Consider the following 140,722-nt stretch of genomic DNA (forward strand, 5'->3'; position numbering starts at 1 on the left):
ATGAAAGTTCAAAGGAAAATTCTTTGCCATTCAGTGGTCATTTAGTGTTGATAATAACCTTGTAGTTAATGATTTAGTGCTGTTAATTCATTTGCAAGGACCAATTTGAGAAAAGAGTTTTTTTTTAAGAATCAAAACATTAATAGAAGAACATTGGCAAAGCCACAAGGAGTGACCAGACCAACACAACAAAACAGATCATGTAGAAGTTGTAACATATAGACGACCCCTTGCCCAAGCCCAATCCCAACCATAAAATTTTAGAGAGCCATGTGCGTTTACCATAGTCGAGTTAAACCATAAAAGATTAATGAGAAAAAGAGTTTAAGTTCTAGAAATTGGAGAAAATGCAATAGACGATGTGGCATATCTACTTACGAATCAAGCTCCTCATATCTAGTAGAATTGATTATTTTATTGGTAAATTTGAATATTTGAAATTCAACCAAGAATTGGAAGTGAATTGATGAATGATATTTTGATGTGCGGAAATGCTATGGATACAACTTCAGCATTATGTTAAGTTAGTAACTAACTGCCCAACTACCTAACCACCAAGGATAGAGTAGGAAATAAAAAATAGTAATGTGCAGAAAATGAACATACAGAAAATTACACACTGTATTAAGTCCCCCCCCCCCCCCCCCCTCTTCCCAAGGAACCTTTGTCCTCCTGAGTAGCTTCTTTTAGAGGTAAATTCAACTACTTGACAAGAATTTTGGTAGCAAGCTTGTTACCCTTTTACCTTTATATAGCTTCTAACATCTTAAGGCACTGTAGCTTCAGTCATATGTAGTGGAATGTCATGAACAACAGCTGAGAAAGGCTGATGGCCTCGCTTCATTTGAGATACATGGAAAGCATCAAGTATTTTGGCTACAGCCGTGGCCGGTAAGGGAATTTTGTAAGCACCCGGCCAAATCTTATCTATGAGACAATGATTTTATAGGAACCATAGAATCTTGGGTGTTTACTGTGATATGCATACATGGTTGTAGTTTCATATACACCACCCAATCATCCACTTGAAACTTCCTGTATATTCGATTATTGTTATTTGTTAGCTTGTTCCAACATTCTATTTTGAGCTTCTGTCAAATGAAGGTAGAACGTGAAGGTTGAAAACTTGATCAAGGTGTTTTTACTTGTGAAGTAGTAAAGAGGTGTGTGCCAATGCCTTGAAATGTGTTTCCTTACTAAATCTATCTATTTACCACAAGATAGCTAGCCTTTAATAAAATCCATAGAAACAAACTGCTATACCTTGGCCGTACCCTTCTAAAATAGTAAGACTTGACATCCCTGGCCATACCCTTCTAAAAAAATTGAGATTAATTTCAACTGCTATAAAGTAGTGTCTCTACCTTAATGGCCCCCTACTGGTGAATCAAGAATCCATTGCAAGAATAGTTTCCTTAAGGATGTGTTTTGGCTCACAAGTTTTCCCTTTCTATGTAGCTATAGTGAGCATGGAGCCATGGATGTTAGGATTAACCTACAATTCTGAAATCAGCTTTAATTTACCATGTCAGGATTCGTGGTCCAACAAGTCACCAGCTCATCATATTAGTCTGTCCTCACAGCTGTTAAAGCCATAAGCACCAAGGCATGACTGTGCACTCTTGACAAGACATCTACTTCTGCTATCTTATTTTCCTGGCCTTCATTATAGTGAATTTCAAAGTTGTCTCCATTAGCTTTGCTAACCAATCCTGCTGAGAGGGACTGGAAACTCGCTATTCTATCAAATGTTTGAGTGCATGTTTGGATTTACGTTGAATTATCCAAAATCTATTTGAAATACTAATTAAAATGATTTTAGGTAAATATTTTTGTTTGGTCCCACATTTAAAGAATTGATGTTCAGCTTAGAATTGGTTTTAAGTCGAAATAATTTTAGGCATTAGATAAAAAAATTTATATTAAATTTTACTATTTATTCTTGGAATAAAATACTAAACATGAATCACTTTTCTTTTGAATTGAGAAAAATCAAGAATTCTCATTATTTTTTAGATTTATAGAGCCAATTCAATTCATTAGGATTTTTCATTTATATTTTTTTTATCAAAAAAGTTTTATAAAAATTCTTAGACTCCCGAATTTGGAGTATACAACTTTCAAACAATTCACAGTATTCAAGAAAATCAAACTTGCAAACACTAATCCAACTGAGACTCTTTTGGTCAATTTTGATAATAAAGTGTCTATCAGGAGATAAGGACTTCACTTCTGAACAGCGAATTAGATTGCCAAAAGCTCTCGTTCATAGGTAAATATTTTTGTTTGGTCCCACATTTAAGAATTGATGTTCAACTTAGAATTGGTTTTAAGTCGAAATAATTTTAGGCGTTAGATAAAAAAATTTGTATTAAATTTTACTAATGAGTAATAACTTATTCTTGGAATTAAATACTAAACATGAATCACTTTTCTTTTGAATTGAGAAAAATCAAGAATTCTCATTATTTTTTAGACTCATGGAGCCAATTCAATTTAGAGTCATGGAGCCAATTCAATTCAGCAGAATTTTTCATTCATATTTTTTTTATCAAAAGAGTTTTATAAAAACTCTTAGACTCCCGAATTTGGAGTATACAACTTTCAAGCAATTCACAGGAATCAAGAAAATCAAACTTGCAAACACTAATCCAACTGAGACTCTTTTGGTCAATTTTGATAATAAAGTGCCTATCAGGAGATAAGGACTTTATAGGCTGATATAGCCTGATTTCAATTGCTAATATAGAAAATAGGATGATTATCTTGCATAGGAACTGCTCAAATGCCAAAATCTAAAGCATCAATTTCAATGATTGAAGTTTTATTGAAATCTGGTAAGGCCAGAACTGGTGCAGAACAAAGAACCTTCATGTCAAAAAGCTACATGCGCTCTTTTATACCATAAAAACTTATCCTTCTTTAGCATGTCAGTCACGGTTTTGTAATATTATCATAAGTCATAACCTTGCATAAACCGTTGATAATAATAATATGAAAGTCCTATGAATCCTTGCAGTAACAGCTGCTTCAAGGTGTTGGGGGTTAGCCAATTCATGACTGCAAATACTTTAGAATTTGTTGGATCTGTAGAAACCCCTTCAGCAGATATGATGTGCCCCAAATATTTTTACCTTAGAAGTTGGGAAAAAGCATTTGCTCCTTTTGACAAACAATGAATGAATTCTGAGCAGTTCCAACACCACTTGAGGTGCTGTACATATTCTTCAAGCACTGTAGATTAGTATGTCATAAAAAAGACAAGCACAAATTTCCTTAAGTATGGTCTGAATATATCATTCGTGAGAGCTTGGAATGAAGGAGCAGTGGTAACCCCAAAAGCATTATCAAGAACTCACTGTGCCCTCCATGGTTCTTAAAGATTGTCTTGTACACATTATCCTTGTGCATTCTTAATTGGTGGTAACCACTGTGACACCTTCTACCCCAACATACATATATTTAAGAAAAACATATAAAAATTTGAAATTTAATTAAATCAATTTTATTCAAATCTCTTAAACAAATTCACGTGGATAAAAGGGTTACATTTACTTCACTGTTACCAAATAAAACTTATTAAAAACATCTCCGGCTATAAACAAGTCTGTCCAAAACTCTAAAGAATGAACTAAAGCCTTAACATGTGAAACAAAATGATAAAAACTACATGTCCAGAACTTCATGCAACTAATACAGAACCCCATGTCTCAATCTCACATCCTATCAGAGCATTATGTTCTAGCATCCTTTAGCATGAGGTTCTTCATAGTCATCCACCTAACTATCTGCTCCCACGAACACAAAGTTGAAGATCATCACAGGATCCAAACACAAACAGCACACAGAGATTGAGTTATCACATTCCTAACTAATAAAGAGAAACGAGACAACATAGATATACATATCATATAAATAAAATACAGCTTACTTTAACACAACTCATGTCATTCTACCACTTATCGCATAACATCACATCTCAACACTACACGTCTCACACATTTTTGCATAATTCATATACTCAAGGATTAAAACACAATATCACTCAACTAATCAATATCGATCAATACACAAGCGTTATGCAACACAAATATATTAAGACTCAATCATATATGCAATGTGGTACCATGTCAGTGAAAAACCTCGTCGGGCGCCTAGGAATACATGACAAGACAGACCACACTGGTAAGTCAAGTCACTCTCACTAAGTAAAATCATAGGAAGACCAGTCGGGGTCACTCTATTTTGCTAAAACACTCCAACCATATTGGATTAGCATAGATTTCAAGAAACATTCAAACTGAGTGTATTTACCCCCAAGACCTAGACTCTGAAGAGTCCATTAGGGTCTCTCCTTCCTAATTCAGGTCCAACTCAGAAAACATTTTAGCACGCAGACTCTATCTATGAACTGTACAAAACACATGACTTCTCAATTGTTCTCAAAATAATTTTATTTCGTCATGCCTCAAAGTGATTCAACTCGTCAGATTCCCACAATGGATCTCATCACAATACTCGTTGTGCATTAACTTGTCGTCTTTAAAGGATCTTATATTCATGTGATTGTACGGTTCATAGCTCACAGCTCAATGCACACAACATCTCAATACACATATGTGATCTCAAAATTTAACATAGACTCAACTTGTCACTTACATATAGTTCATCACATTTTCATAATCTCAAGACAACACGTTATCACACCTCAGGCATTATATACATGTCACACAATAGTAATATTAATATGTTATGCTCATATGATTAAACCTCTCAAACAATTTCGCTTAATCATATCGAAATCAAAGGAATCAAAATCATAGGTCAAAAACATGAAAACACTAAGAGCATTCAATTTTATCAATCAATTCGCATCAGAACATCAATTGACATGTCTGACACAATATTCTCGTAATTATAATCATAAAGGAAGAATCACAATACAGTAAACATCTCAAAATAAATTTCAATTTGATCCTCTAAGAATCCTTACACATGTTCATTCTAATCTCAATTGCGATAAACTCATCACTTACCTCTAAGCAGTCTCACGTGTGTAGTTCAGTAGTAATAGCGGCATCTCTAGCGGTTTCCAAAGATTCCTCAAGTTTTTTCTCTGATTTTTTTGCTTGGTTTCCAAGCGTTAAAGAGAAGGAGAAGGATTGGAGCCTCCATTTTACTGTCTCCATGAAAGGGATATTTCTCTCACCATAGATATTATTTAGGAAATTCTAATGGTGAGGATGTGTGAAAATGATTTCCGAATCCGGTGTTCAAATTGCATGATGATCCAACGGTTAACGAGTCTGGGATCGTAGTTTTAATTAGATGGGTTTGGGTGTATGCAGGGAAAAGATAACTGCGTGCTAGGGACATTTCTCACACCATAGACATTATTTCGTAAACCCCATGTGGATGTTTGAAAATGAGTTATGAACCTCATGTTCAAATTTCATGATGATCCAACGGTTAAGGAGTCGGGATCATAGTTTTAATGGGGCAGGTTTGAGCATATGCAGAAAAAAAAAAAGAGGGTTTTGGAAGAGCGAGAAGGGAAAACGAATTTGAGAGAAAAGAGAACTTAGAAAACCTATTCCAAATGTAAAAACTGACATAATATATCTCTATTTATAACTAGGATACTCTCAGTCTATTATTTACTCTATTTTTTTATTTTATGAAAAAGAATTCTATTTTACTTTCTATCAAATGAATAAATAAATATTCTTTTTATTTTTTAAGAATATATATTTATTTTATTTATCTTAAAACCATTATTTTAATCAATAAAAATATTTTTCCTTATTTATTTAATTATAAAAATCTCATTATTTTCCTAAAACTCTATTTATTTTTAAATAAAATCTTTTTTAATTTATTTTATGAAAAAATGAGATATTACAACCAGCCTTGTGATCAAGCATTGTATTGGATCTCCCAAACTCGTCTAAGAAATGTTAAGGAAGTCTAATTCAGTTAGTTGAATAAGAGTGTGTGAGTTGTTATAAATCTCGTGATACTATCTTTGATTTCTACTAATAAAAAAAAATCATAAGAGATCATCCAATAGTGGGATCAGGAACCTATCCTTCACAGTTTCATTAAAATAAGCCCCTTATAATCTATGCATAATCTCCACAACCCATCCTTCTTTCCCCCCAAAACTACTGGTGGGGCATAGGGGCTGGAACTAGGTCGTAGAATACCCTTGTCAAGCATTTTCATGCACTATTTTCTTTATAATATCCTTTTGCAAAGATGAATATCTATATATAGTGCCTTTTATTCACATGTTTAGATCCTAGTTGCAAGGGAACTCTATGGTCAATACTAGGTCCAGAGGGTGGTAGTTCAGAAGGTTCTCCAAACACAAGTATAAGAACTCAGCAATCTATCAATTTCAAAAGGTAGTTCATCGGTTTGTACAGAAATAGAGAATAAGGCATGTGTTTCCTTGGCAATAGGTTCTTCAGGATAACACACTTGAGCAATGCTAGTTGTCCTCCTTGTAACATCATCTTCTAAATCTGCTTCTTTTTTTTACTTCATTTCATGGATCAAGAAAGATCTAGAATTATCAAAAAGGAGTGTGTAGTTAGTCACACACACATGTATTAGCTATTTGCAGGTATTATCAAGTCTCAAGGTATAGTTATTTACAATATTCATTTTATGTTGGAGAGCATTGTAGCTCAAATAGTTTTTATACATAGAGGACCATAGCTTGGATAGCTAGTCAGAAGGAGTTCTAAGCACAAGATATTCAGAGGCAAGGAGCATATATACGCCTCTGCAAACGAATTATTTGCAAATGTTTATGATATAAGAACTGTTAGAATGAAGGCATGAGGGTTACAAGAAAGCACAAGTCTTCTTTTGAAACTTGAATTCTTAATTGGAGAAAGATGTATTGTTGCCTTGCTGGTATTCTTTAGAATTGATGCTTTCGTAATTCGTATGCTACATGCCACCAAGTTATATCCAACTCAGCATAAGCTTTTTGTCATGATTCCTTTCATTATCTTTACATTTGAATCTTGTGAATATGACATTAGTGTATATTGATCTATTCATATTTTTATTCCAAATGGATGGTTCGTGAACATTCAAGTAGAAGAATCTTATTATGGTTCGTTGACTTCACAAACAAATGGATGAGCATGATTTGGAATTTTGGGAAGAGGATAAGTATCAAAAGGTATCCTAATGATGAGCTTGGTTTTGTATAACCCAAGAAGTTTGTTTTGTGTATTATGTATAATTTATAAATGAATCTCGTTAATCAGTATTTTTAAGATATTGGTTAAGAAATTAAAATAAAAATATTTATTATAAAAATTATAGGAGCATAAAAAAATTATAAATAATACAATTTTGCCTAAGGACATTGATTAGTATTTATAGACACAAGCTTCGCAATTGTTTTAAGTGGTTTTCTTCTCTTTATGGCTTCCTCCAAAATGGTATACTTAATTCCTTTCCAAACTAGTTAAGAACATCCCCAAATAGTCATATAAGACAATCATGATTTCTATATAAATTATTTTATTAAAAAAAAGGTTTTGATGGACTAATGTGTATGAGAACAAAAAATAATGGAGTTTTAGGAAGGAAAATTTTCTATTTTGGAACATGATGAGTTTTTCTTTTTTCCAAAACTTTAGATATAAAAAGAAAAAGATTATTTTTGGCATATTCCTAGAGTTTTTCTTAAAGAAAAGAACATGTTCGCATTTGGTGGAAAATACTTTGTGATAGATGTATGAGCTCGTAAAGGACCCATTATGAAAATTAATGGAAACGGGTAAACTATAATGATAACACATAAATTTTGAAGGTCTAACTGCAAGTTAGGAATCAATTTATTTTGTTGTTGTTACAAATTAGGAATCGAGTTTTGATTTAATTTCTTTGTAATGCTTCATAACAAAATCGTATTGATAGCAATATTTATTCGAAAATATGAATAAAAAATATTTATTCAAGTCAAAGTCAAATAACAGTATAAAAGTATGGTATATTGTTAGTACTTGTGATATTATATTTAATATTTATTTTTATAATATATTTTTTGATATAAATCATAACTATTATTCACAATCAACAATAAATCATATTCGAACCAAAATAGGATAATTATGTGTGAAAAAACTCTCTTTTTCTAATAATTAAAGCATTTGCATGCCTAAGACTCAAATTTATAACATTAATTTATTTTTCCTTTGAAACAAGCAACTAATGTATAAATTAATGTTCACTCAGGTCATTTGATATGCTCTTTTTTATATATGTTATCATTAAAATTTAAATTCTATCATCCTAATTAAGTAAGTTTTAAAATATTTTTTATAATTATTCACATTAAAGAACACATTGAGAAACTCTAATAAACTTTCATAAGTGTGATTTGACATGACTAAGGGAGGTCACATCTATTTATTAAGTGTGTCTTTTACAAACCACTATATTGAATTCAATGGTCCAACACTCCTTCAAGTATCAAGCTTAGAAGGTGTGGGTTCTTGCTTGGTAGGCAATGTATAATTAGTCACTCTATAGTATCTCTAGCCTGAAAAGCATAATCACTTGCTCATTTGAGCAATTTATAGTTGATCAATCTATAGCCCCTAAAACATCAACCCTAAAAGGTGCAAGCACTTGCTACATCAAATAATTCATAAGTTATTAGTCCACAACCACTTAAGTGTCAAGCCTAATAATAGGTGTCAACACTTGTTTGATCAAACGATCCATTATTGATTTATTTATACTCTCTCAATTGACAAGCCTAAAAGGCACATATGCTTGCTTAGTCAAGTGATCCATAATTGGACTTATCAATTATCCCATAAGTCTTATCTTTATGTTTAAGGGTCAATTGGTTGATTTTCAGTCTTTTTTAGTGTTATGTTTAGTTGACCGACTCTTGTCACAAGTTTTATCTTTATGCTTAGGGAGTCAATTGACCAACTCTTTTGAAAGTCTTTCTTGATACTTGGGGTTAATGGGTCAACTCTTTTTTGCAAATCTTTTGTTAGTATATGAGGGTTAGCAATCAATTGATCAACAATTTTTTATATTCTTTTTTCTTTTGTACTTTATAGGCTTCTTAATTAACTTTCTCACACATTTTTATTAATGTACATAATCGATTATATATTATTATAATAAATTCAATATTAATCAAAGAACATTAATTATTTTTTTATAAGTATTATGAAGCTCATAACTCAAGGTTTAAAAGATTTACTTATTTAATATTAAACTTATTTCAGTAGGCCACAAGGCCCATGTCTTTTTCTTTAATTTGGTGAAAACCCTTTAACAAGTTGATTATATAATTGATGTTCGTTAACGTGTAAATTGCTAAGACATCTAGGTAATTTGAGTTTGAATCCAATGGTTTCCATGGGCAGGATCTATAAATCCCATTAAAGATTCACGTTAGTAAATGACAAATGGTTTCCACTTTCCAGTTGGATTTTCTTTGGGTTGCAAAGTTTACTTTTCCACCGTCTAAAAGGAAAATAATCTCTAATCGGTAACTATTGCTTAAAAATATAAAAGCATTCATTCACTATTCTTTATTAAATATTATAAAGTGAATGATAAATACTTTATATGTAAAATCTCAATATAACAATATGATATTTTCACTTTTTTTACATTTCTTTTAATTTAATCATTGCCTGAGAATACTCATCCCCTGGATATAATAATTTAAAATAGCACCGCACACCATTTTCAATCAACGACCATATATATGATGGCTTATGCCTTAAGTCAACATGTTAAATTACCTGGATCACAGTTCTTTTAACAAAGCATCTTACTATTCACAAATAAAATAAAATAAAAACATCTTACTATTAGTTTAGTAGCACATTAAGTTGAGTTTGATAGTAATTGAATCAATGGTGGAAAGAAATGATTAGACGGATAAACTGTTAATTACTTAATAATTTTTTAATTTTTTTTAAACGTATTTGACTTATGAAAGTGGATCATTTACAGAGAATTTACACTCGCATATTATATGTATTATTTTTATAATTTTGCAATGATTACACATATATGAGCTTAAATAAGTTTTAAAGTCAACTACTCCCAATTGTAGAAGTGAGTTCATTTATATATGAGTCAAGTTGTAACTATAACTTCGTGTATAGATTTTTTATTTTTATTTTTTGTCAAAACCTTCTTGTACAGATAGTAACTTGATAACTTGATCATTCAAATAAAAATTATTTTATACGTTGTATGTTTGTTTTCTGAAAAGAAAATATTAGCACTTTATCATTACTTATTAAAATCCAACTGACTGAAATAACTTAATCGTTATTCGTGACCTGGCCATCGAAGGTCTTCTAATTTTATAGTTCAATTATTATTATTTTCATGTGAACTGCCACCTATTAGTTTTGTTTTGTCCATTGAATATTGAAATAAGTATTAACAAGGACAATAATATATAAAATAAGGGTTTTTTTTATCTATGTAAAGGGCGGAAGACCAAAAAACATAACAGAAAGCTACAAATATCCTACCATAGAATACACCCATGAAACCTTTCCTAAACAGAGGAATGAGGAAGAAGTTGACCAAAAGCAAAAATAAATAAAACAGGGGAGGTTGATCAAACTGTTACACAGCAAGGCTACTACTACGTTATGTAAATTGGTCAAATTATGAACACATTTGTTGGCTTTCCTATGTGAATAAGACACAGTCACATTCCATTCTTGTCACAACACAAGTGGACCTTGATCTTCTTAACCAGAATGTGGTGGTGATCCGTAGCTGAGCTTTCAAAAATTAATTAAGAGTTTGATGGAGATAGTTAGAATTTTCTTCTCTTATTTTTGTTTTAAAATATAAATTTTAAAATAAAATGTATATGACTAAAATAGAGTCCAATTCGTTTTTTAAACTTAATTTAGAAATGGTTTTAGTTTAATTTTTTAAACAAAAAAATAATTTTGATTCTTGAATTTTAGTTGTAAAAATAAATATTTTAATTTCTCCATCTCTTTCTTAAAAGACATGTTGACAATTATCATCATCATTATTATTGTCGTTGTTACAAATTCTACAATTATGCTTATCACTACCAAGTCATTCACTAATAATTCTCCATTATCATTCATGTTATCATGACAATCAACACTTTTATAACTATTGTTGTGAGAATCTTGTTAACTAATATCCTAAAGACAAATTGTTTATGGGATTAAAAGAAAAAATATTTTAATGAAAATCATACGAGGAACATTTAAAAAATCATAAAAGAGTATATTTTTACACATCTTAATAAATAAACAATTATTTTCACTTCTTTAACCAATATCTTAAGAATACTATAATTACTATTATAGTTATCATCATCATTATCACTATTTGTAATTGGTAACCATGAAAAACACAATCTAACAAAGTTAATCTTAGATTGAGTTTGATAGTGAGAGATGAGAAGAGATGAAATGAGACAAAAAAAAGAGTATAAAATAAAGTGATTTGGCATAGATGAAAAAGAATATAAAAGAGATAAAACATTTGAATTAAAGTGGTTAAGTAAATAATAAAATAAAAAAAAATGATTAACCAAAATGTTTGTTAAACAAATATTCACTTCAATTTTATTTGAGACGAATTTTTAAGAAAAAATTAACGTGCATAATTAATTATATAAGTTTCATAATCAATTATCATGTCTATCTAAGACCAACTCAACTAAATTCAAAAGTTTCAATGCTTACATAAAGAATTGAGCTAATAAGATAATTGATTATGTATAAAAAAACACAAGGGTGCTCTTAGGGTCAATTTTAGCAACTCATTATTTGTTGCATTGTATACTCGTGGGCAGCTACAACTTTCACTTCCTTTTATCTTATTTTGGAATGGAAGTTGGAAGGCATGCGACCTACACTTTTTTCAAAACTTTCATCTATCTTTGACTTCCACCAAACACCTTCCCTTATGACCTTCACCCCAAATCAACTATAATTCCACCAAATATTTTTCATCACAACTTTCATCCCAAAATCAATTGTAATTAGTTTTGGCTGTGATTCACCCCTTAAACCAAACACCCCTTTAATTGGATGAAATGAACCCAATTGAAGCAATTTTAAAAATAAAAGAATTTAATTGCATAGTAAAAAATTTAAAGGACTTAATTGAGCATCTTAAATAAATTAAGAGACCTTAGTAAAAAAAAACTAAGGAATCAAATTGAATATTAAACTTATATTTTACTATTTTTAACCTTTGTTTATTATTTTTATACTTAGTCTTCTTAATTATTTAAGTTTTTTGAAAAATTAAAGTGATAAAGTAATTAAAAAGATGAAGTATAAAGACAATACCAAAAAAAATTCTAAAGATAATGGTTTGGGGTAGTTGAGATTTTTTTTTTATATAATTGATAAAAATGATAGAGAGAATAAAAGTCTGTCTTTTATTTTAATTTATAATATAAGAGTAAAGTTTTGAAAGAAAAAAACTAAATCATATACACATATCATATAATAAATATAAATACATTTTTATCATATTTTCCATCTTTTACGCGTCTAACGATAAGGATGCAAAGAGAAGGTTACAGACATGGACAAACACCCCCACAAAACCAATCCTTAATTTGACAATGCACTAAAACAAAATCGAAAAACACCAATCATGAGAGGCGAGGTTGACCATTAAAAAACACATCATATACCATCATTTTTTAAGCTTTTACAAAACCATCGAAGCTGCAAACCGAACCAAACCTCGATCAAAAAGAACATCTGCACATGCCCCTTTAGCTTTCTTTGTTTCTTCTTTCCTTATCATCATGCACCAAAAAATCCTCAATTAAAAAGAGACACAATAAAAAAAAACAAAAGAAAAGAGAAAAGTGGTTAATTGATTCATAGACGTACTTTATTTTATTTTTTTTATCAATAAATATTAATTATTAATTTTTTACCAATAAAAAAATTTGAATCCACGACGTCCATTAATTAAGAGGATGTAACTTATTTGATTAAATATAATTTATAAATTTCTTTACACTATCATAAATTTCAACGAAAAAAAGTAACTCATGGTACACGTGAAAGTATTACATTACGTTTACATACATGAATGTCTCCACATCTTTTTATTTCCTCACAGAGTCCACATCCACCGGCTCCATCCAAATGCAGCCCAAAAAAGTTGGATTCAACAAATTACTTTTTTATAAATTGAAAATTTGCATTATATTTAATGTAAGAATTAGTAAATACCATTAAAAAAACATGTCTGTTTTTTAGTTAAGAAGCTCTCAACATATATTTAAAAAGTAAAACTGAAATAAAAAAGTTGTTTGATTTTCAATTGAATCCAACTATAAACTAAAATTTACCTTAACTTTGTCTTAAAACTCAGTTTAAAATGATTTCTTTTTTTTTCTTTTACAAACTCAATTTATAAAAAAAATTTATTCAAATTTAAGTTTGCAACTTTAATATAAACATACACAAACATGTAATGATCCTTAATTATGAGATATATTTTCTCTCAATTAAGATTTGGTCTAGTGAAATGGAAAGAGCTACCTTATCCTTATCTTAAAATTCAGCTTAAAATACAACTTTAATATAAAGTATAAACATACACAAAAATGAGATGATCCTTAACTATACATTCTTTTTTCTATCAATGTTGAATCCAATAAAAGAATTATTTTTTTTTATCTCTCAGAGTTTATCAGACTTTTCTAATTAAAAGAATTATTCAAGAGGTAAGTAAAATTTAATTAAAAATTATTTTTTATCAAAGATTAAACTTATATAATATTCAAATAATTCAACCTTAATTTTAATACATTAACCACTTAGGTCCAATAACTTTATAAAATGACTAATTTATAATAACATAACAATAAAGGTTTAAATCTCTAACAGAAAAAGTAAGCTCATATTTAATGTTTAATTATATGTAAAAGATTAAGTGTGTCAATTAATTAATTAATGTGAGTTCAATTTTTTCTATCAATGTGATAACCTAATGGATTATCTATCTATATATTTGGATCCGCATCCTACACAATAGACACACGTAATGGACGTGGAAAGACAGAAGCTACCCTTCTTAGCTTCTGCATATTTTTTGTATTGAACGCGAAGAAAGACAATATATCCACACTTTCTAATTTTTACCAAACACATTCTATAAGAATCTTGTAAGCATTATATTAAATAAGTCTTGACACATATTTTGGTCCAAGTGAATCTTAGGACACGAATTACCTAAATTTTTTGTTTGAAAAAAATTAATACAAAATTATTTAAGCTTAATAAACAATAAATATATACTATTAAATATTTAGAAAACATTAACTCTTCATAATATTATAGTTTTGTTCAGATTGAGTAGAGTTGTATCATGAAAAAAAAACACATATGAAACCTGATAAGTGTTGCTTAATCGATAACCCATGTTAAATTTATGAAAAAAACTTATGTTTTATTTTTATAAAATACATTTTTTAGAGAGAAGTGAGAAATCTTGATTATGACTAAAAAAACTATCGCTTTTCAGTTTTCACAATTATTTCCAAAAAAAAAAAAGAATACTATTGAAAAAAACTACAATAATTTCTACAAAACAAGAGAGTGACGTGGGGCAGAAAATAGAAAGAGAAAGAGAGGGACAGCAATAATAGACATAGACATAGACATGTAGGTATTAGAGTGCCCACAGACAATAACCCCTTAAAAAAAAACTCGGTCTCTATTTTTTTCCTTTTCTTTTCTTTCTCTCTCAAATTTCTTTCCCTTCTGTTCACTCAAAAGAGCAGAAAGAGACAAGATCCCGGAAAGGCGTGCCGGCGTCAGAGACTCATCAGTTCTCACTCGTACGGCGTTGTGCTTTGCTTTCTCACCTTCTTCTTCATTTCTTTCATCATCATCATCATCTCAATATAAAGTTCGCTCCTTTCTCAGTTTTCACCCATACCCAGATGGGTAACAGCACCATCTCGGATCTGTGTCCCTCCTTTAAGTGAAAAAGGTTCAATCTTTGGTCTCTGAGGCTGTTGGGTTTTCGTCATTGAAGAAGAAGAAGGGTATTATTATCATGTACTCGAGGCTCATACACCCCCACGATGGGATTGTGACGCAGGATGACTTGCAGGGTGCTGCTTCCAATCTCTCTCACGCTCACAAGGGAGATCCTTGTCTCGTTCTGACGGCTGATCCCAAGCCTCGTCTTCGTTGGACTCAGGACTTGCATGAACGGTTCGTTGATGCGGTAACGCAGCTTGGGGGAGCAAGTAGTGAGTGTCTTTTAACTGTTTACTTTGTCAAAGTTGAAGCCTTTTTTTTTTTGTTAATGAAGTTGGATTTTGTTTTTATGACACTTGCACAATTTTTTGTTTGTGTTTTTTTTTCTTGGGGGAGGGGGGGGGGTGTTGGGTTGAATTTGGAAGAGTATTTGTATTGGCTGTGTGTGATGCTTGCATTTTTTTTCTTTTGCTGTTTTGAGTTCATTAATTAGGTGTTGTGAAGTTTGTTTGTGTTTATACTCCTTTTCTCGGTTGTAATAATTGGAATTGGAAGTGTTTTTGTTTATCTTAGAGTAATTGGTCTTGCTAAGGGTGAATGTAGAGTTTGACAAGTGGATTTTGTTGTAACAATGTGAGCGGATAATGATTTCATGAGCAGATTAGTGGTAACCATTTGTTAGTTTGTTTGGATTGCTTCACTTGAGAACATTTTGTTTGAATGAACTTGTCAATCAGTGTGTTCTGATTTTGACTTTGACCACAAGTATAAAATTTATTGGAAAGAGTTTAGTTCATCGGTCAATTTCCGCATCGTGCCCCTCGTTTGTTGATGTGCTGGATCTTCTTATGATTGACTTGGTAGCTTTAAGCATTTATTTGGAACCAATGGAACATGCTGAAAGTATTTGAAGGGTGCGTTGAGTTGAAATTAATCATGCGGGAGTGGCTTTGTTGTTGTTATGCCGTGTAGGGTTTAAAAGGGTAGTGGGTGACTGTGGTATACTATACTACATCAGTACATCCTCAACCCAAATCACTTGCTGCTGTTCTCTTTTGATAATTATAACTTAGCAAGATACTTTCCCATGAACTCATAAGCTGTCTAAGTTGAAACTGTTTTGGCTCAATATATTTAGCCTGCTATGTATGCTGAGGTTTACGTTGATACCGGCTTCACTTGTTTGCAAAGTAGTTAATAAAGCCTGCTTTCCTTTTCTTATCCTGAAATCTTCATGCGTAAATTATCATCAACATCACTTTCTGACTAGGTTCTGGATGTTATCTGCAGAAGCTACACCAAAAGCAATCATGCGGACCATGAATGTCAAGGGTTTGACTCTGTTTCATTTGAAGAGTCATCTTCAGGTCTCTTTAATTCTTTTAATAATACTCTGTCCAATTTTCAGCTTTGTGACAAAAGTGAAACCTTTCTTTCTGCATTGCAGAAATACAGGCTTGGTAAGCAATCTGGGAAGGATGTGGGTGAAGGATGCAAAGATGGTATGATTGTCATTCCTCTCTGTGGATCAATTATGTTCTCATCCCTGTCACCTTAGTATATGCTCTGTCCAATGTGTTCTGTGGTGTCTTTCACTTTTCCCTTTCCACAGAGCAGGGGTCCACTTGGAATTTTAATATGTATGAAGGATGAACCAATACCATGGTCATATTTTACCAACTTAGGTTATATTGTTGATACATACTGTTGAGGAACTGCCTGTGCAGAATTACAATTAGAAGAATTGTTTATGGACATATTTGCAATTAGGGAGCAAATTAGCCTAATTTTGGAAATTTGGATTACCAAGTTAATTTATGTTTAACATATTAACTACTCTTTGAATTTGAACATTGATTACCGATTCTTTTTTCTTGGCAAATTACTCCCTAAATTAGAAAAAAGTTTGCCAGAACTTCAGTAATGCCAACTAAGCTTTTATGTTATAATCTTGGCTTCAACTGACTTCTTTTATGGAAGGAATATCAGGTTCATATCTTTTAGAAAGCCCTGGCGCTGATAACTCATCTCCAAAGTTGCCAACTTCAGATACAAATGAGTAAGAATTTGCATTAATTCATAAAAAAAGATTTTTTTCTTCTGGCTGATGTCTCAATGGATTTGAATTACCAAATTGAGTGAGTGATTAATTTTATGCCTAGGGGTTATGAAATCAAGGAGGCATTGAGAGCACAGATGGAAGTGCAAAGTAAATTACATTTGCAAGTGGAGGTAAATTTCATTTTCCTAGTACAAGTTGTGTACCCACTATGGCATATCAAACTTTATGCCAAATTGGTAATTTAGTGGTATCAGACATCTGCATATCGTGTGTAATTGAAACAAGTTGGTGCTTGCTAACTGTTTTTCAAAAAATATCATCTCACTGCAGGCAGAGAAGCACTTGCAGATTCGCCAGGATGCAGAAAGGAGATACATGGCCATGCTCGAAAGAGCTTGCAAGATGCTGGCTGATCAATTTATTGGTGCCACAGTCATAGACACAGACAGCCAAAAGTTTCAAGGAATTGGAAGCAAAGCACCTAGAGGTACCTTGGTTGATCCTCTTGGTTTTTACTCCATGCCATCCACTGAGGTGGCTGGAGTGAATGTCCCAGAAGAAGAAATACCGCTGAGTCTCCCACCCCAAAGGGCTGATTGTTCAACCGAAAGTTGTTTAACCTCACATGAGAGTTCTGGAGGATTGGCTTTAGAAGGATCTCCCGGCGAGGGAAAAAGGAGGATGCTTGGCATGGACTCGATGGCAGCACCTTTGATATGGAGTGAAGCTAAGATGAGAACTCAAGCCATCAATGTAGCCCAAGGTAATCTTCCTCAAGGAATAACTAGGTATGGCATGTAGGGATGGAAGGTCTACTTGATGGTTTATCCCGGCATGATATATAAACCTTTGGGCTTTCATTCATTCCTTTTTTTATAGGTACTTGAACTCTTCATGTCTTGTAAGTTAGTGAGACATAGGTGGAATCAATTTTACCCCTTTGTAAATTCAATCTACTGTGACTTTAAAAATTGCAAAAAACTAGCTTTGACTATACAAAATTTGTGTGTTTTGGTGACTTCTATGGATTCCTTATTGTTCATTGATTCATGCTGAATAAAGGGTGTGACGTCCTTTCCTTCAAATATATAAGTGGAGTCATTATTAAACTCTTGAACTCTTTTCAGAAGCGTTGAACTTGCAAAAGCCATGTTGTAAAATCCTGACTACTTACTTTTCTTTCAACAATTATTTTAAACCATGAATATTAGGGTCATTAAAGTTATATGATCCAATGCATAAGAAGAAGAAATTTTTTCTAACTGGTTTGACTTAAAATCCATGTCTCTCCCTAAACAAAACATTTGTTTCACCAAATCCATGTTTTAGGTGTGAAACTGTGAATAGTGGATGCATTTGTCCGTGTTTTTAAGTAGTGTTTTTTGCCCTCCTATGTAACTTTTTATTGTATTTGATTGTTTTATGTGCTTTTTAATGTGGCTGTAGCACCAAAGTAATATTATATTGCACGTTAGTCAATGAAATGAAAATTGCAGCTTCAACTGCAATTGGAGAACATTTATCATTGGTTGTATCATGCAAGTGGCAGGTGGAATATGACAAGTGTTCAAATTCTGTTTCTTAAAAAAAAAATTGATTCTCAGTGATGCTAACTGATGTGTGCTGTGTACAACATCGTTTCTCAGGAATAAGGTTATTACATGGACGCCCATAGTGGAGAAAGGATTTCTTCAAAGGGACCATTTCATAACCAATAATATTATATAATTAGTAATTTTCTTTTGCCTTAATGTTTCAAAAGTTACTTTAAATTCTAATCAATCCAAATTAAGTTGGATAAAATCACCTAAGGAAATATGTCATCTTGTTTTTTATACAAAGATTTGAAATTTAGACTTCTAAAGAAAAATGATTTTTCTTATCACTTAGACAAAAAGGCATTATTGGTATTGTATGGAATACTTTTAAAGATAATTTTATTTTTATCACTTAGACTAAAAGGCATTATTGGTATTATACTATCAATACTTTACTATGACAAAAATTGGTATGAACAAATAAATACATATTTGTAAGACACGTGGAAGGCTATCATTCATTTGGGTTTGCGTTAGCCGAATAGCACGATTAGGTATAGCTTGACAGTTGATTTCATCAATGAATGGCCTGCGACCTTCTCAACGACTCCATCACATTCATCTTTCTAATTGGCACCACCTCCCTTTGACGGTCCAAGTGGAATTCCATTTACAACAATGACATAGTAATAGTAATACAATTAAAAGGGTAGTTACTAGTTATTGAGGAGTGAGAGTTGAATGTCTTGATTTGTTGAGGTGGAATTCGTACTTGAAATTGAAATCTTTTTTATTAATAGGCTACATGACCACCACAATATGCTTAAAATATGAATTTTACTTTTAAGAATATACTATGAATTATTAAGTAAATCAAGAGAATATATAATTATAATAATTGCTCGATTTCAACTTCAGAAAGTTGGCGTAGTAATTAAAGAATGTATATTATATTTTTTTATAACTTAAGTTTGAACCCAAAACAAATTAATTTTAATTGACGTAAAAACTTAAAAAGTTGCTTGAAGTTAAAAACGTTTGGTTAAGACTTAAGAGTAAGACTTTACAAAATAAAAGGAAATTTAAAAATCACAAGTAGTTGATTAGGCAAATATCAGCATTTTGATATTTTGCAACTGTGCATTGTCTTTCATTGGTGAAGGAATGCATGGAGCCGTAACAACATTGGGAAGGAAGCTATAGGAAAAGGACTACACTGCCGGAATATATCTATTTTATTTTGGTTTAAGGGAATGAGGTTTACTACTTCCACTCTCTTTAGATATTTAATAATGAGTAAAATGAAACGGGATTAAATTTGAGTAAAATAAAATTATTCTCTTATTTAAATATTTAAAGGGAAAATAGTTCAAAGTAATTTCATCTCATATCCTTAAAAATGAAAAAAAAGTGAGATATTGAATGGTTATTTATGGTAATTTATAAAAAAGTTCCTTAAAAATAGTTCAAAGTAATTTCATCTCATATCCTTAAAAATATTGAATGAGAGGAAGACTATTATGATATCCCTATATATCTTTCTTTTACATCTCTCTCTATCTTATCATTCTTCATTTTCCATCATATTTCTTATTTCTCTCTTGTCTTTTTTGTCTCTCTCTTTTGTTATATTTATTGAAATGTATATGTCCCAACTCCCAAATGGGTGTAAAAAAAAGTCTATTCTTCTTCATATTTAATTTTTGTACATCGAAGAGAGGATAAGGGAATATTACGAGGAAGATTCTATCTTAGCAGATTACAATGCTACATGTTGTTGTCATCTTCACAACTGGCACCATTAACTATTAGACTATTTCACTACTGAGGAACTTGGATCAATCCTACTCACACTAAGCAACCATCCCAATAAAACAAAATAAAAAACAAATTCCAAAACAAAACAAAAAGAAAAGAAGGCCACATAGGCACATAAAACTCAGTAACCACACAAGGCCTAGGAAACTGATCAGACCAAGACACAAAGGGAATTGTTATACCTTGTTTTTCAAGATCTATCTATCTCATCTATGCCTCACCAGGTATGTAAGCTTTTCTCTTCTTTCTATCTCGTTATCAACAAAATCAAACACACAATATTTGATGTTTTCCTTTTATTCTAGCTTCCCTTTCTTTTTTGTTTTTGGTTGTTATATGATCACCTAATCTTAATTAGCTTAAGTAGCAAGAACAAGTATAAAATTACAAGTACACAAATATCTTAGCTTCAATCCATTATATTTAAACTTGTCTTTGTTTATGTCTGTATGTCTTTAGAAGGGACATTAGAAAAGATAATGCATGGGAAGGATATGTTATGTAAACATATTCTTAATTACAACAAGTAGATAGTGGGAATATTGAATAAAGAGGCATTCTCTTAAGGTGTTTGTGCATGGAATTACGTGAAACGTTAATTTGTTTGGCATCATTGAGCTTGCCATGCTTGGTTGCATGCAAAGTTAGCAATCATATTCATGAGGCCACCAAAAAAAAAGTTAGCAATCATGAACGATTGAGGACACACGGCACGAGGTAGCAATAGTAGTGTAATTACCTGGGAATTGATTCTCATGCATGTTGAATTTTGAAGACTTTCTTAAATGTATAGAAGTAAATTTTGTATGTATTTCTCTTCAATTCATACGCATTAATTAGATGAAACCTTATGAATATTTATGAAAGGAGAGTTAGATTTAATTTTGAATAATAAAAACAGTTTCACTAATTGAGTAATATTTAATGAATCAATGAATAATAATAAAGACGCGTTAATAATACTACATTTTACTTTTTTTAATAAATAAATTATTTTGATTTGTTAATGGTTAGTGAAACCTTAAAAGTGCTTAAAAAACAATTATAAAATAAAATAAGATACATAATGTGAAATATTGCTACAGTATCTTTTTAGACCAAAAAAAGGGGAATAGAAAAATCGTTTAATTGGTTTTACTTAGTTGGCAGTTGTAGTGACGAGCTGTTATACTTGAATTTACACAATCGTAAATTAAGGTGGGATATGTATTTAATTAAATACATGATTTAATGATTACATAATTTTTTTATGAGTAATGATTACTTAATTTGTGATAAGAAGATACAACATATATATGATCTGATCACAACTCACCATCACAAGACTCAAAACCATTGAAAGGCTTAAACTAAAAGATGAGACAAAAACTTGATTGAATGTTATTTTAAATGTATTCACGTTCCTTGATGCGCACTCAGGTGAAGTATTGGGAATTTACACTAACTATATGATGTATCTCAATTATTTCTACCGATCCATAGAATTTTTTTTTTTAAAAATTACAGAATCGATAGAATTAGTTATTGATATAATATGATAATAAATTATATTATTAATATAGATCTTTAATATACATACTAAAAATTGAATTTCTATTAAGCAAAAATGATATGACAGAGACATAAGCTAACTGTTAATATATGACACTTTATTTGTAATGAAATTTACTATTTCAATTTTTTTTTTATCAAATAGTAGTTAATAAATATATTTTTCATAAAACAATTTTGATACTCAATATCTTAATTATATATAAGAAGTTTTATATTTGATAATTTTTTCACTACTATATAGTATTTTTAAACTATCTTTTTAAATAATAATAACAATTAGTGTTATATCATTAACCTTTTCTCAAGACAAAAGAATAGAGAGAATGTATCAAGTGAGAAAATTATTTTTATATTAGAATAAGATGCACAAGTATTAATCACTAAACTTTATTATTAATTATATTTAAGATTAAAATATAAAAGTCTTATAAAATTTATAAAAAAAGTCGTATAACATTATTTTTATTAATATTTTCATAGATAAAAAAGACAGAGAAAATATATAAAGTGTGAGAATCATTTTTATATTAGAAATAAAATGTAAAATATTAATCAATAAATTTTATTAATTTAATATTAAACCACAAAAGTCGTATAACTATTCTAAAAAAGTTATAAACTTTTCTATAAATGATTGTGTGATTTAAATAATATCTAATTTTAATCTTTTCTGTTTTTTTAGTGTAATCATTTCTGTTTCATTAAAAATTATTCTTCACTCTTATATGGAAATTCAACTTATCACTAAGTACATTGATATAGATAAGTAAATAAATAAAATAGATGTCAGAAGCCACTTAAAAATAACAATTGGGAAAAAGAAGTCAACGCTGGATAAAAACCAGAAAATGAGTAGAAAATTTGAAGAATGGAAGACTTTGGGCCAGTAGAACCTGGACGGGAGAACGGTCAAAAGTCTAATTCTTTCCTTAAAAATATAATATTAAACTTATTAGTTTTCAAAAGATACAAATATTATGGAAAAAATAAAATTATTATTTAAAATAAACATTGCGTACGTTAATTAAATTAATTTCTAAATTAATAGTCACAGAAGTTAATGTAATGGACAAAAATATATTTCAAAAACTTATATAATTATTTTTGATCTATTATATAATCAATTTTATTCATTCCTTCTGATATATCAATGATTCAATGTATTATTCTTCGGTCGAATTTGCGTGGCATAAAATTTGTCAATTTACTTCCTTCAATTTTTTATTTTTTTTTAGAATTTACTCCTCTTCGGTCGAATTTGTATGCTACTCTTACATATAAAACAGGAATTATTGTTAGTATATTTTTTTTAGAATTTAATAAACATGAATTGTGAATATTAAATTTTTATATTATTAATCAATTAGAAATTATTTTCATTATTTTTCTTAAAATAATTGATATAAAAGCTAATAAATTTATTAAATTTGACCGCTTTTCAAAATTTTATATTTTTTGTGCATTTATTATATATTCAAAGTTTTATATTACTAATTAAATAAAAATAACCTAATTTTTTTAAATGATTACTATAAAATTTAATAATTTTTAATTATATGATTGTACAGTACATGATTAGATGACTATTTAGAGTAAAACTCTCTAATCCTAATTAAATTATTTGTATCAATGAAGTATTACTATTATGCATAGTGAGAAAGAAACCGCGTGGCATTAGTTTTTGTTTTTAGTTCCATTCCTAAAAAACAAAAGATTAATAATTAACTTTAATGATTTAAATTAATGTAGTAACCCCCTAAAAAACGATTAATTTCATTGGAGGGTATCACTGTGTATGAAGAGAGAGAAAGGAAGAGAGAGGAAGGAAGAGCACAGCACTACACAGCTCCGAAATAGGAGGGGGAGAAATTTTGTATGCGTTGGATTTCGTAGATCTGAGTACGTTTTTCTCTTCTCCTTTCTATTCCTTTCAATTTCGGTTTTCAATCACTCTCTTTATTCTCTCTCTCTCTCTCTCCAAAGCTTGTGGTTCTGTGTTTTTTTGTGTGTTTTCATTTTTATTTTTGGTGACCCTTTTGGGTTCATTGCTTTGAACTTCATTTTAATGATGTTACTGTATCTTCCTTGGCCCAAAGTTCTTGTTTTTAATCGTTTACTTCGATTTTTCTGTTTCCCCAACTTTTAAAGTTTTGGGCTTTGTGCTGGGAAATCGAGCATTTCTTGGAGTTGGTCGGAAAGGTGTAAAATTTTTCAGCTTTTTGGTCATCGGAGAGTTGTTGGGTTCTTATTCATGTGGGTCCAGAACCCCAATTACTATTGCTAGTTTATTTATTTTTTTTTTTTAAGGTTAGTTGGTTGGTTTGTTACAATTGTTTCAGCCATGGTGAGTCCTTTGTCGGTGTTCTCTTCCTTGTGTGAAGTGTGGAAACATCAATTTTGAGGGTGTTACCTGATATTCAGAGGTATTAGCATGATGAAAACTAGTCAACGTTTAACACTGATTCCCAAATGGCTGGTGTTATTAGGTTGCATCAGCCATCAGATTAATGAATTCTTCTGCAAGCAGCAATAATGATATTGAATGTTTAGTTCTCTACAATTATGGATGATATCCTTGTCACTTAATAAGTATCAGGAAAAATCAACCTCATTTAATTTTTTCTTCTTCTCCAACATTTTTGGGCTGGTTGGTGGGGTGGGGGGTTTAGGCAAAGAATGATAGCATCAAATAGTGTTGGGTTCTCTTTGTATGTGTTCTCCATTTCTTGCAATATTAGTATATATTCTGCAAAACTGAAGGTGGTAATTTAGCTGTTACAGAAGTTGGATGATATTTGAAGGGTCCTATATATATGTTTACTTAGGCTAACAATCACTTATAGTTTCTGTAGGTTTTGTTTCTATAGAGTGATTTCATCAAATAAAAACACATGAAAAGTTTACCTAGTTATAAGATGACTTAAGCTAAGTAAAAAATCACTTGTTTTTTGTTCTGTAGGCATAAGTCCTGAGGAAAGAAATGAAGGGAAAAAGCAAGAGGATTTAGATAAAGAAAATGAATGAAAATTCTATTAAATTTGATCAAATGGTCCACATTTGGATGTCTGAGAGTATTTTTTTTAAGGTCTGTTTTGAGAGTACTTGATGATCCATTGGGTAAATTTTGTTAATGGCAATTTGAAAAGTTGGTCGAGGGAGTCTTATATAATGTAAATCCAAGGTCAAGCCAAATATGAGTTGTGAACTCTTTCACATTAGGTATTGGGATCAGAATATGTTAATTTTGTAATGCTTAAGTGTTTGAACTAGGAAAATTCAAGGTTGCTCTAAAAGGTATTCCTATCTTGTGGAACCAATAGATTTGTGTCTGTTTGCTTGCATGTCTGATTTTTCCATCATTTATTCACAAACCTCTTCCAATATGCAGTTAATTTCTAGATGTCAGAATTAATTTCAATATTATATTATATTCACTTTTATATTGTTTGCTGTCAGATAAATGACAAATGTATCATTCAAAGAATGTTCCTAGTGCAAGTTTAATTGGTGGTAATTCATTAAGTCATGGTCAGCACATAGATTGTGGTGGCAGCACAATGGATCCTGGCAGTGGAGGAAATGGTCTTAGCAACAACTCTAATCTCACCTCAAAACAACGTTTACGGTGGACACATGAATTGCATGAGCGCTTTGTTGATGCTGTGGCTCAACTTGGTGGGCCAGATCGTGAGTATTTCTCCTTCTATTTTTGTTTTTAACAGGAATCCAGAATTGATTTTTTCTTCTTCTCCCTCTTGAACATAAAGCATTACTTTAGTCAGTAAAATGAAAATGCTAGGTTGTGTACAGTGTAGTAGATAATAAAATAAATGCATCTACTTCTCATCAACTTTACATGTGTTACTGGAGATTTGTTAGTTGTTAAAATTTTACATTACCTGTGAATTTCTCCAGTTTTTTACTTTTTGTAACATCCCTCACTCTTTCCCTCCCTCTCTTCCATGTTTGTGCATGTGCATCAGTAATTATTTTCATGGAAGATGGTATCAGATGTGCATGATGACATGACTTCCAGATAATTCGTTGGGAGATCATATGCAAATTTTCTTTGTATGAAATTCATTAGATAATGCATAAGTTGATCAGATGTCTCGTTCTTAGGTTGGCCTGATATGTTATTGTTGACCGAGGAATATTTCAAGTTTCTATGCATGATTTTAACTTTCCTTATAAAAGTGTTTTAAATCTCTAACTATACTTGTTGCTAGGTGCCACACCCAAAGGCGTGCTCAGAGTTATGGGTGTACAAGGCTTGACCATTTACCATGTCAAAAGTCATTTACAGGTAATGTGCACTTAAAAGAGCCTCTTTAAATGATGTTCATTATCCTCATTCATAAATCCTTTTTCATTCTACTTATCTGTTGCTTACAGAAATACCGACTTGCAAAATATTTACCTGACTCCTCATCTGATGGTATGTCTATCTGTTTTTTCGTTATTTAAATTGTTTGTGTATATGATATTTAGGACTTATTTATTTGTTGTTTTTAGTCCATTAAACATTCATTTTAGCCTGATTTCTCCTTTAGATTTATTTGGTGATAACTTTTAAAAATGTTGATAGAAGGGAAAAAGGCCGACAAGAAAGAAACAGGGGATATGCTTTCCAATCTTGATGGTTCATCGTGAGTATTGCTGCCTCTTTTTTCTTTCTTTCATTTGGTTTTTTGTATTCATGCAAGTTGGTGGAGGCTTATAGTAATAGAAAAAATTGATTTGGGTTACCAAAGCACATTCAGCTGGGCTTTAACCATCTTCAAAGCTTTAACATCATGTAGTCAAATTTGCAACATTGTTAATAAACACAGAAACTTTTATCTAATTCTTTTGTATTCAATGCCTAATAACTGTTACTGGAGGAAAAATGTAACTTTTTTTATCAAAAGATCTTGAATATTTGATGAGTTCTGGTGGTATGAATGACTAAAGTTGTGGGCTTATCTGTCTGTAGTGGGATGCAGATTACTGAAGCACTAAAGCTTCAAATGGAGGTTCAGAAGCGACTACATGAACAATTGGAGGTATATTTCCTTGTTGAACTGATATTGCGACTTTATCATGTTAGCTAATTGTAATTTATAATTTTAATTATTTCTATTACATTTAATCATGTGAAATGCAATGATTATATTAATTTCTCTCTTGATTTATTCCATTTCCACAAATTGGTTACATTATATAATCACCAAGTTCTAGGTTGTACCATCCAAAGTGTATCTCATGATGAAACTTGAATGGCTAATGTTGATACGAACTGAAAATCTTGATAATAATAGCCTCTGATCTAGTGGCTCAAGCTGTACGGCACAATATGCAGATGGGGTTTAAAATTTCTGTATTTGCTGCTTTGAAATGTCACTTTATATACTTTTTAATTTTGAATAAAACAGAATAAACAGACTGATGAATTGTAATTAAGATGCCAAGCTTGTAACTTATTTTGTAACGTGAAACAGGTGCAAAGACAGCTACAATTACGGATAGAAGCCCAGGGTAAATACCTGAAAAAGATAATTGAAGAACAACAGCGACTCAGTGGTGTTCTTTCGGAGGCACCTGGTTCTGGTGCTGTAGCGGTGGTTCCAGGGGATGCGTGCCAAGAACCTGATAATAAGACTGACCCGTCAACCCCTGACCCTGAAAAGGCTGCCAAAGACCGTGCTCCAGCGAAGAGTCTTTCAATAGAATCTTTTTCATCTCACCCTGAACCAATGACACCAGATTCTGGCTGTCATGTTGGTTCCCCTGCTGAAAGCCCTAAAGGGGAGAGATCGGCCAAGAAGCAACGAGTAACCATGGATGGTGTGTATTCTAAACCAGAAATGGTGCTTCCACATCAGATACTGGAGTCAAGCATGTCATCATACCAGCAACCTAACACTGTTTTTCTTGGCCAAGAGCAATTTGATCCTTCTTTGGATATATCTACCAAAAGTGATGAGGAATTGGTTAAGATTGGTGGCGGTAATCTGTGATTTCGTGTAATATGTAAGGTTGTGTTCTAGGACTGATTCTATCTTCCTTCTAAGCTTAGTTTGTGTTATATGTATTCCTTAATAGATGAGGGAACCTGATCTTCATAGATTCCTAAGGTTCTTAGTTTTCAGTTCAAATGTTCAACACTTGACTAAACATCCAGCCTTTAATTACTATTTAGAGAACTAAGTTGAATTGGATTAATAGAAAGAATCTTGGCATCTACTCCATAAACCTATTCATCATGGTGATTATAAGAAGCTTATGGGGATTATACATAATCTCCTTGACTTGCCAAAGGAATTGTGCAGATGAATAGGGATTGCTGTGTGGTCTAGTTTTGGAGTATACTCTAAAAGATGACATGCAGAAAATTTGCATTGGTTGTGGCTGATTGTGCCAATCATGAAACTTTAAGATATAATTTAGCATGTAATTTTTCAAGAGAAAATATTAATGACAAGGCTATATGATATTATAATGAATAAGCACAGCATTCAACTGATTATGCGAGAAAATTAGCACCAAGTTCGGAACTGGGTACTACTGCCTAGTTTGTCGAACCAAATACTTTAATTAGTTGTGGTATAAATAATATTCTTTGGCCTACTTTCTTTTTATCTGTGGCAGTCAAGTAATTTATCATTTTACATATATCAATTAATTAATTTTATCTAACACTGTTAGTTTATTAATTTTCAATTTTTAACTCCTACTTTTCCAGTTTTCAATATCTACAACAAAACCTCAATATCGAAAGTGAAGGAAATCTCTTAAAAAGAGTTGAAACATTCTACCAATTTCTAACCTCTTAAAATTTTGTGGCATTTCAGGTTCTCAGCCTATTCGGTTGTCATGATAAAATATGATAAGCTAAAATAATTATCTTTCTAATATAATGAATTGTTTGGTGTATATCTTGTTGGTGTAGTTGAGGGAGGACAGTTAAAAACATGATAGTTCTCACCCTAATCTCACTGTTAACATTGTCATTATTATTTTCATTATTATTACATCTATCATCACTATTGTTATCACTATTATTATTGTCTTCATCATTAGTAACTACTAGTATTACCATTGTCAACACCACATTAGAATTATCACTCTCACTATTATCATTATCATCACTATGATTGTCATCACATCTATTATAATCATAACAAGCACTATCATAGTTGTCCCCACTATTTTCACCACTATCACCACCACTCTCATCTTATAATGAGTTAAGCTAGGTTATAAGCTCAAAATTATTATAATAAATATATTATAATCTTTAATTTTTTTTAGGATCTTTAAATTTTTATTTTAAAGTTTATCTTAAGTATTATTTTAAAACAACCATTCATTTATTTTAAGTAATTAATTTAAATATTTTAATGCAAATTAATTTAATTTTTAATACAAGTTAAATAATGAATAATTTTAAATTAACATTTTAACACTCTAATTATACAAATAAATAAAGAGGATGTATACCGAGTTAACTCGAATGACCTACGACCCACAGAGATAAATTGGATCATTAATTTACCATATCAATTGTACTAAGCTAAATACGAGCAATCCAAAGTGTGCTAACCCAAATAGGTTGGTTGAAGACAAATTAACACACCCTTACTAAGAATGAAAAGAATGCTAATAATATATATTTTTAAATGTTTGTTTAATACATTTATTATTATTGGTTGGAATATATTAGGACTTAAAAATAATATAGACTTTAATTTTTATTTAATAAACTTTATTCATAATTTTAACTATTAATAAAATTCATCCAATAATGCATATTAGAATGAATATGTTTAATTTGTTACTAATATTTTTTAAAATGAAATTTATGCTCAACCTGTTAAATTAAGGCATCCTTCCCGTGCTTTTCCAATAATAGTACCTGTGGCAAAAGTGGTGGTACGTTATCAAAATTGGTGGCAAGATAAAAGTTTTTAGCATTGGAAGAAAAAGGCTTACCTAATAAAAGAAATGCCCAAAATTACTAGTGGCCTAAGAGGAGAAATTGAAAAACTACCATTATTAGTAGAATATTACTATATTGCTTCGAAAACATAGAAACTATTGCTTTTTCATTTTTAAAATGATAAATATAATACTATATTTGAAATATTGAAATATTAGTATATTAAATAAATTTTTGACTTGAGATTTGTTATTTACTTTATTTTCAACATTTAAATCTTACATGTAAACAATGAAATTGAAAAAAATTACACATCCTAATTGTTTGCATATCGAAAACATTAAATATCATTCTGAACTAATTTCAATTTTGACTGAATTAAAATAAATATTAAAATTTAAAATTGTAATTCCAATTCTATCACTCAAACATGAAATGTTTGGCATCAGGAACACGTTTAGATAAATAATTTAATCAAAGACTTATTTTATATGAACTTATTATTCTAATGATCTCATTTTTTTTTCGACAGAATAATCTCAATTTATTAAAACAAGATAAAAAGAACTTGTATAAAACGTCCCCTGCTAAACAGCCACACAACATAACAAAGCACAATAAGCCCCCAATGTAGACATTGCAACGCTAGGCAATAAGGTGAGAATGACAAATGAATCATACTCCTGCAACAATAAACAAGTGAAAGAGGAGCTAGAAAGAGAAACCAATATTGTGTACATAAATACATGTTGAATATTTCCCAAAAGAGAATCAATTCAATCAACTAGTCAACCTACAACCAAGTTGAGTTTCACGGACTGCCTAAAAATAGCAGTGTCTTACATTGATGTTATGAAAACAAATAGTTAGATGAACTATGTCACACATGTAGCAGTCAAGACATGTCACGAGGGCTTTGGTCTTCCCTTTAAAATGCAAAGTCGCAGCCGTTGACTGAGGGACTCCCACTTGTCAAATCTCTCAGACTTGAGCTTCTTTGAGGATCTTTCAGCTTTCTTCTTCTTCTTCTGATCCTTTCCCTCTTCTTTTGGGTCTGCAGCCATTTCTCTCATACTTCCCAGGGGTGTTGCAAATACCTTTTAAGAGTATTTCAATATTGTATTCACATGAAGCACATAACAACTATGTCAATGTATGAATTACCAAAAAATATTATAGATAATATCCTGTTTGGATAAACTTCTTCATAAACACTTATAAGTGAAAAAATAAGGTAAAGTGAATTGAGCTTCTCTTATTAGCTACACTCAATTTTATCCACCTCAACTTTTGGAGAAGTTAGATGATAGAACTTCTATAGAAGTTAAGTACAGAAGTTGATTGTAGTATACGAGAGAAGCTCCATTCATTTCATATTCTTATTTTCTTCTCCTAAGTGCTAATGAAGAAGCAAAGACAGCATAGCACCATGATATAAACTCGAAAACAAGTTAAAATCACACAAGTTTCTCACATCACTTCCAAATCATTTTTATGCCCTCAAGGCCTCAACTAGTTAAGAGATCAAACATTATGTGCGGCGTGCATGAATGAGTGTTTTGAGAGAGACCGACCTCAGAACCATTATCATCATCCCTGAAATCTGGATAAGATTCTTCATCGCTGAGTACTAAAGTAGAACATCTTCCCCAGCTTTCTCTAGTTGAGCTACAGTATGAGAAGTAATCTTCAGTCGGGTCATTTTGTTCATCCTGTTGAATCTTTAAAGGTCAATTTCAGGACAAAGAAAATATGATCCAAGTTCTACACAGGCCTTTTAGACCACTAATGCAATAGATAGCAAATAATTACTAGAAAAGAAAGCAATTAATTCCTCTCTATATGAAAATAGTGCAATCTAGATGTGAAAAAGCCCTGAACAATTTCTTAATTTCAGAGATGGTACTTGATAAAATCACCTTCATATCTGCAGGCTCATCATGGCCAGGTTCATTATTTCCATGCTTTGGTTCCTCTCTAATCATGGACTCCTGAATCAAAAGCAATTAATGAATTAAACAGAACAAAGGTTTTAGAAAAAAATAACTCGGACAGATGGAAAGAGCCATCCTACAGCGGCGGTTACTGGAGCAACTTTTGAAATAAGTTCACTAACTGATGCTGTGATTGAATTTGAAGTGCTTGGAGGAGCAGAAGATGAACTCGCAGCATCTGTAGTTGCAGACTGTAGACTAGAGAGTATCCCATATAATAGACTCTAGGATGAAAGCAAGAGCGACTTAGTATTTTATTATTCAAATAAAATCCACATAACAAAACTGAATCAAATGACCATACATATCTACATAATAACATTTTATGTTAATATTTCAAAAAAGTGAAATGAAAGTTGACATCTCAAATTTTAGAAATTTCAGGTAGTTAAGAGAAGATGATCCTATTGTTAGATAGGTAAGAACCAAGATGGGCTATAGGTTCTGAAACCATGATAGATTTCAGCTTAAAATCAATTGGCATTAAGTGAAGTTTCCCAACAGATATATAAGCTACATCCCAAGAATTGAGCCAAGCAATGTGGGACTTCCTAACACCTATATCTCCTTTCTTTTGCCTTTTCCATTTTGACAATGTTACTGCCCCTTGAAGCTTGCTGGTGTATCATTGTTTGAGTTCACAAACTGCATTCTGGTCACAATGTTTAAATTCAGGTATATTTCTTGTAGACTCAGCTTCTCTGAAGTGATCTTTACCTCATTCACAGCAGAACCAGTCTTCAAATCCCCAAAATCAAAATATTTCTCAAGCTTACAAACTCTAGGAGTGTGAGGAGGGTGGAGGACATTGTAGAAGAAAATGGAAATTGAATTATAAAAGAACTGTGGTCGAGAGGAGTTGTGATCACCATCAAATTTTATGATATTTTTATCTCCCTACAAATTTAGAGATCAAGTTAGATATTTTGTTTATGTCAAGAGAGTGCAAAACTGCATATTGCTTTAAGAACATTAGATTGATGGTTTGAAAGAATACCGCATATGATTCAGAGATGAGATCAGAGTGGTGAGGCTGAATGAATTGGTCATCATTACCATGTCCAAGTAAAACAGGAATGAATGTCTTCGGTGCAACCTGTAAGCTTTTAAAGTATTAAGATAGTCACAGAAAGGAAGAAACTATTCTTGGCTAATTGTTTACGAGAAAATGAATGCTATTATACTAAGAGTATGTTTGAAATAGTTTTTGTGTTCAAAATTTCTTATAATAAAAATCTTCCGTAGAGACTAAACAAAAGTAGTAAATTCTCCCTAAAATTTACATTAATAATCTTCAATTTCAAAAGTTGGAAAGATCAAGAAAAACTTAAATCATTCTTTATGAAAAAAATGCAGAATGAATCCATACCAGCAAACAGTTCAGGTCCATGATATCAAACTTTGCCTTCTTCTCAATAACCCGCCGCATGTATTGTACAGCCATTTTAACCTAATTGTAAAGCAGATCAGCAAAATCTCAGACTTAACCAAAACTAGAAATGTCCAACGTATCACAGTCTAGAAGACAATCCAAGTTTAACTGCCACTGATTTTAGATCCACTTTGAATAAAAAATTAAAAGAAAAACCATAACAAAAGGGCAATAAACATAATGGAAAACTAAACAATGTAATTGCCAACCAAGGCAAGAATACAGATATGAAAGCTCTAAGATGAAAGACTTTACCACTTCATAGATATTAAACAATCCTATCCCCAGTTCATTTAATCAAACAAAACATACATTCTCCAAATTTCAAAGGAAGATCAAATATAAAGCCTACAGGTATTTAGAAACCTAATGCACAAATACATACTCACTACTCAAAGAACTAAAATACATATTCACGTGTTACCTCATACAACAAACATTTTTATCGATAATTCTACCAGTCAACCTAATTCTTTAATGAATCCAATACACCCCCCATCCCCCCCCCCCCCCCCCCCCCAAAAAAAAAAAAAAGTAAAAGAATGTAAGAATATTATTATTATTAATTAATACCAAGAAAATGCTAATATGCTATAGTTAATAAATTCCTAACTTTCATCATTAAAATTTTCAAAATAGAAAAACAACTCTAAAAGGTGAGAAACCAAAGATCCAGAATAAAATTTTATTTAAAGAATCTTAATGAAGAATAATTTATTCTGTATTCTTGGGATTCCTTTTCCCATTTTGGAGGGAATTTTTTTTAAAAGTAAGATGCCAACACAAAAACTATGATGCTCTTTGCTCAGTTTGGCCAACAAAATAAAATGTAAATCAGAAGGGGCTCACTGAAGTCCACTGAACAGAGTAAACAATTTTCAGTGCACAAGGACTTTTCACTCAAACTAGAGAAATATGTCGGCCTGCCAGATTCAAATAGAAGTATAGACTCAGTAGAATGGGTATAAAATGGTGCAAAGAGAATGCTAGGAACACACTCTCTGATACAATCTTTTGAACACATTCATTCTTATTGGTTGAAATTTATTGGGAATATAAAAAATTTGTGGGTCCCTATCTTATTGGATGAATCTCTCTCATGATTTTGTTGTTTTCAATAAATTTTAACTAATAGGAGGGAGTGTGTTATTAAAAGTGTGTTACTAGCATTCCTCATGGTGCAAAAGCAAAGCCGTGTGTCCGATATCTTAGGTAGCAGGCAATGATCATATACGATAAATTGTTCTTTAATTAAATGAAAAATTACAAGCTCTTATTACTTCCTCCAGCAACACAACTAAACAGCATACTGAGATGATTAATAGCAATTTAAGTCTTTTTACAACCTGAAAATTTTCAGATAGACGATGCACCATGTATGGCAGATATCATGCACTACAATCTAAAGGTTAATCTCTCCAAGAAAGTTACGAGGTAACCGAATGAAGATCCTCTTTCTATTTTAATTCCACATCTCTAGTTATTAAAATGGGGAAGGTAGAATCTAAAGTACTACATGTGCACACACACATAGGGAGTGAAGGAGAGAGAGAATGTGTACTGTGAACTTTGGAAGTCGAATTTTATAGACATCAGCAAGCTCCATCATTAGATCATATAAGTTTGAAAAGGCACTATCCAACACCATTCCAGCAATAGAAGGGTCTTCAGCTCCATAAAGAAGGCTACACCGCACCAAAGCAAAGTGAGAAATAACTATACTAGAGATTCTCATATATGTGACTTATAATTACACACATAGAATAGATGAGGTATATTTTAACACCCAGCATTGAAGTCTTAAATTTAGAGCCATCTTGAGGAGTCTTTTTTTTGGTTTATGTACAATTAACATGTAATAGAAGTACATATAGAAAGAATTATTACTAAAACCATTGAAAATCAAACTGGTTAAAACTTAGAAGAAGTAAACCTAGTAACAGCACCCATTGATCGTCCCCAAAGACCAATATGAGATACTAGTTTGTTGCTTTTTAAATGTGACACCACCATCTTGAGGTCGTCTTTCTGTCACAGGAAACATTAAACTTGATAACCATTGCAGGAAAATTACACAAAAAAGCAAACAACTTTATAGATGTGTTGCATTGTTAATTCATAAAGAAACTTTCGTTAGATGCATATAAGATGTAATTTTGGAAACTAATTAAAGAAATAAATACATGCAAAAAGAGGTAACTTACTTCATGCCAACCAAGGCTAACATGGTCTCCATCAGACAAGCCTGACCCTGAGAAGTCAAGAGTAAAAACAGTAATATTTGATGGAAGAAGAATAACAACAGCTTCATTGGCATCTGCCCTACATCCACTGCATCATTGTACATGCACATACATATGGAAAAAGAGAAGAATGGAATGAGTGTGTCATTCTGAAAAAAAAAAGAATGTTCAAAAAGGGTCTTTATGACTGTAAACCGTATAGAATCTCTTGCAGTGATAGCAGTATCCATAAAAATTGGCATACCTATTTCCGTGGCAATATACAACACAAGGAAGAGAAATATCTTCAGGCAAAGGAGAAGGTAGATAATGACTACACTGCAATGTATAGCCTCTGGAATTCTTGAGCTACAAGTTTAAAAAAAAGGATCTAGTTTTCAACAAATTGCAGTAAGTTGTAATCATAAAGTAACTTCTAAAAGTGGAGAATAGTAGTTGAATATAACAAAAATATGTCCATACTTGCCTCCAAATCCTGCCTTTGGTATGTTCTTCCTGCAAGGGTGAATTCCTTTTCCCATAGGTACTGATTTGGATCATATTGAGCCCTGTATATTTAACAAAAGTAGATACACTGAAAATGTAATTCAATGAACTTGAGAAAAGAGAACCACAAGTGGAGCATAGGATGCAAGGGCACTTAGTTGAATACAAGAAAAAGAAAATCAGAAAAACAGCAGTAATTTAAGTCTATGGTGAAAATTGTCTCATAAGGGCTATAGCTATACCAAAAATGATTGAGGTGTGTTCAGTTGAACAAGATACAGAGCAAACTGCAAGCCTAATTTCAATCAAATGAAAAGAAGAATCTCTAGCTTAAACATACGAGTCATCATTGGCAATACTACAACATTCAAAAACTACTTGTAAAACTTGGAATGCAAATAAACTAATGCTAATAAGCCACTAACCTACAGAATGTAATAATACCTGGGAGGCCGAATAATGAAATTGATGAATTGCTCAATCATCTTGCTTCAACATGTATCTCAGAGCAGCTCCACTTCATAAGATTTCAAGCAGGATGGAGCCTCTGAGAAGCTCAAAGTCAATTCACCCCCATCTTTCAAGACAGATAAAAACTCCTTGAATTGCACCTTAATCTCAGATCCTCCAAGATAGGAAGAACCTTACTCCTGAATTCAAATGCCTGACATTACTTAATGACAACCATTTCCAACACAAGCTATTAATGCCCTATTCCTGTAAGAAACAAACACCAACCCTTTTAAGAAGGTGACTTTTTGAATCCAAAGGCAATAAACAAACACTCCGTACCAAAACTTGTTGATCCCAATAAAATAAAATTAAAAAAAAACAATAAACTGAAAGCATTTCCATAATCAAATGTCATCAATTTTTTTACAAAATTTGTTTCTAGAAAAAAAAAATAGAAAAGGCACAGTAAGCCAGAAATTTCGCCCGCAAACAAAAGCTCCTTTAGAACCCCCACTATTTTCCGCCATCATTGCATCCACTTTATTCAAGGTTAAAAAACTCCAAACATGAGTTACAGTATACACGTAGCCCCATGAAATAGTCCCAAACATTGCAACAAAAATGACAAAAGCTGATAAAACAAGCAAAGAACGTAGGCATAGAGAGGAAACAAAGGGACGAAAATTCTGTCAGATCCCACATTCAAAGTGCCACATTTACCATGTTCATGAATACCAATGCACATGCCCTCTGAATCTGATTTTAACATCAAGGGGAAGCAAAAAACCGGGAAACTGGAAAGAGAAAAACAAAAAGAAAACAACTTTACCAGAATGGAGAAAAGGGTATGAAGGTACGACCCAAAAATCAGAAGCAAAATGGCAATCTGAAGAGTAAGCAAATCAGAGAAGGAAATTGAAATGGATGACAAAGTTTTGATGTTATTTTTGGTTTTTCCTTTGGATTTTACTGAAAGAGAAATCATCGGAGATTGGTAACGAAGGAGAAGATCAAAAACAGACACACAACATCTGAAGCAAGCAGCTGGAATTTCCTTAAATTTGCGCTTTCTCTCTTATTCATGCATTCATATGCTGAGGTTGTCTCATTTATTAAACATCAACTAACGAAGTCTTGACAAATTTAGTATATAGTGGGAAACTTTTAAAATTTAAATAAATCTAAATCAATAAAGGTGGCACACTTTAGCATGTGTTTAATTACGTGAAGAGCATCTTTGATTAAAAAACTAATTGTTATTAAATGACAGTTAATAACTTCATATGAAAAATTAAATGATAGTTGATAAAATAATATAAAAATTATTTTTTTATACACTAGTGTTACCCTTTTGACTATGTAAAAAGGCTATAGGAAACCGTGGTTAAATAATCAATTAATTATATACTTTAGTTTGAGTTAAAAATAATTAATAAAGACTACACCAAAAAATAAAGATTATACCTATACATATAAATTAGCATATTAAATTTAAAGACAGAGACTTTTACTCTTCCTATTTTTTGAATTAGATATTTTTAATATTGTCTATTTTAAATATTTGTTTTACATACTATCCTACAATTAGTTAAACAATTCCTTTCGATCATCTAAACTACCATCCTTTTAATTGAATTTCAATTAATTCTATCATTTTATATATTTTTCTCTTTTACCCATGTTTAAATTAAATTTTAATTATTTTTTAAAGAAATTGTCAATAGTTAAAAGTTGTCTTATATTATAACTTAATTGTATATTGTAAATCTAATATACTAAAAATATATTTACGATAAATTTTAATCATATAAAAATAATTATAATGTGACTAAAACACTAATATTTTTAAAGTTTAAACTTACACAGTTTTCTCACTTTTAGATTGTGACAAGAATCTATATTAATCTATTTTCCTTTACAAATCTAAATGCTGATACCACCTTTTTTTTGAAAAAATATTGATATAGCCTTTCTTGTTTGTTTTGTTTAGTCCCTTTTAAAAATATTTTGTGTCAAATCAATTTTTTATTTTGGAATGTATATAAAAAATTAAAAAATCTAATTCGTTTGGTTAAACAGGTAAATTATTAAAAAAAAAAAAAGACCATGAAAGCAATATGAGAAAGATATGGGTGTAGCGATGCAAAGATGGCATGGTTGTCTGAACTTTCAAACTAAGCTCCTTTCACCCGAATTTATTATGTCCAGTTTGTCAATGGTATCGTTTGCTTTTTCCATTCCTCAAAAGAGAGAGTCCACTTGTAATTTTCATCTGTATGAAGCATAAACCAATGCCATATCATTCATTAGTAACTCAGGCTATATAGTTGATACATATTGCTGAGGAGCCATCCATGCAAAGTTACTGTTGGGGAATCTTGATGGACATATTTGATATTTCCAATTAGGGAGCACATTAAGCCCAATTTTGGAAAAGTGGATACCTGAGTTAATTTATGGTTAACATTTAACACATTAATTACTGTTTGATTTTGGGCATTGATTAATCATTTTACTTTTTTAAAATTGATTAAAACATTGCTAGTGTTGCAAGCACTGATCCTCTATTGAATGATCTTTGCCCCTCTGCGGAGAAATATGACTCAGCTATCAATTCAGCGAACACTTCAGAAGCAAGTCTAACTTTTTGGTGATTATTACATTTGTTCTTATTTTATGTTAATTAGTGTTTATATAGCAAAAACAACCTTCCGGGTTGGGAGCCGTTATTCTTGTATTGGAGGCGGGATAGTCGTAAGGGAGTTGCTAAAAAAGAATCATTTCGATGTGCAAAAAGTTTGCACTCCCTTCTTTGTAGTTGAAACACAATGCCGTAATACTTTTTGGGGAGGGAAATAATATACAAAAGAATTATAATTATGTTGTGCAAGATGGTTAAAACATGATAGTACTATAGAAGTGTAATTTTGCTATATAATGTGTACAACAGAATCACAATTCCGTTTTTGATTTTGTTCCTGGAAAAAGAAATGTACAACGGAATCACACTTTCGTTTAGTATTCTTTTAACAGAAAAAATGTACAAGTGTGAAATTTCTCACAGCGAAATCACAATTCCATTATACAATAAGTTGTTGATGCACAACGGAATCACGACTCTATTGTGCAACAGGTTTTGATGCAAAAGGAATCACGATTCCATTGTAATTGTGCAGTAAGTTGTTGCACAACAAAATTATGATTCCGCTGTACAACAAAACTATTACATAACAAAATCATGATTTTATTGTACATTAACAACATTGGATCTAACAAACTTGAGCGAAACTTCACAACAGAATCATAATTTCATTTGACCACAAAAAAAAAAATCTGACAACATGAGTGCAAGATAGGATGGTTTGGTAATTGCCCTTTGTTGGTAGGGGCCAAGAGCAATTTTGTTGGGGCCAATAATGACAACTAGTTGTAAATAGCAAGGTTGTTGCCAATAAACAAGGCTTTTTCTTCCAACAACCTGTACATTTCTTTTACACCAAACACTTTTTTGAATTTTTCAAAATTACCCCTTATAATAAGCATACGATTTGGAATCCGTATGTGAATCATATGGATTGTCAATTCGTATGATTCATATGGATTACAAATCTGTATCACCTAATTTTTTTTAAAAAAAATTTAATATTTTTTTAATAAATTTAATTATAGTTTTTTATAATTATTGCATTAAGTAGATTTCTATTTTAACTTTATTATAATTAATTTTGATATAATAATGTATTTTTTTTACATATGTAAATTTTAAATAAAAATCATAGATTTAATAAAAAATTATATGTGTAAAAAAATTAATTATTAAATAAAAATTAATTGTCGCAAAATTTATTATATAAACTTATATGTGCATTAAATATATATTAAAATTTTTAATATTATATATAATAAAATTAATTATTTTATAATATAATTGACTTATTAGTTTAGTTAATTAAAGTGTCATGCTAATAACCTAAAAATCATTGATTCAAAATCATTACGGATCCACAACCCATATACGGATTGTCAATCCATAAAATCATTATGGATTCACAATCCGTGTGAGTCTTACGGAAGAATATTTTTAAAATTTCCCTCTCACTTGGATGTAGAAGAAAAATGACTTATACAAGAAAAAAATCCCCAATAAATAACGTAATCCAAAGATGCATTCGAGTGTATTTATAGAATTTGCTAAAAAGAATTAATGTAATCCAAAGCACATTAGGATAATTTCATTTAATTATGCTAAAAATATTAAGAAAAATTAACAGCAGAATATAACAGTAACCAGTAAAATTGTCCAAACAAGTTTCTTAATCAGGGCACGCCATATTATATAATATCCTTAATTTTTTTAAAAAGTTTAATCGAACATTCCCATAACCTTGATACCCGAAAATGAAGCTATCTGATTAGTTTAAGTCTACTCTTCCTCAGTTATTTGAACCAAACTTCACAGGAGGAAATTTGCATTAGTTAATTTTGGAAACAAAATTCAACTATCTTGCACTTCATCTAATTTTAAGCCAAGGCTTCTTGTCTAGTAGGTTGCTGATAATCATCAACCCGTGCCATATTGATATTTCGAAATAAATTTTCAGTCTTTATTATCAAGGTGGAAGAGAAGGGGGAAAAGGTAACAGGTAGTGTTTATTTTTTTCCACAGCATATGATTTACAAAACCAATACTTTTTTTCTTTAGAAACCTGTAGTTTAGTTGTGTATGAATCAACAACCACTGAGCACCATGAGTTCACTTCAATGAACAAATGCTCAATACCAAGCAGCATATGAAGGATTGAACTCCTGCACATTACCTCAGCAATGTTTCTCTTGAATCACCATGTATACAATTCATAGCTGCTAAATTAAACAGATCTAACTGAAGCTTTTGCATCACATTCATCTTTTCTCCAGTATATACTTTCCAAAGTCATCAGCTCTGTAGCCTTAACTGAGGCGTTTTGGGTTCCTTGAATAAGTAATGATGCTTCCAAATCCAACCTCTTGCATATCTATTTGTAGGTTTACCCAGTGTGGAAAATCTCAACTAGCTAGCTACTTGGTTTTATTATGCCCTGAAGCTTCCATCCACCAAATCCCGCGGTGGCAAATGCCTGTTAAGATATTAAGTTAGATACACACCTTTTTGTCACTTCAAAACTGAATATTTTTACCTTTTCAAAGCTAATATAATAACAAATGAAAACCTTGCACTGTTCCAAGATACAAAATTAAGTTTTTTTTTTATCCTAGTAAAAGCAAACTAGTCAAATTAACCCTATCAAGTTGTGTTGCTAACCTATTTTATAGCACGTTTCAGGTGGTGGGCGAGGAGGGAAGGGTTATAATGATGGTACAAACTTCAAACTTATACCTCTTGCCACTACTTGTGTTGAATACTAAAGCTTTGTGGATAATCATGTAGAAGGAAAATCCTAGCATATCAAAGATTTAGAGTTTAAACTAAAATATAATGCATTATTGACACTTTTTAACATGAATTTTTAAGACAATAGCACAATGCAAGATAGTTTCTATTTATTTTCCTGTTTTAAGACCTCAGTTTAGATGCTGACCAGTGTGGTGAACACAATTTGTCTGTTTCCAAAACAAAATATGTTCCATAAAGTCCTATTAGTAACTTTGTTTTTTTGGGGGGCAAGTGTCAGGCATAATAGCAAATAGCTTTAAGAAGCAACTTTGTGGAAATCCATGGAAGCAAAGGCTATTGACTAACTATCTCAGGTTACACTTAAGGTAACACATTGGGGCCCACAATTTATCAGATATAGGGGAAGGATTAATTTCCCGGGAGTGATGACCACAAGCAAAAGACATTCTCAATTATGCCTTAAGTTATTTGAAGTCTGGAACTAACAGCTTTACAAGAAAAAGAAAAAATAAACATTTTACAAGAGAAATTACAGATGTTTCCTCCACTAAATACTCTAAACAAATTTTATGAATTCCAAAGGATGCTTAATCATACATGAGAAAAGCTATATTTCCAATGAAAAATAGCATTGCATCCAGGTAAAAGCAACTCGAAACTGTCAAGGAATAACTCTACTAAAAGCTCAAGTAATTAGGTGAAGATCATGAATAGCTTTATAACATTTATAACGTATACAAGATCTAGTCCAGAGAAGCACAAATAGAGTATCATTTCATCATCTATTAGGAAATTGCAAATTGTGATTCATGGAATTTGGGGTATGTTCAAATACTTACTGATTCTTACCATCATCCTAATATACATCTCAATAGTAAAACCTTGATTGAGTTAAGCCAAAAAGGCTCACTGCCAACTCTAGCAATAACAACATTTTCACTAGCCATGCATGTAGACAATTACTTCAATTACATATCCTAAATTTATAACCTCACGAAATATTGATTTGAAATCAAAACTAAAGCAATCAGAAGCTAATCGGTGCACAGGATAGTTTGCAAAAGATAATCCATAAAATATTTGCGTGATACTGATCCCCAGAGAATACTTTAGTAGAATAACTGAATTTCATAAAAGTATAAAAGGATGTAATCATTGATAGATACTCCAAATATTTGATGGGAGATAATAAACTGACTTGAAAGAAAATACACTATATGCAGTTGGGCATGGTAATGGAATCAAACCTCATCCCAAGATTTCCCAGCAGTTTCGAGCAGTGCAGCATTGCACGTCTTTAATTCCACAGTGGCCCCAGAAAACATTGATGCTGCTTCTTCCCAGCCCCTATTATGTCCCATGCACCTGTATACCACCCAATGATCAAATATCCATAAGATCGTAGCTATCTTAGTTCGTAAGTATCAAATTTTGTTTCTTAAAAAGCAAAATGAAAAGATATTATCCAAAAATAATAAAGGGCACTTAGAGAATTCTTGAAAATGAACTGGATTGTTTCATTAAGTATAGGCTTTATATAACATGATTGAGATAACAACCACTTAACCACATAGAGTGATCTCCAGGCTAGATTCAACCAACAGATGGGTTAAACAATATGCAATTCAATTCCCGTTGTTCAAAAAGTAAAAAAAAAATGAATATGGAAAAGGAAAATATGACTCCACTGACTTTCTGTAGTTGGCATCCACCAAGTGATTTCTCAATTATAGCAAATTCAATCTGCAAATATAGCATCAACTAAAGTATGGTTTGTCCCACATAGGTCGTTTCACGCTAACATGAATAAATTGAAAGACATATTTCAAATGTAGCTTCAATCATCGACCTCCACCTTCAAATATGAAAAAAAAAAAATGGTTAGAAACCACCCTAAAAGGCAGGAATTTGTAGATACTCACATTATAGTAAGTATCTCATCCCTTGAATATCTACAAATAATTTTTTGAAGGTGCTCCGCCGTTTGCCCATCCATAGCTGCAATCGAATAGAAACTAGAAACAAAATGAACCTCGGCTTCCACCAGCTCCTGCACTTGCTCCTGCATTATCTTAAGTGTCTCCTTAGTACGCGCTGCGTCACTTCAACACAAGAAATCAAAAACACAACTCAGAAAACAGATTCATCCCAATGAGCCTCAAATTCAAATGCCACAACACAAAAAAGAGCAACAAAATTGCTAACCTAGACAAGATAAGTTCAGGAATCCAACCCAACTGTTGGAGCCTGCGGGAAACTCTCACAGCATCCTCTTTCCCAGACTTGCTCAGAGGCCGGTCATGGTCTGCAAAAAAAAAAGGTAAGAAAAAAAAATCCCAGAACCTAGGAGCATGACCAAGACATAAATACTATTCACACCGGTAAGGTAACCAAGTTTGAGACTTTAACAAAGGAATTGCACAAAGCAGAAACCACCATTTGTTAGTAGTACTTAGAAGCAATAACATTATTTCCATTGGGTTATGTTCCCAATAATTATGCACAGTTAAAAGTTAAAATTGGGAAAAGGAGTGGGTTACCGCGGAGAGAGCGGTTATCCCAGGAACTCTTGGCATGGCGAAGGAGAATGAGGCGGCGCGAGACGGAGACGGAGTCGGAGAGTGGCTCGCCGAGTTGGGTGTCCTGTTTCTGAACGAGCAGAGAGGATTTGGCCCGCAATCGGTTAGGTTTCCGGCGACAAGAGTGGTAAGGCGAAAGTGAAACGGCGCTGTTGCAGATTACAGAATGCATCTCACACACACACACACACACTCTCTGTATTAGGTTCTTAATTCTTTAACCTTACGCACACAAACATACATACATATTCCTTTTCTTTTCGTGAAAAATATCCAACAATTTTGGTAATGGCTAATGATTAATTTTTGTTAAAAAATCATATTGATATTTTTTTTTAGTTTCCAACACATTTTTTTTTTATTTTCAAATGCCATTTTCAAAATAAAACTATGTTTGGCTAAGATAGAGATGATTTTTTTTTTCTAATTCAATTTCAAAAACTCTTTTATGTTTATCTTAAAAACCAAGAAAAGAAATATGAATAGTTTTAAAAGAACACACTCTCACTGCATTTTGAAAATTTTGTAACTCATGAGTTTGATTTAGTCTTTTTGATATTTATAGTTAGTGTGAGCTTAAAATTGCGAATTTGATATTTAGAGTTAGTATTATTTTGATCAATTTTTCAAAATTACGGTCTTGGAGTGGAAGGTGAAGGAGGAGCCTTTGGATGCAGCCATTGCCTTCGAGTTTGAATGTCAGAGGATACAAGGAATGGTAGAATGAATCTCACCTATGCTTGCCTTCAATATTTTCTTCTTCTTCTTCTTACTTTCTTCTGCTTGTGGTTGGTTAGTACTGGTTTGGATAGGCCTTGTTGTTGCTTTGTCTCTTCACTTGTTGTGTCCCTTGCCTTGCCTTTGGAATTATTGTTTCTCAGTGGAGTAAAAATATGACACCTTTGAAGCATCCAAATCACAACTACAGTCATGCTCAAACTTGTTTTCCTATTAGCTATGATGAATATATACGATACATGTATGGAATACAATACGTATCTATATGACGATATGATTATTTCAAAAATATATAAAATACGATAATTTAGAAATATATAAAAAATCATAAAAGTAACATTAAATCTATAATTGCAAATCCAAATAGAAAAACATCAATAAAAACAAAAAAAAAATTATAATTCATTGTCTTCTTAAACTACTTTCTATTATTTACCTATTGGAAAAGTAATATCAATCTCCTTCCTTTTTGAAATCATTCATAGATAGAACAATTTTTATATTTGATTCATTAAGGGACAATAATTCTATATTTATATATTATATATACTTATGTGTTTCATGTGGTTGTATTGGACTTTTATAAAATACTTTAAGAGTTTCCATACTTCACCTATATGCATAAGTGAAGTATCCAAAAAGTATTACGATATCTGAAACAAATTGAATTATTAGTGTTTCATAAGTTTGGATACTTCATGAAAATGTATTGCTGAAGTATCCAAAAGTATGGTATCGGATACGTGAGACAAATTGAAGTGTCAGCCCTTCTTAGGCTATTAGCTATAATCATGCTCATTTGTTACCAAAATTTGTTCTTCAAGCCAGATTATGAGATTACTCATTAGAGACAAGGGACATGTGCATTTCAAAGTTTGTCAGTGGAGGATTAGGGACTTGTTTGCATTTCAAAAACTTTTCAAAAGGAACTTAATCACCTACTAAAAGCTTTTTTTTACCTCCTATATCTGGTAAGATTATTGTTCTAAAGGTGGACCCCTTGACATGCTTCTCCACTACAGAAATGCCTTCTCAAGTCTCAACCCCCACAAGAAGCTGCTTTTACCTTTGATTCACGCACCAAACCAGGATAATTTGAGAAAAAATTCATCTTTCCAGCAATAAATTCCAAGCAAGGTGGAATGACATGTGCCTCCGTGTACACCTGTATGATAACTAACACTTTATTTTGCTACGAGATATATATATATATATATATATATATATATATATATATATATATATATATATGTTTATGTTTTTCTATTCACCTGTGGAACTTTAGATTAAACAGTTGTTGGCAATATTTTTAGCAACATTTTTGTGAAACCTCTAATTTGTCATTTGCAGTTGAGGAATTTGGTTTGGTCAACATCAAAAGATGACCTATATTTTCGTTCACATAACTCAATTGTTCACTGGTCTTCATCAAATTATAAGAGATCTGAAGTCTTGAATGTATCAGTGCATGTGGCTCCATGTGAGGTAATTGTTTTTTCAGAGCTTTTCTATTGAAAGCATCACTTATAAAGAAAGAAAAAATCTCAAATTTCAAATGTGTTTTGCTAATAGAAACATCCTGTAAGCCTCTAGGAAGGTTTTACTCATACTCAAATTAGTACACTGGCTGTACGGGATAACTTGTTGATTGCTGGAGGGTTTCAAGGAGAACTTGTTTGCAAGGTGTTTTTTTTCCTATTATTTTGTACTTATCATTATTCAATAGATGTACCAGACCTACAACTCTTTTAGTTTTCTATGTAACATGGACCATGAGAATATCATGCACAAATTTTGTTCTTTTTTAGGCTTTTGTTGCACAAATTAGTGTATTGTTTTAACTTTTAATACTTTACACAATATAGATGTTAACCTTGTTTTTGAGAAGGATTTGATTTATTTCTTTATATGATTCATTGAAATATTATTGCTTTAATAAAATAGGAACAATTTGAAGTCATCCTCAATTGTTTTCCCTTGATCTTGTACATTGGGGTATTAGTCAATACATTCATGTTACTCGACCACATATATGTAATGTCCTGCAGTACTTAGACCACCCTGGGGTTAGTTTTTGTACCCACACTAAGTATGAGGACAATGCAATCATAAATGCTGTGGAGATTTATGAGCACCCAAGGTCTTTCTTCTCTTCTTTCTTATTATCCTTTTCCTTCATTTTTTTGGAGGTCATAAATTGTTGATATGATGTTAGCAACCACTGTGCACAACCCTCAAATAGCGATGCTTACTAATGATTGATTAATCTATCAGTGGAGTTGTTCATTTCATGGCTTCAAGCAATGACTCTGGAGTTAGAGACTTGGATGTGGAAAGATTTCAACTTTTGAACCACTTTTCCTTTCCTTGGCCAGTGAATGTAAGTACTTCCACTTGATTTTCCAGTTTCCATGTTTTAAATCATAGATATGGCATTATTCTTGTGGAAGATCCTACACTGACTAGTGGTATGACCAACTTAAAGTATATATAAGTGGGGACAACACTCACTTTGTATAAGCTGGTTTTGTAAGATTAAGTTAGGCTTAAACCCAAATTGTAAGATAGTATCAAAGTCTATCCTACCAGACAGTTGTTAAACATGCCTCCATTTTATATTTTTGTTTTTCTTTTCTTTCAAAAGTATCCTTTTCTAATATTTTTTCCTAAAAATAAACCACCACTTCAGCCACCATAGTTTTTCCTTATCGGTTTCATCAAGCTGCTGTAGAAAAGTGCAACACAATTACAACAGAGGACCTTCAACATAGACGACAATCTTAGATGACTGCTTTTCAATTCTGAAGGACCCACCAATTTCATGCCTCTTGTCGTCAATATGTTAAAAGTAATTTAGATACAATAATTTGAAAGTCCAACCTCACAATCTGGGGGTATTGAAGGTAGTGTTTTAGCTGTACATTCTATAACTAAAGTATTGGCAAGATTGTCAATACCAGGAGGGGGACGGGGGACCAATAAATAAATGACTACTTTTGATGGATAAATCTATTCCGTGCACACGGTTGCACACTTAAAATTTAAAACACACAAAAGCTTTAGCCAGAATTTGTACAGGTTGCTTGTAAAATAAATTTATATTCTAAGTACTAGATAGTTGAAAATCCTTTTATAGTCAATTGGGGCTAAAGTGGGTGTGCTTATGTTTAAAACCTAGTGTTAAAACAAAGAAGTATAAATTTCTGGATGGGCAACCTAAAAATTATATACGTACTAACTATAGAACGAGGAATCCTTCATTTGCCATCAATTGTTTTAGTTAGGATGAAATGGTGGAGGGAGGTAACAAAATGTAAATGTGGCAACAGGGGAATGAAGAGGGAAATTATGCAATGATGAGAGAGAGTAAAGAAAATGTGAATAAGGATGGGGGAATTTTGCATAGTTTAATTATTCTGCCCATTTTCTATGTTACTGGCTGAATTTCTTACTTTGTAAATGATAGTTTCTGGTTGAACTTTATCTTAATTTCAGTACAATTCCAGTCCCTATCAGTTTCTAAATATATATTCTTGTTGGATGTGCATTGTGGATGCATGCTGCTAATGTTGAAAAAATATGATATCAATCTCCTCCATGATAAATGGCATAAATGATAATATGAATTTGTTCTCTTTCTGTCTGCAGCATACTTCATTGAGCCCAGATGGGAAACTACTTGCTGTTGTCGGAGACAACACAGAAGGGATACTGGAGGATTCTCAAATAGGAAGGGTTGTCATGTTCTGTTTGTCTATGTTATAGATCACTGCCTGTATATTTCTATTTAACATAGCCCTTTAGAATATCATGCATTATTTTATTTTATTTTGGCTTTTGTTGCACAAATTGGTGTATGGTTTTAATATTCTAACTTATTATACAGTATAGATTGTTAGGAAATTCCACATCGTCTGCCTCAGTTTTTGGGGTGCACCTTATATACCTGTTGGACAACTTCATTTAGTGTCAATTAGTTTTAAGTTGAAATCTAACATAAATGTTAACCTTGTTCTTGAAATGGTGTGATTGGTGTCAATTTTATTTCTTTATATGATTAATAAAAATATTATTACTTTAAGAAAATATGAATAATCTGAAGTCATCCTCAATTTTTCTCCCTTGATCTTGTATATTGATGTGTTTGTCAATATTTTCATGTTGCTTGATGACACATTTTTGTACCCGAATTAGGTATGAGGACAATGCAATCACAAATGCTGTGGAGATTTATGAGCACCCAAGGTCTTTCTTCTTTTCTTTCTTATTATCCTTTTCCTTGATTTTTTTGGTTTGCAAGTTGTTTGAGCAATCACTGTGCTCAACCCTCAAATAAGGATTCTTACTAATGATTGATAAATCTATCAATGGAGCTGTTCATTTCATGGCTTCAAACAATGACTCTGGAGTTAGAGATTTTGATATGGAGAGATTTCAGCTTTCGAAGCATTTCTGCTTTCCTTGGCCAAAAAATGTAAGTACTTCCACTTTGATTTTCCATGTTTTAAATAATAGATATGACATTTTTATTATTATTGTTTTGATGGGTATATATATATATATATATATATATATATATATATATATATATTGCTTTATCTAAGCCTGGAATTTTGACAAATTATGAATTGGCATGACTTTGTGCAAAAAAAAAGAGGCTCGGTTGTTGTTATGACTTTGCTAGTTTGCGCTACTTTATTAATTATTAGGATACAAGAGAATGGGAAGAAGGATAGAATGGTAAAAACAGAATTATGTTTTGTAAATGACAAATGCTTGATTACAATTTGATTTGAATTATGCCTAAGTTGATACATTTTTTCCCTCTACTCTTTTCCTTTTTTATTGCTTTGTAAAGTTCTAGTCTAGCTTTTTAACTGTAGCATTATAGTTGTTGGGCTCTGTTGAACTGTTTGGTAACTGTAAACTGCCTTTAATATTTCCCCCCCTAAAAGAACAGCTTTAATAATTTTATTTGTGAAACAGAAATATCATCTTGTTGTTCCTTGAAATCTAATTTCTTTGAAGAATTTGCAGAAATTCAGTTTTTGAAACCTTGATTAGTGTTCTGATTTCACACTGTTTTTTATGGTTGCCTGGCCAAGTGCTTTAGAATTTAATTTTGGTGCCATTTGACCATCTTTTAGCCTGAATTTGTACAGTTTGCTTGTAAAATAAATTTTATTCTATATGTACTTGAATGCTGAAAGTTGAATATCCTTTTCTGGCCAATTGGGGTTGAAGTGGATGTTCTTATGTTTAAACTCTGGTGTTTTTTTTTTTTGAGAAAGACATGCAGAGCAGCATGCCCAAGTATAATTCAGTTTAAAACTTGGTGTTAAGACTTGGAAGTATTATTATCTGGATGGGCCACCTAAAACTATATATGTACTAACCATAGAAAGGACAATCCCTCATTTGGTGTCAATTTTCTTCATTCTTAAAACCTTTGAACCTTCAAACTCACATTTATATCTTAGAAACTCCTCACAAATACAAAATAGTACCATAATGGGCAGAATAGATTCTCATGGTTAAAGTTTAAAAGGGAGAGATAATTGAGAACAAGTGTACCTAATGGCCGTTTGCACATGTATATAAGAAAAAATAATGAAATGGACCTGAGAAGGTGGACTGAAGGAGACATACATGTGTATGAGAGATAGGAAAGTATGCTGTCGTGAATTAGGATGAAATGGTGGAGGGAGAGTAACAAATGTAAAATGAGAGTTTCTGGTTGAACTTTATCTTAGTTTCTAAATATATATTCCTAATTTTCTTGTTGGATGTGCATTGTGGATGCCTGCTGCTAGTGTTGGAAAATGTGATTCAATGTCTATTGGTAAATGTCAAATGATAATGTGAATTTGTTCTCTTTCTGTCTGCAGCATACTTCATTGAGCCCTGATGGGAAACTAGTTGTTATTGTTGGAGACTACCCAGAAGGGTTACTGGTGGATTCTCAAACAGGAAAGGTTGGCATGTTCTGTTTGTCTATATCATAGGTTCCTGGCTGTATATTTCTCTTAGGACTCTCTTGAATGGGATGAGGGTGGGGGGTGGATGTGCCAAGTGTGAGAAGTTGTGAATGTCTAATTTTAATTTTGATTGTCTTTGTAGACTATCACACCTTTTCGTGGACACTTGGATTTCTCATTTGCATCTGCATGGCATCCTGATGGCCACATATTTGCTACTGGGAACCAAGACAAAACATGTCGTGTTTGGGATGTTCGGAACTTGTCAAAATCCGTTGCTGTTCTTAAAGGCAATCTTGGAGCTATACGCTCAATACGTTTCACATCTGATGGACACAGTTCATGGCGATGGCCGAGCCAGCTGACTTTGTGCATGTGTACGACGCAAAGCATGGATTTGAGAAGGAGCAAGAGATTGATTTTTTTGCAGAATCACTCTTTATTGGTGTTTGGGACCGCACCTACAGAAGCCTTCTACAGCTCAATCGATGCAGAGAAGTAGTCGAAATGGATGATTGTTGTAATGGTGATGGTAGCAGAGTTCATTGTGGTTTGTAATGTTGTCAGATTTAAAGTTAAGATTGTGTCCATAAATGTTTGAAGTGTAACCATATAAATCTTGAAATTTATTTGAAAATTCAACCATCAGCCTACTTGTGTTTTGTGTTTATATATATATATATATATATATATATATATATATAAATTAAAATATATTTTAATACATGTATGTGTTTTATTTTATAGTTAATTAGTATATATGATGTTATAATTTGGGATATGAATTTGTGAGTTATTAGTATATATGAAATTATAATATTTATTTGGTGATTATCTAAAATAATGTTTTGTAATCATGAATTGGTCATTATCCTATTGAAAGTGGTTGAAAATTGAATATGCATGAGATATATAATCTGAATTGTGGAAGAGATATGAGATATCTCGATATAGGGATAAGATTATATATATACCCTTCATATGGAATAGGAAGAAATTTTGGATATTCATAAATACCTCTATTTGGAATAGACAGAGATTTTGATCTATGATAAGAAAGATAGCGGGACACCATTAAATGGATATGAGTTGATAGACCTTTTGAAAAATCTAAAATTCACACCGATTTTGGGAATTAAAGAGTTGAATCTAGTGATTATGAAAATCACTGAGCTATATTTGTGATAGTTGTATTGTTCGAGAATAGAATGGAGTGAAGTGTTGATATTTATTTACTAGAATGTTCTATTGTTGTTGAATAAATTTGTGATTGTTTTATAAGTATATGTGTACTTAATTTAATTTTATCGATACCATGGTTGGATTTTTTGATTCCTGTGTTATCTAAGAATAACATTATTTGCACACTCTTTTAAAATTTGTTTTGTTTTTCGAGTCGATGAAAGAAATTTTTTTTGAAACGGAATGAAATTAAAATCCAATTTATTGTTAGCTCAATTCTGTAGAAGTCTGTACTTTGAGAATAAAATTGTTTATTTATAATATTTAAAGTATTTCAAACTATTGAAATTTAAAGTATATTTTTATCATGAGTTATTATTGTAATTAAAGACGTTATACATCCCAAGTAAAAAAAAGTTTTCCTAAAGTTCGGTGAAAGAAAATTATTGGAAATTAAGAGGTTCTATTAGCTATGTTCAAGCCTCCTATTTTTTAAATTATATTATTGATATAAGTATCCATTAATTTTGTCAATAATTAATTTTGATTTTAAAACTTAACTAATCATCCTTTAGTGTATTTTATTCTTCCAAATATATTTTTTATTTATAAGCATAAATTTCGAATATAAAACCTTACTTAAAAAAGGAGTTGAGCTAAAAAAAAAAAACCAACTTGTTGGTGCCTCTGGGATAAGAATAGCAGCAATTTATTACTATTATTTTATTCTTAAATATAGTACTTGTAACTTGTAAGAAGAAGAAAAAAAGGAAAAAAGAAAAAATCTTACGCCCTAATCTGTGTCCGATTTTATCAATCACAGACTCAAAGGTGTGCAGTTATTATTATTATTATCTACATATTTTTGCAAAGCTGCTTCATCTGTATTATTACGCAGATCAGATTCAGGTCCTTATCACCAAGATCCAACAACTTCTCAACCACAACGAGTTGCTATTTCCTTCGATTCACGAACCCAGAAAATTAAAGAATTAAAAAAGGTCAGATTTTTTTAACCCTTTAAGCCAATTTAATTATTCCTGCCATGAATTGCAATTTCTTCACCCCGTTTGATTTTATTAATTCAATTATCCTTTTTACTCCCTTAAAGGTTTATTTTAATTTTAATTTTGTTTGTATATATTTGCTGGAGTTCGTCTCCGGTTAGCTACGTTTAATTTATTGTTTTTGCTTTTCGAATTTTCTTCTTCTTCTGAGACCATATTATACCATTGTTTTGATTTCTGAAACTACTGAAAAAAGATATATATATATTTTTTTCCGTTATGCAAGTACATATTCCAATTCAATTTTTTTTTTTTGCTATTGCATGTTCCAATTCATTTCATGGGGTAATTGAAAATTCCCCCAAATTAATGTTATGCTGCTATCAAGCTTTGCTTATTTTCGCTTAGCTTGTCAATTTAGGTATAAATGGGATTTTTTTTTTTAAAAAAAGTATTTGGTTTTAGGGTTTGTTTAAAGTTTTTGCTGCTAAATATCTCCAAATGGTGTTCTTTGCCCTGTACAATTGAAACAATAGTATCTGCAGTTTCTAGTGCATGAAGAATTTGGTGTGTTTGGATGTTGTAATTTTTTTATATAAAATTTAAACTTAGTACCTGCGGTGTGTAGGTCATAGAATTTGATGTTTATTTTCTTGCACTCAGTTATTATCTTCTACTCATTTTAGCATACTGCCTTTATGAACTAGATATCGAGTATCAAAAACGGCATCTGGAAAACATGTCTCAATACCATGGTGATGAAATGGAGTATGCGGCAGACGATAATGAAATGGCAGAGGTAGAAGAGGATATGTATTTCCGTGGCAGAGCATTTGGTGAATCAGATTCAGATGATGACGACGACTACGAATATGACCCTTTGGTTTGTTTTGACTCATAAGCAAAACCTTGTTTGCTCATTTTAACTGTGAAAATTCAATGTTGTGTGTGGGCTCATGTGTCCATGTATTATTTGCATATGTAGTTGCTGCCTTCTGGTTTTATGGGCAACTTTAGCTTACATGATTAATTTTACTACAACGTTGCCATTAACATAATATTTCCATTTTCTTGCACTTTTCTTGGGATGGCTTTGGGTTCCCTGTTGCAGGAAAACCGAATATCAGATACCACTGCTGCTGAAGCTAGGAGGGGGAAGGATATCCAAGGTATACCTTGGGATAGGTTGAGCATTAGTCGTGAGAAATATAGACAAACTAGACTAGACCAGTACAAGAATTATGAAAACATACCACAATCAGGGGAAATGTCAGAGAAGGTAAATATGTTTTGCTTAGAGTTTGGATGCATTTGATTAGTGATTTTGAAAATATTGTGTACCTTATACTTTTTCTTCTTCTCTTGTCTACAGGAATGCAAAGCAACAGATAAAGGGGGGAAATATTATGATTTCTGGCAAAACACTAGATCTGTGAAGTCAACAATACTTCATTTCCAAGTATGTTGATTTAATAATTCTTTACTTCTAATCATGTGTGGACGTGATAATATCTGTTTCGTCTACACTCCATGTTATCTTGTCTCTTGTGGAATGACATGTGCCTCCATGTACACCTGTGTGATAGCTGACAGTTTGTTTTGCCATATGGGATATATGTTTATGTTAGATTAAGCAGTTGTTTAGTAACATTTATGTGAAACCTCTAAATTTTTCATTTGCAGTTGAGGAATTTGGTTTGGTCAACATCAAAACATGATGTATATCTTGTTTCAAATTACTCCATTGTTCACTGGTCTTCATTAACTTCCAAGAGATCTGAAGTCTTGAATGTATCAGGGCATGTAGCTCCATGTGAGGTAATTATTTTTTCATGGTTATTCTGTTGAAAGCATCACTTGGGGAAAAAAACCTGAGATTTCAAATATGTGTTTATAGAAACATCCTGGAAGCCTCTTGGAAGGTTTTACTCAGACACAAATTAGTACACTGGCTGTACGAGATAACTTGTTGATTGCTGGAGGGTTTCAAGGAGAACTTATTTGCAAGGTATTTTTTTGTACCTATAATTAGTATTTTATACATATCATTATTCATCAGATTCACTAAACCTACAACTCTTCTAGTTTTCTATTTAACATAGCCCTTTAGAATATCATGCATTATTTTTTTTTTGGCTTTTGTTGCACAAATTGGTGTATGGTTTTAATACTCTAACTTATTATACAGTATAGATGTTAACCTCGTTCTTGAGATGATGTTGATTGCTTTAACAAAATAGGAATAATCTGAAGTCATCCTCAATTTTTCTGCCTTGATCTTGTATATTGATGTGTTTGTCAATATTTTCATGTTGCTTGATGACACATTCGTAATGTCCTGCAGTACTTAGACAGGCCAGGGGTTAGTTTTTGTACCCGAACTACGTATGAGGACAATGCAATCACAAATGCTGTGGAGATTTATGAGCACCCAAGGTCCTTCTTCTTTTCTTTCTTATTATCCTTTTCCTTGATTTTTTTGGTTTGCAAGTTGTTTGAGCAATCACTGTGCTCAACCCTCAAATAGGGCTTCTTACTAATGATTGATAAATCTATCAGTGGAGCTGTTCATTTCATGGCTTCAAACAATGACTCTGGAGTTAGAGACTTTGATATGGAGAGATTTCAGCTTTCGAAGCATTTCTGCTTTCCTTGGCCAGTAAATGTAAGTACTTCCACTTTGATTTTCCATGTTTTAAATAATAGATATGACATTTTTATTATTATTGTTTTGATGGGTATATATATATATATATTGCTTTATCTAGGCCTGGAATTTTGACAAATTATGAATTGGCATGACTTTGTGGAAAAAAAAAGAGGCTCGGTTGTTGTTATGACTTTGCTAGTTTGCACTACTTTATTAATTATTAGGATACAAGAGAATGGGAAGAAGGATAGAATGGTAAAAACAGAATTATGTTTTATAAATGGCAAATGCTTGATTACAATTTGATTTGAATTATGCCTAAGTTGATACATTTTTTCCCTCTATTCTTTTCCTTTTTTATTGCTTTGTAAAGTTCTAGTCTAGCTTTTTAACTGTAGCATTATAGTTGTTGGGCTCTGTTGAACTGTTTGGTAATTGTAAGCTGCCTTTAATATTTCCCCCCCTAAAAGAACAGCTTTAATAATTTTATTTGTGAAACAGAAATATCATCTTGCTGTTCCTTGAAATCTAGTTTCTTTGAAGAATTTACAGAAATTCAGTTTTTGAAACCTTGATTAGTGTTCTGATTTCACACTGTTTTTTATGGTTGCTTGGCCAAGTGCTTTAGAATATAATTTTGGTACCATTTGACCATCTTTTAGCCTGAATTTTTACAGTTTGCTTGTAAAATAAATTTATTCTATATGTACTTGAATGCTGAAAGTTGAATATCCTTTTCTGGCCAATTGGGGTTGAAGTGGGTGTTCTTATGTTTAAACTCTGGTGTTTTTTTTTTTTTAAGAAAGACATGCAGAGCAGCATGCCCAAGTATAATTCAGTTTAAAACTTGGTGTTAAGACTTAGAAGTATTATTATCTGGATGGGCCACCTAAAACTATATATGTACTAACCATAGAAAGGACAATCCCTCATTTGGTGTCAATTTTCTTCATTCTTAAAACCTTTGAACCTTCAAACTCACATCTATATCTTAGAAACTCCTCACAAATACAAAATAGTACCATAATGGGCAGAATAGATTCTCATGGTTAAAGTTTAAAAGGGAGAGATAATTAAGAACAAGTGTACCTAATGGCCGTTTGCACATGTATATAAGAAAATATAATGAAATGGACCTGAGAAGGTGGACTGAAGGAGACATACATGTGTATGAGAGATAGGAAAGTATGCTGTCGTGAATTAGGATGAAATGGTGGAGGGAGAGTAACAAATGTAAATGTGGCAGCAGGGTATTGGATGCAATGATGAGAGTAAAGAAAATGTGAATAAGGAGGGGGGATTTTGCAATGTGGTTTAGTGGCCCAGGCCAAGGACGGAAGAGTGTGTGAATTCAGCTCGTTCTCTATTCTGCCCACTTTCTATGTTACTTGCTGATTTTTTTTATTTTTATTTTTTTGTGAATGTGGCTGAATTTCTTCTTTTGTAAATGAGTGTTTCTGGTTGAACTTTATCTTAGTTTCTAAATATATATTCCTAATTTTCTTGTTGGATGTGCATTGTGGATGCCTGCTGCTAGTGTTGGAAAATGTGATTCAATGTCTATTGGTAAATGTCAAATGATAATATGAATTTGTTCTCTTTCTGTCTGCAGCATACTTCATTGAGCCCTGATGGGAAACTAGTTGTTATTGTTGGAGACTACCCAGAAGGGTTACTGGTGGATTCTCAAACAGGAAAGGTTGGCATGTTCTGTTTGTCTATATCATAGGTTCCTGGCTGTATATTTCTCTAAGGACTCTCTTGAATGGGATGAGGGTGGGGGGTGGATGTGCCAAGTGTGAGAAATTGTGAATGTCTAATTTTAATTTTGATTGTCTTTGTAGACTATCACACCTTTTCGTGGACACTTGGATTTCTCATTTGCATCTGCATGGCATCCTGATGGCCACATATTTGCTACTGGGAACCAAGACAAAACATGTCGTGTTTGGGATGTTCGGAACTTGTCAAAATCCGTTGCTGTTCTTAAAGGCAATCTTGGAGCTATACGCTCAATACGTTTCACATCTGATGGACAGTTCATGGCGATGGCCGAGCCAGCTGACTTTGTGCATGTGTATGACGCAAAGCATGGATTTGAGAAGGAGCAAGAGATTGATTTTTTTGGGGAGATCTCTGGTGTATCCTTTAGCCCTGATACAGAATCACTCTTTATTGGTGTTTGGGACCGCACCTATGGAAGCCTTCTACAGCTCAATCGACGCAGAAATTACATGTATCTTGACTGCTTGTAAATTTGTAACCTTACACCTTGTAAGTACCAACAGCTTATGCTGTGTTGTCTAGTGTTTAGGAATTGTACCATCATAGAAAAACCGGTGGATTGCCTCATCATACATTGTAGAGCATGGCTTGAGGATGCTACAGTTGTTTGATGTACACCTTCATGCTAAATAACATTGACTGCCAATGTCTGTTTTAATCTTTCCGAAGGTAATAATGTGAAGGATGTTTGTACAGAGGTCTATAATGCAATGCTTTACCCTCATCTTTTACTGCATTTGTTGGTCACACTCTCATCTACCTTTTGGTATCTTTGCTGTATATTGAAGAATGCAACAGAGAGTGAGGATCTTCCGTATGCTTATTTATTACTAATTATCTCTTTTATAGGTTAAAGGGGAAGTTTAGGACTTGGGAGTGATAGATTATTGAATCCTTTACAAGTGGAGTGCATCTGTGCTGTTACCCTATATGAATTAAATTGGGATATAGACAGGGAAAGTAAAGTAATTTCAAGGCAACACCGGAGGCATGATATGAGTTTATAACATGGACTAGGTGGTAGGGTGTGTGTAAAAGACACGTTCAAAATAACTTAATATTTATTTCCATGAAACAAAATGCTTGCTTCTCAGTTTTCTACATTTGAAAGTGAGTATCCCGTTTGACAAGCTTCAAATTGGAATTCAAAGACACACTTAGTGGTTGAAATTAACTAAAAGTAGTGGAGGAAAATACAACCAGTTTAATGCGTGGTTGGTTTGACGTTGGAGAATTGATTTTGAGTCTAAAATTAATATTAGATATATTTTTAAATATTTGGTTTTATGTTGGAAAAGAATTCGAAATTAATTCTAGGTCCATAATTGATTTTGGATTGAAACAATTTTGAGTAGTATCTGCCTTAGATTCAAAATTTTGTATTGAATTTTATTTCTAACTTGATTTTATAATAAAACATTCAGACATAAATCATATCACTTCAAAATCAATTTCATTTAAAATCAATTTTACTAATGTTTATCCAAACACACACTTAGATTTGCGAGAAACATGCTAAATCAATATATAGCAGCAGAATATGGCTAGAAGAAAAAAAAACGTAGACCTAAATTCCTTTTTGACCCAGCAAATATGACGATTTCTGTCTTTAATTGTATTTTTTTTTATTTATGATCCCTGTAATGTTGAACCTTTTGTATTTATCCTTTTGTTTTTTAATATGGAGTTAAATAAGTATTTTTGTAGCAAAAGGGAAAAAAAAAAGAGAAAAGGTTTGAGTATTACAAAAAAAAAAACAAAAAAAAAAGATTAACTAAATATGGTTATATTTAGGGACCTTGATCATTGTAAGTAAAAAAGGTACTACAGAATACAAATTCGTTGAATTCAGTTACTGAACAAGTACAAATTATGCAGTTGACTTGTTATTTCTTAATGAAATGAGCTTCAAACTTGTTTATATAAATTTTACTTCAAATCAGTTTCAAGAGTCAAACCTATCATAGCCCTTTGATTCAATTGCAAACCGTGACTGGAACCATAGTCTTGTGTTTCGTTGTAGTTAGGCAAGAAAAGGGTTTTAGATGGTATTAATAATTGTAAAGGCAAATAGTATTGTTGAAAGGGGTTCCAATAACACTTGAATAACTTCGACTTAATTATTTGCTAGTGTATGGTCCAAGGTCTATAGATTTTCATACCTAGTTATGAAACTCAACAATCTATTTATTGTACACTCATGTTAGCACTCAACGAGTTCAGTTTTTATGACAAGATACCTGTAGGACACCAAGATGAAAATGACTGAATAATATTGCGAAAATGTGGCTGTTTCATATTGAATGAGGTGAGAAAGTCATAAAATCCGCTTGTACTTTCCCAGAAATATAAGGATTAAATCAAACTAGGCTGCATCTGCATGTCACTGAATTTTTATAACTAAGATATGATATACAAAGGTGGTCAAGGCATTGAATGTAGGCACAGTACATTTACATTCACTGCCATGTAAATTGGCACCTCTTCCCAAAATACTCTCAAATTAAAAAAAAAATGATCTGAAAATTCACATGCATACAGGCATTGAAGATGTGAAAAATAGAGTAGTGGAGTAGAAATATCACTTTAGTCTATGATTTATCCGTTATTAACAAAATTCACCTTTAGTATGGGTTTGATCTTCTATGCATGGTGTCCTTTCTTGGGGCTGCTTGCTTCACTTTCTTCCTCCACATTCTCTACAATTTGTTTCAGAATGTTTTCTTCTTCTGCCTCAAGTTTTTGCATACATTGTTCAAATGCAGACACCAACTCTGGACTGAATATAGAATCCTCACTGGATTCATTTGCATTCCTAATGTTCATTATAGAATAACTGCCAAATTTTGGGGTGACATAGGATCCAGGAGAGTATATTCCACCTGCAGGGAGCCATTCTCTAAGACTAGCAATGGCTGGATATTCAACACCAGATGGGATTCTAAGTGATTCTAGCCTCTTCGCCACAGCTTTTCTCTTAATTCCCTTCTCAATGGTGCTTCTTTTATGGCTTGGAACCACTTCCTCATTCTTAATACCTGAACTAGATATGTGGCTTTCTGCTTCTGTACTCAAGTTGTTGATCTCCTTCACTACTTTTCTTTCTTCCAATGAATACTTTTTGTTTAAGTTTGGTGGTTGCATCTTCTTGATGATACAATCCTTATGCTCAGTATGATGAGTTGTATTAGTTCCTGAACCAGCATCTTCTTCATCATTAAACTCACTTTGCTGACCATCGTGGCATTCGGCCAACCATATTTTTTTAACTATATCATCATATTCCTCCACTGTGTGAAAGCTCCTACTACGCGCAGCACCCTTAGAGCACGAGTCATGTTTATCTTCAAAACCAGATGAATTCTCCTGAACAAGAGAGTCCACAATGTGTTCTGGAAACTGGTGCCAACTTTTGGACCTGTTCTTATCACTCTCAATTTGTTTCCCTTCTCCTTGGCTTAGTCTTGCTGATGATGGCTTCAACTTCTTGATAGTTTCAGAAGTGGCAGTGGCAGGCTCAATGGCCAGTTTTGATGAAGTATTAGAACTTAAACTTCCAGAATGCAGTTTGTTGGATACTGTGTTAGCTGCACAGACAAGAGCAAGGTACTGGTCACTGCCACCAGTGGAGATGATCAGATCTTCCAGCAATGGAATGCCGTTAGTTTTTCTCCGTGATCTCTTCTTTCTCTCTTCATGGAAACTAATTGATCTGGCTATGACTTTTGAAGAAAAACACCCCATGGTATGTAGATAATGCACACCTGACAAGGGTGAAGATTATATAGAAGCAATAAAAGTTGCAATACTCACTAATCAGACATGGGAATCTGACATAGAAAATGGAGATTCACAAAATTGAAACAAATTCCTAGAGTGACATATGACTTGTTTTAATGTCATATATTTAGACAAAGAATGTATTATGTAAGTATATAAGAAGAAAATAAGCAAACTCTAGACTTTAGAGCATTACCAGTAGTTAGTGCCCAACTTCAAGTCTTTACCTGCAAAATATACAGAACTGGGGTCACAGAAGTGATTAATCGAGGGATATTCAAAGCAGAATCCTTATAGGCTTTGGTCTTTGATATTACAAGAAATTGTATGAACCTGAAACAAGAAACTATTAATATGAAATTGAAATCCAGCATGGCACTTTTAAATATCAAAGACTTTTTCACTTTTCAGCCTTGAAAAGCAAAATCCAGCAATGCACTAGGGCACATCTTTATTACCTGGTATTTTATTATCTCATTTGACTAGGTTTATGATGAGCAGACCCTGAAACCTAAAATTTAAATACTGGCTTTTGATCACTCACTGTACCATTGTGTTGGAACTATGTTCTACATATATCTAATAGTGGGGGCAGGTAGTGTTACACTAAACAAGTGAAGCCAGATTTCAAATTGTTAATTTGAGATCTGAGAGTTGTTTTTGTATTTGTAATAATCAATTATGATCCTTCTTTATTTAAGGTCAAAAAAGTGCTATGATACCATCTACTTCTGTCTTTGCCATGTATGCATAAATTTATGTTCATTGCACAATGCTCAATGTTTGTTAGCTGCACTTTCTATCCGGGTTTTGCGTAAAACATGACTTTCTCCATATAAAAAGACTAAGGATGGATTAACAACATTTACACCTTTTCTGCCAACATCACTGACCATGATCATTGACAAAGATACAAAGAATGTGCTCATGTGTGATATGCATCAACTTACTTGGCTTAATAGATTTGGATACATCACTTGTTCATCTTCAATTTTAATTACCTCTGATTGTGCCTTTTCTTTGCATTTCATTCAAGGTTTGGACTTTGGAGACGGTCAGCATGAGGAGGCTGCAAGAGACATACAATTTGACAATCAAATATGGGGTTGGACCCACTATTAATTTAAGATTTTAAGTTTGAATTTTGCACCTAAAACTTGTATTAAATAATGGTACCGTAGTCTTTGTACACTGCTCCCACGCAGTGTGGCCAACGCAATATGTAGTACCGCTAACTCATCAACTGCATGTTACTATCAATGGAGAAAAATGAATTGGACAGCAGAGAACGGGTCCCTCGTAGACCCTGAAGGCCCAAGTAAACTAATTCCTGTTCATACATGATTTGCTAACTACTAACTAAATTGACTTGGCAGTTGATGTCATCTGCAGTTATTAGGCCATATAAGCAAGCAATTTTTTTTGTTACCATTATTGGTACGGAACATCTATTGATCATTGATCTCAGTTAAAATATTCGATTGACCACTTTTAATAAGATTTTCTCTTCTAGTGGTGGATCTATGTATTTGAGTGGAGACAATTGTCCCCCACAAGATTTTATTTTTTTATTTATATATGGGTAATTAAAGAAAATTTTGTCCCCATAAAAAAAATAGGTATTATCTTGATAAGATATTTTTTTTCTTAAAATGAATGCAAAACAAATACAAGAAATTAAAAAAAAAGAATAAATTGTTACTAATTTACTATTTGTACTTTTTATTTAGTTTTTTTTTTTTTCAGTATTTGGATTTTTTTGTCATGACATTATATATTTTTTTTAAAAGCATGTGATATTTTTATTTCGTGAAAATATCAAATAAATGGTCATTTTGATCTTTGAATGTGTAAACTAATTATAATTTAATCTTTGAAAGAAATAAAATTCTGATTTAGTCCATAAACAAGTAAAATGTGTGACAATTACGTTTTATCTTCATTTAATGTCAAATTGATCATCAAAAAGTACAACTTAATATCAAAATAGTGTTTGAACATTACATCTTAATGACAAAATGATCCCACAAAACTTAGCGACACGGCGTAGTTGTAATACTTTTTACATATTTAATAACTAAATTAAAATTTTTGTTCTTTTAGGATTAAATTATTACCAATTTATTCACTCAAAAAAATTTGTTATCAATTTACACATTTAGGAACCAAAATGGTAATTTATCAAAAAATGTTACAAACTATGTTTTGTCTCCACTAAGAATTTTTTTTGGATCCGCCGTTACCTTTAATCACATTTTTTTCATCCTTAAAATTCGAACATGGGAGGATCGAGTCTAGTACCAATCTTACTAATGACTCTTGGTATATAAGCAAGCAATTTTAATGATATGAAAACTAGAAAAGTGTTGTGAGACCAAGAGGGATAAAGCACCAGGAAAATTTAACCAATAGGTCATGAGCAAACACATAAGTGAACTGTCACCATACTCTAACCTAAAACCTTAGAGTTTAAGTTTATGGTTCTTCTCCTCACTTATATGATGCTCAACTTTTCCATTCATACCTAATGCGAGACTTCGTCTTACACTTGCACTCCAACAATCTCTCCTTCAAGTGCGAGTCATTTTTAATCCACAAGTATCTAGTGGCGACCTTTAGATCTTAATCGTGATTGTCTCAACATGTTTAGTCATTGTCACCAACATGCTCTAGTACCTTGCACCATACAATACCTGCCGGACCTATTGTGACACCCTCTACTTCGACATACATATAAATAACAAAAACATATAAAAATACAAAATTTAATTAAACCAATTTTATTGAAATCACATAAACAAATTTATATAGGTAAAAGGGTCACATTTGCTTTACTATTATCAAATAAAACTTATTAAAAATATATCTAACTCAAAATAAGGTCGTCAAAGTTTACAAAAGAACTCAACCTTGGGGGTAATAGTGAATATAAACTATTATGTAGTTTTGATCAACCTTTATGTGATAATCTAGTAATTTCCATTGAGGAAATATAAACTAATCTTGTTAAGCATATATACCATACACGTGACAAAAATTTGGAGAACTAAGAGCAACGAATTGCCAGCCTCCATCAGATATAACTGAAATTCTAACATTTTAACAAGCACTGAGATATGTATACCTTATCCAAAATCAATACCCAAATGTGAAGTTTACTAAGTTAACAACATTATTTTAGGGGATTAATTGTGAATGATCTATATGTTACAATGAGGGATAAATTTTTTTTCTAAGATAACAAAGAAACTCACAAGAGGATTCCGTTTTTTCAATTGATACAATAAATCACAAATTCAATCTTACATATTTAAGGGGGGTTGGACTTTGGACAATATTTAAATGCAACTTTTAAAGTATTTTTTTGTGTATTATTATTAAATTAAAATTGAAGGTTCGTTGGTAATCCATACAATAAAAGTTGACATTTAAAATTAGTATTGGTTATTGGGACAAAATTCATTTTTTTTAAAGATTAAAGAATTGGATCTAAGTTATTTTCAATAAGCAAATTTTTGTTATGGTACTTTCTCTCAATTAATTTTATATTTTAAAAATTAGATCTGCAAGTTATGAAAATATTGAATAAGACACCCGTATTTACATTTGCAACTCTTCCAAGTGCATATTATTGTCAGTTAAAGAATATTATACAAAGTAATTATCATAAGACAATCTTCTTACCTAGACCTAATTGTTGGGGTTGAACTAGGCCACATTTAAAAATCAACACCCCGATGTAATTTGCTTGTTAGCTTTTGTTGGGGTCGACAATTTTGCCCACTTAGGAGGGAGCTTTACTACATTGTGACACTTCACTTACTATGGGGCTTTAAATCCACTTCCAAAAGTTAGGTTAACTAGACTTTGAATCCCGTGTGTCGCACGGATTTTTTTAAATTATATATATAATTATTTATTTATTTATATAAATAAAAATAATAATTTTTAAATATTTTATATTATGTTAAAAATATTTATATCATTAATAAGAAAGTTGATTAATTATATTTTTAATTGAGTTAATTTTATCTTAAAAATTAAGTATATTAAAATTTATTGTAACTTTTTGTTCATTCAAGTAATAATGATGATGTAATATCTTTTAAAAAATAAATGTACATAAATAAAATTATTCATTTTAAAGATTTTTTAGTAGTGAAACAAATATATAAATATTAAAATTAAAAAATAATATTAAATATTATATTTTTAATGAACACATATTTTATTTAAACTTAGTAAGTCAGTTGAATTTCATTATCTATAGTTTATTTTTTCTCTAAGAAATAATATTAATGTAATACCTATATAAAACATAGAAGTTAAAGAATAATAAATAATATATATATATATATATATATATATATATATATATATATATATAATATAAAATGTTCCATAATTTTTTAAATTTGAAAGTACATTTATGATAAAAATTTAAATATTTTTTTAAATTTTTTTGAAATAATATGAATTCTATCAAATAGATATGATCATTAATTATTTTTAAAATTATAATTTTACTTATTTTGAATATATTAGTTTTATGTAATATTTTAAGTTTTGATTTAATTAACCTCATTATGACGTAATATAAATCTTAATTTAATAATAATAATAATAATAATAATAATAATAATTATTATTATTATTATTATTATTATTATTATTATTATTATTATTTATTTTCTCTTAATTTTAGTTTTATTTTCATTCCTTGCTAATTTTTTAAAATTATTTATAAAAAAAGTATATGTTTCAAACTTTAAATATTATTGTTATTTATTAAATTATTAAAAATGTCACCAATTATTTATATTTATTATTAATCTTTAATATGTTATTAACTATTAATGCTATTGTTTCTTTGTAATAATAATTATATTGTTACATACGTAAACTATTTCAAATTAATGATATTTAATTGATGTTTATTATCCTTTATGGTGTAAATGTATAAAAATATTAAGTTACAACTTCTTATGATTCATCTTTATAAATAACTTGTGTATTATTACTATTATTGTTGTTGTTATTATTATTATTAATGTGTAATATTTATTATTAACTTAATTATTTATTGTAATTTTTACCATATATTTAAAAAGTAAAAATATTATTATTAAATTGATTGCATTAATGATAATTATTAAATTATTTACACTGATAACATATATTTTAAAGAAAATAAATTAGTCAATTGATAGTTAAAAATTATCATTCATATCATTCCACAATTAATTTGAGTAGGAAAAAATAAAAATTTGTAATGAAATTATTAAAAATATGATTGATAAAAAAATATAAATTGTCACAATAATAGAATCTCTTCATGTCTTGTTAAACAAATATAATGTAAAAATAAGATTTCTAATACATTAGTTATATAAGAAAAAACATGAAACATATATAAAAAACATGAACAATAATAATAATAATAATTAAAACTTATAATAACATAACACTAAAATGAAGAAGAAAAAAAAAACATAAGCGGTCATTGTAAAGAAAAAAGAAAAACTAATGAAAGACAAAAAGAAATATGATTCACGGAAGAACTTTCTAATATAAGCATGATATTGATTTAATGTTTATTCAATTTCACAAAAATTATTTAAAGAAACAATTAGACCTAAAATCAAAATATAAATATAAAAAACACTAAAAACAAAATTTAAACAAATTAATTTTTTAGTAGTGATGAAGATAGATCCACATTATACCTTAATAATTTAAAAGAGTTAAATTTTGATTTTTGACGATAATCATAGAATGTCCAAAGTATCATTTTATACATAAAATGAAGAATAAAAGAAATGATATTATATCAAAACATATAATAACATAACAATAAGATGAAGAAAATAAAAACAATGGGAGTGATAGTTGCAAAGAAAAAAAATCATAAAAAAAAGTAAGATGATATATTTGATTAAATATGATCTCTAATTTCCACTTGTCATTTCTCATAAAATGTATTGGATAAAGGATTCATATAAGAACTTTATAATAAAAATATGATATTGATTTAAATATTTATTCAATCTCACAAAAGTCATTCAAAGAAACAGTTAAACCTAAAATCAAAATATAAATATAATTAACACTTAAAATAAAAATTTAAATAAATAAATTTTATCAATTATGAATATAGATCCACCTTATACCTTACCTATCTAAAAAAACTAAATTCTCAATTTTGACGATGATCAATAACATATTTAAGTATCCTTTTCATACATAAAAATAAAAATAAAGAATGAAATAAATGACATTATAATAATGAAAAGAAGAAGAAGATAGAGAACACACTAGAAAGAAATTGAATATTTTCAATCCTTTGAAGTAGAGTTTATATAAAAAATACAACCATCAATTTAATAATGAACGTGAAAATGATGATACAATTTTAATTATAATCAATAACTATAAATATTATTAATTTTAAAAATAATTTCATTATTAAAAGCTTTAAATAATAATAAATTTTTATAAAGAACCAAGTGAAAAAATCAAGAAACAAATAATATATTATACCATTTTAATATATAATAATAATAATGCCTACTATTTTATTATATATATAATAATAATAATGTCTTAGATAATTTTAATATATACTATTTTATGATATATAATATTTTTATTTATTTTGTGAAATATATACTTTAATGTACCTTATTTAAAAAAAAATTAAGCATAGTAAAATATTATTTAATTTACATTAATGTGAAAATTATTATTTAAAATAGTATCAAAATTATATAATTAGGGTTAATACATTTAAATGACTATGGATTTAATTGAAAATTATATTTCACAAATGAGTTAACTTAGAGTTCAAATTTATTTATTTATTTTACTTAAAATTTAATCTTAAAATCCATTCATGTATATATAATAGTTTCCTATTAATTTATTTAATATGATTCAATAGTATTTTAATATATGTAACCGTTAAATTTTATTGGTATTCATGTAACTTCAATGTGATATTTAAAATAGTATTTTCTTATTCATGTAACGGTTATTTTAGGAAACATCATTTAAAATTGAAAAATAATGTTAACTTTATCATACAATAAATTTGGTAACATATTTTTACATATAGTTATTTTTATATAAAAGTGAAGCCAATAATATTTATTATTTACTTATTATATTTATATTTAAAAAAAATTAGTTTATAAAATAAAATTTACATTAAAAATAATGTAAAAATTACTATATTTATATTAACTATTAGTCTTGTATCATTAATTTATATTTATCTAATTAGTTATAATTGAAATAATTAACATTGACTATAACTATTCATAATTTTATTTTAATATATATATATATATATATATATATATATATATTATTTTCATATTAAAGTATATTATAACTTTAAAGTCATGAATTTAATTTATTATTTTTTAGAAATATATTTTAAAGTGACTGATTATAAAATAAATAAAATTGTATATAGATGGTAATATTAAATTATTGTAAACTTTTATATTTATTTTATTTAATAATTTTTCTTCATATTAATTCAATATATAAAATTAAATATTACAAATAATTTATATTATTATTAATATGAAAAGTTATTGATTTTATTAAAATATATTAACAACTATTAATCAATGTTACTTTCAATTAATATAATGACACAAAATATAGAATGTTGTTGTTCCTCAAGATCACTGTTCTTATTGACGTGACTCCGTAATCAGAAAAAACTCAAGTTTATTCTTTCTTTCTTCCATATCACTAATTTTGATCATGTGACAGAATGATACTAAAAATTCAATTTTTATATATTATTTAAAAGTCAACACCATCGAATCTGAATGATGTAATTTGCTTCTCTCACCAAAAATAAAATTATGTAATTTGCTTGTTAGCTTTTGTTGGGTCGACAATTTTGCCCATATAGGAGGGAACTTTACTACATTGTGACACTTCACTTAGCATGGGGTTTTAAATTCACTTCCAAAAGTTAGGTTAATTGTGCCATAAGCAATCTGAGATGCTTGGGCTTTGGACAGTATATTGAATGCCCGGTTTAAAAGAGAGGAAAAATGAAGGATATTTTTTTTCATTTCAATTTTTTAAAAATAAAAAGAATAAAATAATAGATTAGGATAATATTTTTTACTTACTTTTTTGTATAAATATTATGTTTTTTTTAAATCGCGTCTTTCTTTTTACCTTCAAAACCTCACTAAAAAATCAGACTTATATTCTTTGCGGTGTGTTTTGCATTATTGGTCAACTGCTACTGCTAGCGGTGGAATTAGAAAAGCACTTTAAGGAAGAAAAAAAAAAGGATTTCCCGTCATATCTATGTTGGAGTGTTGTCTGTTGTTCGTAACATAAGCTTGTTTCTTTATTCTGCTAGTTCTTTGTCCCTCGAATAACTGTTTAAATATGAAGGTGGATTGCAAAATGCAAACTCATTGCATTTGTATTGGAACATCAGAGCTAACTAGTAATTTTTTGACAAATCCTATGCACGTACAGGATCAAATAATGAGGTTCAATCTATTATTTAAGTTAAACACTAATGGAATGAATTCAGTTCTATATATGTTCACATGCTTGGTCCTCTTAAATGTGCAAAAGAAATACCAAATTTGTTGGTTCCAAACTTAATTATTTTGGGGGAACTTAATTAGAATATTAAATCAAAAAAGAAGAATTTGGGAGAGGCAAGGGAATAAGAAAATGGGACAATAGTTTGAATTAAGTTTTTCCCTAAATTAAAATTAATTTATGCATATCAACTCTAAAAATGTTAAATAAAAGAACTTTTTAAACCGTTGGAGTATATAAATTAGTTTTAAATTATAAAAAAAACCTATTTTTTATCCTTTAATTTTTCTCCTACAAGCACTCATTAAAAATTATATCCAAAATATCTTAACATCAAGTTATTTTCACTTAAGTGTTGAATTCAAATCTTAAATATATAACTGCTTTAAATATTTGAAAGGAAAACTTTATCTTCATAATGATTATATTTACTTGAAGAGAAAATTTTATCACTCATAATAATTTTATGTGACTTAAACATGATTACCTCCGATAACAAAAATACATGTGGTCTAATGCTTTTTCCCTTTCGTATCTTATCTATTATTTTTCAATCAACACTCTTTTGTATGGTCAATAAAATACCCGGAAACTTTTTATTTGAATCTCTTGAGAGAGACTTCTCAGCAATACACGGTTGAAAACCTCTAGAACCCCATTGTTTCCATGCAATGCATACTTATCATATCACATGACTCAATAGTGATGTGATTTTTTAATGTCTTGTGGATGGAGTGAGTTTAAAGAATATTTTTCATACCTAACTTGGCCACAGACAATTTTAATGTGTGACCTACATGATTTTGGTACAAACATGTTTCTAATGAAGTTAGATGCTGTCTATACAAGCAAATGAATATCTAGTTTGTCTAAGTGGAAAAAAAAATGTTCTTATACTAGCTAGTTGTCATAATTTTCATGCTAGAATGAAAAATAAAAAGTTGTGTAACAATTAATACTTTTAAATTTCATATAAGCACCAATAAAAACAAAGAATTGTTCATTTTGATGAAATACTGTGTTTTTATTTCTTAAATTGGGTTATTTTAACCCAGAACACTAAAATCCAAGTGACTCAAAAATCCATGGAGCAAAGTCTATTGCAAATGATCTAGTTGCAGAGGCAAGTTTGATACACCATGGAGCAGGGGAGTATACCTCACTAGGAGTAAATTGATAGTCCTTTTACTTTAAAATAGATCAAGATTCCCTCTCAAGAGAGTCTTGAGGTCTGCACCAACTATCTCATCCCACCTTATGGTGTCCCTATAAATATGACAATCGTTAATAGTGTCGAATACATATTTACTACTTATACCATCACTTTATCAAAATTATTGTTGACTCAAATGTTGATGTGTCTTTGCAAGTGTCCTAGTTCATTTTCACTGTGTCACAGGAAGAAACTACCGCATGCAGCTTACAATTTTGGTTAAGGTCAAAGTTAGAATATTAGAGTTTAAGCTAATCTTTTTTTTATTGTTTTAAAAGAGTTTAAGCTGCTTAATTTGAATTTTAACACAACTTGCCCTTAAGAAAATGATAATTAGAATATTAGAGTAAAATGTAATATTTGTTCTTATTTATTGCAATTTAATAAGGATTATTTATTTATTTATATTTTAATGTTCTTTGGGTATATAAAAAAAAGAAAATTGGAGCTGCAATGGATCAAGAAAGAAGAATAAAAGAGTAGCAAAAAACATACAAGAATGAAGCTTTCAAAAGCATTGGGCCTCTTTGGACATTCAGCCCACATGTAAATAATTTTAGAGAAAGAGAATTAAGGATCTTTGAATCATATTTTCCACTCACCTTTGAGGGAAATGGTCATCTTTTTCTCTTTCTCTAGAAGCTTTATAGACACAAGAAGGACCAAAAGAGTGGAATGGAAGTTAATACCTCTTCACGGACCTAAAAAGTTTATTTGATTTTGCCTAATAATTTATAATTTGTTAACATCAATTTCAAAAAAATAGGACTAATTTTAAGTAAATAAAAATAGAATTTTTATTGAAAATTATTTATTACACTTTGACATTTTCGATATATGTTAGAATTGTTAGAATTCATGGTTTAGCTTTTAAGAGGAGGGAAAATCTAATAGGCAAAAAATAGAATGTATTGATAATGAAAAAAGTTAAGTACAAAGTGACTACTAAAGCTTTTATATAGGCTCCAACTAACTATACTTCTAATAATATAATAATTGTTTTGGTTATCAATATATTTGCCAAAAGAAGCTGCAAAACAATGGGAATGGACCAATGTTTACCTAATAAAGCGTTCCATAATATGCAGCTATACATGCCGCTATGCGATTTATACTATTTACTTCCAAAGTAAAATTTTCCAATAAATCTAATACAATTGCAACTTTCATGTGAGCATTTAATTGTCATTTGTCTTATTTGCTCACTAAGATACATCACATGCCACATCAGTTGTTCATCAATCTTTATTAAAGCAAATATATTTTTGCAAGCAAGTAATATTTGACAAATTGAATCCTTGGCTGGCTAGCTTTGTGATCACTGGCAGCCGCCAGGTGCAAATCCAATCTTGGAATTGGCAACATCATAAGCCACTGTGAATGTCTGCTGTTGATAATTCCCAATAATGGAAATGGGGTTGGAGCTAGCAGCAATGGCCAAACAAGTAGTACCCTTCTCAATTTCCACAAGGGAGTTATGAACCTTAAGTTCTAGGCCAGCACCCCCACGAAATATGATTCGAATCTCAGGCACTGTTGACATTTCCTTAACACTCCCCTTGAAGCAAGTATCCAATATGGAGAATCCTGGTGCCTGTGCATACTTTTTGGACATGATCATCACAAAAGATTTTTTCAATGCATTGTAAATAGCCACAGGAAGCCTTGTGATTACTGTGCCAGAGTCAATTATGGTAGGAACATTGTAGCTTGAGGCAGAAACTCCTAGTGGCTTTCCTGCCACAGTGATAGTTGTCAAACCAAGAAAGTACAAGCTTGGAATCTTTGGATTCTTGACCAAGGGAGTGAACTTGTATGGTGATGATGACAATGATGAGGCTCCAATGGACAAGAAACCTGATACAGAAGAGTTTGGTTGTGCTGAAAAAGATGAGGGGAGACAATAGGAGAAGGCATTGCCATATTTGTTGGACAATTGACCAAGCATGGAGAGTTTGTCGTTGGCTAGACCTATGATACCTGCTGACCTTCCAAACAAGCCTTGATTGTCTTGACCACAGCCATATACAAAACCTGATGATGGTGCCGCTGAAGGGGTTAAGGTTAGCACATCTTGACTCAAATAGCCAATTGAGAAGGAAGTGTCACCATAGCTTGCTTTGTAGACACAAGCACCAGTTGCATTTGAGCAACCTGGAGCATTCAGTGTGGAGCTCTTGAGAGAGGAACACTGAGAGGATGAGCAGGACAAGGCCTTGTAGGTCTTGGATACTGAAGGGGTGAATATAGGGTCAACTTGGACGTGGCAGTATATGACACAAGGTTGGCACTGGAGCCATGAGAGGGAGCTACCTGTGTCTACAATCATGCTGAAATACTTGGCAGGGGTACCAACTCCTATTTTCACATAGTAGTTGCCTGAACCAATTGACAAACCTGATTTCAATGGTGTGCTCACTAGGCTTGGTCCCCCCAATTTGTCAGTGGTGGCAGAATTGCTGGCACTCTCCTTGTTTGTTAATCTGGAATGAAGAAACCTGACACGTTCCTCATCTTTTGTGATCATGTCAGAGAATGAAAATGGTGATGTGGAAGTTTGAGAGGAGTCAAGACCTTTAACATGGTACAAATTTAGCTGCATGCCCTCTTGCTTTTGCCTTGGATTATCATTATCTGCAAAATTGGACTGTTTGCAAGGTTAATATACATAAATACCTGCACAAATTCAGAATTTCATTCGTTTTTGTTTATATATGAAGGAATCGAAAATAAGTATTAAGAGTTTATAATAGCTCATGCACCTTAATTAACCGAGTCAAACTCTCCTTGGTATTCAGAATTTCATTATAATATTGAAAATGAAACTCAAATTGCTTTCTTTAATTTAAGTATCACAGGTAAATGTAATATTCTAGTAAATTTTAAAAAAATAAAATAAAATACAAGCCTCTATACAGAAAAGGGAACTAGATTGTAACTTATGAAGAGAAGAGTTAAGAACTAGATAATTAACAAGCCATTGAAATACATGCCTTGAAATTCAACAAGAGAGGATGCTAGTGCAAGATGTGCAGAGAAAACTAGAAACCAAAAGAGGCTCATCTTGTACACCCCACTTGGCAGGCTCTGCAACATTTGGTTTTGGAACAATTTCGTACTCTTCCCTAAGCAGATATATGGTACACTTGGATTCTACTCGTAGCCAAACCGACACTTTTCCCCACTCATAAGAGAAAGGGGGAAAAAAATAAGCATAAAAAATAACTGAGTAATGTTATACACCCTACAAATCCTCCTCCTATTTTATATAGAAAGTATCAAATAAAAAAAGTAAAATATTTAATATCTTGAAAAAATAAAATGCGTTCAGTATTTATCCTAAAAAACAAGTAGGAAGGAAATATAAAATTGATATAGTGGTAAAGGGAGAAAGAAAGACAGGTTCAAATCTCCTTCTAACAAAAACTAATCATACTTATAATTAATGCTTACCCAAAAAAAGAAAAAACAAAAACAGGAGGATTAATAAAGAAAAAGATGTTGTGAGAAGATTTAGAATTACTCAAAAAGAGTTTGCAGACTATGGCAAAAAGTTCAAATGAGTTCCCTTCATTATCTGCATAGTGAATGCTTTAAATGTCCTCCAACCCCAGAAGCTCTTACAGCTCGTGAATCGTGATGGTGTAACTGGCTACATGGTCCAGTGTGACCCTCTGGTATTAATATTATTCTAAGTGATAGACTAAAGTTGTTACAACAATATCTTAAATGCCGAGTACCTAACTAGTAACACTACACCTACATATCTTTTTTCAATAATACTAAAACATATAATAATATCATTGATCATATAATTCAAAACATGCAAAAGTGAAGAGGAAGAATAATTAACCCATGCATTCCGAAGATAAATTTTAACTGTCCTTTGTGTAGCTGTAACTTTCTAGCTCAATGAATGAATGAATATGGGAACATATGAAGGGGCCATAAACTGTGACCAACTTGTTGTGTGCTATATTAATATTAACATACTATATCATAATATACCTTGCTGGCATGGAAGGTTACCATGCAAATGCCCCATACACTGCAGAATGAGGGGTAGCACGGCACCGGAAAAATAAGTTAGTAATTACCAAAGTTTGTGTTGTGTCGGCAGAAGTACATTTAATAAATGTAAATTATAATTAGCCGGTAATAAGAGGTAGAATAAGTAGGAAACTAGGAGTTGACATGACATGAGGATTTGGCTTTTCATTTATAGCTTTATAAAAACTGGTGAAAGAGACATGCAACTGTAAGATGCGCCACATTATTATTATTCAAGGAGGAAGTGTTGCATATAGCTATATGATATCACTAGCTAGATAAAGAACAGTGCTTACCTTGATTGTAAACCAGCAACCTCGTCCTTTTGCCTTGAGATTTTTTTAGGCTTCCTTATAAAAATAATATCTTTTAATTTTTTAAGTCTCATAATTTATTTTTAAAGAAATATTTTTTTATTAATTTTTAAAGTGACTAAAATGCCTAAAATCCGAAAAAAATCAAAAGATCACTAAAAAAATAAATTTTGATGTGATTTTTTTACCAACAATCAACTAATAATATAACTAATGTCTCTACCAAATTTTGTCGCCTACAATCAAAGACAAGCCATAATTTAAAAAATTCATGAACATGAAATAAAGGAAGGATATGAAAGATTTTTTCTTCATTTTGTGGCCTTATATATCCATAATCAATCTTCTAATGAGTGTAATTCAATTGACAACACACCTTGAATTCTCTTCCCACATAATACATCCTTGGGGAGGGGTGATGAGTTTAAGTGTGTTGGAGTCACGGTTTTTAAAACAGAAAAGTAAGCAAGCCACGTAAACATGATTGTAACAAACATATGAACTGAGTTGCTCTTAAAAACTGGGAAACCAACTTATTTACTAAGTCATATTTTATAAACTGAAATAGTAAAAATAAATTATCGTGTAGTTACAAAAGGATAACTTTAACACTCCTCATAAATACATATTTTATAGCACATTCCAATTTGTTGCCTTAAAAGTTCAAATTTGCCAACTGGAAGTGGCTTTGTAAACATGTCAGACAACTGATTTTCAGATTTGCAGTCAACTAAGTTTACTTCTCCACTTTGTTGCATCTCTTTCAAGAAATAGAGTTTGATGTTGAAATGCTTAGTCTTCCTGTGACACACTGGATTGTTTGCAATTGCAATTGCTGTCTGGTTGTCAACAAAAATTTTAATTCTATTTTTCTGATGCATGTCTAAATCACATAAAAAAAATTTAACCATAAGGCTTGATTTACAGCTGCTGATGCTGCTATGAATTCAGCCTCTACAATAGATTGTGCTACAATCTCTTGCTTCTTTGTGCACCATGAGAAAACTCTTGAGCCTAGGCTGAAACAGTATCCCAAGGTATTCTTCATGTCATCAATGGATTCAGCCCAATCACTATCAGAGAATCCATAGAACCTGAATTCATGGCATCGTAATCAACAGTGCCTTTAAAATACCTCAATATTCTTTTTGCTTCTCATAAATGCACTTCACTAGCACAATGCATAAATCGAGACAAGAGACTTACAACAAATAGAATGTATGGCCTTGTCGTTGTAAGATACATGAGACATCCAATCAACCTCCTATAATAACCTTCATCAACTTTATTAGTGTCATCTTTCTTGCTCAGCTTCTTCTTTTGATTCATTGGAGTGCTAATAGATTTGCATTCTTCCATTTGAAATTTCTTCAAAATTTCTTGTGCATATTTTCTTTGACAGATAAACACTTCGTTCTCATTCTATTTGATCTCAGTTCCTAGGAAATAGGTCATGAGACCAAGATCTGTCATTTAAAAAACTTGCATCATTTCTTGCTTGAACTCCTTAACAAGCCTTGTGTCATCTCCGGTCACTAAGAGATCATCAACATAAAGGAAAACTATGAGCAAGTTATTTCCCTTGTGTTTCACATAAAGAGTGGACTCTGATAAGCTTTTTGCAAAGCCTATGCTTAATAGGTAATCATTTATCCTACTATACCACGCCTTTGGTGTTTGTTTTAGGCCATAAAGGACCTTTTTGAGAAGATAGACTTTATTTTCTTCCCCTTGCTTTACGAATCCTTTTGGCTGCTCTACATATATTTCTTCTTGTAAGGTTCCGTTTAAAAAAGTTGATTTTACATCTAATTGGAAGACTTTCCAGCCCTTTAACTTGGCTTAAAATATATATATATATATATATATATATATATATATATATATATATATATATATATATATATATATATTTTGGCTTTAACTTAAATTCAGATCATTTAATTTATAGATCAAGTTAAAAAAAATTAATTTTCCAACCGAATTTCGAACTACTTTTAGTTCGATTTATTGTTGGGCTATTAATAACTGCATTGTAATTTGACTTTTGTCTAATTGAAGAGATAACTTTCTTTTCGTATTCACCAAGGATAAGACATGGTAAATATAACTCGGGTTGGAAAACTGACGCTTTTAAGAGGGAATTGAACTGATTATAACAGTTGAAAACTGTTCTCTTTTTCTTTTGATTACCTTAATATGATTTTTAAGGCACTGATATGAACACCTTCCAACTTGTATCTTCTTTTCTAACTTCAAAATTATCCTTTGGTTATTTCATAGAGTAACATCTACAGGAACAGCTGGGTAGCTGTACTTGCCTGTTTTGTCTACATAAAGTATACGATGCAAACATGAATAAGTTATGATTAGTAAAATATAATTCTCAAGCATTTCACCAGTCAGTTTCATCCTTTCACGATACAAAAACATTAATTTAATTTAATCCATAAAATTAAGATAACCAATTTATTTAATCCGAAATATTACAAAAAATTCAATTTAAGTTTTAACTTTAACAATTAACAATCAATTTAATCCCTATCAATATCATCAATGCCTATTAGTCAATCTGATCCCCAAAGTCAGACAAATTGATTCCCGATAATGAAAGTTGAAAACTAAATTGAATTAGGAATATTAAGGACCAAATCAAACTCAGAATCAGTTTTAAAAACTAAATTAATTAACAACTAAGTCAACGACTAAATATACCATTTTTTAATTATATGGACCAAATTGCCCAGTTGGGTCAATTTCAAAATACTATATTGATGCTGTATTCCAAACGCCTTTAAATATTTTACATCAGGACATGAATACCTTAAAATCACAAAGGAACATAGAAATTTCGAATCATGAAGGATGAACTATGAATTCTTAATATATTATCTACTTGAAATTAAACAACTTTTCGCATATTATACATGGAAGGAATCATTTTTTGGTCCAAGGAAGAAAGCACGTGCAAGAGGGGTCTGGCGACAACTAAGAGAGCTACAATTAGCGATAAAACCACCGAGTGTTCATCGCCGAAATGCATTGCCTTCACCGCCAGACCTGCCTTGAGAATAATATGTCCGACGACGGACACTCTCAGCTATTGATGTGCTCCCTCCTTCAGCTGCACCATATACACTTTTCTGAACAGTATCCAAAAAATTCTTGCCACAAACATTATCATTCTGAATTGCTTCCTTTGTATCCGACTCCTCAGCCTTCTTTATACGTTTCCATCTCTGCTCTTCATGCAACTCAGCAGCTAATTGCATCTGCTTAAGTTTAACAGCCCGCTCTTCTTCTGAAAGCTTAGGAGCCACGTTCCTGCACTTATAGTGTGATCCATGTTCAGGTGAAGAAGCAGAATATCTATTGGAGCTTGCTTCAGAAATTCGTCCACCCCCGCTTTTAGGGGCATCTATATTGGACCAACCTTCTGAAGCATATCTTTCTGACTTAGAAGTGTTATAATTTCTGTCACCAGTGTCTTCTTTGTAGTCTCTGCCATTTCTTTGTCTCTGTTGGTGATTGGGTGATCTTTCCCTGCATTTTTTGCCTTCATAGTAATTCTTCCTTCTCTTTTCTCCTTCACTTGATTCATACCCTGAATCCAATTGACCCTTTTGGACACTCCTTTCTGACCTGGACCTGTTATAATTTCTGTCACCAGCATCTTCTTTGTAGTCTTTGCCATTTCTTTGTCTCTGTTGGTGACTGGGTGATCTTTCCCTGTATTTTTTGTCCTCATAGCGATCCTTCCTTCTTCTCATTTCTCCTTCACTTGACTGATACTCTGAATCTGATTGAGCCTTATGATGCTTCTTGTCAGAAACTTCATTACCAGTCTTTCGTTTTCTCCTCTCAGTAGTGTCATCTTCTGAATCAGACTGTTTTTTATGCTTTGATTTACTAGACCAGTGCTTCTTCCGCTTTTCCTTTTTATAAACTTTCTCCTTATTTTCAGTTCCTTCAATCTAACAACATTGCCAGGCATTATTAGGACAGGCCATAAATTAGAAAACATCAAACAAAAGGTCTTAGTGAAAGTAAACATAACAATTGTTTTTGTCATCCTATTATGTCAATGCAATTTAAAGATTCTTTAAAATTTAAATACAATCAGTGAAGTAGTGAGAGAAAAAAATGAAGGGCCCACATGTGAGTTTGCAAAAAGTAATACAATTCTCAATTTCCTATACACCATATCAGACAAAAGCAAAAGTCACCAGAGCAGAAGCCTAAAAATGCATGGACACTCCTTACATGGCTGCTATGGGCACAGGGTTGCACACAAGGGTTGCAAAGTAATCCATTTATTCACAATCCAGTCAACCATCCATTCTTAAATCTAATCTAATCCATCTATTTGTGGGGTGGGGGGAGCAAATGGATTAGTGGAGTTAAGTTACTATAATTAATGGTTAGTTAATGAACCATACATTTTTTGTCTAAATCCATTGGATTATTAAATTATTTAAAATGGATCAAGTGGTTCTTTCTATTGCTACTGAAAGCCCATTACTGTGTTCCACCAACAATATTGCAATTATTGAAAATGAATTTTTAAAACATAATTTACTTCTAAAAGAATGGGTTGGATATGATCCATCTAAGAAAAGGATTAATGGATGAGTTGATGGACAACATCACCGGAATTCATCTCTGGTTCAGTGTTGTTACATAGCCATTATGGCCCCGCCATGGCGGAATGGCGTCTCGGATTTTTGGCCAACCGCCATATTTGTAAAGGGAGGCCCACCATGGTGGTGCCATAAGGTGCAATGGCATGTTTATATGACGGAATTTTGGCCTTCTGCCATCCGCCATTGATAACACTCCACTGGTTAGACTTCAGTGAAGTGTAAATATTACCCAAACCAACAAGGGTCAACAGAGGAATCTCAAATTTTCTCCACATATAAATTAAAATGTATCTATGTATAAGTTCATCTATCTACAGATGGAAAAAAAAATACAAAGTAGTTCTAGCCTAATTTCATCATGCTTCAGTCCATTATAATATAAGCATACCTCGTGGTGAGCTTTTTCCTTTCTTTGAACATCCAACTATGGATTTTAGGACTTTAACAGATGAAATGAAATTTTAAACACCTCTATTACTGGCTTTGGACTTTCACTCAAAATTCTCCATTTCATCCTCTCAAGTTCCAAAGTCAGTACATATTCAAAGCTAGCTGCCCTGGAATCAGAGAGTCCTTAAAAAGCTCAATTACATTATAACAGACTAGATGGGAGTGTAGGGCAGGGGAACATAGGAGGCCAAAATCCCTCCCTCCAACTTATGCATCCCCTTTAATATTGGAGAGATTTTATTTTCCCGGCCCTCCTCCGTTCCTTTGAACCAGTCAGTAAACCAAAAAGGCAAAAACAGCATAAGTATCTCTAAATTGGGAGGAAAAGGGAGCATAATTCACCCTAAAGTTATTAGTTCTAGGCAATTGCATCTCATTTTCCAATCAAAAAATGAAGAAAGGGGCTTACCGATTTCTTGATAATAGCCATCTGGACAGGGTTGTTTTTTATCTTGGCAAGCGCTTCCTGCTCGCGCTGGCGGATCATGAGCAAGGGGTCAGAATGGAGCTTCCTCCAAGCATCATTGGCAGACTGAGGCTTCTCCTCGAACAGCGCCCCGAGCACACTCGCCCCCTCCTGCACCACACAAATTCAATCGTAAACAAATCAATTCACACAAAACAAAAAACTAATCCAAAACCAAAACGAAAAGAAAAAAATTTAGAAAATAATAACAACACACCTTAGAAGCAGAAGCAGAGGAGCCTGCGCCTGCTGCATCCGTTGCATCGGATTTCGGTAACTGTTCGAGGGCCTTGAATCCTTCAGAATTCGCAGATTTCCCAACCGACAACCCCGAATCGTACAGAAACTCCAACCTCTCCTGGTGCCTGCAATCAAATAGGAATAAGAATCCAAATTGAAAACCCTAAAAAAAATTGAAAATTACGAATTGAATTGAAAGGGAAAGGGGAAATTACGGAACGAGGCCAGCTTTCTCCTGAAGAAGACGAAATTCGGTGCGCTCTCGCTCCTCCTGGATCTGCTTGCGAAGCTCTTCCAACTTCTTCTGCTCCGCTTCGTGCTTCTGCTCCGCCTTCCACACGTTCTCTATGTTCCTCAAACTCCCCGTGTGCCATCCCTTCTTGTTCAGAAACTTCAGCGCCATTTTCTTTCTCTTTCTCTTTCTGAGTCTGATTTGATTTTCAGGGATAAAAGCAACAACACAAACTCAAAACCCTAACTAGTTGTTGCAAAGGAAAGAAGATGAGAAGAGGATGAAGGGAGGGCATGTTTGTTTCTTGTTGTATTTTTTTTTTCCAATGATTAGAAATTAATATTCATAATAAGGAATTCAATTTAGACTTTAAAAACATTTTTAATATAGTGTTTTTTTTTTAAGAATTACAGTACTTAAATTAATGCCATTAATGTCAATAGCATAATATTTATTCAAATAATTAATAATTTCAAATATAGTATGAAACAATTTCCTACTTAATTAATATTTTATAGAAAATAATTTATTAAACATTTTCAAGGAAATCATATGTATATCCATTAGCTTATAAAACATTTTTTTATAAAAAAAATCAAATATATATTAATACAATTTGATAAATATATTTAAGTCAACCACTCACCTTCTTAATATAATAGTCATGAATTATGTAGAAGAATTTATTCACTTTTATAATATTTATATATCTTAAATGTCTTATTAAGGATATTTTTTATTTTTTATTTTTCTGAATGAACTAAGGATATTTTTTTATTGGTTGATAGAGTAAAACTTTTTTAATTTAATTAGTTTTTAGGTTTTTTAATTTTAATTTATTAAAAAATGATATAATTGGAAAAATAAAGGCCTAGCAAACAAAAAAAATAGCAAAATAAAGAAATTTAATTGTTTGTTAATATAAAATAATTTTACATTGGTAGTGCATAGCAATCTACTAAACTCAATATACACTAGCAATCAACCAACCAGAAATCATATTTAATAATACATTTAAAATAAATATTAAACAAAATCAACAAACTTACCATTTTATAATAGTGTTGGCAAATGTCCTGTGTTGGTGTAAAACTTTCTTACTCTAACACCCTATTAGACTCAACTATTTAACTATATCAACATGTTTATTAAAAATATATTTTAAATTAAAAATGAAAAAGTTAACCAACCTCTATTTTTCAATGCTATAGCTGTTATGAAGAAATACACACTAGAACGAAAGTTCAAAGAAAACTGGCAAAAAAAATTTCATTCATTCAACTCAAGGACAAAGTGTCCTATTACTTTTATTGACATCCAGTGAGTGAAATGGGGGGAGAAGAGATGGCTGAGCGCCTGAGCCTTACATTGATAAGAATACAATGCTAATACAATGCTTGTGGAACTTCTTGAGAGTTGAAACAACAACTCTAACAAATTTTTGCATATGATTCATGTTCCTTTCCTCCCCCTTTGCTAACCTAATGGAAAAAGAATGTGAAAAGAGAAATGCATCTGCAGGTCTTGAACTGTTTGTTGATGTTCCCTCATCAACTATCAACATTAGATATGTGTGTAGTATTTCCACAATGAACTAACTTGCAATCGACTTATATCAGTTGCTTGTTTGTTATTCTTCATTCTTATTCTTGTCGCGAACTGAATGCAGTTGGATTAGCTGACCCCTTAAGCTGCACTCCTCCAACTGAAAATTGATTTCAAGATTTAATAAACTGCAGGATAAACAGTATTTTGCAGATAGATGACGGTAGAATTCAGCTATTATCTACAATGAATGACGATTTTGTGCAGCACAAACCTGTGATTTGTATGTCTTTGATAATAAATCTCCACATTCTCCAACAAGAGCTCTTTCCCCACCAGCAACTCTGGCTAATTCTGAAATGGAAACGTCTGTTTCTTCTGCCTGAATTTGACAAAAGCTTTTATTATCAGTGCAAGACGAATTATGTACACAATTTAACTGGATATCTTAAATGTATTTCTTCAACTGAAATTTTAGAGAAACTTGTCTCTTTTTGAACCCTGTAGTCATTAAAACCAAACCAAACTAGCCAGTTCAACCAGTTGAATTGAGAACCAGTCAGGTCATTGGTTCAAACAACTTGTGTGCTTGGATATACTTTTTATATGCGCGTTAAGGTGAACAACCACATCAAACAAGGAAAAATAAGTACAAGTTACAAACCGGTCAGGCCACATTTAGCATGATGAGTACTCAAACACGCACTTAGAAAATTAGTTTAGCAGAAAATCGCTCAATAATTGGCCAAAACCGGTGCAAAAAATTGATTCGAACCACACTTTAATACTTTTTTTTTTGTTATTTTTTACACAAATTATTCTAAAAACAATTTTTTAAATAAAAAAAAGGTTTGTATATGATATCTAAATATAGCTTTCTATTATTTAAATTTTTATTCTGTAAGACATGTAATATAATTCTTGTATACTAATTTAAATTTTCACTAAAACTTCTAATAATTTTATATTAATTTATTTCTTATATATTATATAAAATTAAATATATAATTTATTATTACCAATTCAACTAAGGATTAACCATGAAGTGGCCTTCACCAGTTTAATGACTAGTCCAATTTTAATATCCATGTTAAAAAAGCAAGCATGAAACTCCATTCTCTTATTTGTTTCACCTTTGGCATGAATCTTTGTATATTGGAAATCATTGTTTCCATCATCTTCGATGCTGAATTCAGTGCCTCCCCCAGTTGTCTTACATCAACCTGTGACATAATATATTTTTGTGAATTAGAACATGCAGACAATTCCAATGAATAAGCATAACAGAAAGAAAATAAGCATCATTCACTTGTCTATAATCATACCCTAACATTCCCACCAACTGGAAGTCGCTCTGAGGCATTCACTAAAGCCTGAATTGCTTCCGTAATAGAGACTGAATATTCTTCCATCATTGTAGACCACTCATCTAGATATGGAATCTGTAATTTATCATATAAAATATACAAATTACTCATAGATATTGGTGTGCATATATAATTAAAATGATAATTGACAAACCATAATTGGAGAAAGAATGGCTCCTTAATTAATTGTCTAAGTATCATCATTATGGAATTAATAGGTATCCTCTTAATTTCACTTGAAGATATATATATATATATATATATATATATATATATATATATATATATATATTATATTCCATGAGTTGATTATGCAAAGGAACAAAATACAGATAGATACCACAAGAAGTCAACCAGCAAAAGTGTAACTTTTTCTCTGTATCACATACAGGAAAGATAGCTCTCTGAACTTGAATGCAAATTTATAAAAGTAGCATACAAAAGTATTGGTGGCCTTACTTGAGCTTCAAGAATTGTTGACAGAGTCTTTGATCTCCGCAAAAGCTCCAGCTCTATGCGTTTCTTGTTCACAGAATCACGCATTTCTGATATTCTCATTGCTTGAGAATATAGTGCTTTCTGCAAGAATAAGATGAAAAACAAAGAGCTCAGTCAAGGTGATTAGATTGTTCAAGATAGTCAATGATTTTAAGCTAATAAGCTATATCATAGTCAACTCAAATACTGAGTAGATGTAAATGTGCAAGAGTTCTGAATAGTTAAAGCTCATCAATACTTACCACATGAATTAATGTAAAATAAACAATATTCCAGTCCAGTAAATGAAAATGTGATGTCAGTTTACTCTCAAAGGTAGCTTATAAAGTATGCTCTTATTTGATAAGAGATTATTAAATAAATGCTTAATTATGCTCCTTACAAAACCACACCCCAAATCATATTATACAGAGAATTACTCTACGCTAAAACAAATAGAGATTTCTCCATTTGCATTCTTTGTTGTTCACTATGACTAAGCTCTAACTTCCAAATACTCTTCCTATCAAAAAGTCCAGGGGCAGGGTTTTAAATTCAGAGTGCAACCTAAGCTTTGGAGCCACAGCCACATCACACCTTGATTGCTGCCATTGCAATGGCAGCATCCAACCGCATCCAGTCACAACAACCGCAAGGTAACAACGGACACAATTTAAAACCTTCTAGGGAAACAAAACATTAACAACTATATCTTTCAAGTACAATTATATGTCATTCTAGCATTCATCCAAGTTAGTTTTGCAGTGTAACTGAAATAGAGATCCACCTTCTAACTCATGATCAAACAACCCTCCATAGTATCCTCTTGTTCTATTCAGCCAGAGAACTATGATCATAGAACTAACCACCTAGCCAGATGACTGTGATTATCTGCTGTGCCATTACTACTACTAGAACATTTGCAATTAACAAAGTAAGAAAGAAAAAGGGTGACCAACCTGGCTTTCTGTTTGCTGAGCTTTCATCACGGAGTGCGCTTTTGCATTGGCGAATCTCCATTGCAAATATCGATTATACAACAATCTAAGAGAATGCACATCTTCCTGATGACTAGATCCTTTCTTCCCTTTCCTCACATCCACTGCTGGCTTTCCACACTGAGGAGGTACCGGCGGCAAACTAAGCCCCCCTGACTTAGCCAACTGATTACCACTCCCATGCTGCTTGGAGACAGAAGCCGGAGGTTTGTTCTCACCCCCCGAAGAAGGCAAAGTAACCGACCGCGACAAAGGCGAAGGGTGGCGAAACTTCAAGTCCCCACCACCACCATTGCCACTCCCAATTTTCTCACCCGCAGACAAATTGGATTGCAGCAACATCTCTCTCTCCCCCAATTCAGGAAGTGACTGAATACTACAATTCACTCCAGAATTATCACTGGAGCAAGCAGCACTGGACTTAGCCTGATTCAATCCACTGGCTTGCATTAATTTTTCAGCAGCAGAGGCCATGCCATTAACAAATCTATGATGATGGTGATTATTATTATGATGATGATGGTGTTGTTGTGTTTGTCTATACCTAGAAGACACGTAAACCGAGGGAGTGGGAGTGCCAGGCCTAGAAACACAAGGCGTACCAATTCTTCCAGAACATGACTTTGAAGGGTGAGGGTGCGGTGGAACATGCTCGTTGTTGTTGTTCTCTTTGAAAAGCTTCATCGAACGTTGTTGTTGTGGTGTTTGTGTTTGTTTTCTCTGAGAAATAGAACACCCAAGTGGGAACGGGGTTTCGGAATTCTCATCGGGGTCCGGCTCCGTCGTCCGCGGGCGGCGCGGCACGGATGGGGACATGAACCGGGAGCTGACCTCTCGGACCCTCGGCCGGCGGTTGTGCGGCGGCGGAGGAGGAGGCGGAGGGGCGGCGGGATCGGAATTGTGTTCCGGCATGATCTGGACCTGCACCTGCACCATTGGGAAATTGGGAAAACCCCAAATGGATAAAAGGGATAAAAATGGAGACTTTTGAGGGAATCGGTGGAAAAAAAAAAGTGACGAACGAAGGTTTAGAGTGATTTGGGGAAGAAGAAGTTTGTTTGGGTTGGAGATGGAAGCAGAAGTAGCCGTTGAAGGGTGTGGGTTTACGTTGTAACGGTTCTAATTTCAAATATCGATAAAAGCGTTTTTTTATTTATTTTTTTCGTGTTTGTCATGTTACGCTGCGCCCTCTCGTGTGTAATACTAATAACTCGCTAATAAATAATGCCACTTGTTTCACGTCAACCTTATTTATTTATATTTCGGATAAGAGCCTTTCTCATTTCTACTATGGCTATGGCTTGGCTTTGGTTCATTTATAATAACAATATTTATATATATATTTATAAAAGCGATTTTGAATTAATGATGACAGTGAACTGGAAAAGAAATAAGGACTATATAATAAAAAAGAAAATAGAACGTAAAAGAAAACCCAATGCATAGTATATGATGTAAATATGGGCTTTTTGCCAAAATATTTTTAAAAAAATTGTTAGAATACTGGGATAGTACGTACTTCAAACTCAAGATGACACGAGTAGTACTCAAATTGCAAGGTGATTTTATTTTTAGACACAAACTTTTAAAAATGTTCCTAAATCAATCCAATCTAATCATGTTCCTAAATCAATCCAATCTAATCTAATGTAAATAGAAAAAAATGATCCAATGTAAAAATGATTAAAAATAGGACAGATAAAAAATTTGAAAAACCAAATTTTTTTTATTCAACTCATCAGATTTCAGATTCCATTTTCAAATCGGATCATATCCAATCCAAACAAATTTTGTAATTATATGTATATTTTTATTCATAAATCAATAATATTATTCAAATTTCTTTTTTTTTTCTTATATATTTATAAAATTATCATGTAACCTATGCCTATTTATAAAAAAATATATTTGACTAAAGATTTTTTTAATAACTATTTGAGTTAAGGTGCAAGTAAGTATATTATTATTAGTTATATAATTAATATTTTTTATTTAATATTTTAAAAAAAATAAAAATAAGATTAAAACTAAAAATCAATCTAATCCAAATCACTTTAAAATTGGATCAGATCAAACAGGATCAAAATTTTGAATTAAACGGATCAGATGATAAATTCACAAAATTAAAATAATTAAATCGAATAATTATTTTTTCAAAACAGATGCAATTCAATCCAATCCACAAACACCTCTAATAATTCTTAGCTTTGACCAAAGAATAAGGAGAGACTTTTGATAAAGCTTAAGGACATGTTTCCACCAATGGTCAAAAACTGGTCCATAGAAATCATTAAAGTGAATATTGTTTTTCTTACTGGTAAAAAACGAGCCTGAGTGTATTTTTCCTTTCCATTACTCGTTTAAGTTCTACGTTTGGTCTTAATTCCACCGTCTATTCAATCCGAGGCAGGTGTTCGTTGGGATTGCTTCAACAAATCTACGACAAACATTAATTTTGCCAGAATTAGCATTTCAATCAAAATATTTAAACTAAAGTCTTGAATCACAAATTAACTTTTTTTATAGCTGCAAATGTTGGTTGTTATTTTTAATTTTTGTTAGTAGAAAAATTCACAATCTCTCCTCCTTTTCCTTCTCCCTTCACCATTAGACCAACCTTATATCTCCCACAAACTGACTCAAACACAAATATACGTCAGACTCAAAGCGCCAAATAACATCATGAAAATTTATAATGTTAAGTAAATCCAGCACAAGTAATACGCACCAATCTTCAATTCACTGCCTGTATAAGGACTCAGCCATAGTCCATGATGCATTTATTTTGAGATACAGTTTTCCATGATTGAATTCATTTTGAGGGGTATAATTTCACTGTCACAATGATGAAGTGAGCCAGAATTTTCAGAATTCACCTGAACTAGACTAAGTAAGAAAACCCGTATAAATGTCAACTTAAAAATACGTGTGTGATTGTATGGTGAGATCCAATTATAAACCTCCAACTTCATGGCAGAGGCATGTATCAACTGCATGGAATGCTATCTCTGCCAGACATGGTGTTGTCCAAACTAATGAGACTTGACATGAGATTCTCTATCGTACAACTTGGAATGTAGGAGGTAAATTAGATTCCTGTATTGTGCCAATTCCTACGAGCTATCTGACGGAAATTATGTACAAAAAAGCATTCAGTATGTTGTCTGGAACGAATCATGATGAATAGTGGTTCTGGCCATGAAATCCCGATCTTGTGGAAGTAAAAGGCTCGGCTGTTGAAATCAAAAACAACAAATTGTGGTAATACAATGAATGTCAAAACAAAATTACTTCACAAAAACACTTAAAAAAAACTCCGTTATCTTCAAAACGTAAAAAGTATACTACATTCAAGAACGTAAATGAAAACATTTATTTGAAAAAGTTCCGAGTATAAACTGCTGAATACTCAACCTACTAAGATTTACAAACACTTCTAAATAGTAGTTCTGTTGTTTCATAGGCTCATAGCCGTATCCTACATAGCACAAACACTTTAAATACTTGTAGCTGCATTTTTTTAAAAAAATAACTTCACTTTTTAAACATATATATACTGATAGAAATTGGAATTCCACAATAAATAAATAAAATTGTACTAGCATTTTATTATGTGTACAATGATTCCTGATCATTTTTTAAACATAAATTCTCTCGTGATTTAATATTTTTAATATTGATTTTTGCATGTAATAATATTATATCCATGTTGTGTTGTGTCTATGATATTTAAATTTTGTCATATCCCCATGTCCGGGTCATATCATGCTTCCTAGTCTACCTATCCACTTCATCAATTCTTCAGTGAGAATGACAAAAGTTTAAATCAAACTTACCTTCATCATCTTCATCTCCATTTTGACTTGTAAAGAATGGGGTCAGGTAGTTTTTATCTAATGCCGTAAAAGATGCAGCACTGCAATGAAGAAGCAAAGAGAAATTAGATTGGCAATAATACATTTAACCATATTTGCAGTTTCAGAACATAGACAATACGTCTTGTGGAATTCTTTTAGCTTCATCTTGATTTTGTTCCCAGAAGATGATTCTTCGTTGTAATGAGGAGCAATATAACCATTGTTTCCATCGAAATTCTAGAAAAAAAAATAACAAAATTATTAGTTGAAAGAAAATCAGACAGAAACATGTTAAGTATATTCATTCAGTTAAATATTATCTATTGTCAGAATCATTGGGACTGTCAAAATTGAGTAGATCTAATTTGGAATTTAGCAAACAATTTGAAAGAAAAATTCAAAAACATTATTTTTTGGATGCAATTCAAAAACATAATCATTAGTTCAATTGAATGTTTCCACTTCTTTCTAAATCAAATATAGCATAATTATTTATACAAAAAACAGCAAATTTCAACAAAAGTCACAATTAAATTATAAAGAAGTTACTACAGATAAATCCAAGTTATTCTATAAACAGAAAATGTAAAAAAATGTTTCAAATACAACAAGAATAGAATAAATTAAACAACCACAAAAACATTTTCCCATTTGTGAGCAAGCATAAGTAACACTGTAACAAGTTTTTTCCCTTCAGTATAAATGATGGATGTTACTTCCAAATGCAAATTTCAAGGTAAAAGACATTCTAGAAACTTCGTAGAAGTAGAACACACAAAAGTAAGTAAAAGGGCTATCATTTGTTGTAAAACTTACTGTGATGGTACCAACTGAAGCCAAAGGGCTATCATTATCTCCACCTACAACATCTAGAGCTTCCAGCATGCTACCTGTTGAACCACCAATCAGCAATACCTGGAACAAATAAAGTTTCATGTTTAAACAAAATGTGGGGGTAAAAATTGGCTGCCTGCTAATGACCCAAATAAGAAAATTATATGAATAGGACAAAACTTCCGGTCAATACGTGTTACTCCAACTTTCTCCTGAATTAATCTGTTCCTAATCTGTTAAAAATACACTTCAACATTCTCATCTACCCTACAATCAGTTTTTGCTCTTATTGGCACTGTGTGTGAAAATAATAGTTACAATTTACATGATATACAACATAGTCAAGTAACTTGCAGTTTACACTACCCCCATATTTATCTTTTATAATGATTAGCTTAAGGAATGGACAAGAGCATGTCTACCGTCAAAACAACTATTGCAGTAGTTGCAGTAAAGATAGTCTGCCCATGTCCTTCTGGAAGATCATGAATTGATTGCAGAGCAAGCGCAAAAGCCATTGCTCCTCGAAGTCCTGTTCATGTGCACAAAGTGAAAAACTTAAGCATGGCATTATAGAATATGCCAAAGGCAAGAAGCAGTTTGTTTTATTGTCAGAACTAGTCACTAGTCAGCCTTTCACAGTAAAGTCCATGATTTTTGTGTTAATTTATTCCTTACCACTATACCAAAGTGCCTTCTGATGTTTTGAAGGTATCTTTCGATGAGTGGGCCTGACCAGATTGACCAAATAAGCACATGAGAAGACATTTGCTGCCCTGCATGAAGTGACCAAACAATATTGTTTACAGCTTCCAAGAGAAATGCTAAAGCAAAGCATAAATATGTTTAAAGTGCATGCAAATCTTTATACTGTAAAGTAAAGAAACTATACAAAAATCCAGAAATGAGCATGTGCCACAGTAATCAAAGACTTAAAAATAAAATGATAGCAAACAGTATAAATACCTTGCAATTCCAATGAATATCTGAAGTGGTTACACGAGTTAAGGAAGACCACCAAGAAAATATAGAATGGTAAGCTAATATAAAGATAAATCGCAACACTTCAAATTTATGGGCCACAAAAGGATACAATGGAGAAGAATATAAATCCAACATGTGACCAGCTATGTTGCTCCATAGCAATATCAAAGCCCATGTATATAAATCTGTACAACATCAAACAAAAGGCGTGCACGTACATTTAGAGCAAATGTTAAAATAAAACAGGGTAAATACCACAAATGAAATCCTCCTTACACAAATGTTTCAGCTAAAGATGATATTAACTCGAAAAAAGCAGAGGCAAATCGTTGAGAACTTTGTGATAAATTGGAATATGTATAATGTTTCATGACCTACAACGAAATATAAAAATACTCATAAAGATGTCTTGACAAGGACATGAAACAACACAAAAAAATATATATATAATATGCACTTACTATTCCTGTGAACAGGATTGATACAATACCAGACAGACCAAGGCCTTCAGCAAGCATGTACCTGAAAAAGGAAACAGTTTTATACTGATTTGCACCATGAATGGAAGAACTCGCAAAAAAAATTTGAACAGCTATGAAGAAATGGTCCAAGAAGACATCTTACGAGAAATATGGGAAAAGGACAAAAAGACAACTCTCCAAGTTCTGAAGGCTGTACAGAACCATAAAATTCATAAAATCAGTATTACCTAAAAATGATGTAATCATCAAACAACAAATCTCCAAAAGAAAACTAAAACACTAAATACTTACTTGTCAATATCCAATCCTGCATACTTAAACAGGTTCTGGTAGTCAAGGTTTTACAATAAATATTGACTATTAAATCTGAAAAGATGTGTACAGTGTACTACATATATATAGGCCAACAGATTTAAAAGGATATCAAAGCAGATATAAATCCAACTCCAACACCTGAAGAACCACCAAAAGAATCACAAGTTAGGAATACTGAACTATAACAATTCATAAATCATAACAATACAGAATAGCATCATAAATGCTAAGTTAATAAAATAAAACAAGTTCTTTAGTGAGGCCCCCTCATCCCCCTGAACACCACCTAAACAGAGCATTATGTAGAAGACTGACCTGCAGACATTGACCCTACAAAAGTCTCCAAAAATCGAACAACCACCATGAATAAATTTTGTCCAGATGGATCAGCTCTAACTGATGACATTGTCCTGCAAATTACATGCTTAAGTTAGAAGTGATCCTTAATGATATTGGGCAACTTGGGATAAAAATTATATACTTCAAAAGTTCAGGTACCTGTACAAAGAAATTGCCATCTGCCCATAACGCAAGAGGGGGGGTTAAGACAAGAAATAACAAATAGAGTGTGAGAAAAATAATGGAAAAGATCAGCCAATTAGCATTGTCTATCTTTAAACCAGATTCTCCAGCAACAGAAACTTACGGCATCATTCAAAACAGATTCTCCAAAAACCAAGGCATATAGATTGACATCTGTGCCCAGTTCCTGCAAATAACAAAGGTGAAGTTCCAAGTTGGAAATGAAATAAATCAGATGGCATATATTTATTATACATATAATACTCAGAACTACCACAAAGGAAAACAAAAGACAAACTCAGATAGAAAATAGGAAACCACAAGCCACAAACCCCTAATGGGATTCATCACTTAACCATTTCATCCAATTCTCCATGAGTTGATGGTGTAGAATATTAGAGATTTGTAAAACTTGAATTTTTCCCAACTGAGGCTTTATGTTACTTTTCCTATTATATACATTATTAACAAAAGTGTGCTCTATAGTCTATACTGATATTTTTGGTCAGTCAGAATTAATTTATGTCATTATAGCAAATCTTATGATAATCTAAACCAAGGTTTCAACTTGTGTGAAAAATATAGAAACTTGAGCAACAAACAAGCAGACATAGGAGGGAATGCCAATCAATCCCACCTATTGACGTTCCACTGCTTTTGTATTGGGTTCAAGAGCGTCAACCCTCAAAAATAAATAAAAAAATAATACTTAAAATGTATCAAAAGACCTTTTTCAAAGGCTAATTTCTCTAAAGCCTTACTTTCCGATTTTATGCATCACAAACATATATGTCAGAAGATGTGTATGGACTAACAGACTAAAGGTATAAATGGAAGAATTACAAAAATAAAGTGGTAAAGCACCTGAAATATGGACAAAACAGTAACAGGATCAGTAGCTGATATAAGAGCACCAAACATCAGGCACTCGACAAAAGGTAGCCTATACATCAGAAAGAGCAAGCCACCAAGATAACTGCAGCATAGAGGAAAAACAATAAGCAATCAATTGAAAAATCCTGATGCCAATGGCATGCTATAGCAATGCTATAGTGGAATAGTGGAGCGGAGTGGCCCTCAACCAATATGGGATTCAAATAGAGGAGCGGTTTTCAATAGCGGCACCAATAGCAGCCAAAATATTGATTTTTGTGGTATAGCAGTGCTACCATGATACAGCCTTCAAAAAACCATTTTCGCCCCTATAGCAGCCTTGCTTCAGGTTTTGGGGATAAAATATTCCACAAAAAAGTTACCTATGTTTTGACTTCTGTTCCTTCAAATTTTATAGGACTTTTTTATTTCAAGTGTTCTGTTTTCTCTTCTTTCTTTAAACTTCCAAATTCACATTCAGCTAAATTTTATCTAATTTGTTGTATTCATTTTCTATTAATTTTACTATCGTCTTTTAATTTTTTTTACTTCATTACTATGTTCTTATTACTCCAAGATTGCTGGTGATTTTGTGTGTAAATTGTGAGTTATTATTTATCATGAATTTCTTTAATATTGGGTATTTTGTTTTGATTTTGAGTATTTATGTGTATGTGTAGCAAACACTTCCATGCAATATGCATTATATAACTAAGGCTTTAAATACCGGTTTGCAACAACCTCATCAAGGTTTTAGGGTTCACGATCACCACAACCCCACAATTGTGACTGCATTGACCACATTAGTCTACAATTTTCCAAATATCAGGGATCGCAGCAAAACCACAACCATGACTATGACCGCAGTTTAAAACTTTCATAACCTTTAAATGGTGGTCATCCTGCTTCCCACTATCCCACTATAGCATTTTCAAAGTTAGCCCTTAAGCACCAAAACCCGAGATTGACAACTAATTCACCGTAACAAGACATGTGTACCAAGTGTAAAAACAACAAATTCAAAAAGGGAGGTTAAAAAAAAAAACTTACACCAAGATACCCGTTACAATTGAAGCAATGAAGGTACCGAATATAGCAAATGTGACAATTGCTCCAAAATTTGAGAAAAAGGGTTTCTGCAAAAGAATCACATTATTAACACCAAGTCAAAAGGCCAGTCCATATAAACAAAGTAAACGTCCAGAAAAGAGAAAACACAGCGGAGGAACTCACAGGTGCGAGACTGAACCCAGACTGAGTACTAAAGGAGTCAAGAAAAACACGAGATAGTGTAGCCAGAAGACATAAATCAAACAAATAAAAACTCGAGAAGGAAACAAAAAAAAACAATAACAGTATATTTTTCAATGAGGATATAATATGATAGGAGGTAGCAGGAACAGGAAGAAAAACTCCTCGTGAAAATTGAACCACGCCCTGCGGAAAATCGACAATCCCAATGTCAGCTCCAGAAAATAACCTTAAAAATACAAAAAATAGAGTGATGGTCATTGAAAATAACCTGATATTAGTCTCGGTGTCTGAAATGTTTGCTAGTATACCAACAATTAACCCTGCAGAGTGAAATTTAGGTCAGAAAATGAAGAGAATAATAAGAAAGGGGTTTAGAGAGGGAAGGGAAGGATACCTATGAGAAGAGAAGCACTGGCTTCGGGAATGATGTAAACCTTCTTGCGGCGGAGGACGTGGCCGAGGACGAAGGACAAGACCAACATCATGATCTGCAGGAGGATTCCGACGCCGGCGGCTTGCTGCTCCTTGCCGGGAGCCTTGCGAGCGTCCGCCGGAGAAATTTCTAATTCCGAGGCCATTATTGTTCTCCTTGCCGGAAGCAATTGACTGATCGATTGCTTCCGATTGCGATTGGGTTGGGATCGTTGAGTTCTTCGCGAATCAGAAGAGAATGATGTGTCCCTCAACACAACTGATTAGATTCTCTTCTCTATCTTGCTTATGAGTTTTTCAATTCTGTTTCTATGCTCTTCTTACATCTTCGTCTCCGCTTATGCACCAAATATTAAAAATAATACTATATCAATATTAATATAATAATAAAAATTAAACAAAGAATTTATTCTTAATTATTAATTTGATCCTTAAATAGTTCTAAATGATTCAATTTAACCTTCAAATTTTAGAAAGGTTCAATTTGATTCTTATTTTCTTAAAAATAAATTAATTTCATCTTCAAATTTTTAAAAGGTTTAATTTAATCATTCCATTCTTAAAAATGAATGAATTTAGTTTTTAAATTCTTAAAAATTAATCAATTTAATTTTCAAATTTTCTAAAAACTTAAAAACCAAGTTGAAGCATTTAAAATAATTAAGTATCCACATGTATTACTAATTTTCTTAGAAAAATATGATTAGACATCTTTACTAGAGTCTCTTTTATGTTTTCTCATTTACATTAGATTAACAACTTAGTATATACACAAAGAATTTAACTATAATACAAATTGTATGAGTTTTTTATAGGATCATCCAAGAATAAATCAAAAAATGAGTTATGTATCACTAGTATAAAATAATTTTATTTTATCATCTAATTATAAGTCATTATAATAAAACTGTTGACTTTTTATCTAAAATTTATAACAAGGATGATTTTTTTATTAATTGACTTTTTATCTAAACTTATAATAAAACTGTTGACTTTTTATCATGTAAAAGTTTTTATGTTGATAATACATAATTATTAAACTCTTAATTAGTATATGGCATATTATAATATGTTATAGAAAATAAATTTATTCGAGACTAATTTTTGATCTAAATTTTTGTCATTTTACCACCATTCAAGTCATTAATGTATATTGTAACAATTTAATGATTTTTCCCACCACATATATATATTAATTGTTTTTTATTTTTAACAAATACTAAATGAAGAATATTTATTGAAAAAATATGTATTACCATAATTTATTTAAATAAAAAATAAATCAAATATACATTAATAATATAAAAAATATTTATGATAACTTTTTAAAAAAGAGTGGTGGGTCAACCCATCTTTGACCCCGTTGTAAATAAAAATAAACTTCTCTCCTTCTTATTAGTATAATCTCCCAAAAAGAGAGAAAAGAGAAACATGCCCCTTTATGTTTCTTCCTAACCATTCGTGCATTTTTATTTATTTTTTGAGCAAGAGGGACAAAAGCCCCCCTCAAGAATAAATTAAAACAAGCGTGGAAAAACAGTTGACATTACATCAGCCATAACAATCACAGAAATAAAGGGAAAAACATAGTCATAAACTCTCAGATTCTAAGAATAGAGACCTTCCATGGTTGCCCAGTAGATCTGCAACTTGGTTCGCTTATGTCAAAACATTAGTCCACTCCAAGACATCGCCTGAGGCAACAAACGACTCTGGATATTCTTGACAAAGCTAAAACACGGGTGGTAACTTTCAGCAGATTAATAGTAGTTTGGGAGTCAGACTCAACCAAAAACTTCTTCAATCCCCAACTCCAAGCAATGTTAACTCCAACATAGATTGCCCATATTTCTGCTTGTAACACTGAGCAATACCCAATATTGGCAACAAAGGAGAAAATCTCATTACCCAAATGGTTTCCAAGAACTCCCTCTGCTGCAGATTTCCTTTATTTCATCCAAATTGTCGGAGACATCATAATTCAACTTGAATTGATCATGGGGAGGAAGCAGCGAGACACCTTGGAAAATAAAATCGTTTTCGTTCTGCTAGATTAAATCCAGGGACATCACAAATATATGGTACCAACATCTACCATTTACCATTGAATCATCACGTAAATTATACTTACCGATCCTAACTAAGCATTGGTTTGGAACAACTGAAAGAGAGAATATCAAAATGGAAGGGGACAAGTTTTTTTTTAGACATTCCTCTTATAAACATTTTTATTAAACAATAGCCCTTAAAAACACTCTTATCAGATTAGTTATTGTAATTTATACAGAAAGAGGATAATATAAGATTTTTACAATTACAATGCGTAAAATTAAACTCGATGTTTTAACTTTTATAACAGCACCATCAATTGCGTGGATCAACTAACACAAAATTATTTAGTTTAACCATAAGTTTTGAATTGAATCTTAAGAATGTAATTATATTAAATATTCGGAGGAAAAACTTTATTATTCATATTAGTCTTATCTCACTGATATGCATTTGTGAAAAATGTGCACAAAATTCTTAATGTTTATAACTTTAGATTTAATGTTTTTCAACGAGAGTGAAGTAGGTATACAATAGGCAAGAAACACATGTAATCGAATGTGACAAAAAGAAAACCTAAATAAAAAGCACTAAAAGGAGAACAATTTATGAGTTAATTCATGAAACTCAAATCTCCTAACCAAGTTGAGTCTCTTTCACAAAATCAATTTGTTTAAGTAAAGATGAAGATGTTGGTCCCCTAAGTGAGTAAAGATGCAATAGATATTTGTACATTTATCCTAACACTTAATTGCACGTTTGAAATAATCATGTCATGTTTGATCTGAAGTAACAAAATGTAGCTTATGCATCATTCATCTATTTTGATGTGATTTTGTTATCTCAATGTGGATCTGAAAGCGTTTCCAAGCACTTGTAAGTCAATATGTGAATTAAAAGAGTAATAATTTATAAAGAATGTCTACTTGGTGGTACATGACATGTCTTTTTTTTAATAACTTATAAGAATTGGATGTGGGTGAGCCACTACTCCCATATGAAAATACACTCACGAGGTCAAATTGATAAGACAATCTCTATAATTGTTGAATATTTTAGAATCTTTTAATGCAAATAACACGAGTAAGGTGACTTAAATTCTATGCATTGGGACATTTGAAGTTACCATAGAGTGCATATTAGTAGGTTTGTGATGGATCTTCAACATGAGGAATTAAGTATGAATAATCACTTTGAATTATATTTTTAGATTGAATTAAACGACAAATGACCAATTTCGTTCATGAAAGTACTAGATATTGTTAGTTTAGTCTTTAAAAACAATAAAATGACAAAAAATGTTCTTAAAAGTTCTATTACCATCACTTTAGTCTTTAAATTTAATTATGTATTGTCATTTTAGTCTCAAAAACATGAATTTTGGACTAAAATGAGTGACAAATTATATTTTTAGACCTAATTCAATTTCTTAGATGATTTTTATTTTATTGATTTAACTTGTAAAAGTAAAAATATATCTTATTTTTTTAGATGATAAGTTATTAAAAATAAAATTTAAATATTAAAATTGTCCTCGAGAGTTCAGGAGAAAAAAATAGACTTAGTGTTTTATGATTAAATTAATTTTTTTCATTTAATTTATTATTTAGGTTCAATAAATTGAGTCAATAAATCAAATTTTAATCTAATTCTACTATTTAAATTGAGTCAATAAATCAAATTTTATGAAAATTTAAAACTATCCCAAATTTCCTAATTTAGACAAGAGAATAAATTAAATCAATTTTAAAATTCAGAAAATAAACTTAAATGCGAAAACACAGAGTACGAAATTAAACTTAAATAAATTAGACGAAAAAAAAAACTAATTTAACCATTACTTCATAAGATTTCATTATTAGTCCTCTAAGTTTCATATATTAGAGCAGTGTCCAGAGGTTGAAGACGACGAAAAGAAGGAGCATTATCAATAGCGTCATAACACAACTCTGCAATTGGATCCGCCACAAATCGAAGAGCATAAATGGCGTTGAAGTTGCAAATTTAGAGATCTGAACATTAATCATAATCACCATCACTGTTCATGCTCTTCTGGTTGCGCTGATTCTCACCAATGGACAAGTCAAGTGCTCTGGAGTACATCAACCAGATGTTCCCCAACGGTACGCCACAAATCACAATCTCACTCGCAATCACAATCAAAAGCGTTTCTAATCGAAACTTTAACTTCTCTCAATTGTGCGTGTTGTTACGCAGAGGTGTCTCTTTCTGGCGTGGAACCGCTGATGCAGAAAATCCAGAACGAGATTCGCACAGTCGATGCCGGAATTCTCGCCGCCGTTCGCCAACAGGTGCTAAAATCTCTTCAATTAGCGTCCAATGATTCCATCGATTTTGTTTTGTTCCGTCAATTTCGCGCTCTCATGCCACCGATTCTCTGATTTCAGAGCAACTCAGGAACTAAGGCGAAGGAGGATCTCGCTGCTGCCACACGCGCCGTCGAGGTATGGCACGTGTGAAGTAGTTTATACTGTTTATTTTCCTGCTTCTACGTTTTGAACCTTTGTGTTGCGTTGCATGTGTTTTATCTGCACATTCCCTTGGTAAATGCAGGAACTTATGTATAAGATCCGAGAGATAAAAACTAAAGCGGTTCAGAGTGAAACAATGGTTCAAGAAATATGCCGTGACATTAAGAAACTTGACTTTGCCAAGAAGCATATAACTACCACAATTACTGCACTTCACCGGCTTACAATGCTGGGTAAATCTTTCTTTTCCACCTTTTATTTGGTAAAAAAAAGAAATGTTTATTGATTTATTTATGGTACTTAAGCTTGCTTGGTTTACAATTTAAGAAATTGAACTTTATACAAGTGTGGTTAGTTAGACATGTTAATCAATTTGAGCTAGTGTAGTTCTTTTGGTGAAACAAGTAGATATTGTGTATTTCTGTTTATTTATGATGTTGTCCTCTTGTGGAATATAGCAGTCAAATTGCGAATGTGCAAAATCTGTGAATTACAGAAAAAATGCTGACTTCTGAGTGTTTTTATGTGACTATAGAGGGTGTGGGTATGATTAAATTTATAGTCCTGCAAGAGATAGTTTTCAATCATATAACCAAATTTCCTTATACTGTTATAGGTCATTTTACATTAATTTTCCATAAAATAGTATAACCCCCATAATCAATTGCAACAAACAACTACCATGTAATGGTTGCAACTTGCAACTAGTATTTCTGTGTTACTAACTTCAGAACTGAATAAACCATTATACTATTTTTCTTATCCAAACATTTGACTTACAAATTCAAAATGGTGCATCTATTCTATAGGTTTGTTGCACACTTTATAGATTTTTTGATGCATAGACATTTTTTTAATGTTTTACTTCAACAAGCTTACCTATTATATGGCAGTCTCTGCTGTTGAACAGCTTCAAGTCATGGCTTCAAAACGTCAATATAGAGAGGCAGCTGCGCAGCTGGAGGTATCCAGTCTATCTTTACAGCATTTTTGTACAACTGTTGTTTACTGAATTGGTGTGGTGTGTCTGCATGTGTTTTTTGTAAAAAGAAGATCTATTATGGTTTTAATTATTATTAGTGCATGGCTTAATGTTGCTTAATGCATTGTGTGCATTGGTGTGATTAACTGATGACATTTATGATTATTGTGCTAGTTTGTGATGTATTTTGTATTGGAGTTTTTAATTGTGGTTTTATTATTAGTTATTTAGCAGTCTATAACTACACCATTTTGTTATATTGATCATACCTTATCTTAATTACCATTGTGATTGGAAATTTATTTTCCATTTTCAGTTATAGTTGATTCTTAAGTTTGAGTTGTTTGTCCTAGTTGTTTGAGACTTTCAGTTGCCTGTGCAAAGCATTCAATCTGACTCTAAGGGTTTTAACTTTCAAGTTTTATCATTGATCTTGAATAATAATATTTTGATTGTTTTTGCATATCTTTCCTTGGTTCCTCTTCCCATACTACATCAATTTGGTATTAGATTATTCTTGTTCTACATCTAGCCCAATTGGGAAGAGAGGGAAATTAGTTCACTAAAGAAATTTTAATGGATCATTGATTGAGTCAGATGGCATATTTCATTTTGCATTGAAGAGGAAATGTAGTTACTGTGATTTATGTGAAGTCATCTTTATCAAGCATGTATTTGCTTCAACTTATTTTAAAGAAATAATTGCTTATTTTTTTGCCAGCTTCCTGAAAGAGATTTTGAATAAAGAAGCTCTTAGAATGTGGGTTTGGATCTAACTCAATCCCAAAAGTTAGCTCAAAGGGTGAGGGTTTTCCCTCACTTATATATTCTATCTTGGCTTTATTTCTAGCCGATGTGGGACTTGGATTTTTTCCAATACACCCCCTCACGCCCAACACTTTTGGGCTTGGTGCATAGATAATATGGTGGGTGGCCCGTTTAATGGATCTAGAATAGGTTCTGATACCATCTTAGAAAGTGGGTTTTCCCCAAACCCACATTCTAAAAGAAGCAAAGCAATTATTTCTCCGGAAAAAGTTTTCCTAAACATGCTGCAAAGTGAAAGCACTTGCTCGAAAGCACACAATATACTTTAGAGGTCTACTTCAGTTGTATTTGTTTCTTTGTATCTGATCATGGTTTATGAATTCCTTACTTTTCATCCATCTCATGTAGAAGGATATGCTTATTGTTTTAATTAACTAATCTATAAAACTCAACTTGTTTTTGTTTGATCTATCAATTACTGATACTGCCATCTTGTAATTCAGGCAGTGAACCAGTTATGTAGTCACTTTGAGGCCTATAGGGATATTCCGAAGATCATAGAACTGAGGGAGAAGTTTAAGAATATCAAGCAAATACTCAAGTCACATGTGTTTTCTGATTTTTCTAGGTATATATTGTTACTGATTTCCATCTTCTGCTCTGTTTGTAAATCTCTATGGGCACTACAATGTGAGCTGGATATACAGTGTTCATTTTTTTGCTTCACTAGATATACAATGTTCATTTAGAATGCTCGTCTAAATTTGTTTCTTGTATAATGTTTTATGACATGTTATTAACCTCACTAGATATAGAAGCTGTTTGGTTCCAAAAAGGGTATGTGTAACTGGCTTCCTCAATTTTCTGTTTTTGTCTCAGCTTAGGTACTGGAAAGGAGACAGAAGAAACTAATTTGCTACAGCAGTTGTCTGATGCCTGCCTGGTTGTTGATGCATTAGAGCCTTCTGTAAGGGAAGAATTGGTAAATAATTTCTGCAATAGGGAGCTTACATCGTATGAGCAAATTTTTGAAGGAGCTGGTATGCTTGATTTATCTGGAACATTTTTGTGTTAATTTATACATAGAGTTCTTGCCAAATGTCTGTATATTTGGTTTTTATTTACTTTTTACATCTTTTAGAACTTGCAAAGTTGGATAAAACCGAACGAAGATATGCATGGATTAAGCGCCGAATGAGATCAAATGAAGAAATTTGGAAAATTTTTCCTTCTTCATGGCATGTTTCATATCGTCTCTGTATCCTATTTTGCAAGAAGACAAGGTATGGTGCTTATTTGTTTATACACCTTAATATATATAACACTGGATCTTTCACACTTCTCCATTAAAAGAAATCATGGCCATTGTAAAACATGATTACTTCTAGTTTGTTGCGAAATGACCTTTTAATTTATTGAATATGAATAATTTTATTACTGCAGTTTGGAATGTTACTTGGACTTCATTTCCCCATCTGTCTGATTTTAAATTTCCAAAATCAAATTTAAACAAATACAAAAATTTTCGGATGTTTTTTTTTTGGTCTATTTTGTATATTGTATGGTTTTGCAAAAAGATGTGATGGAATTAAGCATTTTACAGAATATTGTCTTTTCATATGTAGTAAACTTTGTTCAGGGTTATTACATACAAAAATATTGGTGTGTTTATGATACTTGTCTCTACAGGAAACAACTAGAGGACATTCTTGCTAATCTAAAGGAAAAGCCAGATGTTGGGACCTTGTTATTGGTAAGCCATTAAATAATGAAATACTGACAATGCTGTTCTGATAGTTACTTCACATGTTTTGCAGCTACACTTGTCACTATTTTCCCTTTCCCAGGGCTTTTAATTACTAAATAACTGTAGATTTTTTTTTTGTTATTTCATAAATGGTAACTGTGCATAAGTTGTCAATCTTGTATTTAGGTTGAAAATACTTAGATTTTGTGTTTTTCAGTGTTTCATCTGTTAATTACTTGCAGGCTTTACAAAGAACTTTAGAGTTTGAGGATGAATTGGCTGAGAAATTTGGGGGAGGCACTCAAAACAGAGAGATTGGGAATGAGATTGAAGAAATAGGTAAAGGGAATAATTCTAGTAGTAGTGCCTTGGATATCCGGAAGAAGTATGAAAAAAAGCTTGCTGCACATCAAGGAGGTGACAGTGAAGTATGTATATAAATTGCTGAGGTTGACAGTACTTATTCATAAGCTTTTTTTTTAATCTTTTCAAAATTGTAGTTATAAAATGACCATCATGTTTTATTTTTGTATATATAGGAAAAGGATGGAAGTAAAGATTTGGCAGTGCCTGGAGCTGGGGTATGGTCTCATTTAACTATTTTCTAATACATACAACTGATTTTATAGATTAAATACATGTATGTATTTACCATTATGGTCTCTGAGGTGTTGTCATGATGATATAAATGCTTTAGGGATTAACCTTTTTGGTTTCTCTTCCTGTGATATTTTTATCTGATGTGGTTCTTTATCCATTAATTTGAAGTTTAGTTTGTCTTCCTGTGTGATACATGCTTAGTAATTTTGTAACCCCCCCCCCCCCCCCAAAAAAAAAAAAGATGTGCTACATTATGATATTACTTTACTTTATTGGCTCCTATTTTTCCTTCTAAATTGAAACCCAGAAAAAGTTGTGGACTATTTTTTTTTTTTTATTTCACAAATTTAGTTCTTTCAATCCTAAGTTCAAGCTTATGTAGCAACTCTTGTTGAACAGTTTCCTCTCAGTTACTTTTTATTTATTTTCATATTTATCAAAGTGCAAAAGATGGAAGTAAAAGATTCCAAATGAGAAATAAGTAAGGTTGATGTAAAAATAAATCACTTATCTCTTGGTATTTTCTATATTGTTTGTTTATGGTTATAGCTTTCATAGAGGTTTCTCATTTTATTCCTATTGGCTTGTTTCATTGAGATAGACCTGACAAATGCTTGGGTTGTTTGGACAGTTCAACTTCCGTGGAATTGTTTCATCTTGCTTTGAACCTCACTTAACTGTGTATGTAGAATTGGAAGAGAAAACACTAATGGAAAGTCTGGAGAAACTTGTTCAGGTAATTTTTGTGTAACCTTTTAGGTATGTGCTCTGTGATTTACTTCTGATTTTTTTCATATTGATTAAACGTTTCATCCACTATAGGAAGAGACATGGGATATTGAGGATGGAAGCCAGAGTAATGTTTTATCCAGTAGCATGCAGGTGAGTTCCTTGGTCTCTTTATAGTTTGTTACAGAGCAGAGTAACTTGTTTCTCTTATCAAAATGACCTGTTTTGGATATTGAATCTAAAGAATTTTTGAAATGATTGAAGTTTTATAGGGGATTTTCCCCCCAAGCAAAATGAAGGAATTTCAAGTAACACCTAAAATAAAGGAATTTCAAGTAACACCTAAAATAAAGGAATTTCAAGTGACACAAAATGAAATTTGCATATGATGGAAATTAAATTACTTCATCTAAATAAAGAATTTGAAAGAAAATTGAATTATTTTATCCAAACAAAGTATTTTAAAAATGAAAGGAATTTAACACGAAGCTGCTGACGCCGAGTCGGCTCCTATGCCGCTAGCTATGCCCTGCTTGGTCCCCCAGCACGGTGGAGGTCCTGTAGCGCGTCATGAAATTGAAGTAACTTAATTTTGTGCATTTTAAATTCCTTAATATTTTGAATTCCCTTATCCAAACACCTCCTTAATCTTTTTCTCCATTTTATACAATCAGTTTTTCTTATGCTTTGTGTTTACTTGGTTGCTTTTTGTCATGCTACATAGTTGTTTCTTATAATCAAGAGAAGCTTGAAGAGATGCAGTGCTTTAACAAAGAACCAGACACTGTACAATCTGTTGAAGGTAAACTCCTTAATTATTAAATTTAATATTTCTACTTTTTATAAGAAGTGATAATGCATATAAGCTTTTAATTTCATTTCCCCCTTTTTCTTTATCCTTTATTTGGTAGTTGTTTTGAATCATGTATCCAAATCGTGGATGATTGCTCATAATGTCCATTGAATTTAAAATATGATTTCTTGCTATTGTCTTTGTCAACTTATGTACTTGTACCACATGAACTTCTTATTAATGGATTAAAAATCATTGCTTGAATAAAATTGAAGGGTTCCATCCAATGCTATTATGCGCTTGTGCTAATTCAAGTATGAGAATTCTTTGTACTCTGCTAAAGATGGGTGACCTTTAACTCAATTCATGGGACACAGAAGTAACGACACTTTATTAAAAGAAAATTTTCACTTAGATAATAGTTGAATTGATTTATCCAAATTGGTATGAAAATTTTCACTAGAAGAGTTACTCTTGGTGCAAGTTGATCCCTCCTCTAGTTATAAATTAGCTGCTGCTGCTCATTTATCATGAAACAGAACAATAGGCATTTTTTCAGTCTGTCTTGTAATATCATTAGTCCTGGCAATGCTATATTATTTTAATCCATCTTCTTTTAATCAAGCTTAACAAGGTAGTGGTGTTTCTGACATTTCAGTTTGATTAGAAGTTATTTTCTTTTATTGTTGTGATGTTGTTAATGTTCTGGATGTTCAGAGTGTTTCTTTGCAGATAAAGAACTTAAATGTACTGATGAGAGTTTGGTTTCTTTGTTGATTTTTGCTTTTGTTCATTTGTTTAGGATAATATATTATTTTCCTCCTATATATTTTATATCTTCTTTTAATCAAGTTTCTCCCCTTTTAAAATAAGAGCAAGAGAACAAAAAAAAGTGTTAATTCTCTGGTCTCTGAAGGATGGGTCACGGCGGGGTCATGGCTGATTTCAGGTTAAGCTGCATGTTTTTTATGCAGAAATGTTTGATATGATTTAGTGATGACATAAAAATAATTGTTCCACAACTTATTTAAGAGTTGTAGCTTATGTAATGTGTCAAGTGTAGCTGAATGTGGCGGAAGAGTTAAAAATAAAGATATGACATCTTCGGTAGTAGTGTTATAAGTTTTAAAGTATTAAAAAGAATATTATTTAACTATGTGGCTGAAAGAAAACTTCATGAAGTTTATGACTTTATTTATTCCCTTTTAATCTTAGGTTTTCGAAAGAGTTCTTAAAGCGTATGCTACAAAGCTCTTTGCTAGACTCCCAAAGGGGGGCACTGGAATTGTTGCTGCAGCCACAGGCATGGATGGACAAATAAAGGTATCTTTAAAGGGAATTGGTTTTTCATAGTAGTGAGAAGTTACATATTGATGCTGTCAAATTAGCTTTCTTTGTGTGTGTGTGTGTTTAATCTTTGGAAATGTTGAACAGACATCTGATAGGGATGAAAGAGTGATCTGTTACATTGTAAATTCAGCTGAATATTGCCACAAAACGGTTAGTTTCTGACATTCTTTATCCAGTTGATATTGAGTAAATGCCCAATTTACTAACTTAGCTTTGTACTTGATAGGCTGGTGAATTGGCTGAAAGTGTTTCTAAAATAATTGACCCTCAATATTCAGATAGGGTGGATATGTCTGAAGTGCAGGTATTAATGCCTTCTCTCTTAGTAGTTAGTAAATAATTTTTTTCTTTTTTCTACGGCTCCCATTCTAACAAAGTTATGCAATTGTACAGGATGAATTCTCAGCCGTTATAACAAAATCATTGGTGACCTTAGTGCATGGCCTGGAAACAAAATTTGACATGGAAATGGCTGCAATGACCCGTGTCCCTTGGGGTTCCCTTGAGAGTGTTGGTGATCAATCAGAGTAAGTTGAATTCCTTAATAAAATTTAGCAAATAATTATCTTTCGTGACAAAGTTCATTAGTTTTGTTAGGAAGCCCCACATTGCCTGCCTCAATTCTATATATGTTGGGCAATTTCACTTAATATCAATTGGTGTTAAGCTGAAATCTAACATGGTATCAGAGCTTATAGTACATCTTGATTCTTGCCTATTCTAGTAGGTTCACCTGTTCTGGCAGACATTTGTGGAGGGGGGGAATTCTCGGGGTGCAGCTTATATATATATTGGGCAACTTCACTTAATGCCTATTGGTGTTAAGCTGAAATATAACAAATTTAACTGTACTATTTTCTTGCAGGTATGTTAATGCCATAAATTTGATCCTGACCACTAGCATTCCTGCACTTGGAAGTCTTCTTTCACCTGTCTACTTTCAGTTCTTTCTGGATAAGGTGATTGACTATAAAGTGGATTAAATACATGAAACTATGGTTTTTGACATCAAAACTGGCATTAAGGACAGTTTCTTTTCTAACTTAATAATTACATGTTTATAATTAATATACATTGATTTTTTTTTAATTTTTTAAATAACTTTCAGTTGAATATGTCATTCTGTTATTTCATATTTATCTTCAATCATTTCCAAAACATCTTCTGGAGTTTATTCTTGAAGATAACATCTCCTGATAGTTAATTTAATCATCCCTAATAATTCACATGGTGTTGCATTTTTTAAAATCTATCCTCATATTTTAATCTGCAGCTTGCATCATCTCTGGGTCCACGCTTTTATTCTAACATTTTCAAATGCAAGCAAATATCAGAAACTGGAGCTCAACAGGTACTGACTTTTTTTTCTTTTTTTTTTTTTTAAATTCCTTTTAGTTACACAAATGGTAAAATCAATGCATTTTTTTTTTGGTTAACCGTCTTATTGATATATCATTGATTTTTTTAGATAATAATCTCTGTTTTTCGAGGAACTCTTGGAACTCCATTTATGATGTTGATAAACTAATGAACTGATTTTTGCAGATGCTATTAGATACCCAAGCTGTAAAGACAATCCTTCTTGAAGTTCCTTCCCTTGGTAGACAGGTGATATTAATTTGTACTCAATAGTTTCTACTGCTTAAATATAACTTGGTACTGCTTAAATATAGTGATAAAAGGGTTTGTTTCCTAGTATTCTAAATACTTGTAAGAAACAATAATGAACTGAACTGACTATCTTGACCAACCAGCTACTTTATGTTCCATATGAACTATATTGCACTGCATTGGTTAAGGATCATCTTCCATCAGTCTAGAATTCATAGGAGCTTGCCCTTGTCAAATAAATTAATAGTGAAAATGGCATACTTCTGTATGCATATCTAATTGTCGATCTGTAGTGTGCTTGCCACTGGTTTGTCTCATTACACTAGCTGACTGCTTATTTTCTCTGATAGACATCCGGTGCTGCTAGTTATACCAAGTTTGTCAGCCGTGAGATGAGCAAAGCCGAGGCCCTTTTGAAGGTTTGTTGTCCATTTATTAGTAAAATATTTATTAAAATGTAAAAATAATTTAACGTGTTTGGGTTATAGCTTATTTTGTGTTCAGAACATCTTATAATCAAAACCTAATTGAAGGATTTTTCGAAAAGGAAAAGACTTTTACATAATTATCAATCAAACCCAAACATGTAATTATTTCCTTCTGACAAATTTGTGTGATGTCCATGTTTAGGTTATACTTTCTCCGGTTGATTCTGTAGCAGATACTTACCGTGCATTGCTACCTGAGGGTACACCCATGGAATTTCAACGAATCCTGGAGCTTAAGGTTATAATTAGCTATTTCTATCAAAATCTCTAGTTGGTTCATTACTAGTTGTTGCATTATTTGTTTGTTCTCGACCTCTGATTATTGAGATACAGTATGCCAAGGAACTTATTGAATATAAAATAAATTTTTATGGTTAAGTACATGATTAATAAAATTACTCAGTTCATTGCCATTTGGCTCGTTAATTCAAGCCGAACAGTCATAAGCAAATGTGCCACCCTCTTAAGAAAGGAGTAATGTTCATATTTGCAAACATTAAGGATCTTAGAAAGAAGCACTATGAAGAATCAATTTGTGAAAATTAGTACTAATTCTTAACAAATCTGTTCCTATAGCAGTTCAAGGTTCACTAATTCAATAGCACATTACATCTTCAGTAAGTAATCTGATAGGAACCCTGGGTATCTCGTTACAGAAAGTGGTAGTAATCCCAATTACAAAGGTAGAATCATACAATGAAAAATGAGAAGATACAAAAGTTCTTCGAGGATTTGTTAGTCTCCCTTCCCAAATCTTCCCAACCAAATTCATATTCTTAAACTTCTCTCTTACTCTATCTTTGCTTATATCCTCATTAATTCCCTCCTTTTCTTTCTACTCCGTTAGCCACGTGAGCAAGTTGTTACATGCTGAATTTCCTCACCATGTTTTGTTTGCTGTTTTGGGCGTCCAATCCTTTCTTCTCCCTATTCCATTCCTCCTAGGTACATTCAGTAACTGTGGTCATCTAAAATAATCCATTTACGAACCTTGCCATAACTCTTATTAGTGTATGGATTATATGCAGATATGGATATAATTGCTGAAGAATTGAGATTGATGAGGAACATGCTATGTCTAAATCCAATAGAAGATGTGTGTGTGTGTGTATATATATATATATATATATATATATATAAAATTCAAAATAACTACAATTAATTAAATTAGTTAATATTCATTAATGGTTGATGCTTTGCTTATGCATGCTAATTATTTTTGGTTTTCGGATGCAATTGAATGCATGGTTTGTAAATTTCTCTTCATGTTTGGAGGATTTATGAGTTGTGTTTTCAGGGTCTGAAAAAAGCCGATCAACAAAGCATTCTTGATGACTTCAACAAACATGGCCCTGAAATTAAGCAAACTCAGATTGCACCTTCAATTGTGCCAGCAGCTCCTCCGGTAGCTCCTGTGGTACCTAGCCCCTCTGCTATTGGACTCATAGCGTCGCGAGAGGATGTCCTTACTAGGGCTGCTGCACTTGGACGAGGAGCTGCCACCACTGGGTTCAAGCGGTTCCTAGCTCTAACTGAAGCTGCCAAAGACAGGAAAGCTGGGCCTTTCCGGAATCTCTTTAATCCATAATGAAGAGAGTGCTACAACCCTAATTTTTTGGCCAGAGCCCATGAGCTTTGAGTTATTTTTTTTTTTATAAAAAATTAGTTTTCTGTTTCTTTTTGCTTTTCTTCTCTTTGATTCTTTATGTAAGTTTAGTATCATGTTTATTGGGTTTCGCTCAATCATCTGACAGCTGTTAATAAAGAGATCTACAAATTTGCATCATTCTTTGTGCAGCTTGTAAGGGATTCTTCTCACGTGTTGCTTTACTACCCCGATTTTCCATGCTTACTTCGCTACTTACTGTTCACACTCATAGTTTAGGATGATATCAACCTAATCAAGGACATTGACTGATGTCCTTCTGATAGTTATTGAAGACTCTTAAAACTGACTTGTATGTGCTACATTGTGAAACTGTTGAATTTTGTGTGATTAATCTTCAAATTTATGCTGGAGGGGGATGTCGGGCTAACAAAGTCTAGATTGGGTTGTCTGTCTTCCAAATTTGTTCTCTTTTTCATGTGATGTCGTTTCTTGATTCAAATTGCACTATGTGTCTTTACCAAGTCAGCTAAAAGGTTAAAGAAGACATTTTTTTGTTGTAAAAAGAACCTTCAACTGTGAGTAGGAATAATGTAGTTTGATCAATGGATCCTTTACATAATAACAGTGGACAGTTTGAAAGCTACGAAGTTAAAAGGCTTGAAGGTGATAGGTTTTCATGGAGAAGAAAAAAAATTGTTCAGTAAGAACACGGGTTAGAGGTAGGGGTGTGCAAAAAAACTGAGTCGGACCAAATCGGATTGTAATTGACCTGACCTGAATCAGTTGCATACTCGAACTGAGTTGAGAGAAAACACTGCCTTGTTTTATAGTTGGTTTGGTTTGATCTGATCCGTTTCGGCAAAAAAGAACTAGTGACCTGAACTGTCGTGCTCTCTCGATCTCTCTTGTTTCTTACTCTCTCAATCTATGACTGTGAGTTTGTGACCCTTAGTCACTCACTACCCTGCGCGCTCTGTGTCGCTCTCGTTTCTCATTTCACTTCACTCTTTGTTCCATTGTGCGTGTTGTTGTTTTCTCTCTACTCTGCCTTTGGTAAGTTTCGTTTCTCATAATTTTCCTTTATTTATTTTTGTTTCACAATCACAACTCATACTGTTGTTTTCCTCTTTTTGTCCTAACAATAACAACTTCAACTTTGTTTTGGAATGCAAGGAGTTTGATGAAATGCTTGAGAAAGAGATTGAAATTGAGACGTTCCCCCCTCCCCCCCCCCCCCAAATTTTTCCTTTATACCCTTTTGTTGTTGTGTTCAGATGCATGTTTCTATGAACTTTAAACATACCATGAGGTGAGGTTTTGCATTTTCATGGAATAAGAGCTTATTTGTGTTGTCATTTGATTAAGATCAGTAAATTAATTCAAACTATGATCCTTTATATAAAATGATTTTATTACTTCTATGGTGTGAAAAATATTTTTTCTTTGTAATTGTCTGATGATCCCATGTTCTCTATATCCCCTCAAGACAGGTCAGTTAAAATGTTTTTTTTTCATACCCTTTTGTGTGTTATGTGCAAATGCATGTTTCTATGAACTTTAAACATGCCAAGAGGTGAGGATATATGTTTGTATAGTGCCATGGAGTAAGAGCTTATTTGTGTTACCATTTTGTTAACATAAGTAAATTAATTCAAAACTATGTTCCTTCGTATAAAATGGTTGATTCTTCCTTGTGGTGATTGTATTTCTTCTATGTCATGAAATTTTTTTTATGTAAGGATTAAGTTAGATTGATCAAGGCTTTGATTGCTTATATATACTAAGGTTGATTAATTTGTAGCGGTGCCATGAAATTAACTCGTTATCATCATATTAACCATTGAACTATGTTGATAGTTTACTCTCTTATGTTGATACAAATGGTTCCTCCACTTATCCCTTACATTTTGATTTATGCTAATTATGCAGTTTGGGTATATTGTATTGACTACCTTACTGGCATCACCATGTGTTTGGATGGAAGATTTAAAATTTTCTAAGAAATTCAAATACACAATATTTTTATTGTCTTAATTTAAATTCCTTTTATTTTATAAATATATTGTTTGGATGAGGCAATTCAAATCAAGCCAAACCCATTTCGAGTTCGGGTTGCACAGACAAGTTCCCTCCCCCACTAATAAGGTTTCTCAGAAGCAATGCTGCCAGCAGAAGCAGCAGAAGGTCCAAATCAAGCCCAATGTTCGTAAGGGAAAAAAAACACCACTACCATCGAAACCCAAACCCAGGAACCCTCTTCCTCCAAGGTCACGTGCATGGGCCAGGTCTGAGTCAAACGCCCTTCCAAACAAGGCGCCACCACCAAACGTGACTTAGCTCCCACGCGTTGCCGCTGCCGCTGCTACTGCTGTTGGATCCGAAGCCCCAACAACCACCCCTGCCGCTGCAAACCCCTCTGGCCCAACTTCTTCCGTCGAAAGCCCACCAAGCTCAAACATCACTCCGAGCCCAAGCACAATTTTCACGACGAAGAATCAGAATTACCGTTCCATGAGAGAGTGAATGTCGATAAGGATAGTGATTTGCTTCCAATTCAAGCACGCCCCCGAGAAACACTTTGCTTTTAACTAGCTATAGATCCGCGCCGTACAGATCTTCCTCTTTGGCTAGTAGGTTCTGGAGTTCTCCCGTTAAGGACCAAGAAATGGAGTTTCCAATTCCGAACACGACGGAACAACAACACACTTCCGAGGAACCCCAAACGGAACCCGAATTAGGTTTTCTCAGAGAAAAAATTGCTTCACTCACCGAACCAGAAAAGGTTGAGGAAGTTGAAACAGAGAGAAATTGAAAGACCGAGAGAGAAGAGTGAGTACTGTGGGTCGAAGTTCTCGGAACCTGAGGAAAGACCGAGAGAGATGAGTGAGGACGCGCTAGCACTGGAGAGAGGAGTGAGTACGCACAGAGAGACGGGTGGTACCGATACGGGGAGAAATTGAAATTTTTTTATTTTGAAGAGAATTTCATATTATTCAATTTTTCTTAATTAAAATTTTTTATTAAAATTTCAGATATTCAATTTCCCTTTAGATTATCATCTAAACATTAAATTTAAAATGATGGATATTTAATATCTCATTTAAAATGAATTACTTTGTTAAAAGTATCCATCTAAACTCAGGGTCATGAATCATGAAGAGGCTAGGAGGAAAAAATGTTGGTGGTAAGGCACTGGGCTTCTTCTACTAGTTTAATTTTGATTAAGGATGTGAGGGATTTTTTGAGATTCATCGGTTGTAATGGAGGATAATGCTAGTCCCCTAGTAGTATCAATCATAGCAGGACCTGTTTTGTTATGTTTTTTATTTTGTTTGGAAAACCAAGTTGGTAACTATTAGCTTTCCTACATGTACTGGCGAAGTTGTTTTCAATGGTAAGAACTTTGATTAGAATGTGGGAGCATAGCTATGTTTGAGATGGTGTGGACGAGTTATAGTTTCATATTGCATTTGATAGATTGAATTATGAAATTAGTTGATTTTGGGCATCGGGCTCCTTGTAAATATGGGGATGTGGTATATATGATGTTGTTTGGACTAGTTCATGTCATAATGTCATTCATATCAGATCTCCACGACATGGCATGGGTTTCAATTGTTGCGGCCATAATATCCTTTACATACTCATCTATTGGACTTGGACTTGGCATCACAACAATAATAGGTAAGGTTCATTTTCACAATTGGAATTTAGGTTTTGTTTACTTGTCCATTCAAGCCTTTTGATCATTGAAGCAACACGATGAAGGGGAAAAAACAAGTACTATTATAATAAAACCTAAATGTAGTTGCTGAAAACATATTAAATGCCAAAATATATGGATTGTGGAGTTTGCTAATTCAAAAAAAATAAATTGAAAATCAATACAAAACCAATTTGATTCTTAAAATATTTTAAACTAGTTTGGAACCAGTTCAGAATTGGTTTGACTCTGAAAACAATTATAAACTGGTTCAAAATCAATTTAGTTTAGAAACTAGTTTAGAATTAATTTTCTAAAATCAATTGAACCAGATCGTAAATCAGTTCGCAATTTCAAGTTAAAAATCAAACTGGTTAAACCGGTTCAAAAATCAATCTGATTTGGTTTTTTTTTTCAAACCGATTTTTGCATAGCCTTAGTCAAAGGGGCTTTAGCAGTTTGTCATTAGAAGAGTTTCATGTTGTCCACCATGCAGCTGAGTGGTCATGTATATAAGCACTCCATTGTTTCAAGTAATGAAGAAGTGTAAAAGCTCATAAAAGAGAGCATGCCTTGTAGAGGAGACTTGGTTTCATAGAATGGTCTTGGAGTTGGAGTAAGAGCATGTTTGAGAATTTTTTACAAAATCATGTTTGAGATAAAAGTAATTTGGTCAATGGATCAAGATTCTTATTTGCATTCATTTTGCTTTTATTTATTGGATTTACATTGGAATGTCATAGTATTTTCAATAACAAATCAAACATGCACTAAGTATGTAAGGCAAGGTAAAAGTTAGACACTTTTCAGTCAAGTATAAGTGGGATTAGGGTGTTGAGGTACATTGCTAAGGTAGTGTTTGGAACCGCTGAAAGTTCAGATGTGAAAGTAATGCAACAATGAATTGGACTGAAAGTACTATAGTTATGTTATTTGAAAAACATGAAATCAGGGTTGAAAGAGATTATAATGATGTGACACTCACATGAACAACTCTTACCTCAAAAATAGATAAAAAAAATCTATAATAGAAAATGGTCAATCCAAATCTGTCATTCCTTTTTTTTTTTTTTTACGTGAAATCGTATTAGCCTTTTTCCTATAACGTTAAAATGTTTCTCTCTTTTTTATTAAATCATTAAACACATAATGAATTATGGTGAAAATATTCATTTTCTTTTTTTAAAAAAATAAACCAGGGCATATAATTGGACATAATTAATAGTATGTGTCTTATTTTTATTTTATTACAACATTAATTTAATTTTTTTTAAAACTTTTGTCGAGTAATTTTTTTTTCCAAAGTTGGGATAAAATTAAAATTTCATAATTGTTTAATTTTAATTTTTTTCTTTAATTAAATCTTGAGTAAATTACATTCATATTCTCCTGTACTTTTTTCCCAAATTGCACACACTCTTCCCTTCTTGTACCCTCCAAAAACCTTCTTATTTGTTTAGTTCACATTACTCTCAAACCTTTTTCTTTTTAAACATTGTTTAATAATTTAACAGAAAGTAAACACATACTGTTAACATGACTTTTAGGAAAAATTTATGTTTAAAATATCATCATCTTCTTCCTCTTAACTCCATAAAAGACATATATCATTTTCAACCTGAAAATATTTTAACACTCTTTCTTCTCCTTTTTTCTCTAATTGAACGTGAACCCAACTTTTTGTTGGACGTGAACCCACCTTGTGTTAACACCCTTTCTTCTTCTTTTTTTAGTTCAGTTTTTTTTGTGTGTGTTGGATCATTTGGTTGCTGCATTTTTGTTGGACTATGTTTCCAGCAATGCCTATTGATTGAATATGGTATTTTGCTTCAAAATTTAGTGTTCTGCTTCTGCATTTGTTTTTTTAACTCCTTTCTTTGAAATATTTATTTTTGATGGTTAAGTGTTTGATATAATGTCTCAATCAAGAGCTACAACTTCTTCAAGTATTAAAGGAAAAACTATAATTGCGAAGGTCTATTCACATGGTCAATTATTAATTTGTTATTAAATATTTAATAACGATGATTGAGGAATTTTGTCTGCTCACATGTTTTAATAGACGCTAGTTAACGACGACGTTAGCAGAAGGGGTTAAAAGTGGGAGTAGAAGTAATATAAAAAGGGTGAGGTATCGAATGCAATTTGAGAAATACTGAAGGTATAAGTGTAACAAAAATGTTAAGGTAATTTCATCTGTTCACATATTATTTCAATTAACGTTAGTTAGCAACGTTAATAGAAAGTGGATAAAAGTAATATAAAAAAGAAATAAGTATAATGTATAATTTGAAAAAAATACATAAAATACCAATGTAATTTACTCTTAAATTGTTTATCTATTTTACATTCTCTCTTATTTTTATCAATTAATTTTTTTACCCTTTTCATCCCTCACAATTTTATTCCTTTTCATCTTTTTCCATTCCTCTTTATTAAACACATAGCATCTGTCACCATATTAACATCATGAGCAACATAGGAAACTTGACACTGTTGAGTCTTTCCACTGAGAGTAAAATATTGGATGACAGATGGTTTTTAGAAATTAACAAGGATAACACTAAAAAAGAAAATCTATTTAATCATACGTTAATTTTATTAACTTATCAAACCAAAGTTAGTACTAATATTTTCAAAAAACTATTTAATCAAACACATCAGATAATTTATATTTCCAGATAAACTAATCAATTAACCTATAAATTATTTCATTATCTTACGAGATACTACTATATATTTAATGGTTCAACTATAATTTCGTAGCAAATGCAGCAACCAAAATAAATGATAGCAGAAAATTTCATAAATGCTAATGCTTTTTTTATTATTATTTATGAATTATGAAGTTACCAGTAATAACTGAATACTAATTTAAATTTTTTAAAACTTATGACTAAAAGGACGACATTATATATTGTATTTTTTTAGTCCAATGTCACTTTAAATTCAAAGACAATCCCATGATGTAACCAGTTGATAACCTATTATTTCATCATTAAACTCTGTACCAAATCTCATTAACTATTTTTCTTTTTGGGTTTTAAGTCCAATATAATCCAACCAATCCCATAAAAATGGATAGCAACAAGCTTGCAATTACAGTCATAAGATAACGTGACAGGAATGGAAAAGTCAAAAGTCAAAAGTCAATTCCTTCTGACATAACCTTCTAGATGTGGGAAGATGAGTGATTTGATTTGGTCCTATGTAATGTTGTAGAAGAAGAATATGCCATTGGTTTATTTTGTTGCATTTGATTTTTGTTGAATTTAAATTCTGTTTTTCTTCTTCTTACGTACAAATGCATCACAAGTTTGCACGCGCTTTGTTGTATTTGAAATCTATGCTCCTATCTGCGTACAAATGCATCACACTGAATTGTTTAGCGCGTGGCCGCGTTGACTGCTTGACGGCTCCAAATACTTTAAGGAAAAAAAATATGCTTAGTCTATGTTTTAGAAGGTGACAAAATTTTCATTTTAAATATTCAGATTTGAGTGCAATAAAAATTACAAGGCGACAAAGTTTTTCTTTTTAATACTTTTTTATTTTAAAATACGAATGCAGCATTCTACTTAAAAACCTTCAAAAATTAATTCCTAATTTAAGATTGTGTTTGACCTTGGGAACGAAAGAAGAAAAATAATATTAAAGAAAATTTTCATATTTTTTTATGAGACTCACATTTTTTATACTTTAATTAAAAAAAATTCTTATATTTTTATCCTCTAAATTAAACATACTCTGAAAAAAATTACATTACTTATTCCTTGGTTGGAATGTTTTAGCTACCAAAATATTATAAGTGGCGGTATGTTTGGGAGTAACTATTTTTATAAAAACAATTACTAATTTCTTAAAATCGATAAACTAAGTAATTATTCTTAATAATTGATTCATCGTACACCTAAAATTAGTAAGTTTTTATCTTGTATTAGTAATAAAAAATTAAAATATACAAAAGCTTGATAAGTCAATTTAAAATGAATTTAGTTAGAATTTTGATATTATGATATTTTTTATTACGTTAATCAATCATCAATTGCTATATTATTAAAAATCATCCATTGGTTACTATTTTAAAGGCCGCAATATAGTGTTATTTCATTAGTAATATAAAAATTTCACATTAATAATATATCAAAATTAAATTTAATTAAAATATACTTATAATATAAAATTATTTTACTTATTTATCACTTTATGTATATAAATTAGAATAATTATCTTAACAATTGAACGAGAGCATTTTCAAAAAGTTTTTTCTACAAGAGGCTAAAGTGTCTAAGGATTTTTTTTTTATTATCTTATCTTGTTGAATCTATCATTTTAATATCCTCAATTCTAATTTAAATTTCAACACTTTTTTATTTTTTTTAAGGATTAATTAAGTTTTTAGTCTTTCAATTTTTAAATTATAATTTCTAGTTTTTTTTATTAATTTTTGTTAGTATATTTAGTTTCTTATTTATTTTTATTATTCAAAATTAGTCACTGTCCATTTTAGTTCTTCATTTATTTTATATTTAAGATTAATTTTCAACAATAGAAAAAAATAAGATACTAAAAATAACTAAAAAAAATTTCAAAGACTAAAATTGATGATAAAAAATTAATAGAAGACTAAAAGTTATAAAAAAAACTTTTTGGAGAATTAAAATTTGGAACTAAAAAAATTTGAGGGACTAAAAACTTAATTAACTTTTTTTGTTTATAATTAAAAAATATTACTTTCACAATACAAAATATTTATCATAATTCTATAATGTTTATTGTAAACTTTAATTATAATATAATTTATATATCAAAGAATATTTATTTAGTATAAATATTAATTATAAAATAAACATTATTCTGTATAATGTACTTACGTGTGAAAATACTAATACTATATTTTTACTTAGTTTGAATACATATTCCTTCATTTTTTTTTTTCTTTGGGTGTTCTTCTTGACAACATTGCATTCAACCCAACCACTTTTTTGCAAAGCCACCATACAATTTTTTTTCTCACCCTTCGTTTCTTCCTCAAAACTATAATAAAATAAAACAAATATACAAAATTTCAAAAATAAAAATATAAGAAGAAGACGAAGGTACCTTGTTTGAAGTTTGAAAAAACGAAACATTTGTGAAGTAGACGAAAGTTTTGGTGATTTTTCGTTGCCTTCCGCGTTGAACTTCTTCCCTTCCCCGCCACCTCTTCCGCCGTCCACGGCGGTTTCCGCCTTACTCCGACGGCCAAGCTCCGCGGAAGTTGCTAACTCGTAAGCCTTTTCGCTTCTCTCAGTTTATCACAACACTCTCCGATTCTTCTTCTTCTTCTCTTTCTCTTTTGCTGGTGAGTTTCACAATTTCTAAGGATATTTTATTTTGTTATACTTTATTTATAGGTTCTTATCGAAAAAAATGAAAAGATAAATTTACGTTTGTTTCATTAATTGCGGGCATTGAAGAGGGAGGCGCCTTGGGTTTTTAAATTTTTATAGTAATTCATTGAAGTGGAAAAAAGTTAAATTTAAGTGATGTTATGGAGATTTAATGTTCAAAGGGAGTGGCTTAGTTAGTTCAATTAAACCTATCTCTCTAGTTTGGGAAATTTTGGCTTCAACACCTTGAAGAAGCTCTCAAGTGATTAGAGAGGTGAGTGCCATCTGTTTGTTATTTGGATTATTGAAAGTTGAAAGTCTTTTAGGATAAATAAAAATTTTGTTTGGGTTTTCAAATAAAAGGGGACCAGCTTTGGTGCTGAGATTTTTAGGGCTCTGAATTCTTCTTTTGGTTGGCCCTTTCTTCATTGAATTAGTTCTTTAGGGCTCTTGCAAGGATCATATGTGTACAAAAAAGGGGGTTGAAAAAAGAAAGAAAACAAAAGCTTTTAGGGCTATTTGGAGTCTTTGATATTTTCCAATCAGTCTCCTTTATTCAGATGCTTTTTACTGCAGACATGCACAAATTCTGTTTTTGCTTAGGATATTATATAGCTTCTGAACAGTTTTTAAACATTTCTTTTTTTGGGGTTAAATTCTGTGGCCCATATCTATATGCAGTTTGCTACAGTCTAACAGTGGCAGTTTTGCCGCAGCATGGTTTTATTGGATGTAAATAGTGAGGCAATGTTGCGATCTCTGCGTAATTTCTAACTCATTCAGTGTTATGCCTTAAGGAAAATTTATTCTGGCCATAGTATGAAAGGAATTTTATACATATAGTAACTCTTGTAGCTTGCTTACTTTGTTCTGCTACTGTTTGCCTTGTTATTATATCTCCAAACAGGAGTATACCCTACTACATTTCTGGAACTCGACAGTTGACACTTCCAACCTCTTTCAAAGTCATCCAGAATTCTTCACCTGTGTATAGTTAGAACTTAGAAGTCATGTTGTATCTTCTTAAGCATCCTTGTTTTACTTTTTGGTTATTAGCTGTCTCTTCTGTTGTCATATAATGTGAATGTTAATTGGCCGCAATTTGGCTAGAGAATTTTTGGTCTTAGTCTTTAAGGTAGATTAACTTTTTTTCTAATGCCATGTGATTGTTCTTGCTTGATTTAAGTATGTAGAATCAAACGTTCACTTTGAATTTTTAATCAATCTCAGCATCATGCTTATGTTGTGTTTTTGTTTCAGTTCATAGTCCTCTGGCATCACAATGATGACACCGGAATCATTGGAGGAGTTGGAAAAACATGCAATCTCGGGTCATCATGTGAGGGGGAATAGTGAATATGTTAGACTTGCCATATCGGATGAACCGAGGGCTGTTGAAACTGAAATGCTACAGCCTCTAGCAGACTCAAGAATGAAATCTTTCATGTGGTGGATTAAAGTCTTTTTATGGTGCTTTATCATTGTTATACTTGGTCTTGTTATATTGAAATGGGGAGTGCCATTTACTTTTGAAAAGGTACTTCCTCTTGCTTTACAATTGTTCTGGTACCAGAGTTTCTTTTCTTGATGCATGTTTACTGGGGATGTGGGCTTTGCAATTCCTATTCAGAAATTAATCAATACTGTGCTGTTTGGCTGTTGTGGATTTATTTGATATTCATAAAATTATGTCATTCGTGTGTCACTTTCTGGCTCCTAATTGTTTTTAACTGAAACATTTTATATGACAATGATATTTAAAGTTTGACATTTTCCTTGGCATCACATCTTTATGTATTTGGTTATTATTTCCAATTAGATTAATAGAACCACTAGTTCTTTGTTCTCTCCCACTTTATATAATTATATGGCTTCAGTTTGCAGTTTGCTATGTTTCAATTTATGTATGATCTCATGCTGTCAATGCTATATTTTTTTCTTTAACTCTAGTTTGCAGACATTTTATAGTTTAGTCCTTATGAGTATCATATCACGAAATGACTTATGGTAATAAACTTGAAGAGGTTTGGGAACTGCATAAATATTGAAATTTTTGCTATTGCCTTTGAACTAGCTTAGATCAATATTTTAATTCTTGTGGAATAGCTTACACTCCACATGGTTGCTGTTACTTCATATTTTGAAGCTTGGCCTTTCTATTTTTTTTTTTGTAGGTCCTTTATCCAATCATGGAGTGGGAAGCAACTACCTTTGGCCGTCCAGTTCTTGCCCTTGTACTTGTTGCTTCTCTGGCTTTATTCCCAGTATTTTTTATCCCTTCTGGCCCTTCCATGTGGTTGGCTGGGATGATTTTTGGTTATGGCCTTGGCTTTGTTATAATAATGATTGGAACAACCATTGGGATGGTCCTCCCTTACTTAATTGGACTAATTTTCCGTGACCGCATTCATGTAAGTCATTTTGTTTCTCATATGATAAATGGTCTAGATTGGTGTTGTTTTTCGTTTTCTTTTAAGTTGTTTTTTCTTTGAGTTTCTGTTTATGCTCTTTATTTATATATGGTTCAGCAATGGTTAAAGAGATGGCCCAAGAATGCTGCAATGATTAGGCTTGCTGGGGAAGGAAGCTGGTTCCATCAATTTCAAGTAGTTGCTCTATTTAGAGTTTCACCTTTTCCATATACCATATTCAACTATGCTGTAGTAGTGACAAATATGAGGTTTTGGCCGTACTTATGTGGATCAATAGCAGGAATGGTGCCAGAAGCTTTCATTTACATCTACAGGTCCGTTCTTTCGTATTTTGTCTTTTATGGTATGTTTGGATGGGTGGCAGGGGCGGAGGGCAAGATTTTCTTAAGGGGGAAGATAATTTTTTTTAAAAATATACTTACAAATATAATTATGAAGTATTTTCTTAAAAAGGGTTACTTTTTCATTTTGACTAAACAATTATCCTTGTTTGAAAATTGAGATATTTTCATGTCTTGACATTTTGACAACCCCCTCCCCAAATTTCCTCCTCATACCTCCAAGGGAAAAAAATGGTCAGAGTCAAACTTTCTGAAGTTTGTTTGAATACAGACATATATGACTATGGGAATAAAATATGCTTTGTTTGATCCCGGGATATGGCTGAATCCATAGCATGTTTTCCTTATTAATCTTTGGTAATACATCTATGTTTTTCTCATTTGAGCAGTGGTCGATTAATAAGGACTTTGGCAGACGCACAGTATGGGAAGCACCAATTGACCACTGTGGAAATCGTGTATAACATTATTTCATTTATTGTTGCTGTTGTTACCACCATTGCCTTCACTGTTTATGCAAAAAGGACCTTAAATGAACTCAAGATTGCAGAGGCCAATCAGGAAGCTGCCTCTGTATCTGGGAGTGGTAATCTTGAGATGGAGAAAGGTTCCCATTGAAAGGCCTCATCAAATTTCCCACGACAGTGTACATTTATGTATAAAAATTGGGTTAGGACTACATGTACCATAGTGTTTTTCACCCTCCCACTTAGGCCATTTATTGATTATTGGAATGAGTATGTAGGGTAGAAAAGTCTGCAAATGCACCAATCGGGTAAACATGATAAACGGCTGTTTATAATAAATTGGAAAGAGCTTTACTAACGTTTTTTATTTTTATTTTTTATAAAATGAGAAATTAACGATATATTTATTCTTAAACTTTAGTAATTGAGATGTAGTGTAAATTAAACCAAAGGAGTGTATCTTTATTTTACAAATAATATCATTCTAAGGAGGGGTGTGCCACTTTGGGTAAAGAATTATAACATTCTCTTCATATTTGTCTTATAAAATGTATACGTCCTCGCCCGTCGGGACCAGCAGAGCAACAATTTCCATTATTTATTAGATAAATAGGATTATATTAATTTCTAAAGATAAAACAATACAAATATACAATATTAACTTTTACCATACCACAAGGGGCTTAGCCTCTCTGTGCACTTGCAACCCATGAACAATAAGATTTCATTGATGATGGATTTTGATTTTCTTCGAATTGAAAACTGAAGAAGTTAGATAAAATATAAGATTTCAATGCATACATTACATCTCTTTTCATCATACAAAAATTGGAATTTTTATTGAAATTTTTGAAAAATAAAGGCGGGAATTTTATGTAGATTCAGAGGTGGGAAATGTTATATATCTTTGTTCTTCTTGTTGTTATTACTATTATTATTTTATTATCAGTTTTGACTTTGGTAAATTTGCTTCTTTTTTTTCAACAGTAAATCTAATCTAATGGTGTTTGGTTATATATTGTTATTATAATGATTGATTCTTGTTTGGCCTTGGATGGAAGCTTAATCAGTGGTCATTGTTAATCCTTTAAATTTGCAAATATGTTGAATTTAGAGTCAAACATTCTCTCTACCTAGTAAAATAAAGTAAAGAGACACTAAGTAGAGAGAATGTTAAATTTAAAGTGAAACATTCTATCCAAATGGGTCAAGTTCTATAATAAATACACTTTGGTATCCTAGAGTATATATATCTCATTAATTATAGAATGTTAGACAAGCAATTTACATTCACATTAAATAAAGAGACACAACTGCAAGCATTAGAATTATTTGTTATGTGTCATTTTGCAAATAAAGTAAAGAGACACTAAGTGGAGAGAATGTTTCATTGTAAATTCAACATGTTTGCAAATTTAAAGGATTAACAATGACTACCAATTAAGCTTCCATCCAAGGCCAAACAAGAATCAATCATTATAATAACAATATATAACCCAATACCATTAGATTAGATTTACTGTTGAAAAAACACAAATAAATGCAAATTTACCAAAGTAAAAATTGATAATAAAATAATAATCATAATAACAACAGCAGCAAGAACAAAGATATATAACCCTTCCCACCTTTGAATTTACATAAAATTCTAGCCTTTATTTTTTAAAAAGTTCAATAAACATTCCAAGGCCAAACAATAATCAATCATTATAATAAGGGTATATAACCCAATACTAGTGGATTAGATATACTGTTTAAAAAACATGGAACATATGAAAATTTAAAGTTAAAATTGACGATAATAATCATAATATATAACTCTTCTCACCCCGAATCTAATTAAAATTCTCGCCTTTATTTCACTAAAAACTTAATAAAAATACCCATTTTTTTATATTATGAGTAGAGATGTAATATAAGCATTGAAATCTTAGACGTTACCTAGCTTCTTGAGTTTCATTATGAAGAAAATCAAAATCCCTGTTTGAAGCAATGTCAAATCTATGTGAACAAGTGTTGTAACTTGAATGACGATGTGAGATTGAGATGACAATTGAGGGAGGTCGAGGAAGGTCCAAGTCTAAACTGCTTTAGGTGTCACTTGCACGTTATCGGGTGGGTCGATTATCCTAACTATAGTCACATAATTCGTTCAACTGAATAGAGAACCGCGAACTGATTTGTGTGTATCAATCCACGGTTCTTTTACAAACCGATACTCCCAAATTCGTACTTTATTTTGTCAAGGTGAAAAATGGAAAATATTGCAATCAATATGTGTTCAATTTGGCAGTGAAAAGTTTGCATGAATGAAAGATCAAGAATGGGAAAGATTGTGAGTAGTGAGACATTGTGCTGCGTAAGGCAGAGCGTGTCTAGGTTAGGCAAACAAAAGCTGAGAATGGAAGTTAAACAGTAAGAGAAATGAAAAGATTTTGATTTTACTCAAGAGTTATAAACTTCTAGTTGCAGAATGATTTTGTGTATCTGTGGCTACTTTTCTTGATAAAAGTACAATAAATAATCTCAAATGTTAAACGTCAGCATAATAAATAATATTTATTATTAAAGGTCGCTAGAATAAAGTAACATTAATTATTAACAGGCTAGCAAACAAAATAAAATAAAAATATTAATTATTAAAGGCTAGCAGAACAAATTGATATTGATAATAATGTTTACATTATATATGTAAATTTATAGTTTTTTACAAGATAAAAAATTGATTGGTACTATTTTATAAATTCAAATAGTTTACAAAATATAGCAACTGTGTATACTTTAGGGAGGTCTCTCACTTAGAAGGGGAAATGGTTTAGTAGTTGAAGAAAAAGCAGTGAAATAGGATGGTATCCAAGAATAAGATAGAACTGTTGCTGCAAAACCAAACACAATTAGAAAAAATAATAAAGGCTAAGTTGGGGACTAGGTTGCTCTCTTTTAAGACATTTCACATTTCTGTTTGAAGTGTGCAATAGTCTACAACCTCGTCATCTCCAAAATGAGTTAGAACTCTCTCTGCACATAAACTAACACCCACACAAAGCTCCAAATTGCTCCAAAACTCACAAAAATTAAAAAACAATTTTTTCAATTTATTATTTTCGTTCAGCTACTGTTCCCTTTATATATTCTATCGGTCATGTCTCTAGCTTGAAAAAGGTTTTATGACCATTAAAACCAAATATTCTAACAGACCAATAACTAGTGTATGCCTTTTTAAAGCTCTAGCGTGATTTTAATATTTTTTCAGGTCTACACGTACGTGTATATATATATATATATATATATATATATATATATATATGGAAATGACATTCAAATCACATAAAGCAAAAAATATATTTAAGTCATTTAAAAAATTTATTGACAACCAAAAATATATTTGTCATTTTAAAAAATAAAAACAAAAAATCATGTACGGACTACTAAGAGTCTGTGAGAGCTTGAGTGCTGAAATGCGTAAGCTTCACACAGTAGCTTCATTTGATAAATAATTTGCTTTTAAATAACTAACAATATGTTTAAGAATGTAGCTGAACTATTGGTGTGTCCCCTTTACAATCATGATGAATTCATGCTAACAAGAAATAAGAACCAAATTATTGTATTTTTTTATATAAAAATCATTATAAAACCAATTAGTAATGTTGTATTGATGACACTTTTCAAGTTTTTCTAATATCAAAGTTGAATTCATGCTAGTGAATATTTGTAGAAGAATAACTATTGGATGCATTAGGTCTCTCAAAAGGAGCATGGACAATGTGGGGAAGCTCAATTGTAGATGTTGTTGCATCTTCCATCATGATTATTGCTTGTTCATCAATTTGGGTTGATTCTTTGATCATGTGGTTGGACTGCCTTGTATTATTGGGGGAGCCACCTTTAGTCCCTATCAAGGAAGATGGTTCTGCCTTTTCAGCCTTGCTTTTGCTACCCATCTGCTCTCATTGTGAGAAGAATAAAGCAAAGAACACAACAAGCATGTTAAAGTTTTGATCAAAGCTTATATTGTACTTTCAGTTAAGTTTTTATGAATCTAATGGAGGAAGCATGTCCTTAGATTTATCCAATTACCTGAGTCACAATTGTGTACAAAGGCAAGGTGCTATAACTGCAAAGCACTTGAACAATTACACTGTATGACATAAATATTACCACTAAGCGTTAGATGAGAACATAGCGCATGTTTCTATGTTGCAATATATAAAGTATTTCATGATTTTCTATTTTTCACTTTAAGAGAGTATAATACCCCATTATAAGTCTTGGGATAACGTAGGCTATTTTCTCCATAATGCATGAATCCAATCCATATGTTGTCTGCATAGGGAATGATTAAGAGAGAGAAAAATTATTTGTTAAAAATGACTCAGATATTTCACTTCTACATTGACTTTTTCCAAGCTAACAGTAAAACATACAGTTGAAAATTATGTTTGATTTGATTTGAGAGGGAAGTTTATAGAGCAAACACTCACCCAAATCCAGAACAAAAATGCAATCTCAAAAGAGTTTTGAAACAAAATGAAGTGAAGTAAGTGAAGGACTAGGGATGGACGGGTAAACCAAAAGTATTCATCTGATGGCTTCACTGAACGGGAATCTTCCTTTCCCATCATATCTATTGATTCCTGAGCCAAACGAGCGATTATGTGCTCCAACTTTGCCCCCACCAGAAGTAGAAGCTGTTTCATAAGCAAGCTTAATACAAGTCTCACCTTAACAAAATTTCATTCTTCATTAGTATTGTCAAGAATAAACCATCAATTTAGCCCCCCAAGTATATTACTCTCTCTCTCCTCTTGAATATCCATGGGTTTGGTCTCTAAGTTGATATAAGGATTTTCTGATACGTAATGCTATGTTTGGATTAAAATTTGGAAACATAAGTTTTTGTTTGAATCAAAAGTATGTTATAAACTTAAGTTTGTTAACGAGTTTATAATAACATGATTCGTGTTTGGATATTTTATTTTCAAAAGTAAGTTGATAAAATAAAATTTGTTTGGATAATATCAATCAAAAGTATTTTTACTTCATGTTTTTATCGTAACTATACAAATTAAAAGTATTTTACTTTAAAAGTAACAAATTACCCCAAACTGTTGGTTGCAGCATTAATTTTTGAAAAATCCAAACATAATACAAAACTAAGTTTGGGACTCCAAAAGTATGTTCAAGGCAACGGGTAGTCCAACATAGCCTTAGAAGATTACTTAACATGATTTTTAATACTTAATTAAGTGATTGCTTGTATATATATTTTTTTCTTTAGGCATCATTTAGGGAAAAAAAAGTAAGTCCTAATGTTAACAAAATATCTATTTGAAAAGAATGTAAATCACTTACAATCAATGGTAAAAAGGCTAACCAGAAATAAGTGTGCCATCCTGCATAGTAAACTCATAAGTAGGTAGATATAAAACAGTCATTGTTCAATTCAATAGAATATAGCCAAAGAGGATCCTAATTAATTAAGTATTTATTTACCTTCAAGATCCATCAGCAAAAACAGCACAACAAAGAGCCACAGGTACCAGCTACGGTATGTAAAACAATCAAGAACGGTTGGCTTATTACAAATCATTTTTTCTTTCAATAAACTAAAATAGATTATGAGATAAACTTTTTTAAACTCTTACCTTATGCCTACAACTGTTTTGAAGTCGACTTCAAGTGTCCGCAGCATGTAATCATGAAAATTATATTCCGGGTTTTGTGGGTGGTGTTCCTGGAAAAGGTTACAAGTAATGTAGTTTATATTACTTGCATACCATGAATTTAATTATTCTCCGAAAGATTAACAATATATTATAACCAGATCTTAACCTTGACAAATCCGTACCGCAGTGCAAGGTAGTCAGATTTTGTAACAGAGCCATGAAATTGCTTGAAGAATGATCTCTGCCAATACAAACCCAAACTGAAGGGTAACTCATGAAAAAAAAAACCACTAAACATCCATACATATTAATTAATGTATTCTCTCTTAGCTAGCCTTATGACTTTTATTTCAATTTTTTTTTTAAAAAAAATCTTCTCAGATACTATTACTTAAATTTAGTCTACATTGATTTGGATTTGAATTTTAAATTTTCACGCAAATTCAAATTTTATAATACTAAAAGATATACCAATGATTATTTCCCATTGATTGTAAAATTTTTTTACACAGTATGATTATGTTTGGTTTAGGGAGGGAGAAGAAAAATAAGAGAAAAATTTGATGGGTCCCATATGGAATTCACATTTTTTATACTCTAATTTAATTAAAAAAAATTCTCTTCTATTTGATAGTTTCATTTTAGGTGATATTGACAAATACAATAAGAATTATTTTTATAGTTACATTTTTGGGAAAGACAAAAATGGTAGTGAAAGGGATAATTCCAATATTAGTATAATAACCGGTATGAATGATATAAATGATAATGATTCCACTGTAGGAAATCTAGTAATTTTGTTAAAAATAAAAAAATATGTGTGTTTGGTTTGCATTTTTATTTTCTGTTTTTATTTTCTAAAAATTATTTTCATTTTCAAAATATTAGAATTCTGAAAACATGTTTGGTTTGACTTTTTATTTTTTTCATTTTATGCTTTTCAGCGAAGCTAAACCGGATTTTATTGTTTCCATTTTTTGGTTCGTTTGAAAAAATATTTTTACTGAACATGTTTTCAAAAATCCAATCAAACACATTTTCATTACCATTTTCTATTTCCAGTGAGAATGAAAACAAGAAATAATCAAACCAAAGCATTTGTGTTTTCATCCTCTGAACTAAACACATCCTACATACACCTCTATTAACTCTCAAACACTATCTTTCTTATTAACCGGTAGAAGTTTGCTATTCCATTGTTAGAAGAAGACTAAGCAAGGTTCTGAAGACTTACCAGCCAACTAATAACAGCTGCTCTTCTCCAATATCCGTCAGCATGCACTTTGAAGAACTCACGGTAATCTTTTTCTGCATTTGAGAAAAGCTAGAAAGTTGAAATATGAAAAGACAAATTGTTTCATTTTCTTATATAGATCATCTGAAATTTAGATTCAAATTACAACTTGAACTTATGATCTTGTTCCTACAATAATCCTCCCAGCTGTTCCATTCGCGGATCTACACCATGTAAATTGAACATTAATATGCTGCAAATCATGGATGGACTATTACTTTTACTAAGCATGTATCAACTTCAAGGAGTATCATATTCATATCACCAACTTTTTACCTTTGCACCTCCAAGAAGCATTGTGGTGACACAGAATATTGCATGTACAACGGCCAATACAAAGATAAAAATGTGAAGGTGATGTACAGATTCCAATGATAACAATGGAACCTTCCCCTGATTAGGAAAAAGAAAGGAATGGATTATAAATATGTAAATCAAATAATTTGTCTTTACATTCAAGTGTTATTTTGTGAGGGTTTTTTTTTTTGGCTAAATAAGAGTACTCTTTCCAGTTTTATAGGATTCCAATATTCTTTGTCAATAACATTGGTAGCAACCTCAATAAATCAAAATAAAATAATTGGCTATTACCTTTTGCCTACAATGATCTGAACCAGTATCAGTAGAAAAAAGCCTCCGTCTGTTTATTATAGCATCATAGTATATCTGATAATGCTCTGAACCTTCTGGAGACCTATGAGGTCTCTTGCATGGAAGCATTTGGGTTGCAAGATTTGGTGAGATACAAATATCGCTTATTAGACCTTGAAATACGGTTAATAGCAGGGAAATGAACCCTAAAAGCATCAATTCTGGTGAAAACATAAAGTACAGATTGATTAGGCTAAAGAATTAGATATTACAGTGGACATCTACAGAAGAAGTATCATAAAAGGTTGTATGTACTCAATAAATGTGAAGCAATGTTTTGTACTCCATAGGATTGAGAATACATTATGTAATCCACTTCAAAGTACAACTATTACTTATGTTTACTTTCTTCATTTAGAAGACTCAATCCGGTGTCTTTGGATTTGAGATTACTTATTTGAATAATTTAATTCCACAATGATTCAATTTTTGGGAAGGAACGGGGGCAATATTAATTGAAACATTTACCTCTTCAAAATTGTAATAATATTCTCTACAGGTCTAAATGTTAATAAACAAATTGTATGATGTGTCAACATATAATATTTAACAGCATTTTATGCTTGAGAGTGAATCAAATTTAAACTCATAAAAGAACCTACCTTCTTCCAATTTTGTCAAGGCTTCATACAATGCAGTCTGACCTTTGCTCTTTAGGTACTGTAACATCCAACCGAACAAACAACTCATCATGAACATTAAGTAATTAAGACATGCCAAAAAGAAAACAATTACGTAACAAGAATAACAGCAACTCCCTTAAACAGAACAAAATGGTTGAGAAATCAACTAGGCCACAAGAAATGTGAAGGCATGTGTTAGTTCACCTTTCCAAGTTTGTGAAGGGCACGCTCAACACAAAGAGAGATGAAAACAATGATGGAGCAAACAACCGCAACAATCCATGTTGGTGTATATTCCAGAGACTGGTTCAATTCTTCTGCCATGTTTTGCACTTTTGTTACCAAAACAAACCTTTCTGGTCAATATGTATTTAGGCATGAAAGTGATGGTAGTTATGGTAACAATATTCTGCATGGGGCAGAGTTGATGTATGCCACAGCAAGCAAGGAATGTTTCCCAACTTGTCAAGGTATCAGACAAATAAATGAAGTTGGCAAATGCATTAAAGGTGGAACCAGATTCAAAGTGGTGGTCACGAGTAGCGTGCAAGATTGACTAATAAAGTAAAGATAGTTTGTTTCACAACCATGGTTTCCATATATCTCACCTGACATATTCACATTGGGACACCAAAAAGAATTGAAAGTACATTTTAACGTGTAACGTTGTTTTTTGTTTGTTTATGTGGAACAAAAAAGTCTAGTGTTGTCAATTATACGATTCACTGGTTTGCCCCTTGTCTCTCTTCTTTTTAGGTTCACTTGTCTCCTTTTAGTGTTCAAAGTGAATATATACATACAAAATCCACGGTTATTTAAAAGGATGGTTTCTAGCAGTTAGGATTATGCTTGTGCTTGGATAGATCCTTTGGCAGAACCTTTAGAACAGCTTAATGGCTATCTTACAAAATAGAATGAAGAAAAAAAGAACCCATGATTAACGAGAAAAATGTAAGACTAAAAGAAAATAGATAGAAGGAAAGAACAATATTGAGTAAAACTGTGAAGGCATTAGATGAAACTGTCAAACAATTACAAGCTGTTCAGTTTTTCATGTTTAAAGAATACAAGATTTGATTTAGATACATATATACTATATGTGTATCACAAAAATTTAAAGAGACACACTCTCAAGTACCACTTTATCAATTCTTAATGCTAAATCTTGAGTCGATCATTGGCCCCAGGCAGCTATATTCAGTAGGCCAAGCTCCATTTCTTCTATTTCTCAAAGCTTTTTTTCTGCAAAATTACCTTGATCTTTCAGTTGATACAAAACAACGAAGGTTACCGGTGCACTCAAATCATCTGGGATACTTGCTAGAAAGAAATAACCAATGGCATGATGCGCTTATGGTTTCCATGGTGCTGGTGGTGGTGGCGGTGTAGGAAACATTGGGGGAACAGCAGAGAAAATGGTATTTTTGTCAATCGATGTGCTTTTGTCGCCTGACAATGCCACTAGTGCTGCAACTAAACCAGCATTTCCAGCAAGAGTTGGCTCTGTGTAATTGTAGTTTGTACGAACATCATGGAAGCCATCATGCTTGTCAGGACCAGCAACCATGGCACCAACAATTGTATTTGGGTTTGGCTTAGAAGTGTCCCTCCATTTCCATCCACCCTTACAGCTATACTTGATCTTGTTCTTCGGTATAGATGCTCCTCTATGGTGAACATGTTTTGGGTAATGATTACCAAAACCTACAACATAGCTCATTTTCCTTGGGTTATTTCCAAGGATGTAATCAATCTGCAAAAACACCGACAAAAGGGAAAAGAAAAATTAGTCCATACACCTCTTAGTGATATCATTAACATTACGAAGAGTTGGATGCCATAGACATCATCTCTCTTAAAGTAGCACAATATCACACACCTGGGTCTTGGCAAAATTACGGAGCACATCAGTTGAAAAGAAATTAGGTCCACAATACCATCCAGGTGTATCAGCAGCATCAAGATAATCACTATAAAGGGCAGCCAAAAAGGCAGCATTGACCACATATTGGAGAGGCTGAGGCCTACCGTGGTTTAATTGAATCAAGCCACCTGGGTGCACAAAATACCAACATTTGCATTAGAATAGAAATTGGAAAGTCATAAATTCTGATGTCCGGTGGAAAGGTTTGAAGTAAGAATTGTTACCTTTGGTTCTATTAAAGCTTGTGAAAACTGGTAGATAGGAGCACATGATTATGCTTGTCTGGTTGTGAAAGGTCTTTAAAATTTCTTCATATGGATACCCGGGACTCAAGAATAACCTTAAACGACTCAGAAGAACCTAAATACAAGATGACAAAAATCAAATCAGTCAAATGTATTTTCACTAAAATTACCATAACATGCAAGATCAGCAGCAATCATAATTAACCAGACCTATAGTTAAAAATCCAAATTTGCTGCTTAAAGACAGAGCATTAAAGCAGCATACAGCATCAAGCCATAAACACCACAACTACCAGCCAATTATTATTAAAATCTCAGATGGAAGTCTTATTGTAAAATGAAAAAGTGAACAAAAAATCTTCAAAATTCATCATATCTAATTCATCACGACATTAACTTCCTGCTATTATCTGTGGATGTTAAATTGCTAATCTACTTTACAAACAACAAATCTAAATGACTTGAGCATATTATAACTTACTATAACAAATAAACCCTACAAAATTACCTGAGCACCAGCAAGCTTGTTATCCCAGCTGAGTACTCCATAATCAGGGCCTCCCCAGAAGGCACCAGCATGCTTGGCCAGGCCAGGAGCCGTAGCAAGCTTAAGGTACGACGAATTTCCAGTAGCAAAGTACATCCAAGCACCTCCCCAAACGTACTCATCCCAGTAACTGGTAGAATTGTAAAATATTGAAGCCTCTGAACTCCCAGCACTGTACCTGCCTCTCTGATCCCTGGAAAACTTGAACAGCGTGGTCGCACCATGCACCAGTTTCTTGGAATAGGCCTTGTTGTCCTTGAAAACAATGGAAGCAGAAGCCAAGGCAGCAGCCATCTCAGCCGCGAGATCGGAACAACTGTGGCATTCAGTCACAGGGCGGTCATAGTCCATGTCCTCCGGACGCATCCAGCAATAGTGATCATTCGGACTGTCACCACCAGAAGTATCTCCAAGCCCAACCTGTCAAACAAGCCCAAAAAAACATAATTGAGAAACATCCTACTCCACAGTCCACACCACACCAAATTTTCTTGTCCATCAAAATAAGAAACTAAAAAAACAACATATAAGATGCATCCTCCACAATTTACACTCCATATCAAGGTTTTAAAAATCGATCCATAACTGCAATTTTGACTACAACATCAGAGTTTTTGCGGTTGTAGTGACCACATCACAACCACAATTGCAACAGCACTAACCATATTTCATATTTGTCTACAGTTTTCTACAATATCAAAGTTGCAACAAAACTGCGACCGCGACCGTGGTCGCAGTTTAAAACCTTTGTCCATACTCTATAGTCTATACTAATACTAGAACGATCCTTAGCAAGCAAATCACTTAATGCTACAAAATCAAGAATGAATGAAAACAAAAAGAAAGAGGGGGTGGATCATGGATGGGGATACCTGAGCAGCAAGGGTGGTGATGGTATCAGCAGTGCTATTAAAACTCTTGAGAAAATAATCAGTACCCCACTTGATAATCTCCTTCACATGATCAAGCTCCCCAGCAGCCTCATACTTTGCACTGTACTCAATCACACTCCAACTCAACATAGTAATGGAAAACGAAGCAGGAAAGTTAAACTTGATAGCATCCCCTGCATCATAGTACCCTCCCACCAGATCCTTAATCGCAGCAGAATGATCCGAAGATTTCCCATCTTGCATCCCCGAGTTTCCCCTCCAAGACACATTGTTATGCTTCGGTAACTTCCCCGCTGCAACAACACAACCCAAATAAAACACAAGTTAGTTTATATATACTATATTTTGGCTTGAGGAGGGATCAAGTTAATTATAAGAGAGTTACTTTTCATCCACATCATTTAATTTCTTGAAATCTAATGGTTGCTAATCTTAACTATTAGATTTCAAGAAAATGAACTGTGGAAATGAGGAGTAACTTTACTTCATCCCTCCTCTCTTGTTTTTATGTTTACTCAATGCGGGAACTTCTTCTTTATTTGGTAGTTGACATACATCGTTGGCCATTGAAGAACATGAGGGCCTTGTGGAGGGCGAGGGTGTAGTTGTCGGGAGGGGGGTGTTTGTGGCGGTGGCGGGGGACGGTGTTGACGATGAGGGCAATGAGGCCGGCGAGGAAGGCGGCGAAGAGGAGGGTGCCGAGGGTCCACTTGAAGATCTTGCGGCTGACGATGATGCAGCCGAGATCGACGTACTTCTTCTTCTTCTGCTCGCCGGGGCCTAGGAGCCAGCTCTGCTGCGTCTCGTCCAAGGGACGCGACAGCGCCGCCCTGTCCACGTCCTGCAGGTTCCGGCTCCGCTCGTCCTCCGTTGCCGAGTCCGTCGCGTTTATCTCCAACGGACCACCCCATGAATCTCTAGAGTACATCTTCCCTCGCTCACTCGAACCAACAAAAATGCCACCGACACAACACAACACAACACACACTGTTTCTTTCAATCAACGAGTAGTTGTTTGGTTTTAGTAGGATCGTGTTGTGCTGGTGTCTTGCTGTCGTGTTTCTTTCATTTTATTTATATCTTTTTCTTTAATTGCTGTATTATTTTGTAGGAAACCATTAAAAAAATAAATAACTATTTTCGTTTCTGAACATATAATTCAGTGATAGATCTATTTTGCAAAGATTAAAATTCAAAATTTAATTTTTAGAAGTGTAAAAAATGTGATAAATTTATTTGATAGTTAACTTTCTTCCGTTACTATTAATAAAATAGCCTACATAACACATAAAGATAGATCTGTCATGAAATTGATGGTCAATTGGTTATATTAAATAGATTTGACAAAAATATTAATAAGTTATCATTATTGGACCTAAATGTCAATAACTTTTTATTGAATGAGAATGTTTGTATTTTTTTTTTCTAAAAAAAATGTTAGTAATTTTTTTTTGTTCAAAAAATGTCAATAAATTACCAATATTGGATCAAAATGTGAATAATTTTTCATTGTATTAAAATGTCAGTAATGTTTTATTGGACTTAAATATCATTATATTTCTATTGGACTAATTTATTAGATCACACATCTCATTTCATTTAAGGATAAAATATAATTTTAGGATAAATTTCTGTCCTTTTTATGGTTACAAGTATAACATCGTAATAATCATTTAAAAAAAAGTATTTTGGCAAAAATAATAACCTTGATTAACAACTATAATTTGTTTGTTACAATAGAAATTATCCAGAATAAACATTCTACTTAGATAAATTTGTAATGATTTGTATATTGTTACAATATTTATTTTAGTAAATTGATAGAATGTTTATTTTGGATAATTTTTACTGTCACAGACAAATAATGGTTGTTAATTAAGGTTATTATTATGTTTATTTTAAATTATGTTTTCCAAAATGTTTTTTAAGTGATTATTGTAATATTATGCTTGTAACAATAAAAAAATACCAAAATTTACCCTAAAATTATATTTTATTCTTAAATAAACGAAATTTGAAATCTAACAAATTAGTCAAATAGAGTGATTTTTATGTCTAATAAAAAGTTACTAACATTTACGTAGAATAAAAAAAATTATTGAGATTTTGATATAATAAGAAAGTTACTAACATTTTGGTCCAATAATGATAACTTATTGACATTTTGGTCCAATGAAAACTTACCAATATTTTGGTCCAAAAAAATTATTGACATTTAGGTCTAATAACAATAATTTATTGATATTTTTGTCCGATCTATTTAGTATGACCACGTTGACAATCAATTTTGTGACAAATTTGTCCATTTTGTATCACCTAAATTATTTTATTAACGATAACAAACGGAAATTAACTGTTGGATAAATTTGTCGCACATTTTACATTTTTAAAGACTAAATTTTATATTTTAATATTTTATAGACGAATTTATCAACGAATTATATATTTGAGGACAAAAATAAATATTTATTTTAAAAAAATGTAATTCAACTGATATGAAATTATTTTAATTTAATAAAAGAATTTGAAATTGAGTCTGACCGAGTCGAATACTTAAAAAAAAGTTTTAAAGTCTTAATTGTTCTCTTAAATAAGATTGTCTTTAAGTGAAAAACAGATGTTACTATAAAAAGTATTTTGTAGGAAAAGTTTTCAATTATTGAATTAATGAGAGGAAATGGGAAATTTTTTGTTGAATAGATTAGATTCCGTGTCTGGTAGTGACGGTGCTTGGCGTTCTCTTGCAATTATTATTATTGGTTAATACTTAAGTCATGTGGGTTGGGATTTTGCTTTCGTTCTTGTTTTTCTTAATATAATTTTGTTTGGGAAATTAAAATTAATTAGGTTGGAGACACTGGCCAGCCTACCGTCGACGCTGACAGTCTGTCCGCAAATCAAACATACTTCTCCTTCCATACCAATAAATCCATTGAGATCAATTTATTATAACATAATAATAATATTAATAAAGTATTATTCAATGACTGCATAAAAAAATAATATTGTCATCCAATCATATTATACAGGATAATATTATTATTTTTTAAAATAATTTAAATGATAAATTATGACAAAATAATAATATAAATTTATTTTATATTATTAATATATAAATAATAAACTCTAACACTAATTACAACAAACAAGGTTAAAAATAATCTATAAATAGCTGAATTGTTTAAGCATATTATAAGAAATTTGATTCTTGATTATAAGAATATGAAAAAAAATTATTAAAGGAAACAAAATTGATTTTAATAATGTCTGCCTCTATATAAAAAAATAATCTTGGATTCTCGATTGAAAAATTTCTTTAGTGTAAACTAAAATAATACTAATAGTTAAATTCAAAGTAAATAAATAATACCAATAATAATAGTTGCTTTATAGTATTTTTTTTCTGATATGAGAGGTTGGTCACAGTTGGTTACTTTGTACCTACTCTTTTTACATTACAGCCATCAACCAGTGGCAGTTATTATGGATATTAAAATTTTCAGTGTTACTCTAAGACCAAGAGAATGTGGCATGTGCATGGATGTTTCCCATGCCAATTACGATCCCAATAAAGAACAAAAGAAATAATAGTATTTGTTGGTTATGGAATCATAACTCAATAATTTATTTATAAAGTAAAAAAATGATGTTAGGCGAACGTGGCGTTTCTTTAATTTGAGGTGTGCTATTCAACTCAACGGAGAGGCTTGCCGACACTCAAAGAAATTATCATCTGCTTTTTTACCATCTCTCTCTGTCTCACGTTGTCTAGAAACCAAACCCACCTTGCTTTTCCTGCTCGTATTGTATACACTATACATACATACATACGGTAGTTGGTTTGCACTTTTTTTAAATAAAATAAAATAAAATCTTTTTTCTTTATTATTGAGGTGGACCAAACAAGAAGGAAATTGTTCATGTTTGGTCTGATAATATTCTTTTGGTGTTGATTCTCGTAATTCTTTCTAGATATTTTTCAATTACTATATTATAAGTAAAAGAATTTACTGTTTTTACTGTTGAGTAATTTTTGTTGAAAATTTTGACTAATTATATTGTCAGTATTTTCTTTTAGTCTCATTTTTCCGTTTATTATATTTACACCCAAAATACTACTTAATGAATTCAAACTCGTTTCAATCGGCAAGTAATGTTAGTTCTTTTTAAAATAAAATGTATTGAAAAAAATGATAAATATTTAAATTATTTTTAAAAATATAATTGCACAGGACATAAATTTTATTTTCGATATCATATTGGTTTGTCAATATTTAAAACAGACATCAATTAAGTCACTTGTATGTTAGAATTATATATGAGAGATGGAGATAAGGAAAAGAAGAATACGTGAATGAAAATAAGTGAAAAATAAAATGAACTTACAAATATTTAATTTGAGAAATAGAAATTGAGCAATCTTGAATAGCCGGATAATTAATGAGGTTGATGAGTAGGCGTGTTCACAGGAAATGAGAGTGATTGAATAAAAAAAGAGATAAATAAATTATGAGTTCATTCAATGGTACTACCTGTAAACCAAATATAGGTATCAAGAGGTAGTACAATGTTGTGTAATATTGATTATGCCGTCATTTAAAATTGACTATAAATAAAATTATAGTACATTTCTTTACCATTTTTGCATAAAATAAATCCGAGTAAGATTGATCACCTTTTTTTTTTTATTTCTATCATATTTTGTATATACCCAACATACTCACTTTTTCTCATTCCTCCTCCATTTCTTTGCTATCTTTTTGCCACCAAACATAACGTTAGTATTTTTGCTTATGAAATCACAATATAATTTTAAACATCAATTTGCATTCGAAACTAATATCTATATTATATTATAAACAGCCAATTTTATATTTCATGCACACTTGAGTATCTTTTAATGTCACACTCAACAAATTTATTTAAATGTAGAAATAATAAAGCAAAGAAAAATATCATAAGTTAATATAAGCAAACTACAAAAGTTTTTATATTAACTTTAACCCCAGTGTCTTCGCAAGCATTATTTGTAAAATCCTTTAAAAAATTATTGCATGTAGGAAGTCTTTTTTAGAGTTAACTTTTCTACGTGCTTGAACTATAAAAATATTTCTATTCATAAGCGTGTTTTTTCTCTTTATTTTTCTGTGGATTCAATTCAAAATATAATGTTAATAAATGAAAAAAAAAATCAAAGCATATGAAAGCGAAATATTTGACTAAAGTGTTGAGAACTTAGCACACGTTATATGATGAACTCCTCGAGGATCAGGTGCCGAATGTCTAAAGCTCCACATAAAAAAAGCACCCTATGCTTGTCTTCAAAGCAATAATGAAGCAAATGGAAGAATACGACTATTCACCCACACATCTACTATTGATAAATTACTTTTGATCTTTTTTTGAAAGGAATAAATTACTTGTGATCTATACACCTTTTTATTACTAAAGTTTACTTTAATTCTCTTACTTACATAATGATATTTTTTTCATATATATGTGGCATTGGTATTTTTTATGAAAAACTACTTTATTCAATTTAGGAACATTTATATAACATAGTAAATGGATTTTTT

The 140,722-nt window shown here is 31.8% G+C and overlaps 14 protein-coding genes and 1 pseudogene across 34 annotated transcripts; 6 read left to right on the forward strand and 9 right to left on the reverse strand.

The window, feature by feature from the left end:
* The first annotated feature begins 14,731 nt into the window (after window positions 1–14,731).
* Window positions 14,732–18,179, forward strand: PHR24 (MYB-CC domain-containing transcription factor PHR24). 3 transcript variants are annotated; one of them, XM_006596949.4, is made up of 7 exons: window positions 14,732–14,887; window positions 14,976–15,307; window positions 16,326–16,402; window positions 16,483–16,537; window positions 17,025–17,094; window positions 17,198–17,267; window positions 17,428–18,115. In XM_006596949.4, the coding sequence occupies exons 2-7, from the start codon at window positions 15,109–15,111 to the stop codon at window positions 17,896–17,898; spliced, it is 942 nt and encodes a 313-aa protein (XP_006597012.1). In that variant the 5' UTR covers window positions 14,732–14,887; window positions 14,976–15,108; the 3' UTR covers window positions 17,899–18,115. The 3 variants fall into 3 exon arrangements, with proteins under 3 accessions (XP_006597012.1, NP_001241456.1, XP_006597013.1); NM_001254527.2 differs by having other exon boundaries at window positions 14,767–15,307; window positions 17,428–18,179; XM_006596950.3 differs by lacking the exon at window positions 14,732–14,887 and having other exon boundaries at window positions 15,183–15,307; window positions 16,306–16,402.
* A 5,569-nt stretch (window positions 18,180–23,748) lies between these two features.
* On the forward strand, window positions 23,749–28,306 carry PHR25 (MYB-CC domain-containing transcription factor PHR25). 3 transcript variants are annotated; one of them, XM_041009440.1, is made up of 8 exons: window positions 23,778–23,906; window positions 24,347–24,430; window positions 25,464–25,694; window positions 26,237–26,313; window positions 26,403–26,445; window positions 26,596–26,656; window positions 26,983–27,052; window positions 27,488–28,211. In XM_041009440.1, the coding sequence occupies exons 3-8, from the start codon at window positions 25,475–25,477 to the stop codon at window positions 28,004–28,006; spliced, it is 990 nt and encodes a 329-aa protein (XP_040865374.1). In that variant the 5' UTR covers window positions 23,778–23,906; window positions 24,347–24,430; window positions 25,464–25,474; the 3' UTR covers window positions 28,007–28,211. The 3 variants fall into 3 exon arrangements, with proteins under 3 accessions (XP_014623430.1, NP_001350613.1, XP_040865374.1); XM_014767944.2 differs by lacking the exon at window positions 24,347–24,430 and having other exon boundaries at window positions 23,749–23,906; window positions 26,599–26,656; NM_001363684.1 differs by lacking the exon at window positions 24,347–24,430 and having other exon boundaries at window positions 23,777–23,906; window positions 27,488–28,306.
* Window positions 28,307–30,523: 2,217 nt separating this feature from the next.
* On the reverse strand, window positions 30,524–37,676 carry LOC100778204 (uncharacterized). 7 transcript variants are annotated; one of them, XM_006597573.4, is made up of 14 exons: window positions 37,366–37,675; window positions 36,528–36,800; window positions 36,064–36,145; window positions 35,842–35,945; window positions 35,559–35,605; window positions 35,288–35,382; window positions 34,916–35,039; window positions 33,292–33,372; window positions 32,920–33,018; window positions 32,640–32,819; window positions 32,003–32,146; window positions 31,848–31,919; window positions 31,503–31,640; window positions 30,530–31,025 (listed from the first exon to the last, which is right to left on the reverse strand). In XM_006597573.4, the coding sequence occupies exons 3-14, from the start codon at window positions 36,135–36,137 to the stop codon at window positions 30,834–30,836; spliced, it is 1,350 nt and encodes a 449-aa protein (XP_006597636.1). In that variant the 5' UTR covers window positions 36,138–36,145; window positions 36,528–36,800; window positions 37,366–37,675; the 3' UTR covers window positions 30,530–30,833. The 7 variants fall into 7 exon arrangements, with proteins under 7 accessions (XP_006597638.1, XP_014623858.1, XP_006597636.1 ...); XM_006597574.4 differs by having other exon boundaries at window positions 36,060–36,145; XM_006597570.4 differs by having other exon boundaries at window positions 30,531–31,025; window positions 35,559–35,685.
* A 3,417-nt stretch (window positions 37,677–41,093) lies between these two features.
* Window positions 41,094–44,786, reverse strand: LOC100305626 (uncharacterized). Of its 4 annotated transcripts, XR_003264680.2 has the most exons (6): window positions 44,472–44,786; window positions 44,137–44,236; window positions 43,854–44,033; window positions 43,628–43,786; window positions 43,494–43,564; window positions 43,179–43,296 (listed from the first exon to the last, which is right to left on the reverse strand). XR_003264680.2 is itself a non-coding variant. In NM_001251231.2 (5 exons), exons 1-5 carry the CDS (start codon window positions 44,680–44,682, stop codon window positions 41,591–41,593), a joined length of 672 nt encoding a protein of 223 aa, NP_001238160.1. In that variant the 5' UTR covers window positions 44,683–44,729; the 3' UTR covers window positions 41,094–41,590. The 4 variants fall into 4 exon arrangements, 1 of the variants encoding a protein (NP_001238160.1); NM_001251231.2 differs by lacking the exons at window positions 43,494–43,564; window positions 43,628–43,786 and adding an exon at window positions 41,094–41,653 and having other exon boundaries at window positions 44,472–44,729; XR_001384802.3 differs by lacking the exon at window positions 43,494–43,564 and having other exon boundaries at window positions 43,174–43,296; window positions 43,624–43,786.
* A 1,735-nt stretch (window positions 44,787–46,521) lies between these two features.
* On the forward strand, window positions 46,522–51,799 carry LOC102666303 (uncharacterized WD repeat-containing protein C2A9.03-like; annotated as a pseudogene).
* A 1,286-nt stretch (window positions 51,800–53,085) lies between these two features.
* On the forward strand, window positions 53,086–58,586 carry LOC100788712 (WD40 domain-containing protein). 3 transcript variants are annotated; one of them, XM_006596955.4, is made up of 11 exons: window positions 53,086–53,239; window positions 53,312–53,409; window positions 54,123–54,298; window positions 54,527–54,694; window positions 54,788–54,874; window positions 55,099–55,233; window positions 55,313–55,423; window positions 55,760–55,851; window positions 55,975–56,080; window positions 57,678–57,764; window positions 57,910–58,508. In XM_006596955.4, exons 3-11 carry the CDS (start codon window positions 54,155–54,157, stop codon window positions 58,318–58,320), a joined length of 1,341 nt encoding a protein of 446 aa, XP_006597018.1. In that variant the 5' UTR covers window positions 53,086–53,239; window positions 53,312–53,409; window positions 54,123–54,154; the 3' UTR covers window positions 58,321–58,508. The 3 variants fall into 3 exon arrangements, with proteins under 3 accessions (XP_006597018.1, XP_006597017.1, NP_001241513.1); XM_006596954.3 differs by having other exon boundaries at window positions 53,099–53,239; window positions 53,307–53,409; NM_001254584.2 differs by having other exon boundaries at window positions 53,217–53,409; window positions 57,910–58,586.
* Window positions 58,587–58,635: 49 nt separating this feature from the next.
* Window positions 58,636–62,905, reverse strand: LOC102659431 (uncharacterized). 4 transcript variants are annotated; one of them, XM_041009995.1, is made up of 3 exons: window positions 62,632–62,905; window positions 61,827–61,857; window positions 58,636–61,614 (listed from the first exon to the last, which is right to left on the reverse strand). In XM_041009995.1, exon 3 carries the CDS (start codon window positions 61,592–61,594, stop codon window positions 60,494–60,496), a length of 1,101 nt encoding a protein of 366 aa, XP_040865929.1. In that variant the 5' UTR covers window positions 61,595–61,614; window positions 61,827–61,857; window positions 62,632–62,905; the 3' UTR covers window positions 58,636–60,493. The 4 variants fall into 4 exon arrangements, with proteins under 4 accessions (XP_040865929.1, XP_040865930.1, XP_006597642.1 ...); XM_041009996.1 differs by lacking the exon at window positions 61,827–61,857 and adding an exon at window positions 61,858–61,963 and having other exon boundaries at window positions 62,581–62,905; XM_006597579.4 differs by having other exon boundaries at window positions 62,581–62,904.
* Window positions 62,906–72,414: 9,509 nt separating this feature from the next.
* Window positions 72,415–75,124, reverse strand: LOC100789240 (aspartyl protease family protein At5g10770). Of its 2 annotated transcripts, none has more exons than XM_014768263.3 (2): window positions 74,956–75,124; window positions 72,415–74,079 (listed from the first exon to the last, which is right to left on the reverse strand). In XM_014768263.3, exon 2 carries the CDS (start codon window positions 74,032–74,034, stop codon window positions 72,751–72,753), a length of 1,284 nt encoding a protein of 427 aa, XP_014623749.1. In that variant the 5' UTR covers window positions 74,035–74,079; window positions 74,956–75,124; the 3' UTR covers window positions 72,415–72,750. The 2 variants fall into 2 exon arrangements, with proteins under 2 accessions (XP_014623749.1, XP_006597643.1); XM_006597580.3 differs by having other exon boundaries at window positions 72,415–74,066; window positions 74,426–75,119.
* A 3,574-nt stretch (window positions 75,125–78,698) lies between these two features.
* LOC100779273 (pre-mRNA-splicing factor CWC25 homolog) lies at window positions 78,699–82,181 on the reverse strand. Its single transcript, XM_006597581.4, has 4 exons — window positions 81,811–82,181; window positions 81,573–81,720; window positions 81,299–81,466; window positions 78,699–79,770 (listed from the first exon to the last, which is right to left on the reverse strand). Exons 1-4 carry the CDS (start codon window positions 81,996–81,998, stop codon window positions 78,823–78,825), a joined length of 1,452 nt encoding a protein of 483 aa, XP_006597644.1. The 5' UTR covers window positions 81,999–82,181; the 3' UTR covers window positions 78,699–78,822.
* An 889-nt stretch (window positions 82,182–83,070) lies between these two features.
* LOC100790308 (protein ENDOSPERM DEFECTIVE 1) lies at window positions 83,071–87,341 on the reverse strand. Its single transcript, XM_003546175.5, has 6 exons — window positions 86,176–87,341; window positions 85,199–85,318; window positions 84,698–84,814; window positions 84,506–84,595; window positions 83,647–83,754; window positions 83,071–83,532 (listed from the first exon to the last, which is right to left on the reverse strand). Exons 1-6 carry the CDS (start codon window positions 87,148–87,150, stop codon window positions 83,458–83,460), a joined length of 1,485 nt encoding a protein of 494 aa, XP_003546223.2. The 5' UTR covers window positions 87,151–87,341; the 3' UTR covers window positions 83,071–83,457.
* A 1,606-nt stretch (window positions 87,342–88,947) lies between these two features.
* Window positions 88,948–96,108, reverse strand: LOC100790830 (sodium/hydrogen exchanger 6). Its single transcript, XM_006597582.4, has 22 exons — window positions 95,730–96,108; window positions 95,604–95,655; window positions 95,459–95,518; window positions 95,315–95,339; window positions 95,132–95,217; window positions 94,073–94,184; window positions 93,333–93,395; window positions 93,185–93,204; window positions 93,002–93,096; window positions 92,796–92,824; window positions 92,663–92,694; window positions 92,514–92,561; window positions 92,351–92,411; window positions 92,166–92,263; window positions 91,999–92,074; window positions 91,872–91,891; window positions 91,584–91,681; window positions 91,328–91,437; window positions 90,888–90,986; window positions 90,211–90,308; window positions 90,051–90,130; window positions 88,948–89,447 (listed from the first exon to the last, which is right to left on the reverse strand). Exons 1-22 carry the CDS (start codon window positions 95,911–95,913, stop codon window positions 89,389–89,391), a joined length of 1,605 nt encoding a protein of 534 aa, XP_006597645.1. The 5' UTR covers window positions 95,914–96,108; the 3' UTR covers window positions 88,948–89,388.
* Window positions 96,109–99,678: 3,570 nt separating this feature from the next.
* On the forward strand, window positions 99,679–111,162 carry LOC100791359 (vacuolar protein sorting-associated protein 53 A). The gene is made up of 24 exons (XM_003546177.5): window positions 99,679–99,939; window positions 100,034–100,128; window positions 100,225–100,281; window positions 100,391–100,541; window positions 101,202–101,272; window positions 102,562–102,686; window positions 102,938–103,098; window positions 103,200–103,341; window positions 103,748–103,811; window positions 104,048–104,233; window positions 104,345–104,386; window positions 105,037–105,141; window positions 105,228–105,287; window positions 105,859–105,936; window positions 107,143–107,250; window positions 107,362–107,427; window positions 107,504–107,581; window positions 107,671–107,804; window positions 108,143–108,236; window positions 108,551–108,628; window positions 108,823–108,885; window positions 109,239–109,307; window positions 109,519–109,614; window positions 110,674–111,162. The coding sequence occupies exons 1-24, from the start codon at window positions 99,891–99,893 to the stop codon at window positions 110,962–110,964; spliced, it is 2,463 nt and encodes an 820-aa protein (XP_003546225.1). The 5' UTR covers window positions 99,679–99,890; the 3' UTR covers window positions 110,965–111,162.
* An 8,471-nt stretch (window positions 111,163–119,633) lies between these two features.
* On the forward strand, window positions 119,634–123,701 carry LOC100792235 (putative SNARE associated Golgi protein). 2 transcript variants are annotated; one of them, XM_006596966.4, is made up of 5 exons: window positions 119,634–119,958; window positions 121,321–121,597; window positions 122,235–122,471; window positions 122,589–122,806; window positions 123,223–123,701. In XM_006596966.4, the coding sequence occupies exons 2-5, from the start codon at window positions 121,343–121,345 to the stop codon at window positions 123,449–123,451; spliced, it is 939 nt and encodes a 312-aa protein (XP_006597029.1). In that variant the 5' UTR covers window positions 119,634–119,958; window positions 121,321–121,342; the 3' UTR covers window positions 123,452–123,701.
* Window positions 123,702–126,891: 3,190 nt separating this feature from the next.
* LOC100792763 (MLO-like protein 13) lies at window positions 126,892–131,969 on the reverse strand. The gene is made up of 14 exons (XM_006597583.4): window positions 131,742–131,969; window positions 131,517–131,574; window positions 130,855–131,075; window positions 130,540–130,656; window positions 130,373–130,427; window positions 130,204–130,277; window positions 129,136–129,210; window positions 128,949–129,037; window positions 128,797–128,846; window positions 128,656–128,696; window positions 127,785–127,991; window positions 127,559–127,626; window positions 127,381–127,441; window positions 126,892–127,244 (listed from the first exon to the last, which is right to left on the reverse strand). The coding sequence occupies exons 1-14, from the start codon at window positions 131,859–131,861 to the stop codon at window positions 127,002–127,004; spliced, it is 1,479 nt and encodes a 492-aa protein (XP_006597646.1). The 5' UTR covers window positions 131,862–131,969; the 3' UTR covers window positions 126,892–127,001.
* A 558-nt stretch (window positions 131,970–132,527) lies between these two features.
* Window positions 132,528–136,217, reverse strand: LOC100793289 (endoglucanase 25). The gene is made up of 6 exons (XM_003546181.5): window positions 135,702–136,217; window positions 135,126–135,439; window positions 134,215–134,673; window positions 133,686–133,821; window positions 133,417–133,589; window positions 132,528–133,290 (listed from the first exon to the last, which is right to left on the reverse strand). The coding sequence occupies exons 1-6, from the start codon at window positions 136,072–136,074 to the stop codon at window positions 132,889–132,891; spliced, it is 1,857 nt and encodes a 618-aa protein (XP_003546229.1). The 5' UTR covers window positions 136,075–136,217; the 3' UTR covers window positions 132,528–132,888.
* Window positions 136,218–140,722: the final 4,505 nt, after the last annotated feature.

The sequence above is a fragment of the Glycine max genome, chromosome 15, assembly GCF_000004515.6.
Source record: "Glycine max cultivar Williams 82 chromosome 15, Glycine_max_v4.0, whole genome shotgun sequence".
Taxonomy (NCBI): domain Eukaryota; kingdom Viridiplantae; phylum Streptophyta; class Magnoliopsida; order Fabales; family Fabaceae; genus Glycine; species Glycine max.

Bases quoted from the DNA above. Each gene is read 5' to 3' on its own strand.
- PHR24 (XM_006596949.4), top strand. From the start codon at position 15,109: ATGTACTCGAGGCTCATACACCCCCACGATGGGATTGTGACGCAGGAT. The intron at 15,308-16,325 runs GTGAGTGTCTTT...TGTTATCTGCAG, and splicing joins GCAGCTTGGGGGAGCAAGTA to AAGCTACACCAAAAGCAATC. The intron at 17,268-17,427 runs GTAAATTTCATT...ATCTCACTGCAG, and splicing joins AATTACATTTGCAAGTGGAG to GCAGAGAAGCACTTGCAGAT.
- PHR25 (NM_001363684.1), top strand. From the start codon at position 25,475: ATGTATCATTCAAAGAATGTTCCTAGTGCAAGTTTAATTGGTGGTAAT. The intron at 26,314-26,402 runs GTAATGTGCACT...TGTTGCTTACAG, and splicing joins ATGTCAAAAGTCATTTACAG to AAATACCGACTTGCAAAATA. The intron at 26,657-26,982 runs GTGAGTATTGCT...ATCTGTCTGTAG, and splicing joins TCCAATCTTGATGGTTCATC to TGGGATGCAGATTACTGAAG.
- LOC100778204 (XM_006597570.4), bottom strand. From the start codon at position 36,568: ATGATTGAGCAATTCATCAATTTCATTATTCGGCCTCCCAG. The intron at 33,019-33,291 runs GTATGGATTCAT...AAAAGCTTACAG, and splicing joins TGGACCTGAACTGTTTGCTG to GTTGCACCGAAGACATTCAT. The intron at 32,820-32,919 runs GTATTCTTTCAA...CTAAATTTGTAG, and splicing joins TCATCTCTGAATCATATGCG to GGAGATAAAAATATCATAAA.
- LOC100305626 (NM_001251231.2), bottom strand. From the start codon at position 44,682: ATGCATTCTGTAATCTGCAACAGCGCCGTTTCACTTTCGCCTTACCAC. The intron at 44,237-44,471 runs GTAACCCACTCC...TTTTTTTTGCAG, and splicing joins GGATAACCGCTCTCTCCGCG to ACCATGACCGGCCTCTGAGC. The intron at 43,297-43,853 runs GTGAGTATCTAC...GGTGGTATACAG, and splicing joins GATGAGATACTTACTATAAT to GTGCATGGGACATAATAGGG.
- LOC100788712 (XM_006596955.4), top strand. From the start codon at position 54,155: ATGTCTCAATACCATGGTGATGAAATGGAGTATGCGGCAGACGATAAT. The intron at 54,875-55,098 runs GTATGTTGATTT...TTTCATTTGCAG, and splicing joins CAACAATACTTCATTTCCAA to TTGAGGAATTTGGTTTGGTC. The intron at 55,424-55,759 runs GTATTTTTTTGT...AATGTCCTGCAG, and splicing joins AAGGAGAACTTATTTGCAAG to TACTTAGACAGGCCAGGGGT.
- LOC102659431 (XM_041009995.1), bottom strand. From the start codon at position 61,594: ATGGGGTGTTTTTCTTCAAAAGTCATAGCCAGATCAATTAGTTTCCAT.
- LOC100789240 (XM_006597580.3), bottom strand. From the start codon at position 74,528: ATGTTGCAGAGCCTGCCAAGTGGGGTGTACAAGATGAGCCTCTTTTGG. The intron at 74,067-74,425 runs GCATGTATTTCA...CCAATTTTGCAG, and splicing joins CTCTCTTGTTGAATTTCAAG to ATAATGATAATCCAAGGCAA.
- LOC100779273 (XM_006597581.4), bottom strand. From the start codon at position 81,998: ATGGCGCTGAAGTTTCTGAACAAGAAGGGATGGCACACGGGGAGTTTG. The intron at 81,467-81,572 runs GTGTGTTGTTAT...TGTGTGGTGCAG, and splicing joins CCTCTGCTTCTGCTTCTAAG to GAGGGGGCGAGTGTGCTCGG. The intron at 79,771-81,298 runs GTAAGCCCCTTT...CAATGTTGTTAG, and splicing joins TGGCTATTATCAAGAAATCG to ATTGAAGGAACTGAAAATAA.
- LOC100790308 (XM_003546175.5), bottom strand. From the start codon at position 87,150: ATGGTGCAGGTGCAGGTCCAGATCATGCCGGAACACAATTCCGATCCC. The intron at 84,815-85,198 runs GTAAGGCCACCA...GATAAATTACAG, and splicing joins CAACAATTCTTGAAGCTCAA to ATTCCATATCTAGATGAGTG. The intron at 83,533-83,646 runs GTTTGTGCTGCA...ATCAATTTTCAG, and splicing joins CAAAGACATACAAATCACAG to TTGGAGGAGTGCAGCTTAAG.
- LOC100790830 (XM_006597582.4), bottom strand. From the start codon at position 95,913: ATGGCCTCGGAATTAGAAATTTCTCCGGCGGACGCTCGCAAGGCTCCC. The intron at 95,519-95,603 runs GTTATTTTCAAT...GATTTTCCGCAG, and splicing joins GACACCGAGACTAATATCAG to GGCGTGGTTCAATTTTCACG. The intron at 93,097-93,184 runs GTACCTGAACTT...TGTAATTTGCAG, and splicing joins ATGGCAATTTCTTTGTACAG to GACAATGTCATCAGTTAGAG.
- LOC100791359 (XM_003546177.5), top strand. From the start codon at position 99,891: ATGGACAAGTCAAGTGCTCTGGAGTACATCAACCAGATGTTCCCCAAC. The intron at 103,099-103,199 runs GTATGCTTGATT...TACATCTTTTAG, and splicing joins GCAAATTTTTGAAGGAGCTG to AACTTGCAAAGTTGGATAAA. The intron at 104,234-104,344 runs GTATGTATATAA...TTGTATATATAG, and splicing joins ATCAAGGAGGTGACAGTGAA to GAAAAGGATGGAAGTAAAGA.
- LOC100792235 (XM_006596966.4), top strand. From the start codon at position 121,343: ATGATGACACCGGAATCATTGGAGGAGTTGGAAAAACATGCAATCTCG. The intron at 122,472-122,588 runs GTAAGTCATTTT...TATATGGTTCAG, and splicing joins TTTTCCGTGACCGCATTCAT to CAATGGTTAAAGAGATGGCC. The intron at 122,807-123,222 runs GTCCGTTCTTTC...TCATTTGAGCAG, and splicing joins GCTTTCATTTACATCTACAG to TGGTCGATTAATAAGGACTT.
- LOC100792763 (XM_006597583.4), bottom strand. From the start codon at position 131,861: ATGGCAGAAGAATTGAACCAGTCTCTGGAATATACACCAACATGGATT. The intron at 131,575-131,741 runs GTGAACTAACAC...TGGATGTTACAG, and splicing joins CCCTTCACAAACTTGGAAAG to TACCTAAAGAGCAAAGGTCA. The intron at 131,076-131,516 runs GTAGGTTCTTTT...TGTTTTCACCAG, and splicing joins CTTGACAAAATTGGAAGAAG to AATTGATGCTTTTAGGGTTC.
- LOC100793289 (XM_003546181.5), bottom strand. From the start codon at position 136,074: ATGTACTCTAGAGATTCATGGGGTGGTCCGTTGGAGATAAACGCGACG. The intron at 133,590-133,685 runs GTAACAATTCTT...TTGTGCACCCAG, and splicing joins AAGCTTTAATAGAACCAAAG to GTGGCTTGATTCAATTAAAC. The intron at 133,291-133,416 runs GTGTGTGATATT...GTGTTTTTGCAG, and splicing joins GTAATTTTGCCAAGACCCAG to ATTGATTACATCCTTGGAAA.